The sequence below is a fragment of the Balaenoptera ricei genome, chromosome 13, assembly GCF_028023285.1.
Source record: "Balaenoptera ricei isolate mBalRic1 chromosome 13, mBalRic1.hap2, whole genome shotgun sequence".
NCBI classification, from domain to species: domain Eukaryota; kingdom Metazoa; phylum Chordata; class Mammalia; order Artiodactyla; family Balaenopteridae; genus Balaenoptera; species Balaenoptera ricei.
The window spans coordinates 13,979,311-14,105,672 of NC_082651.1; the positions used below are offsets into that span (position 1 = coordinate 13,979,311).

At 42.9% G+C, this 126,362-nt stretch overlaps 2 protein-coding genes across 2 annotated transcripts; one reads left to right on the plus strand and one right to left on the minus strand.

The window, feature by feature from the left end:
* The first annotated feature begins 4,169 nt into the window (after positions 1-4,169).
* Positions 4,170-33,268, plus strand: LOC132377161 (immunoglobulin kappa light chain-like). The gene is given in 6 exon segments (XM_059943241.1): positions 4,170-4,218; positions 4,406-4,479; positions 4,481-4,686; positions 27,692-27,712; positions 29,513-29,544; positions 32,868-33,268. Coding segments are annotated over 6 exon segments (705 nt in total). The 3' UTR covers positions 33,191-33,268.
* Positions 33,269-70,139: 36,871 nt separating this feature from the next.
* RPIA (ribose 5-phosphate isomerase A) lies at positions 70,140-103,068 on the minus strand. The gene is made up of 9 exons (XM_059943239.1): positions 102,764-103,068; positions 96,986-97,046; positions 94,766-94,821; positions 82,849-82,908; positions 80,578-80,642; positions 79,270-79,338; positions 78,392-78,533; positions 76,785-76,884; positions 70,140-71,079 (listed from the first exon to the last, which is right to left on the minus strand). Exons 1-9 carry the CDS (start codon positions 103,034-103,036, stop codon positions 70,985-70,987), a joined length of 921 nt encoding a protein of 306 aa, XP_059799222.1. The 5' UTR covers positions 103,037-103,068; the 3' UTR covers positions 70,140-70,984.
* Between the last annotated feature and the right edge of the window lie 23,294 nt (positions 103,069-126,362).

A 126,362-nucleotide genomic window follows, 5' to 3' on the forward strand; every position in this document is an offset into this window, starting at 1 on the left:
GTGACAAAAATCAATACACTGTATATAAAAATGACCTGGATCTAGTTTTAGAAGAGCACTTTTTTATGTTTAATATTCATGTCTCGTGAAGGGAACCTTCTTCCATTTTACCCTTCTCCATTTTTTCTTGAAAAATGAAGTTTTCCTAGCTGAAAGAGACATCCACTTATTCTTCTTGTGCCTCAGATTTATAGTGACTCCTCCCTGAAGCACTTATATTTTCCTCTTGTAATCCTTAATTCAGAGCCTCATTCTTTGGCTTGCAAATTGCCATCTTCCCTCTGCGTCTTTACATGTTCTTCCCTATGTGTGTGTGTCTGTGTTCCAATTTCTTCTTCTTTAAGGACACCAGACATACAGGATTAGTGGTCACATCTCATTTTAACTTAATTACCTCTTTAATGAACCTATTTTCAAATACAGTTATATCCTGAGGTAATTACCACTGGCTATTACAACATATGAATTTGGGGGATATGATTCAGCCCATAATGTGCAGTAATATCCAGAAGCAAAGTTCTGCTCTTCTCACGGCATCCTATCAGGTGGTGCATGATTTCAATCTGTCCCTTTACTGATGATGTTTCCTTAGAATCTTTAATTAAGGTAGTGCCTGCCAGACCTCTGCTGCATAGTTACTTTTTCCCCTTTGTACTTAATAAGAACATATGAATAAGTTCTTTGATACTATATGAATCCCTATTCCTCATCAAAACATCAGTATGGGGCTTCCCTGGTGGCGCAGTGGTTGAGAATCTGCCTGCCAATGCAGGGGACACGGGTTCGAGCCCTGGTCTGGGAAGATCCCACATGCCACGGAGCAACTGGGCCCGTGAGCCACAATTACTGAGCCTGCGCGTCTGGAGCCTGTGCTCCGCAACAAGAGAGGCCGCGATGGTGAGAGGCCCGCGCGCCGCGATGAAGAGTGGTCCCCACTTGCCGCAACTAGAGAAAGCCCTCGCACAGAAACGAAGACTCAACACAGTCATAAATAAATAAATAAAAGAACGTGAATTTCTTTAAAAAAAAAAAAAAAAAAGCAAACTGGGCTATTCATTTCAGTAACAGTCAAGTGGTCTTAGTTTGCATTCAATTTCCAATCAGTTTCTCAATCTTTTTCATCTGAAGTCTTCACATTACCCACTATAAAAAAAAAAAAAACCTATTAAAAAAAAATAAAACATCAGTATGAACTCATGGATTCCTAGTTTTATCAATGGGTTATAATATGTTACCATCATTAATTATTTTGATACTCAAAGTTTCCCAGATTTGGCCAGTTGGTGAACCATTGAAGTTGGCTTCTATTTCCTTCTGCCACAACCCCATCATTCTTTGAGCATTTCTTTAGTTTCTGGAACTAGATGGTCCAGGTTCATCTGGCTTTTTTCCTGTCCTAGATCCAGAATCAGACATTTCTCCAAGAATTATTGGTTCCTTTTAGTGGAGAATGGTATTTAGAAACCAAGATTTGAGCACTATGGATGTTATTTGGGACCGGAGTGTCATTGTTTCCAGCCTAGGGAAAATTTATCTATCTATCTATCTATCTATCATCTATCTATCATCTATCTATCTATCTACACAAACATATACATGTGCACATTCCTATCTGTACCTACAATAGCCCAAGGGTTTACACTATCTCTAATTCCCATCTAACACCACAGAGTTTATTCTAACACTCTCCTTCGATTATTCATGACTCTTTCTCTAACAGGGACAATTTGACTCCAAGTATTATTATTGCGTTTAATTACTTGATCAAACTACTTGATCAAATTGATTTGAAATCAATCTCCGGTGGTGGCCGTCCCTTCCACCTCCTGTGCAGACAACTCCACCTCCCTCCCCACACACACATATACCTTGCTCCAGCTCTGATAGCCCTTGCACAGCCATCACCATTTTGTGCCTCCTGCACGGGTGGACTCCTCACCCAGTCTGCGCTCTGACTCCTGCACTGTGGGCCCCCCCCCGCCACGTGAACATCCTCCTTAAACACCCATCAGCTGGCACACCCAAACTGGGAAAATAGTGCCATCATTCCTTGCTCTAGCCCCAGCAACCCATGTTGCACTTCCAACTCCACCCCACACAGATGCCCTTTCCATATTATGGGCTCCAAACCCCACAAGGGTCTTCCCCCTTCCTTTTCCTATGTGGTTGCTTCCTCATCATGCTTGGGCTCTAATGTCCTAAATGCAAACATTGAAAACTATGTTCTCTTAAGATCTGGGAAAGATTTGGTGATAGTATGGTAGAATATGCAGGTTTAGGGAACATAATAGATGCAAGGGTATACATGAGCACTTGGTCTAAGGAAGACCTTAACTTCTAAAGAAGAATAGCTTGGGTTAAGAGGGAATAGAAAGCAGTGATGTGTGCAATGTAGAGAGCATCTAGCATGTAATAGCAAATAGAGTTAGGAAGGTGGCTGATATTTCTCAGATGTAGAGATAGAAAATTTCTGACCTTGGCTGGCCTTGATGGAAATGGTGGGACAGAACATTCATAAATGCTTAGCCGGAGATGAGCAGTTGGTGATGACAGATAACCAGTGTCTGGTCCTTTCTTTACAAATCATGGCTGTGCATATTTTTATTGCTCTTCTCCTTCATAGCATCTCTCATTGGTACTGCTAATAATTTATCTTATTAAGAGCATCAGAGTCAAAGAGAAAGCCGCTCTGGCCTCAGTATCCATAGGTTCTAAGGTGAAGGAGGTTATCAAATTTCTTGCAGTTTCTGGTGTTGTGTCATACCTGAAAATTCCTGCCTTAGTTGGAGAGACAGCAAGAAAAGCATGTTTTGAACTCTGAAGAGAGCAAAATAGCACTCTAATCATAGGACCGCAGACAACCCAACATCATCACTAGTTCCCCAACCCTCAGAATTTTAAGACAGGGGATGGGCCAAACTCTACTTGAATGTGCTTCCAAGAATCATCAGCAAGTTTGGATTCATAGCAAGAAAACTTCATCAAGTCATAGATTAAACAGAAAAATGAACAAATTGCATTAAATATATAGCAATCATTTGACAAACGAATGAAAAGTGACCACACTAGGCTTCAAATCTACCTTACTAGTAGTATGGTCTATGTGACCTGTTGGTTTTTCTGGGTATGAGACTATTCACCCTTCACATATATAATACTGTGAAAAGTGTGTGACGTAAGCTTCTCCTTAACAAAACTGTGATCAGGGATCAAGAACCTCCTCCCAACAATACAGAAAAATTTTACTCTTAAATGATACAACTCATATTAGTACAAATCTTAAGTACAAATTCAGATATGTCCCCATAACTCAGTGATATAAAGAAGATATATAATATGAATAGATGTGAAAAGGCTCTAAATTCTTAAAAATCTATTGGACAAGGAATGAATAATCCATTCACTACAAAATAACCTAGTAATCTTCCAAAAGTAAATCTGGCATATTACATCTTTCTCCTTCATGATAGATACAGAGTAATTAACTCTGCCTGCATGGACAGTACCATTGTCTGTCTTCATGTATATGGTATCAGTACACTGGAGGGGGGAGGGGGGAGGGGAGATCCAGGGTCCTCCTCATCTGTGCAGTTGTGGTTACCCTTACAACCATGTTGCCTGTCCTAACCTGATATTACTCTTTCCTAATTCTAACAAAGAATAAGGTGACTTCTTGGGCAGTGCCCTTGGGAAATAGCACCGTGCAGCAAATGAAATGTGTATCTGGAACATAAAGTTCCTATAAACTTCTCAATCCATTTAGACCCAAGCATGCACCAAGGGAGACATCTAGGCATAGCGCTGGTAGAAAGAGGAAAATAGAACCAAAGGCGTTTATTTTGTTTCCAGCAGGCTTATACCAAACACCATCTCTCTGAATCTAGGTGAATAATGAAGTGAGAGGACAGGGGAAGGACATTCTGTGACGAGAGGAGAAAAATTCATCCCTCAGACTAAGTCAATAGGCTTTTCTGACTTGCCCACCTGGGGATGGGTTGCTCAAGTGTAGAGAAGAGGAGGCACGAGGTTTCTGCAGCTGGAAACCCAGCTCGCCCCACCCCAGCTGCTTTGCATGTTCCTCCTGGCCCACCCTGTTGCCCAGAGCCCATATCTATGCCTGAGTCAGTGCTCTGGGGAAGATCTGCCTCGGATCTGCCTCTGAGTGGATCATGGAAGCCCTAGCTCAGCTTCTCTTTCTCCTGTTACTCTGGATCCCAGGTGAGAGGAACATGGGGTGGTTCTGCATGTCAGTGAAGATTTGGTTCATGCAGTTGGGTCCTGCACCTTTGCTCAGCAAGCAAAAAATTAAAGCTCAGTGTAGATCGCTGATCCTAGCCCTGTTGGGAAGACAACAAGTAGGATCTAGATTACATGAGTGACTTTTTTGTTTTATTTCCAATCTCAGATACCACTGGAGAAGCCACGTTGACACAGTCTCCAGCCTCCCTGTCTTTGTCTCCAAGGGAAAGCGCCACCCTCAACCTGCAGGGCCAGTCAGAGTGTTAGCAAATACTTAGCCTGGTACCAGCAGGAACCTGGGCAGGCTCCCAGGCTCCTCATCTATGATGCAACCACCAGGGCCTCTGGCATCCCGGCCCGGTTCAGTGGCAGTGGGTCGGGGACAGACTTTACTCTTACCATCAGCAGCCTGGAGCCTGAAGATGTTGCTGTTTATTACTGCTATCAGTACTATAGCGGGTATCCACAGTGATGCAAAGTGAAACAAAAGGCTCCGCAAACCTTTGAGGGTTTTTCATCATACCAGCTGTTTATTTATAAGCAGCTGCTGTGATGGCTGCACAGTTTCAGCATCTCTACCTCTATTTGGAAATCTTAACGTTCTGAAAAGTAACCCCGTGACAAGATTTGCACGCGGATTCCTGGAATTTTTCTTGGACTTAAATGCACAGCCAGGTTTAGGTACAATTTCTCTGCCAGTGGCATTGGATCAGACTCACATGAGTGGATGCCTTTAAAGATGTACGTGTCCTGGCCAGTGCAATAAGGCAACAGGAACAACAACAAAGAACAGAACTGGAAAGGAAGAATTAAAACTGTCAAGATGAATGGATTGTGTGCAGAGAAAATTCAAAATAATCTTCAGAAAAACTACTGAAATCAATAAGAGGAATAGCCAACCACTGGATTCAAGGTCAATATACAGAAAGAAAAAAAAACCAATTTGATTTCTCTATAACTGCAACAAATTATAAAAATTAAAATTACAAAACACACCATCTACAAGAGCATCCAAAGCATCATATATTTAGGAAAAAATAACAAAATACACTGTAGACTCCAGAATATTATTCAAAGAAATTGAAAAAAACCTAGTCAAAATCAAAATCTCAACAGGATTTTTTTTTTTAAATCTTAGACTTTATTCTGTAGCTTTATTGATCATATTAATATGGTATTTTTAAACCATTTTCTTGTATTAGAATGAACATACTAGTGATTGTGTGTATTATTTTAGAAATCAAGATTTTCAGTATAAAAGAAAAGGAAGTACAATCACAGAATCAAGAATTTAAGTAGAAACACTGTTGAGCATTACTGTTGAGTTTGCTACTCAATCATGTTATTAACTCGTTTATTGGTGCCATGAAGAATACAGAAACTGTTAAAAATAGCAGTTAGGAGACATTTTCTGACTCAAAGGGAATATTAGTAGCATGAACCTATACGTTCTGCCCTTGAGTCAGAAGAAAACCATGTGAAATATCCAGAATCCAGGACTTCCCTGGCAGTCCAGTGGTTAGGACTCCACGCTCCCACTACAGGGGCCACAGGTTCGATCCCTGGTTGGGGAACTAAGATCCTGCATGCCGCGTGGCGTGGCCAAAAATAAAACCAAACATATATATATGTATATATATAAAATATCCAAAATCCAATTGGATCTAATTGTAAAGATCCTCAAGAGTTACATAGTCCTATGAATATGAAAGAATGCACAGTTCCATCAGGTCTTCAAGTTCAAGGGTCTCTAGAGATTTTTTTTTCACACACACACACTGTATTTTATTTTTACAAGAGATAAATAGACTGACACCAAGCATTGTAAATGGATGACCACAACAAAAACAACAATGATTGCAATTACCAAACATGAAACACACTCATACTATGTCATAATATTGACATTCAGTCCAGTAATCCTCCACTGTAACAGCTCCTTTACTTTGCAGTGAAAATTGATTTGTATATTCTTTGCCTCTGAGTCCCTGTGGGATTTTTTTTTTTAATTCAAACAGAAAGTCACAAAAATTATAATCATCCTCAACAGTTCACTCAGTCCCATGTAATTAATTTTTTTTTCATCTTGATCTTTTGTTAGCACTTTTATGAGTTCATTAGTTTTTCATTAGAGTTCTGAAAATGCTTATTCATTCAGTTCAGCAGTACAGTTACCAGAAACCTGTACTTGTCAACGTCTTTTCCATGAATTCCTTGAAGATGAAACCCTTTTATAGGAACATATTTGCAAAAGCATCAGAGTACACCCAGAACTGTCTGTAAATGACAAAAGACTTAAAAATGACCACGGTTAAAAATTTGATGAAAGTTCATAATAGTGCAATTGACAAGGAAATTTAGTTATTTCTGAGATATACATTTAAAAGTAATAACTAGAATTATGACTTATAACATTATACCAGAACATATAAGATTTTTAGAAATTTCACGTAATGTCTGAAACATTTATATTAACATATTTCCATACAAATAACCCAATGAAAGTTTAGTATTAGTTGTTTTGTTTGTTTTTTTATACTGCAGGGTCTTATTAGTCATCAATTTTATACACATCAGTGTATACGTGTCAATCCCAATCGCCCAATTCTGCACACCACCATCCCCACCCCACCGCAGTTTTCCCCCCTTGGTGTCCATATGTCTGTTCTCTACATCTGTGTCTCAACTTCTGCCCTGCAAACCAGCTCATCGGTACCATTTTTCTAGGTTCCACATACATGCGTTAATATACGATATTTGTTTTTCTCTTTCTGACTTACTTCACTCTGTATGACAGTCTCTAGATCCATCCACGTCTCAACAAATGACTCAGTTTCGTTCCTTTTTATGGCTAGGTAATATTCCATTGTATATATGTACCACAACTTCTTTATCCATTCATCTGTCGATGGGCATCTAGGTTGCTTCCATGTCCCGGCTATTGTAAATAGTGCTGCAATGAACATTGGGGTGCATGTGTCTTTTTGAATTATGGTTTTCTCTGGGTATACGCCCAGTAGTGGGATTGCTGGATCATATGGTAAATCTATTTTTAGTTTTTTAAGGAACCTCCATACTGTTCTCCATAGTGGCTGTATCAATTTCCATTCCCACCAACAGTGCAAGAGGGTTCCCTTTTCTCCACACCCTCTCCAGCATTTGTTGTTTGTAGATTTTCTGATGATACCCATTCTAACTGGTGTGAGAAAAAAGTCTCTTTTACCATGCTTCCACCCAAGTTAGTGGGGTACCCACCAGGTTCAGTGGCGTGGGTTCAGGACAGACTTCACTCTCACCATTGGGGACCTGGAGCCTGAAGACTATGCAGTCTATTTCTGTCTTCAAACCCTGAAGAGTCCTCCCACAGTGGTTGAGCCTCAAACACTAACTTCCCCACCAAGGCAAGCCCATAGGCCCAGTTGCCCCATCCTTGCTCAGGATCTCCTCTGACAGAAACAACTGAGCATAGTCAACAAACAAACAAGTGAAAAACAAGCTAACAGCACAGGCACAGACTGCCTGGAGCCTTCTGTCCCCTTCTTCCTTTCCATGGTCTTACGTATTTTGCATAAAAAAAACTTCAAAGGCATAGGAGCAACCAGACCAAAAAAGGTGGAGAAAGAACTATGGATGGATTTGTTCTCTCTCTCTCATCCCCACGTCTCCTCCTGAGTCTCCTCCAGACATTGGAGCGTCATCTTCTCCATCTCTTTAATCTTTGCTTGTCCACCCAGGTCCCCAGGCACTGCCCTCCAGCTAAGAGATTTTTAATTGCACCTTGATGGGGTGTGGGGCTCACCACCATTGGACAGTTAAGGGACAAGGAGATGATGTCACTGGCCCAGGTCCTTGGTCTCCTGCTGCTCTGTGTTCCTGGTGAGGAAAATTGTGCCAAATCACAGAACTGCAATGAATGGTCTCTCCAGTGTTAACTGTGTTTCACTGGAAACATGTTTTTGAGATGTAATAGGGAAAAAATGCCACAACGTTATTCAATTCTCCAGCTCTCACACTGCAGAGATGAGCTTTTCTGTTTCATTTTTCTTTCTAAACAAGCTGCATAATATTATAGGTCCAGTCTTTCTCTGTGAGTGCAGATTCCTCTTACTCATACTCTGTAGTCACAGGCCTGGAGAGTCTTAATCAGCTGCAGGGCTGGAACCAGCCTCGTGCACACTGATGAGAGGGACAACCTAGCCTGGTTCCAGCACAGGTCTGGAGAGCTCCTGTGCTCCTCATGGACCAGCTTCCAACTGAGTTCTCTGAGTTCCCACTCAGTTCAGTGGTGATGAGTCTGGAATGACTTCACTCCCAGCGTCAGCAACCTGGAATGTGAGGATATGGCAACTTGTTACTATGGTCAAGCATGTAAATATCTGTCAGTGATGATCATCCCTTCACATAAGCTCCCCAGTTGAGGGCATTCAGTGAGGTTCAGCCAGTGATCCTCCATCTCCCACAGATGTGGCAGAAACAGCATCCATGGGCCTCAATCTCCCACATCTGCCCACAGAAACAATGACTTGGCAGCCATCCATAGACAAAAGTACCTTTGTGGGAGCTTTGGGATCCAGGTAGGAAGTTGTGAAATCTTGGCGGAGTCCAAGACCAATGAAGACCCCTTGGAGGAGGCAGGCACATGTCTGGTGGCAGAGTCATCAAACATGGTCCCAGCTGCAGCTGCTGGATTTGGCTTAAGCTCTACTTGGCTGCAACCCTACCATGAGCTCTTTATGCCAAGGGATCAGGGAGGAGCCACACCCATGTCCATTGTAAGGGACTCATCAACCTTAATCCCAACTGCAGACCCTGAAGTAGCCCTGTGACCCAGCTCCAGCCCTTCTTGACCATGGTTCTGGAGGCAGTCCTGCCCACTCATCAACCCACCCAGTGACCTGGTAGGATCCTGCCCAGGTACCCAGCAGGAGATAAACCCATGCATGCCCCTGGTAACAGGTTTACCATCTGAAGACCCAACTGCTGACCAAGAAGCAGCCCATGACCCAGCTCAAGCCCTGCTTGACCATGGTCCCAAAGACACTCTCATTTACCCAGGGACCTGTCATAAATCACACCCACCCATGACCCCAGTACCAGATCTGCCAATCATAACTCAGTCATGAACCCAACAGCAGCCACATGACTTGGCTCCAGCTTCACTCAACTAAGACCCCAGAGACAGTCCCATCAGACCAAGGACCCAGCAAGAGAAGATCTTTACCTACCAAAAAAACAGTCTGTAAAAAATGGCAGAAGTGACATGACTGTGCCTTCAAATACTCAGACACCAACACAAGGCCACAGGGACCACAAAGTATCAGGCAAACATGACACCACCAAAGGAAACTCATAAAGCTCCAGTAACTGACCTAAAGAAACAAGATTCATGGACTCTCTGACAAAGAATTCATATAATGGTGTTAAAGTATCTTATTGAGCTATAAGACAACACAGACAACTAAATGAAATCAGAAAAACAAACATGAATAAGGTAGGAAATTTAATAAAGAAATAAAAACCATTTAAAAAAACAGAAATGCTGGAGGTAAATAATACAAGACTGAAGTGAAAATTTTAAGAGAGAGTACCAACAGCAGACCTGATCATGCAGAAGAGAGAAACAGCAAACTTAAAGGCACATCATTTGAAATCAGCCAGTTAGAGGAACAAAATGAAAAAGAGTGAAAAAAGCTAACAGGACTTATGAGATGCCCTTCGAATCAATACACACATTACTGGAGTACCAAAAGTAAAAGCAAGAAAGGGGTGGAGCACTTAATTATAGAAATAATGGCTGACTCCACCTGCAACAGGGCTCTAACAGCCATGGAGAAAAGAGGAGGCCCCACCTGACATCCAGTGCAGGCTCTGGACATCACAACACCAATCAAACCCCTGATAAAGGGGATAATGACCAGCACACTCTGTCTTTGGTATGGTTGGCATCCATACCAAAAACAAACTTCACACCAAAGATATTGGACTCACATAGTCTACACAAGTGTGCTCTCACATAAAAACACCCCTTCAAGACCAGAGTAGATAACTGTCTCTCCTGAATTCATAGAGACAGAGAAAGTTAAGTAAAATGAAAAAGCAGAGGAACTACTCCCAAGTAAAAGAACAAGAGAAATCCCTTGAAAGAACAAATAATGAAACAGACCTCTCCAGTCTACCAGACCCCGAGTTCAAAAAGGATGTAATAAAAATGCTAAAAGAATTAAGAGAGATTATCAATGGAAATACAGATCATTGTAACAAAGAAGTAGAAACTATAAAGAGGAACCAACCAACACAATTGCTGAGATAAAAACCAATCCAGAAGCAAGGAATGGCAGACAAAATAATGCAGATGAATGAATAAGTGATCTGGAAGATAGAATAATGGAAATCACCCAAGCAGAACAGCAGACAGAAAGACAAATGAAAAAAAAAAAAAAAAGAAAGCAACATACAAGATCTACAGGATAATATAAAGCATGCCAACCTACGCATAATAGTTGTTCCTGAAAACATATTCAGAGAAATTATGGCAGAAAACTTCCCAAACCTAAAGAAAGAAATAGATATCCAGGTACAGGAAGCACACAGGGTTCCAAACAAGATGAACCCAAACAGACCCACATGAAGACACATCATAATTAAAATGGCAAAAGTTAAAAGATAAAGAGAGGATTCTAAAAGCTACAAGAGAAAATTAAAGAGTCAGTTACAAGGGAACCCCGAAAAAGGTATCAGCTGATTTTTCTGCAGAAACTTTGCAGGCCAGAAGGGAGTGGCATGATATACTGAAAGGGAAAAACCTGCAAACTAGGATACCCTACCTAGCCAGATTATCATTTAGAATGGAAGGAGAGATAAAGAATTTCACAGACAAGCAAAAACTAAAAGAATACAGTAATACTAAACCTACCCTAAAAGAAATATTGAAAGGTCTTCTCTAAACAGAAAAGAAGCAAGATTCTATAAGGAAGGGAAAATAACAATAGGAAAGGCAAATATATAAAAGGAGTAAAGATCATTTAAATAAGCCAGTACAGAGATTAAAAAACAATCAAAAAATTTTTATAAAAGTGATTATAACTACAGTTAACAGTAAAAGGATAAACATGAAGATGTAAAATAGGACATCAAAATCACAAAATGGAGGGAGGGGAGTAAAAAAATGTAGACCTTTTAGAATGTGTTTGAACTTATATGACTATCAGTCTAAAGCAGGTAACTATAGTTATGGGTCAACATACTTGAAAACCAGGGTAACCACAAATCAGAATCATACAATAGATTCACAAAAAACAGAAGAGAAAGGAATTCAAGCATAATACCAAAGAAAACCATCGAATCACAAAAGGATAAGCAAAAAGAAGAAGAAATAAACAAAGAAGAACTACAAAATCAACCAGAAAACAAGGTTTAAAATGGCAATAAGTACATATCTATCAATAATTATTTTAAATGTCAATGGACTAAATAAATGCTCCAATCAAAAGACATAGAATGGCAGATTGGATTAAAAAACAAACAAACAAGAACCTACAGTATGCTGCCTACAAGACTCATTTCAGGGTAAAAGACCCACACAGATTGAAGGTGAGTGGATGGAAAAAGATATTTCATGAAAATGGAAATGACAAGAAAGCAGGGGTAGCAATACTCAGTTCAGACAAAGTAGACCTTAAACAAAGGCCATAAAGAAAGACAAAGGGCATTATATAATGATAAAGGATCAATACAAGAAGAGGATACTACACTTGTTAACATATATGCACCCAATATAGGAGCACATAAATATATAGAACAGATACTAACAGGTATAAAGGGAAAAATTGACAGGAATACTATAATAGTAGGAGACTCTTAATACCCCACTGATATCAATGAACAGATCTTCCAGACAGAAAATCAATGAGGCAACAGAGACCCATAATGACACAACAGACCAGTTGGACTTAATTGATATCCTCAGGAAATTCCATCCAAAAAAAACCCAGAATACACATTATTTCCAAGTGCACATAGAACATTCTCTAGGTCATATTAGGTAACACATACTAGGTCACAAAACAAGCCTCAACAAATTTAAGAGGATAGGAATTAATTCAAGCATCTTTTCTGACCACAACAGTATGAAACTAGAAATTAACTACAGAAAGAAAAATGGGAAAAAAACAATCATATGGAGACTGAACAACATGCTACTAAAAAAACCAATGGGTTAATGATAAAATCAAAGAGAAAATCCTAAGAATGGAAACTAGCTCTTTTACATTGTTTGTCTAATTTTAGACTTCATTACTTCATAAGGATTCTTATATTACAGGGTCATTTTTCTGATAACAAAATTGGGGTTCAAAAAGAATAATTTGTCCACAATTACACAAGAAAGTATTCTAACCCAGGTTGGCCTAGTGACAGGGTCTATATTATTTCTATACATCATATTCCACAGCCACTCCTTAGAGCTATCTTATATAACCTAAGTTAACTTAAGTTGAAATACAATGGTATTAGTTGACCAAATATTTCATGATCTATGAAATATAGCCTATATTACAGTCAGAAAATCTCTTAAAATATTCACCTCTTTCTATAGACTGAACTAAAAGTGGTGCTCATTATTATACAATTTTTAAAAGCAAAGCTCAAAATCATAGTCAAAAGTATGCAAATATGTATATAATACATATATGTTAAATTAAAATATACATATATATGTTAAACTACAGATAGGGAGATAAGAGAGATAGAGGTAGAGAAAAAGGAAGAGAGAGAGACACACAGAGAGACCAAAATGTTTACATAGGGGTAATAAGTTTACCAGTTTATAGGGGTTTTGTTTTATTTTACTTTTCTACCTAAATTCTCCTTAAAACATTCATAAATCTCATATGGTTTTTAAAATAATTTAGGATTGCTCTGTTCCTGTTTTTTTTTTTTCTCTGCAAATCTTACCATGACTTTTTGACTAAAAACAATAAAATCTGACGTGGCTCGTAATACTGCTTTTGTTACCTAGCAACCTCAGGGATCCAGGGAAGACTAGATAGCCATCTGCAGTCTTGTTGGCTTATACAGCACTGCCATTAACTGACAGAACTTCATAACTGCACCCTGACTTCAGTGTGAGGCGAGTCACAGTCAGCAACGTGACACTGTTTCTTTTTAATTATTTTCATTTTTAATGTTTATAGAAATGGTCAACCTTATCCAAAGATATATAAAACACACATACACTGGAGTATTTTGAAGCGAATCCATTAAGAATTTCAGTACACTGCTTTCCCCAAGCAGCCACCATGCCACTATAATACAGAATTAAGAGTAATCCCCTAACATATCTAATAACCAGTTTCTATTCAAATTCCTTGATTCTCTCTAAATATGTTGATACAGAAATTTCACTTCGGTCAATGTCCAGGTCCAGATAACTGTACGGTTAAGTTTTACCAAAACCTCAACAAAAAAAAAAATCCCTGTATTTTATGAAAATTGTCCAGGGAATAGTAAAAGAGAGTAAACTACCAGTATTTAGAACTATAAATCATGTCATGAGGCTAGGATAATCTTGAAACCAAAATTAAAGACTGAACATGAAGAAAGAACCCAAACTCATTTATAGTCCTCGATGTAAAACTCTAAGAGAAAATATTAGAAAGCTGTATCTGTTAGAATTTCACTTGGCTGCACACAGTTGGAATCTAACCAGGGAATCTTGATAACATGAGGGGGTGTTCTTTTCTCACAGAACCTGGGGCAGGGGGCTCAGGGACGGAACAGGTTCCTTTCCTTCCTGCTCCCTCACCCTAGTTTGTGACCTTCACCTTACTTATCACAAGATGACTTTTCCAGTGTTCCAGGCAGAACCACTTGGACTTTACTGGTGTGGGTGGAGGTGGGGCCACTGTTTTTTCTGTGACATTTGGCTGTCTCTGTGGTTATTGTCTAAAAGCATTCTCCCTTTCTAGGCTGCCCTTTTCCTAGTCCTTTGGCAAGAAAGAGCCAGCATTTGTTAGGGCTCTTTTTTGTCTAAGCCCATTTGTGTTCCCAAGTTGCTAGTTTCTCCAACACCTGATCTGTGATATATGAGGCAAAAAGAAAACCTAGGTAGTTTTCTATCATTTTTCAGGTCCCAAGACCCCTACATGGTCTGCCTTATTCTCTCTACCTGTGTTAATTCCCTAGGGTCACCATAACAAAGTACCAAAAACTGGGTGGCTTTTTAAGCCACAAACTGGGTGACTTTTATAACAGATACTTATTCTCTCACAATTCTGGAGGCTGGAAGCTCCAAGTAAGGTGTGGGCAGGGCCATGCTCCCTCTGAAACCTGTCAGGGACAATCTTCCCTTACCTCTTCCTAGCTCCTGGCAGTAGCTGTCAATCTTTAGCATTCCGTGGTTTGCAGCTGCATCTCTTCCATTTCTGCCTGTCATCACATGGCATTCTCCCATCTGGGTTTCTGTGTATTTTCTTCTTTTTATAAGAACACCAGTTATATTGGATTAGGGACCCACCCTTTTCCAGTATAACCTTATCTTAATTTAATTAATTATATCCGCAACAACCTTATTTCCAAATTAAGTCACATTCTAAGGTACTGGGTGTTAGGACTTCAATGTATCTCTTGGGAGGAACACAATCCACCCCATAACATCACCTCTCAGAGTATTATTTTTTTTAACATGATGCCTGGGGTTTTTAGCTGTACTTAGTGGGAGGAATAAGGAAAAGTACTTCTTTATTTTGGGAAGTGGAAGTCACCTTGCATATTTTTTAAACTTTCAAAAACAAAAAATAGCAGCAACAATAAAACAAGGAACCAGTATCAGCTTTAGGTGGAATATTCAATGGTCCAAATATACATCCACAGTTCAATAGTGAAGACAACTGAATATCCAGGGTTTTTAATAAATTTATATGCATAACTACTCATATAGTAAAAGCTGAAGACACCTTATATTTACTAAGCACCTACTTTGTTGTTGACAAGAAAGCAAAACCCCATTCCCTGCAAAAGGTGACTTATTAGTTCAGCTGCCAGGTCACTGGAGGGCAAAGTAGAGAGGGTGGCACCCTTGCCCATCCACCCACGACAGGATTCCCGCTCTAGGAACTGAATCATCAGTTCCTTAACAATTAAATATTGTTTGTTAAGAACATAAAGTGTTTTAATAATTAAACGTTGTTGTTGAATGCCTTAAAAATAACAGGGTGTCCAGTCGTTTAAATTTCCCAGGTTTCAAGTTGAGGATGTGAACCAGTTAAAATGTAGGGACTCTATAAAACAATCTCATTCTAGCTCCATATAGTTTGTTTTTGTTTTGTTTTGTTTTGTTGTCTTTTTATGCCAATACCATATTGTTCTGACTACTAAAGCTTTGTAGTATAGTTTGAAGTCAGGAAGTGTGATGCCTCCAGTTTTACTTTTCTTTCTCAAGATTGCTTTGGCTGTTTGGGGGTCTTTGTGTTTCCATACAAATTTTAGGATTGTTTTTTATATTTCTGTGGAAAATGCCATTGAAATTTTGATAGGAATTGTATTGAATCAGTAGATCACTTTGCCAAGACTATGAGAAGGAGTCAATCTCACAAAAAGACAAAATAATCAGCAGTAATTTTTCTAAGGCTGTAATAGTAAAGACCTGTCCAGAAGAAAGAATTTTCTGTATTTGTCATCTCCTTTCTGTTTAATTATTCCATGTAAATCTAAGTGCTACAATCTCTCTCCCCACCTCAGTCACTGCCCTACTGCTCTGTGAGGTATAAATAGGAAGTGGCAGCCCTTGGGATGAAGCCTGCATGGCACTGGGCAGGAGAGACTCTGCACCCATCTAGAGAATATTTGATAAGATATGTGGTTCTCCATGTTCTTCAAGGATCTCTACATCTTTTGTCATACCTCATGTCCTCATGATGTTATGTTACTGCTGTCTGCACAACAGTGGACCCCAGCAATACTAGTGTGGAGAAAAAAAGGAAGGAAGGAAGGGAGGGAGGGAGGGAGGAGATACTTGTTGATTTATCCATAAAAATTCTAATTTTTCTAATTAAATTATATATCCAAGTAGTTTCAATGTGACATATTCCCAAATACACATATTTATCAAATTCAGTTTGAAGAGCAATCACTGAGTACTCAGTATCGAGGCACGATGGCAAATACAGAAGTATTTCAAGCTGTTCAAATATGATTATAAAATTCCATGATGCAAGGCAGGACGTGGGAAGTATGAAAAATACCACTTTACCAAAGTGATTGCCTACCTACCTGGAGAGTTTGGGTCACTCGGGTTTTACCCTCTCCTTAAATAGCCAAAATCTCTTAGGCAGCAATGGAGAACTTCATTATGTGTAAAGCTCGTCACCCACAAAGCCTCCATTCTAGTCTGGAACTCCAGCCTGATTCAGTGGCTGTGACTGTGAGGTCAGTTTTCCTTTCATAATCAGTAGTCTTGCAACTCATTATGGGAGCTTTAAGCTGAAGATGGCCTTTGTCAGCCTGTGTCCCTCAGAGACAGCATGGGACAGAAACCCTACCTTCCACTACCAATTAGAACTTCACACAAGTGAAAAACAAATTTCCAGTGCATTAAGTCACTCAAGCTTTGGATTGTATCTATTAGAGTAGATATCATTGCTCTTAGTTAATACACTTATCAGGCTGAAGATTATTCCAACTGGCAGCATTTAGTGGAAATCACGAACTGGTTCTTAGAAGGCAAAGGTTTAGACCCTGACTGTGCTCCTACAACCTCAGTATCATTAAGGGGGCCTTTGTTTCCTCAGTTATAAAAGTCAATAGTTAAGGCTCTTTTCTATATTAAATATGATGTTTGTATCCTGACTGAGTTCTGGAGCAGCTGTCACGCTGAAGAAAGAAACGTATTTTCATGCTGCACAGACTCATTTTTCATTCTGTCACTGGATTTCAGAAAATGCATTAAAATGTCTCCTCTGACTTAAGGGAAACAGATGGCAACTGTGCAAACAATTTTCCTGGTTTACGAAGGTTTTGCCAAGTGCCTCAGGAAATGTAATGGAAGTACTTTAATTGGGAGGCAAGGCACCGGGTTCTTCCTGCAGCCTGGATCTTCCCCACCTCTGTGGCCTGGAGTGAATCACTTCCTCTCTTAGGGACCCAATTTTCTCCTGTTGGTAATGAATGGAGCTAGACATGGTTTGTCTCTTCCAGTTCAAACAGTCCGCAAATCTACAAAGACCCTCCAAGATCACACTAAGTCTATATACTATTCAGTCTAACATGGTCCCAGACTCAGCTGCAGCCCAGACAGGCCCAGTTAAGGCACCACCTTCAGGAGCAGTTTTCAGGGCTTCAGAAATTACCGAAAGTGATCACCAGAGGGCGCGCCAGAGCAAGAGAGGAGAAAACAGCAAGTACCATGTGACTGCTGAACGATCCTTGTTCATTTCACTCATTCATTTGGGTAAACATGTATTGGACACCAAGTGTATGCCAGACGCTTGTTAATCACGGAGAGCGCAGCGGTGAGTGCGATCCCTCATGAGATGCCTGTGCGATGCAAGAAATAATGAGGGATGTGAAGAATATTCTTTTTCATGGAAGTGGAAGATATGATATCCTGGGCAGAGACAAGTGTCAATGATACGTTGTGCGTGGTTATTTTTGCGATCCTGGTTTTTCCCTAGGTTGATGTGCCCCGGTGTATGTGCCTTACATTTGGGTGGGCTCCTCCTGGTTTCTGTTATTAATTTCGGCAGCTACCCCTTGTCTAGTACTTATCCAAATTCCCAGCCACGCCAATTACAATATTGACTAAATATTTACCCTTTCTCCTCACTTCACTTTAAAGGGCCATGAAATTTGGGGTTCAAGGAATAGAGATGAGCCTTTCTAATCTGTAAGGGTCCTAGGTTTCTTTTGAGGACTACTCCAATCCACTTGCAGTATCACAGTCATGCCAACTCAGAGAATAAATTGAAAAGTATTCCATATCTGTGTATCTCCTTGACATAGGAATTATCAGTTTCAAAAAAAAATGCTTATAAAGAAACTGCTTGAAAACTGTCTTGTATTTGGTTTTTTTGGAGGAGGTAGGTCTTTGACAAACTCCTCAATTTCTTCTAAAATTAGTGTCTATCTCTTCTTGCGCAAATTATTCCATTTATTTTGGGAGATAAGGAATTGTGCCCTTCATTTAGATGTTCAAAAAGCAAAAGCCTATCTGGGGGGAGGGGCAATTGGATGAGGTGGTCAAAAGGTACAAACTTCCAGTTATAAGATAAATAAGTACTAGGGATGTAACGTACAACCTGATAAAGATAATTAACACTGCCGTGTGTTACCTATGAAAGCTGTTAAGAGAGTAAACCCTAAATTCTCATCGCAAGGAAAATGATGTGTTTTCTATTTCTTTAATTTTGTCTCTGTATGAGATGATGGATGGTCACTAAACTTATTGTGATCATCATTCCATGATGTATGTAAGTCAAATCATGATGCTGTATGCCTTAAACTTACACAGTGCTGTACACCAGTTATGTCTCAATAAAACTGGAAGAAAATATTAAAAATTTAAAAACAAAAATAAAATTTTAAAAAAGCAATGGCCTATGGGGCTTTAATCTGAATATGGGTAGAAAATGAGAAGAATAAACATTCTATCAAACCAACCCTGCCTAACCTAGAAAACATGGACAAGTGGATTCCTGGAAAATGAAGTAAGAGGACGAGTCAAGCATGAGGTGAGGAGGGGCATAGAGAAGGCAATGGTACAGGAATCCTGACAGCAGTCAGGGAGATCAATAATCCCATTGCAATAAGAATCTGAAACAGGAAGGGACCACACGTTTGAGAAGCTTCTGAGAATCCTTGAAAAGGTGCAGCCTTCACCAACATGTCACAGGGAGGCCCGGGCAGTTTTATTTGAATAACAAAAAAGGGTGAATTAACTGATTAATGAATAAACAAAATGTGGTATATCCATGCAGTGGGATATTATTCAGTAATAAAAAAGAAGGAAGCACTGATATATGCTACAGCAGAGATGAACCTTGAAAACATTGGGCTAAGTGAAAGAAGCCAAACACAAAAGACCACATGTTATGATTCTACTTTTATGGAACGTTCAGAATGAGAAAATATAGAGAAACAGGAAGTAGATTAGCAGTTGCCAGCAGCTGGGAAGGATGAGAATACTAAGAGGTGATAGAGAAGGAGAATGGGGTTTCTTTTTCGAGGTGATAAAAATATTCCCAAATTATGATGATGGTTACATTTGTAGTGTGATATGGTGAATGTACTAAAAAACACTGAGCTGTGTACTTTAAATGGGTGGATTGTATGGCATGTAAATTATATCTCAGTAGTGATGTTACACCCAAATCACTATCAAAAAAAGAAATGGAAAAAAATAATAGTGAGGATGGCCGCAGAAGGCTGGAAGAGTGGGGGAAATCCAGGCAGCATGTGCTTTAATTCTTAAAAGCTTTTTGGTATGCTATAATCTCTTTCTCATTCTCAATGTCTATATGTGTTTTTCTCTTTTTCCTTGGTCACACTGTCTAGAAATTTGCCTATTTTATTGATCATTTTCAAATAAATATCTCTTGGTTTTATTCACCAAAATAGCTTTGTTTTTTATGTGCTGCTGTTTTTTATTTTTACTAATTATGTCCTTCTACCTTCTTTTGGTATATCTTGTTCTGTGGCTAGCTTCTTGAGTTTAATGCTTAGTTTATTATGCTTGATCTCTTGGCTCTTTTTCTTTAATAAATTTATTTATTTTATTTTTGGCTGTGTTGGGTTTTCGTTGCTGTGCACGGGCTTTCTCTAGTTGCGGCAAGCTGGGGCTACTCTTCATTGCGGTGCGCGTGCTTCTCATTGCAGTGGCTTCTCTTGTTGTGGAGCACAGGCTCTAGGCACGCAGGCTTCAGTAGTTGTGGTGTGTGGGCTCAGTAGTTGTGGCTCGCGGGCTCTGGAGCACAGGCTCAGAAGTTGTGGTGCACGGGTTTAGCTGCTCTGCGGCATGTTATTTGCTCCGGCATGCTTCCCGGACCAGGGATCAAACAAGTGAGCCCTGCATTGGCAGGCAGATTCTTAACCACTGTGCCACCAGGGAAGCCCTCTTGGCTCTTTAATCAGTAAAGAAAACACATTTTCATTTGAGACCCACTGTGATTCCATCCCATGAATTTTAATATGCAGTATTAAATACTAAGAATATTTGATAAATACTTAATATTTAATCAATAAAATACTGCATTTTAATATGCAGTATTCTCACTGTTGTTGACGCTTCAATAATTCGTTGCTCTGTAATTTGATATATTTCCTTTTTAAGATTTTTGGAGTGGTAATTTTTTAACTTCCAAGTCAGTAATTTGTTAGTTGGCTACTTTATGGCTAAGTTCTAGGTTTATTGCATTGTGGTAAAGATAATGTGACCAAAATGATTTCTACTTTGGGACAATGTATAAATGTTTCATTCTCTTTTTGGCCCCGTACACAGCTAAATGTTATAAATATTCCATAGGCATTTGAAAAGATTATGTTTTCAATGTTATATACCCAAGTATCTACTGATATATATGTGTGTGTGTGTATTATATATATACACATATATATTAAAATGAATTGAGACATATGTCTCTTTTTCTTTTTCTAATGGGGGTCAGTATGTGGATTAGAAAGAATCTATTTGAAGTTTGTGCTTCTCAACCAGGGAACTTAGACAGAAATATTCTCAGCTACTTTTGGAAATGTCCCTTATTACATAAACACACTTGGGAAAGAGGCAAATAATCTTAAACACGTTGATGTCAGCAAAATTATTTCACACTATTGTCAGTTCTGTTACTCTACACAGGATAGGATGATGGGCCTGGGAAGGAATGAAGAAGGGAGAGAGATTCCAGTTTTCATTGTGTTGGTCCCAACTTCTTTGTATATATAGAAAGTCTTCTGGTGTAATTGTCATTTTCTCAAGTTCTTATTGTGTCTCTAATAAAAATTTTTAACGTATTTTGATGCATTTTGACTCAGTATAAAAGTCCATCACCATTTAGTCTTCTTGGTGAATTGTATCTTTTATCTATAGTCAAAATATCCTAATTCACCAGCTTAGGATTCAAAATACACAGAAGAACAGAGAGCAATGGACATTCCATTTCCTAACTGCATCCTTGCACTTCCTAAGAGCAAACTAACCTCCCCTTTTGAGGAATTACTTCCTTCTGATTAGGTGGAGTCAGCTGAGGATGTCATGAGACTGACCCTTTCCTTAGCCAAGGGGTAGCCCTTGACCCAAGCTAGGCTAAACAAACCTCCCTGCTTGCTGAATCTTGAGGAAAAGGACCCAGAGACTGAAAGCATTTCATTCTATCTAATCACTCGACCTGAGCAGGCTGTTCCTGACATGAGAACATTTGAGGATGAGTGTGAATATAAGTTAGAGACTTGGAAGCACTGCCATGACTTCAAGTGAGTTTTGACCCTCCTCACCTTCCTCACCACCACTGCCACCACCAGCCTCTCTCTCAGCCCCTAATGGTCCCTGAGCCCCAAGGGACACACCCCTCCTTGGGCCCCAAGCCCACCCATTTCCTGTCCTTGGGAAAATTGGCAGTCTCAATACCCACTGCCTTGCTATCGTGCTTTCCAAATGATATTCACAAAAACAGGACAATCTGATATAAATGTATTTCCCACAGTCTGAGCTCTTCAGTCTTATATCATTTATTATATTTGATTTTGTCCCTGGAAGTGCTCTTTCCTCTAATTCTATTTCTCCAATATTACATATTGTCCTTCCTTCAGTTAGCAGTTGCCTGACATTCCTCATCCATTGTATTAGTTGTTCCAATCATTTTATGTATCAGTTTTAAATACATCTCTTTTCAACAACATATGGCCAGATTTGTGTGTTTCATTCACTGTTCTTGGTCTTTCAGTTGTAAAGTTTTTCTCATTTATATTGTAAAGGTACAAATTTTTCCAAAAAAATTAAAGTTCTCATGCATATATATTGTGAGCATGTGTCAAAGGTTCATTTAATTTATTGATGACAGAACCAGATGATAAAGCTGGTGAAAGGAGGTCATAGATACACACACACACACACACACACCCCTATCAAGGCTAGAATAAGATTGCTAAACAAGATTCAAAACTGGCTAATGTCCTACAGAGCAATAAAACCATAAGCCTTGGAGTGGTCTTCCCAGAAAAAAATCATTTGTAATTTTCATGATATCAGTTTTTTCTAGGCTAATATCTAACTTTTTGGAATCTAGTCTTTAATCAGTAATAAATACAAGTCAAACAAACTTTATTTCTCTAGCAAATCAAAGGACCTTGAAAGGACACATAGTGTTGAAGAAAAATCATGTATGACAGTTATTAAAGAATGGGAAGGCTTGGGAATTCCCTGGCAGTTCGGTGGTTGGGACTCCTCACTTTCACTGCCAAGTGCCCAGGTTCGACCCCTGGTCAAGGCTCCCACAAGCCACGCAGCATGGCCAAAAAAAAAAAAAAACTGGTAAGGCAGACCCTATTCCGGACCATTACCATCATAAGTGTAGGGACCACCATGCAGCAACGGGGTTATACAGAAGGGGAGAGAGATTGGGCTTCAAATACAAGGACTAGTGGGAATTTATAGCCAAGGAGCAGGGTAGGGGTCAGTGGATAGAAAATTTCTAAGAGGAAACATCAGGGGGAATTCTGATTCTGGCTGAACCAACTTGATGGGAGCCTTGCTGAAGGCAGGCCAGGGTCCTCAGACATTACCTGGGAGATGATGGAATATAAGGAATTCAATTAGATATCAAGGGGGATGCAGGATGGGGAATTCTGGTTAAATTGACTTAGCAGGATTCTTGCTAAAACTGGACAATGCAGTGATAAACACAGAAGCCCAAAATTCAGGGCCTGCTTGAGAAGAGAGTTCAGAGGAGCCTGAGTAGAGTTTGGTCAAGGAGAGAACTTTTCTCAGTAGTCATCATTTTGCCTTATCTTCAAGCTTTGGATAACTTAACTTTTATTATAGTTTGTTCTATTTGGACTTGGCCCGCCCATCTTATTTTATATTTCTGATTATCATATTTTTCTCTTGATTTTTTATTTCCTTGTCCTGAATTTTGCTACTTTGGTTTATTAGTTGTTTTTCTTCTTCTGGTGCTTTGGAAGACGCTTATCCCATTGCTGTTGAATGCCTGTCACTTGACCCCTTTTTATTTCCATCACTAGTCACATGGCCTGAAGGGCAAGTGCCAGGCAACCCGGGTGTTACTCTACCTTCCACCAGCCCCCATCCCACTTCCAGTCCCAATGTCTTTTAACTCTGAGGTGCATGTGCTTTTTTGAGGGCTTTGTGGGAAAAACTAGTATTGGCTGCTTCAAGGGCCCCTGCCTATTTTTGTGATGGAATGGAAGATTCTAGATTCTAGTTGCTCCATCATTTCAATCATGTAATTTAAATCTGTGCAGTTTTCCCCCAATTTTTTTTTTTCTCCTAACAGGATCCTTTGTGATGCTCCAATCATGGAATACATTTATTCTCATGTTTATATTTTTTCTGTCATTGCAAAGGGAGTTTGAGAGTGGTGGACAGGTCCATCATGTTCAATGTAAAAGTCCGCATTATTCCTTGCTTCAATGGTTGGGTTTCTTGATTTTTCTTTTTGTTTCTTTGTTGTTTGTTTTCTTGCCACCCTGCCCTCTTCCCATCCTTCCCTCTTAGGTTCGGAACTCTAGTCTCAGCCAGGATGATCAGGGCACTTTGGGGTGGAGGGTGCGTTAAAGGGAAGGGAGTGATCTGTGCGTCTTTCCCCAGCACCAGACTAATAGCCCTTAAATGTGATGCTGATTAGTATCGGGAGAAGACCCAGGAACCAGCCTAGTTTAACCCCACTTAGAACCCAAAGGAGACAATTTAAGAAAGATACAGTTGAAGATGATGAATTAAACTCACACATTCAATCACAATACCCCCTTGTTTAAAAACAAAATTAAGGGGCTTCTCTGGTGGCGCAGCGGTTAAGAATACGCCTGCCAATGCAGGGGACACGGGTTTGAGCCCTGGTCCGGGAAGATCCCACATCTCGCAGAGCAGCTAAGCCCACGCGCCACAACTACTGAGCCTGCGCTCTAGAGCCTGTGAGCCACAACTACTGAAGCCTGTGTGCCTAGAGGCCGTGCTCTGAAACAAGAGAAGCCACCGTAATGAGAAGCCAGCGCACCGCAAAAAAGAGCAGCTCCCGCTCGCCACGACTAAAGAAAGCCCGTGCGCAGCAACAAAGACCCAACACAGCCAAAAAGTAAATAAATAAATAAATACTTTAAAAAAAAAAAACAAAATTAAAAAAACCTAAAATGCAAAAAAAAATTTTTTTCAGAAATTATTTTAAAGAAATAAACTCACAGGGAATTCCCTGGCGGTCCAGTGGTTAGGACTCTGCACTCTCATTGCCAAGGGTCTGGGTTCAATCCCTGGTCAGGGAACTAAAATCCCACAAGCATCACGGTGCAGCCAAAATAATAATAATAATAATAATAAACAAACCTACAAGGACAAGAAGAACAGGGCAGAGTCAACAGCAGCAAAATATTAGGTTGAGTGGTAACCACCTTAACTGACCCGTGGAGCTGAACAGAAGAGCTGGTGGAACTCGAAAGCAGAGAGAGATTGAAATCCTTTTGAAATGGGATCTGGATATACATATTGAGGGAATGAGGCAACGTCGCAGAGTGGGCAGGAAAGATGCAGAGCCCAGGTCCTTAGTCAAGATGAGCAAGACTGCGGGGGGGACCATGGTCAGAGGGGTGGGAGGGGGCACTCAGTGAGGGTCCCTGAGCCAGCACAAAGCAGAGTAGAGTGTCCATAAAGGACCTGAGGATTTTGACAACAAAGGCAAGAAGTGTGAAGAACCAAACCTGAATTCACGTACTCCACAGCAGTCTGCGGAGCTGGTCCGCGATGGGTTTCTCTGAGTAGGGTGAGAGGAGACGCAGGGCTCGGTGCCAAGCAGACAGACAGCGAGCCAGGGAACTCCAGGGCCGAGCTCAAAGGGCTCATCACTAGTGGAAACCCGCTGGAAACCACAAGCCTCAATATGTAAATCTCCAAGGGTCCATAAGCCCTGGTACGTTGCTGCTGTTGTCTCTTTCACTCTAGAACGTCAAGAAACACCTGCAGCCTTAATGTCCTCGTGGAAACAAGATGAGTGTCTACATTTTCCAGAGTGGGACCAAAATCTTGGGTCACGTTTACGGCACGCGCGTTTGCACGTGGTTGGGCAAAGGACTTTGCTTCTCTCAGCATGTCTCTCTTCAGAGATGAATGGAAAGAGACACAGCTCCAAAGCAGCAAAGCAGCAGCGAGTTTCCAAGTGACCTCCTCTGTCTCCCTCCTTCCAGGCTAATGGAGCCATCCTTGCCCCCTTGGAGACGCAGGGCAGATGTCCATTTGTGGCACTCTAGCCTGAAGACTGGCAATTGATCAGATTCTGAGCACCACTGAATGCGGACTCCAGAATTTCCTCCTACCCTTTTGGAATATCAGCTTCAGTCAAGTACAAATGACAGACACTATGATCCTAAGGAGGGAGGGATCAAACTGATGTCAAAAGAATCATCTGCCGGAGACTCTACTGTGAATGATGAGCTGAAGAAAACCTTTGAACCACAAACTTCAGGATGGATTATCAGACACAAATATTCAGGAGCCAGGTAGGGAAGCCCCCATCCTTCAAACTTTGCGAAGAGCAAAATTGTGTCATTGTGTCTCTAAAACGCTGGGTGATTTACTCTATGGTACTGGTGGGAGGCAGACCTCTCAAATAGGCTGGTTAATCATCCTACTTCATCCTCTTATTGGCTGCTTTGTGCTCCAATGCAAAGCTCTATCATAATTAGTTTATGGTGAAGATGTCAGTTATTTTCTATTTTTTTACCTTTTAAACAGCATTTCAATGAGCAGTCTTGTATATACATTTGAGACTATTTTTCTACTCATTTCCAACCTGGGGACAATCTAAGGAGTTTCCTTTTTCTCCCCTCACCCCAGTGTTTTCTGCCAAGTGCATTGCTTCCATTGGGTGACTTCATTCCCAGGGTCTGATCTGCAGACTGGTTCAACTAAGTGCATGAGCTCTGAGTTGAAATCTCAGCTCTGCCACTCACTGCCACGAGCAAGTCACTTAACCTCTCTACACTCAAGTTTCCTCATCTACAAAATAAGGGATAGAGTAGTTTCTAGTTCCTAAATTTGGAGGGATAATTAAATGTGGTGATCAGTGTACAATGTCTGGCACTTCATAAATGCTCAATAAATTTCAACTATTTTGATTGGTATTGCTTGCATCTCTGCAGAGAAAATCACTTTCTATCCTCTTTAACATCCATGTCGACTGTGTCCTCAGTCAACTGTTTTTTACACTTAATTTCCACTCTCTTCTCTACCTCCAATTTGCTTTCTCTCTTTCTTCATCTTCTGGTGAGATCCACTGCTGATTCTGCTATTCAAGGTAACTAGCAAAGCTCTCAGTGACAAAATCAATGAAGGCTACCCTAATCTTCAGAATTACTATTACAATTTCTTTTGTAAAACTTACTATTGCAGTGGTCTGTATTAGTCCTTGGTCCATTATAATTTATCAGCTCTGATCTATTATTGATTTTCAACTATTTGTGGTAGGGTTGTATTTTTGTTTTTTGGGTGGTTTTTTTTTTTTTTTTCATTCATTCTGCACATGTTTGTTGAGCATTTACCAAGTGAAGATGCTGGACTGGGCCTTCCAAATATAAGACAATGAAACATCAACCAGCTTACAATCCAGTAGGGTAGAAAGAATCTGACAGCAGATAAGAGCAACTAGGTGTTCTAGGCCCAGTGACCTGCCTCTGTACTCTACAAAGTTGAGTCACTTGCTAGGAGATAACGCAACAGAAGGTCTCTCTTGAGTTGAGTCTTGAAAGACAATTTGTTGTTCACAAGCTCATGGAGGTGAGCAAAAGTGTCTCCAAGAAGAGGGAGAGTTTTGTAAAAGCTGGAGGTCACAGAAGTACAGTAAGGGCTTGAAGATGCTGGGAGCAATGTATGCTAAGGTGGGAATGGAAGTTTAAGAGGGAAACAGGACTGCAATAAGTAAAGCTGGACTCACAGCAAAATGAGGTCTTCAGGGCCCTTGATGCGGTTACTGTGGAAACACCAAGGCACGCCATGATTCCCTGGCAGCTCCAAAGACAGCATGCACCTGGTTCAGCTCATTGTGGCATGGTGGGTACCCCTCTAGCTCTACCTATTCTGTGACAACAGACAACCAACCAAGTAAAGTCTGCTTTTCTACTCTTTTGATCTTTGCTTTTGTTTCACAGGCCATCTATAGCTTCATTCCAAAATAGATTTCAAAATAAGACATGGGCCTTTGTTTGATATGCATTTAGTCTTTTTTGAAACAACATGGTGGCAAAGGAGAGGTTCAAATAGGAAAACATTCTTTATTAATATTATTAACAAAAGAAGCTAAAAAGTTCCATAATGACATTGAATGAGGTTTATCATTTGCAAAAGCCCCCCCACCCCACGAGAAGGTATAAAGAAGTGCACTTTTTAAAATGAGCTTATTTATAAAACAGAAATAGAGTCACAGATGTAGAAAACAAACTTATGGTTACCAAAGGGGAAAGGCAGGGGAGGGATAAATTAGGAGTTTGGGATTAACAGATACACACTACTGTACATAAAATGGATAAACAACAAGGTCCTACTGTATAGCCCAGGGAATTACATTCAATATCTTGTAATAATGTATAATGGAAAAGAATGTGAAAAAGAATATATATATAAAAGTATATGTATGTGTGTATATAGCTGAATCACTTTGCTGTACACCTGAATCTAGCACAACATTGTAAATCAACTATATTTCAATTGCTTAAAAGTACAGGGTTTTTTTTTTTTAATGTGCTTATCTTTCTTTGTAATTTATATTCAACCTACTTTCCAAAAAATAAACAAACAAATTAATAAATAAATAAGCAGCAGTCCAGATGTGGGAGACTGTTAAAATATGGGACCATCAGGCCATAGATATAAATAAATCATCTTCTAGGATTTTAGAGCTCACCTAAGAATGACAAACGTTCTCTGTCAGGGAAGCCGCAGGCCCTCCACTCCTGCTTGAGAAGGGAGTTAAGCTTCAGTAGCTGACCCAGGGCTCTGTTCCCCTTAGGTGAGAAGGGTTTTTGCACAGTGAGACAGTGGATAGCTACCACTGTGGGGGACGTTCAGTGGAGGAACCAAGCTGGAGATCAAACGTGAGTAAAATCTAAACTTTCCTTTCTCGGTTGTCTGTGTCTTATGGTCCCTGTGTCTCTGAAGTGATCCGTATGCTGACTCTTTGAAACCAGACTCTGAGATCCTCCAGGGCAAAGCTACAGTCCGTAATCAAACTGGGGAATTGATTGCACGTTTTCTATGAAGAACAAGAGTCAGGCATTGGGTGAGAATAACTTGTCTGAGTGATAGTTTCAGAAATTTATTGGGGAGCAAAGCATATGTTTTGAACAGAGCTTTGCTCAATGGTCAGGAAGGGACACAGTTTTTGTACAGGAGCGAGGTTAAGAGGAAACTTTGTGTCTATACTTTCGGCTCAGGAACCAAAATAGAGATCAAACGTAAGTGTTTTTTTCAACTGATTCTTTGCCGTTTCTGTCTAATTGGTTTGCTTTTTGTTCCCTTTTGCATGTTTTCATTCATTAGGTGTCAGGGATAAAACAAATTTCATTCCCAGATTAGGTACAGGGGAGGGGAAATTGTTCTACAGGAGGCTAACTGATGACTAATTTTTAAGATTTCCAAACCAAAATAACTGAATTGGGGAAGGGGGCTTGCTGCCCTTTCAGGGTAGGGTTTTGTGCAAGTGGAAGTTAAGGGGAATCACTGTGGTTCACTTTCAGCCCAGGGACCACAGTGGAGATTAAACGTGAGTACATTTTTGCTCAGTTATTTGTGAGGTTTTCATCCTGCTGTATCATTTGTGCAAATTTGTGACATTTTGGTTAAATGAGCCATTCCTGGTGACCCAAAAGTAAAAGGCAGAAAACCAGAAGATAGTCAATTTTTAAGCTGAACAAACAGAAAAGTTGTTGAATTTGTAAGGAGAGTAGGGTTTGTGGAGAGAAAGGGGAAGAAAAATCTGGATTTTTCTGTGAATTAGCCCTTTTTCTGTGAGTGGCTTCAGAGGGAGGTTGTTGATCAGGGGGGTGTGTTAGCTCACTCACTGTGGCTTACGTTCGGCCAGGGGACCAAGGTGGAAATCAAACGTAAGTGCACTTTTCTACTCCCTTTTCTTATAGAGTCGTGAAATTTGGGGGTTTTCATGCTTGGGATATGAGTTGAGGTCACTTTCGAAGAGAATGGGATTCTTCTGAAAATTAGATCAGAAAGGGACTGAAAATCAGGTTGTCTCGGAAGAGCAAAGAGCTAGTTAGTTGACGTGGCATCTAAATGGCCAGATTTTCTCTGTATCCGACAGTCAAATGACTTTAGCAGCAAAAACAGGTTTTTGTTGAGGGGAAAGTAATTAAGTTAACGCTGAGGATCACCTTTGGCCAAGGGACACGTCTGGAGATTAAACGTAAGTAATTTTTCTCTACTACCTTCTGAAATGTGTCTGGGTCTAAATGCCAGTGTTGATTTTAGAGGCTTAAGTATGAGTTTTGTGGAGATGGGTAAATGAGAACATTTCAGATTTATTATCAGTTTCAAAAGTTAAACTCAGCTCCAAACCTGGATTTGTAGACAAAAAGATTAATCTACACCAAATGACTCAAAGGGAAAAAAAATGAGTGTCGATGAAAAAGGAATCCTTGCAGCTCTAAAAGAGCTAAAGCGAATTAATTTTCATTGAAATTTGCCAAATATTGTATTGATTTTTGCTCGTATGTACAACACGGAAAAGTAGAGAAATGTATTTCTTAGTCTGTTTTCTCTCTTCTATCCGATATATTATTTTATGAGAATAAAAATCAATAGGATGCACTACAAAATCAGTAAGAAGTTAGAAAAGCATATTTATTTGTATTAAAGTTGCCGCTTAATTGCGAATCAGCAGCGATGTCATTTTTAGAGGTTAAAATGAGTGCTAAACTGTCAATATTTAGAAATTCTATAGAGATTCTATACCTTAACAGATTACTCGTTTTTAAAAAACTACATTTCTATATTAGACTAAACTGGAAATGATCTCTTATCATAATGGAGGAAAGACGGTTGTCCCCAAAAGCTCAGTTTTGAAGTAATTTGTTTAAGTGAAGGAAAATAAAATAATTGCGTTTTTTAGATGCCCAAGGACATGTAGAAAAATAGGAAATATTTTGAGTATGTTCTTTGTTATTACTTGCTGGTGTTTTTATACTGCAGAGGAGGCCGTGGCACAGCTAGGGTGGTCTGTAGACTTCTTGGTGGTCTTTTTTCGTGATTGAATGACATTGGCGGCCGGGTCCCAGGACTCTGGTGACGGCGCACCTGGCCGCTAAATGCCGCCAAAGGCCACGGCAACCCCGCGATCGCCCCGTTCAGCTGTGCTGTGGCCCTCTTTCCTGACACAGTGATACAAATAATGTCGCTAACGGAAGAGAACAGAAATGTGATGGGCATGAGTTAACATGGGGAAAACAGGGAGAAACCTGATTTTTATTAGCGATTCCAGAAATGAAATTCACATTATTATATCCTCTTAATAAAAATTTCCAGTAGAAGACTATAAAGAACTTAAAGCTATTTTTTCGCAGTGATATGTAATTTTTTAAATATCTTCTCATCAAATGTATTTAAGTCATAAAAGCTCAATCCAAATGAAATATATATATATATATACGTATATATATATATATGTATATATATATATATATACGTATATATATAAATTCTTTCAGGGCAAAATCGACACCAGCAAAAATATAACTGAAGGCCAGCAATCTGGCCGTTCAGGTTTTGATCGATTAATTTTTACTGAGTTCAAAATAAATATCATAAGGTATATTCGCTGACAAAAAATAAGATAAATTTGTGACATGTTTTTAATTTTCAGAAATTTAGTGGCTTCAGTAGGATTATATTTCAGGTGTACAAAATATCTAACCATATATAAATGCCATTGATAAAAACTTAATAGAATGTATTTTCCAATCCCCTCATTCTGTGATTAGAACATTTTTAATCTGGCTATTTTAATTATATACCCTTTAAAATAGTTTAGTTATTTGTTATTGTCATTGTTGTTTACGCCAGGTAATTTCAAAAGCAACACTTGAAAAAGATTATTTTTGGTTTGTGACAACCTGACAGGACTATTTTAGGGCCATTTTAAAACTCTTTTCAAACTATTTAAACGATGTAAGTATTTTAAACTGTTCTAAAACTGTATTGAGGGCCTTTTAAACATCTTTTAATAAATTTTAAACTCCATTAGAAAGCTAGTAAGAGGTCTTACAAGAGTTTCCATATCAAATATGCTAATTGTTTAATGCAAGATAGAAAGTTTAAAGCTATCAAAAATTGATCCAAATAGGAGTATCTTCATAGAATATTTCCTCTCCTTTTTTTCTAGAATTCATATTATTTTGCTACTAAGGCTATTTTATAAAATTCTCTGCAAAAAAATAGTGATGATGGTTAGAAGAGAAGAAAGTATCAAAACATTAAAAATTCAGTATCTTATATTAAACTGCTTGGTTAACATGGAGGCTTATAGCTTTATAAAGGTTTATAGCTTTATAAAAATCTCTTCACTTATCTGTGACTTCTCACAGCAAAAGAAGATTCTTGATTTGTTATTTAACTCACGCTCTCCCACCTGAGGGCTTGAAGGCCCACAAAGGGCGTTTCCAGCAGGCCATCTGGCAGCTGTTCATGGTCAGAAGTGAAGCTAGCCAGTTCCTCCTGGGCAGGTGGCCAAAATTACAGTTGACCCTCCTGGTCTGGCTGAACCTTGCCCCATATGGTGACAGCCATCAGGCCAGGACCCAGGTCTCCCTCTGAGGCCTTTGCGAGGAGTGGGTGAGTTGCTGGCCTGATCACAGAGGGTGAAGGGGCCGATCCCCCCACCGACCCGGGCCCAGACTGAGTTTGGGGCTCACCCTGCATGGTGGGTCTGACCCCAACACGCCCAAAGGAAGCCCAGGAAGTGAAAGGCAGCCTGATATCACTGCACAGAACTAGGAGAGGCGCAGGGGAAATGATCTGTGCAAGTCCTGTTCTCACTTCTAAACTCTGAGGGGTCCAATGAAGTGGTTTTGTTTCTTGGCCTGAAGCACTGGGTTCCCTGCAGGAGGCAGAGAACACAGATGAAGGAGAGAAAGGTAAGGTCAGAAGAGCATGCAGAGAGCTTCGAAAGGCTGCAAAGAGTTCAAACAAAGCAATTTAGAACTTTCTTAAGGGGTAGGGGCTATAGGGAAAATCGCCAAATCATGGCGATGAGAACTATGCTTCCTGGCTTCCCTAGTTGCTCCCTGGATGCTGCAGAATAAGCATGCTGCTCTCTGCATGTCTGTCCCTTACAGTTCCAGGCTCACCCACAAACAATGCACCCAAGTGGAGAACTTCCCTGTTACTTAAACACCACTCTCTGTGCTTCCTTCCTCAGGGTCTGATGCCCAGCCATCTGCCTTCCTCTTCCACCCATCTGAACAGCAGTTAGAGACTGGAACTGCCTCTTTCGTGTGCTTTGTGAATGGCTTTTACCCCAAAAATATCAAAGTCAGCTGGAAAGTGGATGGAGTTGTCCAGGACAGCAACATCCAGGAGAGTTTCACTGAGCAGGACAGCAAGGACAGCACATACAGCCTCAGCAGCACCCTGACGCTGCCCAGTTCCCAGTACCAAAGCCATAGTCTCTACACCTGCGAGGTCAGTCACCAGTCCCTGGCCTCCGCCCTGGTCAAGAGCTTCAATAAGAACGAATGTTAGAGCGAGAGGCCTGCAGGCTCGTCTGTCACCTGTGCTGGGTCCCAGCCCCCTCCCTCGCCTCCTCAGGCCTCAGGCCCTTTTCCCTATTGCAATCCTCCAGCCCATCTCCCCACCTCATCCTCCTCCCCCTCTTTGGCTTTAATCATGCAAATGTTGGGGGGAAAATGAATAAATAAAGTGAATCTTTGCACCTGTGATTTCTCTCTCCTTCCTGATTTAAGCCTTTTAAACATTGTTTTTTTTTTCTTTTCTTTTTTTTTTAACATGTTTATTGGAGTATAATTGCTTTACAATGGTGTGTTAGTTTCTGCTTTATAACAAAGTGAATCAGTTATACATATACATATGTCCCCATATCTCCTCCCTCTTGCATCTCCCTCCCTCCTACCCTCCCTATCCCACCCCTCTAGGTGGTCACAAAGCACCGAGCTGATCTCCCTGTACTACTCGGCTGCTTCCCACTAGCTATCTATTTTACGTTTGGGAGTGTATATATGTCCATGCCACTCTCTCACTTTGTCCCAGCTTAGCCTTCCCCCTCCCCGTATCCTCAAGTCCATTCTCTAGTAGGTCTGCATCTTTATTCCCGTCTTGCCCCTAGGTTCTTCATGACCTTTTTTTTTTTTTTTTTTTTTTAGATTCCATATATATGTGTTAGCATACGGTATTTGTTTTTCTCTTTCTGACTTACTTCACTCTGTATGACAGTCTCTAGGTCCATCCACCTCACGAAGATGTACAGATTGCCAACAGACACATGAAAGAATGCTCAACATCATTAATCATTAGAGAAATGCAAATCAAAACTAAACTGCAATGAGATATCATCTCACACCGGTCAGAATGGCCATCATCAAAAAATCTACACACAATAAATGCTGGAGAGGGTGTGGAGAAAAGGGAACCGTCTTGCACTGTTGGTGGGAATGTAAATTGATACAGCCACTATAGAGAACAGTATGGAGGTTCCTTAAAAAACTAAAAATAGAACTACCATACGACCCAGTAATCCCACTACTGGGCATATACCCTGAGAAAACCATAATTCAAAAAGAGTCATGTACCACAATGTTCATTGCAGCTCTATTTACAATAGCCAGGACATGGAAGCAACCTAAGTGTCCATCAACAGACAAATGGATAAAGAACATGTGGCACATATATACAATGGAATATTACTCAGCCATAAAAAGGAACAAAACATTGTTTTTCTAATGACCCAGTTTATCTTCCAAGGCAGGGGTCCCCAGTGGGTTGCATGGCAAGAGGTGAGTGGCAGGCAAGTGAGAGAAGCTTCGTCTGCAGCTCCCCATCGCCTGCATTACCACCTGAACCATCACCAACCCCTCCCACCACCTCCCCCCGCCCTGTGAAAAAATTGTCTTCCACCCAGTCCCTGGTGCCAAAAAGGTTGGGGACTGCTGCCAGCAGTTCTAAGGAACTAAATATTGAGTTGCTAAAAACTACACCATCATTTATAAAAATCATCATCCTCCATTCTACCCTACCATACTGTCCTCTATAAGACACTCTTCCATAAAACCCATAAGCCACCTTTCTTCCCAGCCCTCTCCTGGGCCATGGTATGAGAGGCTTGCTTCTTCTTCTTTTTTTTTTTTTTTAATTAATTTATTTAATTTATTTTATTTTTGGCTGTATTGGGTCTTCATTGCTGCACACAGGCTTTCTCTAGTTGCGGCAAGTGGGCTTCTCATTGCGGTGGCTTCTCTTGTTGCGGAGCATGGGCTCTAGGTGCACAGTAGTTGCGGTGCGCGGGCTCAGTAGTTGTGGCGCACGGGCTTAGTTGCTCCGTGGCATGTGGGATCTTCCCGGACCAGGTCTCAAACCCGTGTCCCCTGCATTGGCAGGCAGATTCTCAACCACTGTGCCACCAGGGAAGCCCCCCTTTTTTTTTTAATTGAAATATAGTTAATTTACAATGTTGTGTTAGTTTCAGGGGTACAGCAAAGTGATTCAGTTGTACATATACATATATCCACTCTATTTTAGATTCTACTCCCATATAGGTCATTACAGAGTATTGAGTACTGTTCCCTGTGCCATACAGTAGGTTCTTATTAGTTATCTACTTTATTGGGATTGAGATGCTTGCTTCTTTGATTCCCCTCTTCAGTAGGCCCTCAGAGTCCTTTTAAGGGTGACGGTTCTTACTATCACATATTCTTTGATCCAGCCAAATCTAATTTACCAAAAGCAAATCTATCAAAAGAAGGGAACAGCTGGAAAGAGAGTCATCCATTGCAACACTATGTAAAATAACAAAACAATGAAAACAACATAAGTGAACAAGCAATAGGAAATGTTCAAGTCCGTTATGGCACTTCAACTTAAGGGAACATGATGCCTTCATTACATTTTACATACAATATGTATTGAGGGCCTCCTATCTGCCAAAGACCATGCTGATTGTTTTCCACAACATAATTTAATTCTCACTACGTTACATGGTTAAAAGCGTTCATTAAAATGTGAGTCAGGTTCTATAAAGCTGAGAGATATTCATACTCTATAACCCAGCAATCCTACACCTGAATGACTGTGTCCCTGTCCACCAAAAAAACTCATGCAAGAATTTTTCAGAGTAGCTTCACTAATAAAAGCCAAAAACTGGAAACAATCCAAATGTCCACCAACAGGAGAATGGGTCATTAAATTGTAGCATGTTTGCACATTGGAATACTATTCAACATGAGAACTAATAAACTACAACTGTACCCAACAACAATGATGAATCTCATAAACACAACATAAGCAAAAGAAACCAAGCACAAAAGACATGTCCTAAATATTATCATCTATATAAAGTTCAAAACCAGGAAAAATACAACTAGAAATTGAGATAGGGATTACTTTTGGCTGGGGGGTGGGGTGAGGTAATGCCTAGAAGGAGACAAGAAGGGGCTTATGAAGTTTTGGTAATGCGATGTGTGTCACTTTGTGAAACTTTACCGAGCTGTAAAATTATGATCTGTGCACATCTCTGTATATACATTCTACTTCAAGATAAGTTCACATAAAGAAATATACTCAATTTACACATAAGAGAGGCTAAGAGGCATAAGTAATAGGTCAAGGCCACACAGCTGGTAAGTGGTGGTCCAGGAATCAAATCCCTTACCTGCCTAATTCTGCTTTCTCTCTCTCTCTTTTTTTTTTTTTTAAATACTTATTCACTTGGCTGCACTGGGTCTTAGTTGCGGCATGCGGGATCTTTAGTTGCAGCACAAGGGATTTTTTAGTTGCAGCATGTGGGATCTAGTTCCCTGACCAGGGATCAAACCCATGCCCCCTGCATCGAGGGTGAGGAGTCTTAATCGTTGGACCACCAGGGAAGTCCCCTAATTCTGCTCTCTTGACACGTATACAATTCTGCCTTCTAGTACTTACAATGTTGCACAGAATAGAGGGTCAAATGCTACCTTCCCAGGGACTCCTCCTCTATCTGGCTAACCAGGAGCATATATACATAGAAATGGAACCTTCAACAATGGGCAAAGGATGGAATTAACCTGGTCCAGATATTGGGATCCCATGTATGAAAGGATATGTGTTTGGGAAGCGGGGGGCAAGAGGGGCACATATAAAACCAACTTTGACTCTCCTCCCCCACTTCTGTGGGTGCACCCCAGCCCTTCCCCTCTCACTAACTCATCCATCCAAACATTTACTGAGCACCTTTCTTAGCCTATACCCTGAAAGAGGTACAGAAGTAACTAAAATGGTGTCCTTTCCCTCAATAAATTTATAATCCAATTTTTCTTCTCTTTTTTCCTTTCCTTTGTCAGTCCTGGAGCAAGTGGGAAAGAACACTCATGGAAAAAAGTGGATAGAAGGACAACACTGACATTGTACCTCTTGAGAATATTCATTATTATCACGTCTTTGAAATTTTGGAGGTCTGAGTAGAGTTCAGAAAGACTCAGTAATGTCCCTTCAAATGACATAAACTTTCTCATTCATCTCTGGTGGCAAAACTCAACAATCAATGGCACATCTGATCCCAAGCAAGGGTCTTCTCATAAAGCAAAACTCTGAAACCAGACCCACCATGACCCAAAGAAGTGAAGACAGGTGTTATGGGTTGAATTGTGTCCCTCAAAAAGATACGCTCAAATTCCCATTCCCTATAAATGTGACTTCATTTCGGAATAGGGTTCTTGCAGATGTAAGTACTGAAATGCTGGTGAAGATGCAGTGAACTGGATCTTTCATACATTGCTGGTAGAAAAGTAATATGCCTCAGGCAACACTCTAGAAAATAGTTTGTCAGCTTCTTAAAAAACTAAACAAAATACACCAGCAATTGCATTCCAGGGCATTTATCCCCCCAAAATGAAAAAGTACGTCCACACAAAAACCTGTACCTAGTTTTCATAACAGGTTTGTATGTATAACTAAAAACTGGAAACAACCAACATGGCCCTCAATAGGTGACTCAAAAGGTGACTCAGTAGATCCCTCAACATGCTTCTCAATAGGCTGAACAAATTGTGATACATCCATGTCATGGATGCCATGTAGCAATAAAAAGGAACAAAGTGGGCTTCCCTGGTGGCGCAGTGGTTGAGAATCTGCCTGCCAATGCAGGGGACACGGGTTCGAGCCCTGGTCTGGGAAGATCCCACATGCCACGGAGCAGCTAGGCCCGTGAGCCACAACTACTGAGCCTGCGCGTCTGGAGCTTGTGCTCCGCACCAAGAGAGGCCGCGATAGTGAGAGGCCCGCGCACCGCGATGAAGAGTGGCCCCCGCTTGCCGCAACTAGAGAAAGCCCTCGCGCAGAAACGAAGACCCAACACAGCCAAATAAATAAATAAATAAATAATAAAAAAATAAAAGAATTCCTTTAAAAAAAAGAAAGGAACAAAGTACTGATACATGCAACAACTTGGATGATTCTGAAGTGTACTATACTGAGTGAAAAAAAGCCAGTCTCAACAGGTCACATAGTACATGATTCTTTTTTTTTTTTTTTTTTTTTAATTGGGGTATAGTTGTTTTACAATGTTGTGTTAGTTTCTACTGTACAGCGAAGTGGAGTTCCCTGTGCTATACAGCAGGTTCTTATTAGTTATCTATTTTATACATATTAGTGTATATATGTCAATCCCAGTCTCCCAATTCATCCCACCCCCCATCCCCCACTTTCCCCCCTTGGTGTCCATACATTTGTTCTCTACATCTGTGTCTCTATTTCTGCTTTGCAAACCAGTTCATCTGTAACATTTTTCTAGATTCCACATATATGTGTTAATATACAATATTTGTTTTTCTCTTTCTGACTTACTTGACTCTGTATGACAGTCTCTAGGTCCATCCATGTCTCTACAAATGACCCAATTTCGTTCCTTTGAGTAATATAGTACATGATTCTTTTTCCATAACGTTCTTTTTTTCTTTCTTTTTTCTTGGCTGCGCCGAAGACCACTGGACTGCCAGGGAAGTCCCCTACATAACATTCTTGAAATGACAAAATTGTAGAGATGGAGAATAGATTACTGGTTGCCAGGGGTGAGGGATGGTGGGGGGGGAAAAAGACTGAATGTGACTATAAAGGGAGATCTTGGTGGTAAGGGAATAATCCTGTTTCTGGACTGCAGTGGTGGTTCCATACATCTAGACACGTGATAAAATGACATAAAATGATACACACACATTGTACCAATGTCACATTGCTGCGTTTGATATTGTGCTGTAATCATGTTAAGAAGTAACCATCAGGGGAAACTGAGTGAAAGGCACACCAGACCTCTCTGTTCTATCTTTGCAACTTCCTGTTAATCTATAATTTTTTCAAAATAAAAAGTTTTAAGGACTTCCCTGGTGGTCCAGTGGTTAAGGCTCTGCACTTCCACAACAGGGAGTGCAGGTTCGATCCCTGTTCAGGGAACTGAGATCCCGCAGGCTGCGCAGCCAATAAATAAATAAATGAAAGGTTTTAAAAAAAAGGTTTAAAAAATGAGGTCATTGGGATGAATTGGGAGATTGGGATTGGCGTATATACACTACTATGTATAAAACAGATAACTAATGAGAACCTGCTGCATAGCACAGGGAACTCTACTCAGTGCTCTGTGGTGACCTAAGTGGGAAGGAAATCCAAAAAAGAGGGGATGTATATATACATATAGCTGATTCACTTCACTGTACAGCAGAAACTAACACCACATTGTAAAGAAACTATGCCCCAATTTTTAAAAATAATAAAATAAAATGCAAAAAAAAAAGAAAAAGGAGGTCATTTTAGATTAAGGTGGGCCCTAAATCTAATGCCTGGTGTCCTTCTATGGAGAGGAAGATTAGAGGTACAGAGACACACAGGGAAAAAGCCATGTGGTGATGAAGGCAGAGATTGGAGTGACGCAGTTGCAAGCTAATTTATGTCAAGGATCATTGGGGAGCCACCAAAGCTAGGAAAGAGACACGGGGTGGCTTCTGCTTCAGAGCTTCAAGGAAGAACCACTCTAATTTCAGGCTTCTGGCCTCCAGAACTGAAAGAGAATAAATTTCTGCTGTTTTAAGCCACCCAGTTGGTGGTACTCTGTTACAGCAGCCCAAACAAACTAATATAATGGGGATGACAGAGATGAGAGTTCGGTTCTCAACAAACTTCCATCTGTACTGACAAGTCAGCCTCAGTAAACCATTAATGCTCTTACAGTCTAATAGGACAGTCAAGTGATGCACAAGAAGGTTACACCAGCACCATGAAGCAACAGCACCAGATAGGAGAATGGTTTAGGGAAATGGGAAATGACCAATAGTCTGTGGACCTGTGGCACCTTCTATGGGAAGATGAAGAGGCCTGGCAGGCACCTGAGATCCCTGGGGTCCGGGGTCTCAAGAAAGAACAAAGAGACTTGTTAGGCTGGGGACACAATGGAAGAGTTAGACCTTGGAATTGTCAGTTCTTGAACGAGGCACAGTGTAAAAAGACAAACAGATAAACATCTATCTCCACTTCCCCTTCCCCTTTCCTCTTTCATTTCTTATTCTCCATCAATCAGCTTTTGCTGCTTCTTCCTCCTCCTCTATCTCCCTTTCCCTCCCCAATTTCTTTCTCTCCCTCTGCCATTTCCTGATCTTTTTTTATTACTATTTATTGACTCATCTTCTCTTCTTCTTTCCCTTTCTCCAAAATAATATATTCAAGTGTCAACTTGCTTTAGGACCTGTGGGAATGTGTTAGCACCAAATCTAAGCTACATGGTTAATTAATTAATTAATTAAGATACATGGTTAATTCTGGAAAAGTCTTCTTCTTAGAAAAAAGTTAATAGAAAGCTACGGCCCATTTTTGAAGCCACTCTGGTATACATACAGACATTAGAGCTAGAAAAGGACTCCAAGGTCCCCAATCTAGCTCTTTGTCTTAAGAGATCATGCGAAGAGGGCCCAGAGGGGAACTGACGTGCCCAAGAGTACTTGGGATGGTGTGGGTGGCCCATAGGAGTGGTGCGTGGAAGTGGTGGGTTAGTAGTTGGACTACCCCAACCTCATGACACTAAATATTTATTATTATTCTAAACCCACTCCCAACTACCAGGAAGTTTTAAGTCTTCTTACTGTGTCTTAGTGTATATACAATCCACATGCTGCTTCCAAGATGTCCAGTTATTTTTATTCCCCAATAGTTGATGCCCAGCTCTGTGTCATGGATGTGGACCTCTTTTTACTCAGGAATGATGGCTGTTTCATGCGTGGTAAGCTTCAAAGTGTGCTGAGATGCTATCTCTGCCCAGGAGAAAGGTACCAACCCTGCTGCCCGTGGGGGCATGTCAGTGCAGGGCCCTCCAAGTTCTCCTTGACAGACCTCCTTTTCTCATTCTTTCATTCTGTAAGTATTGATTGAATGCTTAAAATATGCCCAGCACTGTTTTAGATGATAGAGATACAGCACAGGTAAAATTCTCTGCCCTCGTGAAACTTATAGTCTACTTGGAGAGATAAATAATAAAAAAGATTAACACATAAAAATGTATTATCTTAATGATATGTATTAAAGAGAAAGAAAGAGGGCGGGAATTGTTAAAGTAGATTCATAAATTCAGACAAGTCATCAGGAATGTTGTCACTGAGAAGGTAACATTTAGGTAAAGACCTAAATGAAGTGAGGAAGTGTAAGATCATTCTCGGCAGCAGGAACAGCAATGATTGAAAAGTCCTGAAGTAGATGTGTACCCAGAGTGTTCACTGCACAGAGTTACAGGGGGGAAGGGCAGGTCCTGCAGGCTCTCAGGGGTCACAGGAAGAATTTTTTTACTCCAAGTGAGATGAATGTGGATGGATTTTGAGCAGAAGAATAATTTCACCTGGCTTATACTTAACAGGATGTCCCTGGGTGCTCTGATGAGAACAAACTGTCAGAGGTGGATGAGGGCAGATGTGGCAGTAGGAGCCCTAGTTAGGAGTCTACTAGAATAACCCAAGCAAGAGATGGTGCTGCTTTGAAAGTAGGACTAATAGGACATGCTGACAGTGTGGATGTGGGGAAAGACAGAGGAAACAAGGGTGCATCCAGGGTTTTTTGCCTAAGGAATTAGAAGGATAGAGTTGCTCTAATGAAATAAGAAAGCTTACAGAATGTGCAGGTCTGGGAGAAAAGACAGGAGCTCAATCTTGACCCATCTGGAATTAATTTTGCATATAGTATGAGGCATAGGAGTCAACATACATTTTTTTTCACATAATATCCAGTTGTTCCAGCACCATTTATTTTTAAAGACTTTCCTTTCCTTTGTTGGATTACTTTGGCATATTTGTTGAAAAAAATTGACCCCGTAAAATAGGGTCTATTTCTATGCTTTCTTTCCCATTCCATGGCCTATTTGTCTATCCTGATACCAATAGACATTGCCTTGATTATTGATGATTTAGGAGCTCTATTTTGGACATGTTAAATCTGAGATGGCTATTAGACAACCAAGCAAACATGGCAGGTAGACAGCTGAATATAAGAACCGGGAATTCAGAAGAGAGAGGTCAGTACTAGAGACATAAATGTAGTGTCAGCACCATGCAGATGGTGTTAAAAGCCATCAGATTGCAAAAGAATGTGAGAGGGTACCTAGCTAGTGAGCATGGATAGAGAAATCCAAGCACTGAACTGGGAGCCACTCTAACATTAAGTGATTAGTGAGATGAGGAGGAACCAGAAAAGAAGACTGAAAAGGATTGGTCAGAGAAGAAGGAAAATCAGGAGAGTAGTGTTGTCCTGGAATCCAAGAGAAGAGATGTTCCAAAGAGGGAAAATTGATCAGTTGTCAATTGGAATGAAAATGGACCACTGGATTGAGTGACATAGGGGGTCATTGGTGAATAGATAAGAGCAGTTTCTATAGAATGGCAGGCAAAAGGCTGATCTGAATGGATTCAAAAGAAAATCGGAGGAAAGAAATTGGAGACAGTGGGTATGAACAACTCTTTCAAGGAAAGAGTTGGAAAAGGGAAGGAGAGGAGTGAGGCAGTATCTGGAAAGAGAAGAGAAATGACAGCATTTTTGAATGTGTCGGGGAGCAAAACTTGCCACCCCAAAATGTCTCTTTGGCATGTGGATTATTTTGAGCTGAAAACAATTAAGGCTCAAAAGACTCAGGAAGAAATGTTGACCTTCCCCCTAACTGCCTAAAAAAATTTAGATTGAGGGCCTGTTCCCAGAGTAGAGCTATCACCAGACATGTCTACAAAGAATATGGGCTGCGTGTGGTGGGGAAACTCTCAGAGATCAGAGTGCACTCCATGTCCCATTATCTCTGCCTGGCCCAGCAAATATTTATTCACCCAACATTTACTTTTCCATCACCATGTGAATTGCCTTCCTCCCCTTTCAAACCCCAAGCCACTACCCCCAACATCCTCTTTCGTCTTTAGCTGAAGATGGTAATTAAGGTGACGGTTTCAGCCATTTTGGCGAGTTGCTCAGTTTTTCTGGGTCTCTCCCACTTAGGCAGGTTATTAAACTGTGTTTTTCTCCTGTTAATCTGTCTCAGGTCAATTTAAATCTCAGACCAGCCAGAAGAATCTAGAAGGGTAGAGGAAAATTTCTTCCTTCCTGACAAATGTTTATGAGAATCATCTAGTAGAGAAAGAAGATCTGGTGCTGTAGGAGAGAGAAGGGAGAACTACTGGAGCAAGTCCTTGAGAAGGTGAGGTGGGAAAGGGGGAGCACAAGTGGAGGTGTTGCCCTTATCTAGGAACACAGACAGCTAACCCAGTAACAGAAGAGAAGGGGGTGTCCATGGGCACTGATGACTTATTAACCTTGCCTCATGGATGAGGAAACTGAGACTAAGAATGTTATGTCAAGTGCTTAGTATTACAGAGCTCATGTGAGGTAGAACCATGACTTCAACTACGGTTACCAAGCCCAAACCACCATGTCTTTCTCATAGTTTTGCACGTGGCAGGTTCTCTGTAGGTTTTCAATGTTATTGGTTTATAATCGCACCAGTTAGTCCTCAATCAACTCCTCTAATACTAACAAAAGTGTTGGATTAGATGGTGAATAAGGATCTTCTCTCTCTATGAGTCCTTTTCAAGAAAGTATACAAGTTTTTATTTCATCAGGGGCTCACAGAGCAAACGAGGAGCTGCCTCCAATCTATGACACTGTAACAAAATGTTGACGGTCAAGGTAGGAAACAAAGAATACACAGAGAAGACCTTCTGTAATACTGTCGGTGGCTCAACACATGCTGAGTGGTAACAGGTTTGTACTCTATGATAGAGTAATGGATAGTAATGTCTCAGCACTGACAGAGATTACGTCACTGAATCCTCCAACAACCCATGGGTAGTTTGTATTATAAGGAAACTAAGATTTAGAGTAAACACTGTGTCCAAGTCACACAATCAGTATATACCAAAATCAGTTTTCAGACTCAGGCAGCCTGATCAAGAGACCAAACTCTAAAACACAATCCCTTAATAACCACTATTCACACTCGCCATTTTCAGGGGCAAAGAGTCATTGTATCCTAGAGTGAGAGGAGCTTAGAAATCAAATCTCTCATTAACAGGTGAGGAGACCAAAAAGCATGGCATGGCCTGGTCACTTAGAGACAGAATTGAGATTCGAAGCCAGTGTTCTTTCTACCTGTTTTGTTTTTACTAAAGGTAACAATGAGCTAATTGCAGACTTCTCGGGGGAGGAATTCACGACCCTCAGCAAAAATTGAGAGTCAGCCAAGCCTAAGACAACTAGGTATGTTGGTCTAGTTTGGAAAAATAACTCATTAACCAAACGTCCCTCTTAGCACCCCAATGTTTTTCACCATCACAGCGCTGAGGCCCCAAAACCATGCCCAGACCACCCCAACCCCAGACTGGTTCTTACTGAGTTTCATGGTGACTGGCCTGAGAAGACCAAAAAGAGTAATGACATCTTACAAAGGAGAGCCCCAAGGACCAAGATAGCAACTGTCATAGCAACGGTCACACCGCTTTGGTCAAGAAGATCTTTTGGGGAACTGAAAACAGAACCTTGAGCACATCTGCTGGTTTCACTCCCATCCTCCTTCAACAGGCTGGGTGGTGCACTCCACGCCCTTACAGTAGTTTCCACGGCCCCCTGCACCTGGGGCCCCCATAGCACCTGGCTAAGTCTGTGTCCAGCACTGGAATGGAAGTAACATGGACCCTAACCTTGTTTAATACCATTCTATCAAACCCCACTGCCCCATCTCCAGTCCTAGAATTCTCCTACTTGAAAACCTCAGCCCAGAATGGTCGGCATCCCCTAAGTGGTCTGATACAGTAATAGAATCTATATACACAGCATGTGAGAAAGAAGTTGTGGGCAAGCAGGTTCCTCATGAGGCCCACAGAGGTCCTGGAAGTGTTTGAGAGCAGCAAGAAAAAATTCATGCTGAATAGTTTGGGCATCTCAGGGATAGGGGGCTGGGAAGGATAAGATGAGTCACAGCAACATTTCAGAACATATTTCATAAATTTCCTAGTGCCCAGGACAGAAGCATTCTCTTCCATTGTACTATCTCCCCCTTCCATCCATGCGTGTAGCCATCCACACATCCATTCAGCCATCTGTTGGCCCTTACCCTAGGCACAGGGTTAGTTGTTTGCCCTTCTACCCCAAGCAACCCTAACTACTATAGGAATTACCCGTTTGTGTGATTGCATGTATGGATGCCCACCTTCATTCATTCCACAAACCTTATGATTAGCATCTTCACTACCGGGCTCTGTGTAGTACTATGTTCTGCAGAAACATAGTGAACAAGATAGAGCTCTCAACCTCAAGGAGCTCCCAGCCTAGTGCAGAAACGAGTTAGCAGAAATCCCACACAGAGCAGTGGGTTGGAGGGTGGGATGTCTAGAGAACCCTGTGGAACCACACAGGATGGGCCCATAATACACGTTGGAGGTCAGGGAAGATACATACATACCTTCATCCTCCTGCCCAAACATTAGCCAACCTGGGATTTACCTGACACCAAGGGTATCCTCACAAATCACTCCAGGGCTCCAGCCTTGTGACTGGGAAGCCATAGGCTAAGGAGCTCTGACATGGGGACTCATCACTTCAAAACTTAGTTATCTCCTCTTGGTCTTAAGTTCTTTGTCTATACTAAAGCAATAGAAGTAAAACCTCTGTCTCAGTATTACTATGAACATTAAATGAAATACTGTATATAATCCACTTAGGACAGGGCATGTCACAGAGTATATGGTCAATCCATGATCTTTTCTGATTCTTAATTGTTAATAGGTTCTTGGATTCCATGGCTGCATTCAGTGGATATTCCCCCTGCAGTGATTCCACAAAGAAACCTTTTTAGTTTGGTTTGAAATCTTCATTTCTTCCAATTTGCAATAAAACATCGCAGTTCCTCTTTACCAATTTGACATGTAAAGTAAGAAAAATCTCTCAATCTGAAAAATGGAGAAACTGAGGCACAGAGTGAAGGAACTATTTGTTGCTACAATATCTCACCCACAGGCCTAAGGATCAAGTTCAGCTCAGGGTGTTTCCTCTCCCAGCACATCGTTCCTGACACCGTAACAGAACATTAAAAATGTTCCAGGATTAAGGAGAAGGTGCATTTCCCAAAAGAACAATATTTCATGCTGAAAAAAAAAAAAAAAGAAAGAAATGTGCTCTCCAGATATCACCACATGGTTTCAAGTGGTCCAACCATTCAGCTGTCTTCCTCACCAGAAGGATAGTGAACTAAGAGTGTGTTTATATCCTTGTGGAAAGGATACTCTGGAGTCTAAGGCATCACAAACTCTCCTTGGACGGAAGACCTGGCTTCCCACCCACTTGGTTCATGGGCAGACAGGTGATGGCTCATTTACTGAAGTCCTCTAGTAACCGAAACTGTGTTTTTTGCCCTTCCCTGTTGAAAAGAGACCATAACAAGGAAAAAACTAACATCACGGATAGAGAGGAATAAGAAAATAAATAGATAAATAACTTGGGGAATCAGAATATATTCAACCCATTCTCTTACAACTTCTGACCCAACACCTGGATTCTTTCCTGGATTCTTTCATTCTATAGACATTTATGAGCACTAGGGTCTGTGTCCTGGGGGCTGGGAGGTAAGTGAGGGAAGATGCACCGTGAAGAGGAGTACACAACTGTCCCTGACCTCATGGGGCTGCAGCATGACCTACAAACACTCACCTTGAGCCCTTTAAGATCCTCAGTCACCAAACAGAAGCTTAAATCTGTTCCCTGGACCTGAATAAAATGAGGACCTCCTCCTACTCCCATTCACTTCTCTGTACTCTCCACAGACTCAAAGATCCACATATGGGTTTCCCACATACATTTTCTTTTTTTGCCCACAATCCAGACATGAGGAAATTCTGGATTGAGGATCACCAATCCAAACAGACAATCTGCCCCAGATTTCTACATTCCGGAGAGCTGTTTAAATTCTCTTCTTTGGTTTTAACAAACAGAAAATATTTCATGTGTTTGTGTGCAGTGTTTTATTTAGCAAACTAATGTTTATGATTTTATTCCAAAGCGTGTTGAATTAAAGCACACTTTGTAAAGGATTTGAGCGAAAAGGAAAATAAAGAGAGCTGGAAGAAAGACAAAAGATAACAGAGATAGGAACAATGAGAGAGAAAAAAAGACAGAGAAACAGAGAGAAACTGGGTAGGCTCTGAAGAGATTTCTCATCAGGTCTTCCCCCTGAGGGCCCAGCCCAGGCTGCGGGTTTCTGAGAGAGGCCGTGCATTGAGGTGATGATCAGCTGGTCTGCCATGCATTGTACCTGGGTTCCAATGCTAGACGATAATCTAGCAATTAAATAATCTAGCAATGATGATCTAGCAAAGAGTCTCCTATGACTTTATTGACCAGAGCAGCCACCCTGAGATGGAAAGATTTCCTCGGATTGCAGCAACTGCGAAGAGAGCCCCAAACCGAAGGGCTGGATGGGTCTGAGCCTTCCTGCCCTGATGTGAGCTTGTCTTCTCCTCCCTTCCCCCTCCCTACTCTTTTAGGATTATAAATGCTTGAAGACACAGTGTCTCCTAAATTGACTGTAAAAATCCAAAGTTCTTGAAACAGGAGAAGCTAAACAGACAGATGTGAAAAATGAAACAATGCAGCCCTCCTCGCCCCCAACCAACACACACGCAGACCCACAGACACACACTTCTGTCCAGAGCGTTTCTTACCCCAGCCACTGACTCTCTCCACTCTCAACCTCAACATGGTTTTCTAATATGCATTTTGCTCAGAAATATAGTAACCCCTAATTTTTATGTAAGAAAAAGGAAGGCACTTCTTCCAGTTACTGTATTCTGTAGTCAGAGTTAATAAGTAAAATCAAACAAGTTGTGTTTTCTCTAGGCCTATCTGATATGACAGTTGCAAATAAACTTCTCACCCGTGTTGTCAGATTTACAACACACTCCAAAATAATGAGGCACGAATGGTTTGTTCAATGGAACAGTATCAAACTTGTTAACCTCATAATTATTAGTTATTTATCTGCAGGTATGTCTGAAAATCAATGAAAACTTGGTTCTATTTTCAGCTGACCTCCAGATATCCCCCAGATATCCCACCTTTCCTAAAAGATCATCTGTGAATAATGAGAAACTCTGCTGATTTTATCCAGAGTCTACTCTCTTGATTCCCCACATCACTGTGCTCAGTACATGCGATCCATCACTTATGTATTTGATTTGTGTAAGACCCAAGGATCTCTGCCTCTATTTCCCATCAAAATATAAGCTCCTAAAAAGGAGGGCCTTCTGTCCATTATAAAGAAAATGGCACTGTTTTGCTCAAAAACTGTGCACCAAAACAATATTTGAGGATCACAATAGTAGCTGGAGAACCAACTGAAAGTCATTCTTTATTTCCATGCTTTGGTTTATGATTCATCTACCATTTATTAAGGACTTGAACTAGAATTTTTGCACCTTCATTTTTATGCAGTTGTATACTTGTTGCAGTGCTTAGCACAAGGAACAGTGCCTTGGTTGCAAAAGCATTTGTTGAATAAATAAATGGGTGAATGAATAATGAATTGTTTACGGTTGATATGTGTTGGGAGAACTATTATAGGGGTTGTTTTTCTGTGTGCGTGGTTGTGTTTGTTTGTTATTTGGATAGACCAACTCACAGGGTGTGACACTATTACCCCAGTTTACAGATGAAGAAACAGAACCGGAAAGATTGAGAGACTTGCCCAAGTGGAAAAGCCGTCTCTCAGATACCTGCCCTCTGATTTCAAGCCTGTTCCTCCTTTTGCTCAACACAACCACCTGCCTGGAACAACATAATTGGATCTGACCATCCAGGTCCTCCTAAAGAGTCCCGCTGGACTTGGAATCCACTTTCCAAAAGTGAACTTCAGGGACTGGTCTCCCTATTGCTTTGCTATCCTTATATAGCATATATGCTCTATGCTGCCTTCAGTTTCAATGAATGTAAGTTCCGATTTCATGTAAGGATAGGAGATTGCACCTTCTGGAGCCAGCCACCCAGAAATGAAATGTCATTTCTCACAATCCCAGATAATCTAATCCAAATCCACCAACACCACACCCTACCCAGCACCATGCCGTTCTCTCCACCTCTGCGCACACACGATGGGCACTTTCTCTTTGAGTGGAAAGGAAGTACACTTTTGGGCAGAATGGTTTGACCAGAGGTAAGAAGTCTTTGAGTTGACAGGAAAGAACTGCTTATTTGCACTAAAATAACTTAATATCACTGCTCTTTCACAACTGGAGACGATTGTTTGTGTTTCTCACCAGATGGATTTATCAAACAACCTCATTTAGTTTTAAGAATAAACCTTTTTAAAAAAATTTGTGTGTATAAAGTTACTTCCAACATTTACTCTAAAAAGAAATATTGGAGCTATAAAAATTCAAGGATTTATTTAAATTTTGATAACTTTTTACTCTTGAGTGAAGAATGTTTTATAGACAGGAGAAAGACTCTAAAAGAAAGGATAGACTCGCCAAGAAGAATGTCATTTTTACAATGGCCCTAGAAGTTCAGGTCACTGTGAGGAGATATAAGGACATGGAAGTCACAAGTTCTACCCTCAAGAAGTCTGTGTAAAAAATAGAACATAATCCTTGCCCCCCCCCCAAAATGGGCATAGACATGGGAAAATTAGAATAGTGCCAAATTGAGTACTATCACCCCAAGAAGAGCCAGCTAAAAGTATCACAGTGATTTGGATTTGGTTTGAATTAATCAAGAAGTTTGGATAAAAGAGCTGGAGGTGAATTCACAGACCACTAGGACTGAAGAGAAGCAGCCAGAAAAGTCAGCCTACCCTCTTTATTGTAATAAATATGGAGACTAAGCCCTCGAGAGATTGACTGACTCATTCAGCACTTTGTATTTGACTAAGTAGATAACTAGTTAACTTCCAATGACTTAGCAGTTGAAGTTGAGCCAAGACTAGAAGCCAGTCTTGAGGCTCTCTGCCCATTTCTCCTTCCTCTAGCAGACTCAGGCAAGGAGGCCTTGAGAAGTTGGCACATAGGGTGAGTGGAAAGGAATCTCGGTGGTGGCAGGAAAGATGAGAGGGCAACCTGGGCCAGGCTGCTTTGTTAACTTCTGATTCGGGGGGAATGACTGATCCTCAGAGTCACTGGCCCAAAACACCCACATGTTTTCTGGGCTGGTTAGATTGGACTAGTTTGCATTGGATGGGCTTGCATAGAGTCGAATCAATTTGACTTAAATCGAATTGAAAGCTGGAAGACTACTGAGGGTCCCAGTTGTGTTGCATCTCCTCAGATTCTTCCCCTTAACAAGAACCCTAAAAAAAAGAGTGTCAGGGTTAGGGTTAGGGTTGGTCAAGCTCTAGCAGAACCAGCCCTAAGTACTCATGATTTGATCTATAGGGCAAGTCACTGCATTAAATCAATGTGTTCCTGAAAGGTCAATATATTTTTAAGGGATATTTATGAGGAATTCTTTTGAAAATAAGGGGTCCATCTGCCAAAATAAAACATAAATTATCCATTTGCCAAGTTGACTGTTGGTATATTGTTTTTTTCTTGAAGAGATATGAGCCTTTATTGGGGCCGACTGATTCATGGAGGAAGCAGAATGTTTTTGAAATTTATCCATAAGTCCATAACCCTAATACATCTATTATTTTCATTCCTCACATCATATTATTTTCTAATATTTATTTATGTATTTCATTCATAGTGACAGGGGTAATTCACAGCATTACCACAATTTTGTGTTCAACTTCTTTCACCTGCTGTTTTTCCCAGCACTTCTATTTTTGACTTAGATATTATATTGATCATTTTGAAAGATACACATCATTCTCTCTTATTGATAGTGCATAATTTTACTTAGCCTTTTCCCCATTGTTGGAACCCACAACCTGTGGCCTTGACTCTTTCTTAGAATGGTCAGCTATGCTGGCACACCACTCTCCTTGAAAACTTGACTCAGAGACCATCACTGTGAGAATCTGCCTTCTCTGCTTGGAGCATCTTATCCCCAGAGCAACAACTGGTCATGTCCTGATTTAAGTTGTTCTCTAATTGTTTCATATGTTTATTTTGTCTCATTAAAATATTGCTAGCTTCTTGAGATCATGGGGCCAAATCAGTAGCTAGGCCAATCAATAGGTAGCACACATGAGCAGAAAAAATGTAACTTATTATTTGACCCTAAGTGAACAAATATTTTCTGTGTGCCTAATATGTGTCAGACACTTTCTAAGCAGAGCCACATCCTTTTTCCCATTTATTTCCCGCAACAACCCCATGAAGGAGGCATTACTATTCCTAAATTACAAAAAATGGAGAATAGGACTCAAAGATTAGTTTGACCATCAGGAAAAAATCCGGAGGAGTTTTATAAATATCAATTTCTTAAAGTCTAATCTCTTGGGACTTCCCTGGTGGCACAGTGGTTAAGAATCCACCTGCCAATGCAAGGGACACAGATTCGAGCCCTGGTCTGGGAAGATACCACATGCCATGGAGCAACTAAGCCCGTGCAACACAACTACTGAGCCCACACACCACAACTACTGAGCCCGCGTGCCACAACTACTGAAGCCGGCATGCCTAGAGACTGTGCTCTGCAACAAGAGAAGCCGCCGCAATGAGAAGCCCACACACCGCAACGAAGAGTAGCCCCCACTCACCGCAACTAGAGAAAACCCATGCGCAGCAACAAAGACCCAACACGGCCAAAATAAATAAATAAATAAATTTATATATTTTTAAAAAAGTCTAATCTCTTAAGATTTAGAACTTTTGAAAGGAATCTTTAATTCTTATGCCAGAAAGGAAAAACAGCTGTCATGGAAAAAACCCTCCCTGATGTTAAATTAAATCACCTGTTGTTTTCTGTGATCCGATAGGTATACATGGGGATTTATTCAAGGTTTTAAATGGTGCTTGACACTTGTTTAGAGAGGGTTGCTGATGCAGAACAAATGGGAAGTCAAGATAGTGGGGTGACGTACTCTAAACAACAAGACTCATTTGTAGGCCCAGCTACTCCTGCTAGAATAATATTGCTGGGAGAATGAAACAAAATAGAGATGGTGAATTCCAAGATTTGAGCTCTCATCAGAAACACGGACACAGAATATCAAAGCTAGGAAGGATCCTCGAGGTTACCTCTATTTTACAAGTGAAGAAATTAGAAACGTCAACTGACACATGAAAGGTCCCGCAGAAGTCAGGAAAATGGCACGATGGAAAACAGATCTTCATCATTTCATTAATCTGAACAGCAGGTGAAGGGGCAAGGGGGTTTCCATGTGGCCACGTCACATGGAACAAAGGCTTCTATTTTAAGAGCCCAGCCCTGCACCTGCACTATCCAGCTGGGCTTGGCAAGAGAAGAAATGAAAACAGGTTTTTTTTCACTAGGGGGCTGGCATGAGGGTCCAGCTCACAGGTTGCTTAAGCCACAATGGAGGAACCAAATGTTGCTGACGTGTACCCCACAGTGGAACCTTTTCTCCTAAGACTCCCAGTTTCAGTTACTACAGAGATTTTCCCCATAACACCAAGGGGAAAGTAAGGAAAAGTCAGAGAAAGAGACTGTTTAATAGCCTGGCTGATACAGGCGCTCCCCCGACCACTGTGTGCTGATTAAGCAGGGGGAATGGGAAACAAGAGAAGGTCCAGCCCAGCCATAGTTAGAGGAAGAGAAGTGAAGAGCCAGCACATGTCCAGAAAAAGGAAATCATTCAATCTTGGAATAAATTGCCAAGAAAAGCAGAAAAATATTTTAATCATAGTTTTTTCAGCATGGTAATAAAAGTTCCATGAAAAGATTATGGACTTCAGAACAGGCGGACATGACTTTGAATCCAGCTCTACCATAACTTGGGTGACTGGCCTTGAGCAAGTTAGTGACACTCTCAAAACATCAGTTTCCTCGTCCGTAATTTTAAGATAATAACAGAGCACCTCTTTGAAGGTTACCGTAAGAACAGTGACAACATGAAAGCACCTAGTGCAGAGCCTAGGTAAAAGTAACTACTCTTGTTCTTTTTATCAACCTACACGCACGCATTGCTTTACAACTTTCAAGCTCACACGAGATGCTTCACTGCTGTTTCTTCATTTCGGAACGTAAGCAATCAATCCCAGCCTCAGGGCTCCACTAATGATACAGCAGCCACTTTCTAGCGCCCCCCTCCCCGTCTTCTTCTCAAGAAACTGTCATTCAAATTCAAAGGATTCTGTGAATTTTAGTTTAAATCATGTCATTAGACCTCCTTGTTCTATCAAAACTTGATGATATAAAATCTGTTGTGTGTAGTTATCAAAATCCACAAACCCTATTTCTTTCACAAAAGGTGAAAGAAGAAGCATCCAATGGAGGACTAACAAAATCGCCAAAATTTTTTAAGCAACCTCAGAAAATTCCCTGTTAGCTGCCTTACTTAAGGCATGGGTTATTCTAGTTAAAGTAAATAGATTTTAAAAGATCATGACTGAGGTGAAATAAAACCAGTAGATCTGGTTTCCTCTCTCTAGTAATTTTATTTCGTTGATAATTCAGAAGTCACTTCAGAATCTCCCCCAAAATTACTGTAGTACTATAAAGGGGCAAAATGTTGGCCAATTAAGAAACTATCTCAGAAAATAGCAAATAAATTTGATTTTATGTATTCATACTTCTGAGTATGAATTCATACTTCTGAGTGTGCAAGAGCTTTATAAACTACAGAGGGCTTCACAGTTGTAAGGGGTTCCCATGATCATGAATATTGTATGCCTCTGATTCCAGAACTAGGGTATTTTTCTTTTTGTCTGCTCTCCTTTCATAGAAGAGCAAACATCAGGTGCTCGTTACACAGTCTTTAAAACAGTGGACTGGAATCCAAAGATGTGCTGGAGACCCTCCTTAGCACCACTTTGCTAACAATCTAGAGCAAGCCAGTGGGGCCCAGTTTTCCAGTCTGTAGGATGAGCAGGTTGAACTGGGTGTCTGTGAAGTTGCCTTCCACATCTAAGGTGCTATGATTCCTTCATGACAATATGAAGAATTTTTAAGGTCCTTTCTTTGAACATGACTTGCTAAGTATAATATAGAAATAAATAATATGAAAAAGAGGCTTTGCAGTATTCCTTTTAGCAAGGATTTTTAAAGTTTCAGCAGATGAAAAGGCGTATAATGAGGCACTGCTCTAAGGAAGGTAACTAGCCAAAGAGAAAGTAAGATAACAGCTCCACCAGCGATGGATTGGGCCCACCATGCAGGTTAACCTATGACCCCCCTGATGTGTGGGCCTTGTACCAGGCCTCCAGAGACCTTTAGGAGCTTATCAGCTAAAGCAGGCTCTCACCCACGTGGGTGTTGAGAATATGCCTACAGAGTGCAAGAGCGAAAGTAGGAGACCACCCAGATGATATAAACAATGCCGTCAGAAGGAAACAAATTAAATCTAGAAATCCCTGAGTATCCTGGTTTGGGTCCCCTATCCAATGAGTCAACATTGGACAAAATTGCCAAGGCAACTGATCTAATTTCCCCTTCATCTGTGCTGGGGATGCAGATTGAGAGATTTCTACCCTCAAATGGCATGTTTTTAATAAGTGGCCTGGGGCTTCCCTGATGGCGCTGTGGTTAAAAATCCACCTGCCAATGCAGACGAGGCGGGTTTGATCCCTGGTCCGGGAAGATCCCACGTGCTGCAGAGCAGCTAAGCCCATGAGCGCCACAACTACTGAGCCTGTGCTCTAGAGTCTGCGTGCCACAGGTACTGAGCCTGTGTGCTGCAACTACTGAAGCCTGTGCACCTAGAGCCTGTGCTCCGCAACAAGAGAAGCCACCACAAGAAGAAGCCTGTGCTCCGCAACGAAGAGTAGTGCCCACTCGCCTCAATTAGAGAAAGCCCACGTGCACCAACGAAGACCCAACGCAGCCATAAATAAATAAATAAATAAATAAGTGGCCTAAGATGGCAATAAAACCTAGTAAAACCACATTGAATTTGAATACAGACTTTTGTACTTGGCTCTGGTTCTGCTCCTGTTATGCTGACTGAGTCACTTAGTCCAGATAAAATAAGTCTCAGTATAAAATTGAGGATAAAAACACCTTATGTCCTACACAGTGTTGAATAACGGTCACACAAACAATGTTTAGGAAAACTCCTGGCAAGCTTCTTGTACCCAGTCTTCTGAACAACAGCTCCTAGGGACAGGCACAGAATTCGTTTCATAAAAAGCAACATGGTACCACTTCCTATCCCACCGGCAACATGAAACAAAACTGTTTTCTCCACGTGCGGTGGGCTCACAGGCGTGCTCTCCTTCCTGCCTCCATGCCGGGCACTTAGTTAGTCCTGAATAATTACATGGGTGGGAACAATTTCCCTCAACTCCTTCTTTCTGGAGAGACACCTGTGATCATAGTCAGAAACAGAAAGTCAAAGTCTCCACTTTTTGCTGATAAGGGTTTGTGACCAAAAACTTACAGAATTGGGCTCTCAAAAAAGACCTAATGCCAGACTTGAGGCCTGGAGCTAAGTGGGTTATATCTGTATTTCTCAGTGAGATAATATCTGTAGAATTTAGTGTGTGAAGCTTAGACATTCACAGTGAACATACAGGTATTTATGTATGTCTAGGTCTTACTTCACCCTCAAGCCAGTTTTTCTGCTGGCTGTACAGGAGAGATACAGATGTGTATAAACAGACTGTAACATAATTCTCCTATGGGTGAAAAATGACACTTGTGAAACACTTAATTGGCATTGTAAATTGGTATGACCTTTTGAAAATAATTTAGTAACACGTATCAGAAGCCACTAAAATCTCATTCCCTTTAACTCAAAAATTTCAAGAAGTCTAAAAACCAAACATTAGAAAACTCTTACATTCCCAACAATAGGAGAAGTGGCCAAGGCAATTATGGAAAGCCAACTCAGTGAACTAACTTACAGTCATTTGAGAGGAGGCTTCTGAAGTCTGTGCAGCAACATGGAAAATTCAATTAATGAGGTATCTGTAAAGTGTGGAACTCTATATGCCTTACAATTAGCTTTATGTAAAAATATATGTGCCTACGAACAAAGGCTGGAGAGAAAACGTGGACAAAATGCTAAAACTGTTATATTAAGTTCAAATTTGTGAATTTTCTTCCTTCAAAATTTTTGTTATTAGAATATCATTTTCCAATAAGTAATATTTAGGAACAGGAAAATATTACCAAGATTTCACAGTGGAAGTCAGAAATAAATCATTCTGTTTTCAGGTTCAAATAGAACCAATACCTCCTGAGCACCAGCTCTGTCCCAGGCCCTGGGCAGATCATTCCCCAGCTGCGAAGATCGTGCCCCAGCACCCGAGGTAAATAAAGCACTGTTATTTAACCAGACAAACATGAGAGCTTATTGCTTCCTAACAGTTTGGACTCAGTGATTTGAAAGGTTAAATTCTACCAGTTACAGCAAATACTTCTCAGAATCTGAAATTATCCTTTATTGTCAAGTGACACGTGAACTATAAAAATAAGTTCAGTCATTCTGGATTGAGAACTGAAAATACTTTAGGTTTAGACAATTGCCTAAAATAAATTACCAAGGGTATGTTTGGGGGCAGATGCATGCTTTAGTCAATTAAGTTGCTTCTCTCTAATTTCTCACACCCATTTGTCTAGTTCCATTCTTGAAAGGACTTAAAAAGGCAGAAATAGGTTAATGAAAAACACTAAAGGGCATCAAGTATTTTACTGAAAATTTTTCCATTTGATTGTTAAAAAGGTAATCCATGAACTTGGCAAAACACTCATACAGTACAAAAGAAAAATCATGGGAAATAATTCTCTCTCCACCACTCCATATCCCCCAGACTAATAAATTTTTAATAAAATACTTTAGTTCTCAAGTAGGTTTTTTAATAAAAGTGAGCTGAAACCCAAAACTGGAATGTTAGAAAAGACATAACAAGAAGTGAGACCTCGAGGTACATGCTACATAAACTCTCCTTACAGAGCAAACTAATTTTTGAACTACTTCCAAAACCAATACTTCTGGAATTCTTTTAGAATTTTCCTTACTATAAAAATTCAAGTTCTCAAAGTGTTAATTATTTTAATTACAGAAAAGTATTCAAAAAATAAGTTCTAGAATTCAGTCTCTTATTTGGATAAATATTTGGGATCATTTACTAATTGCCATTATTTGTATCTGGTATACAAAAATGACATGATCCATTGAGGTTCCTATGGATAGGGGTACGCAGAAGATATATTTTGCCCCATGAAATGAATTTATAAGTAATGAGAGTGGAGGGATAAATTAGGAATTAGGGATTAACAGATAAACACTACTATATATAAAATAAACAGCAAGGACCTACTGTATACCACAGGGAACTATATTCAATATCTTGTAATAACCTATAATGGAAAAGAATCTGAAAAAGAATATACATATACATATATATATATATATATATATATATATATATATATATATATATAACTGAATCACTGTGCCGTACACCGGAAACACTATAAATCAACTATACTTCAATTTTTTTAAAAAGGAACAAAAAGAAAAAATTATAATTAATGAGTACTTGCCATAATTAAAAACAAAAATCTACAAGGTTACTTAGAGAAAGATTCCTCTTTTCTCCTCAAAACTTTTAAACATAAATGTAAAAATACTTATGCAGGGCTTCCCTGGTGGCACAGTGGTTGAGAATCTGCCTGCCAATGTAGGGGACACGGGTCCGAGCCCTGGTCTGGGAAGATCCCACATGCCACGGAGCAACTAGGCCCGTGAGCCACAACTACTGAGCCTGCGCGTCTGGAGCCTGTGCTCCGCAACAAGAGAGGCCGCGATAGTGAGAGGCCCGCGCACCTCGATGAAGAGTGGTCCGTGCTTGACACAACTAGAGAAAGCCCTCGCACAGAAACGAAGACCCAACAGAGCCAAAAATAAATAAATCAATAAATAAATTAAAAAAAAAAAGAAAACAGCTCTTTAAAAAAAAATTATTAAAAAAAAATACTTATGCATACATCTTACATAACAGCAATCAATTTCAGGAAGATGAATGCATTGAGGTGAATTTTATTATACGTGAATTATATCTCAATAAAAAATAAGAGTACATTAAATAAAACCCAAGAAAATTGTACTTGAGTGAAAGGAGCTGATCTAAGCCATCAGCCCAGAGGACCCAGCTCTCAGCTCTGTAAAGTACCCCAAGAACTTCCCAGATCAACATTTACAAGCATTATCAGCCTGGATTCATGCTTAATCAGAGACTCAACTTTTCATGCCTAAAATAGTTTACTTTGATGAAACTATGCTTATTTTTCCCAATTAAAGTTGCATCTACCAGTAAGGGAAAAGAATTTCAAAAAGAATATATATATATATATCTGAATCACTTTGCTGTACACCTGAAACTAACACACTGCAAATCAACTATACTTCAATTTAAAAAAACAATAAAACTAAAAAAAACATTGCATGTCACCCTCTTAACGCTTACTAATTGTATTTTGCTTAGGCAATCTCTTTAATTACATTTCACCAAAGCAATCTTCTCCTTAGAGAAGTTTTAACTCATTTCCCAAAACAGAACAGCATAAGGTTGTAAAGCATTCTATACTTATTAAGGGAAAGGAAACCACCCAAATGAAAGCACACTCTCTCCGTTGGGGAGTCAGAGGGAGGATGCCTGGAAAAGACACACTATCTGGAATTATATGAAATTATGCTTCCACCTCACTGGACCTCCCTTGGATTTTCCAACAACACACACACACACACACACACACACACACAGCCTGGCTGGGACTCCAGGGCCCAGCTCTTACCCCAGAGTTTCTGTACGGGAAGCAGGTTGGCAGCACTCACTGTGGGGGCCCTAGTGGCAGCCCAGGGCGGCTCCTGATGGGGCTGCAGGTGCCTTCAGTATCAGAGACCTGCTACATTTTTACAATGTCCACTATTCAGAATTTGACCCCTTCTCCCCCAGGTAAGCTTCCCCACTCCCTAGAGCAATCTCCTGTGACCCCTGGGGACCTGTATATAGGTGTCCAGGGAAGATCATCTGCCTGAAGAGGTCATGGAGTTGCTTCGGGAAGGCAGGAATTCCAGCCCAGCCCAGCCCAGCCTGCACTTCCAGCCATGCGAAAGCTCTGTGTACCCCGGGGGATAGGCAAAGATAAAGGTTAGGTGAACAGAGGTACCTTGACTGTCAAGGTACTCATGTTGACCGCAAAAAAAAAGTCCTCTGGCCACTCAGTAATGCAGCTCGAACTACTTTTGGCATTTCGCTGGTGAAGCAGCCCAAGCTGGTCTACCAGAATCAGTCGCTTTAGGTGAGATAGTTTGAAGAAACAGCAGAAACTGCAAAATATGAAGCCTTGCACACAGCAGTTTCAGGTCCATACTCAAGGAAACGCCAAGATGGATTCGTACAGCATGTACTGTTATATGACATCTAGGGCTGAGAGTCTAACCAGTGACCACTGGCACCTCCAGGAAAGTCCCTTTAGGCCCAGCATAATCAGTACAGTGGGGCTCAAGATTCAATGGACACATGTGCCAAACACCCCAAAGGGACAATGAAAGCCCCTCAAGTTCCAGGGGTGCTTGTCTTGCCTTTCTCATGAATCTTGGCAATAGCTTGTGTAAAATGGAAGGGAGGGGCAGCTCTGAGATGGAGGCCTGACAGAGACAAATCTCTTGGGGCCAGGCTAGTCAACAGAGCAACCTCTCCCCTAGGGTCCCACTCGGCAAGGGCCGCCGGAAACCCCAGCCTGCCGGCCAACCTGTGTGCGGGGCTGGCGTGCCCCCTGCTGGCTGCCATGAAGAGAGAACATCCAGCGCTAGGAGGACCACTCACTAAAGCCTGGAGCTTAATGAGAGAGACCCAGTATCTAAAACGCTGTTGTTTGACTGCATCACATCCATCCTTAGGTACATATTATCTTTGTAAGAATATTTGGCATCTCCCCTGAATATACTCACCATGTTTTTTAGTAATATTGTCTGGGTTCTTTAGAAAATACAAAAAGACATGAAAGTAAAAGTCATATATAATTCCATCAGCAAAATAACTATTAATTTTAACATCATTTAATATGCACAATTTTCATCTAGTGGAGATCATGCTCCATCTACTGTCAGATGCATTTCCTGCCCTTGGCTCCATTGCCGACTGACTTTGGCTGGTTGGCTGATGGGAGGCGCTGGCGAAAGTTTACAGAGTGGGAGTTAGGGTTAAACCAAGGCCTTAGTCCCTCTCTGCTTTGGGGAGGAATTTTCCAGCACTGGCTACATCTCCTCTGTGGTCCTAGCTTCTACCAAGTGCCCAGTTTCTGGGTTCTGGTAACACCACCTCCTCCAGCCCTGGGAGGGCAGTGGCCTGTGGCCGTCACTCATCTCTGAGTTGTTTTAACATAAGGATTGATTCTCTGCCCTTCCATCTCCTGTGAAGCATTTCCCATAATGAGTTCCCTCTGTTTGAAATGCCTAGAGTGGTTTACTTTCCTGACTAGGTCATGACTGACATATGTCACTCACATCTACAATCTTTGGTTAATTTATCCCTCAATATTATTCTATAAAGTTTTTCTGGTATCTTTCATTCTTTACAAAACTTTCTTAATGGCTGCATAATATCTCATGACATCACACCTTAACTGATTTGTGTCATTCAAACTTCTAATGTTTGCCAGATTATAACATTGGTATGAACATCTTTGTACATAAATTTCTATTTACATTTATAAGTATTTGATCAGACTAGATTCCTGGATGCGACTAAAAAGGATTGATTCATTTGAAGATTCTTGGTAAATATTGCCCCAAAATCCCCAGAAAGAAAGATTACACCAGTTTTCAATCCTACCAGAGGTCTAAAGAGAGCTTGTCTCACCTTGCCCTCTGCAACATTGATTACCTTATTTGCTAATTTTATAAGCAAAAAAAAAAAAAAGGCATCTGGTGGCTATTGTTTTATCTTAGATGTGTTTTGTTTTTGTTGTTAGTGAGGTAGAACTTTTTTGTTTTAATTTATTTTATTTTATTTATTTTTGGCTGCATTGAGTCTTCGTTGCTGTGTGTAGGCTTTCCCTAGTTGCGGCGAGCAGGGGCTACTCTTCATTGTGGTGCGTGGGCCTCTCACTGCGGTGGCTTCTTTTGTTGCGGAGCACAGGCTCTAGGTGCGTGGCCTTCAGTAGGTGTGGCACGTGGGCTCAGCAGTTGTGGTGCACGGGCTTAGTTGCTCTGTGGCATGTGGGATCTTCCGGGACTAGGGCTCAAACCCATGTCCCCTGCATTGACAGGCGGATTCTTAACCACTGCGCCACCAGGGAAGCCCCAGTGAGATAGAACTTTTTTGGGTGTTTATTAGCCATGTGCTTTTCCTCTTTGGTAAATTATCTATTTTACTATTTTACTGTACAGTCCTTACTGATTCTCTTATTGATTGGGGTATCAGGCAGACTTCTTAGATGTAAACAACAGAAGTTGGTTCTGGCTAAATTAGGCAGAAATGGGATTTATTTAAAGAGTATAACGCAGCTCCAAAACGGATGGGAAGACTGGAAAATTAGGTTTAGAAAATAGAACCAAGGGTACCTGACACACTGGAAATATGGCCAAGATCTAACCCTAAAATGGTCTGAATAAGATGCTATATTGTTTTTGCTACCCTGAATGTCACTCCTGGCCTTGCTGCCACCCACCACTGAATTCTGGATGCCACCAGCAGAAGAACATCGTGTCTATTTCTCCACCTCTGTGAATCTGGGCTGGCATTTCGACTTGCTTTGAGCAATTAAGTGAGAGAGACATCGTGCAATGTCTGAGAAAGCCTTCCAGCTTCCACAAAAACACTCCTTCTTGGAATCCAGCCACCATGCTGTTAGGAAGCCCAAGATGGCCCATGGAGAGTGAGAGGCCCAGGCATCTCCCAGACATTCCAGCCTCTGCCAAGTTTCCCCAGCTGAAGCCGCATACAACAGCGATGAGCCATCCCCAGCAAGCTCTGCTCAATTTGCAGGACCGTGAGCAAATGAACGGTGGTGGTGGTTTTAAGCTACTACACTTTGAGGCGGTTTACTATGCAATAGATAGCTGGGACACTGCCTTAAGGTTCAAGCCTTGGGCAGGAGCAGCCCATTGATCAAGCCTGAGTCCATGCCCTAGGAGCCAGGGAGCAGGAAGAATGGACATTTCAGCTGTGGTAGAAAGGGAAAGACATGCCTCACATCAAGTTCCCACAGTGAGGAATTCCCCAGATATATATAGGGGCTTCAGATGCTGGAGAAGGGAAAATAAAAAAATCTGTTAGTGGTTGACAAGGACTGGGAATGGAGGGAGGGGTAAACTACAAAGAGGTACAAAGGTATTCTTGGGGTGATGTAAATGGTCTGCATCTTGACTGTGACAGTAGTTACACAATTGTGTGTGTTTGTTAAAATTCACAGAACTGTACACTAAAAAAGTGAATTTTACTCTCTATATATTGTATCTCAGTAAACTTGACTTTTTAAAAAAAAAATCTGTTAAACTCAGCACCTGCCTTTTATCTGCCTCTGCATATCTGCCTTTTATATATTGATCTCCCTCTACAGACATTGATGATTGTGTCTCCTTCCCAAGAATCCTATTTCTTACTTCCACTTTATATCTCATCGTGTTTGGGGGGTTCCTAAACAATGGATCATTTTAACGGAAACACTTTGAAGGTAAATGGATTTAGGAAGTGCCAAAGTTCCTGCCCCCAGGGTAACTAGTGACGCTCAGAAGAAGTACCCACATGATAGACCATTTCCTGGCATCTTGCACAACCCAGACTTGCTGTGTCCTGAAACTGTAAAGAAAACATTCTACCAGCCTTTAAAAAAAAAAAAAAACAAAATCTTCAAATAAACTGGGAAGCCCTTCTGAACATTTTCTATAAACTCATCACTGATTTCTCCAGCCCAGGCTCTGCCTTGTTCATCCCACCCTCCTCCCTGCCGCCAGCAATGACGGATCATACGTCTCCACTGCCTAAATCCCCCACTGTCAGGATTAAGACCATAATCCATTGCTATGGTGAACGTGGCCCTTCAGTAAGTGGTTCCTGCCTTCCCTTCTCTCAGCTCCTCCCCAAAGCCACCATCACTTGTCGCCCATACACAGCTCCTCAAGGGTATCCGTACCCACCAGGTCCTCACTAACCCTTGCCTTTGCACATTCTGTTCCCCCTCCATGGAATGCTTCTTTCCACATCACTCTTCCCCCACCCACCACTGCCTACCTGGTGGTCTTTTACTCTTCCCTCAAGATTCAGCAGCTAGAACAACCACTTTAAAAAGTCACTAAAATATAAACAGTAAAAAAGAAAACAAAAAACAGAGGAATTAGAACAGTAGGCTTTAAAATTTATTTAAATCGAAAGAAGGAAGTACAAACAGACAAGGAGATAACAAAAAACATATTCACACAAAAACTTGTACATCAATGTTCATAGCAGCATTACTCATAAAAAGTGGAAACAACCCGAGTGTCTATCAATTGATGAATAAATAAAATGTGGCATATTCATACAATAGTATTCAGCAATAAAAAAGAATGAAGTATCGATACATGCTATAAGAATGAACAAGAACTGAAAACGTTATGCTAAATAAGACACAACTAGATCATATATTGTATGACTCCATTTATATGAAATTACAGAAGAGGCAAATCTATAGAGACAAGAAGTGAATTCATGGGACTTCCCTGTTGGTGCAGTGGTTAAGAATCTGCCTGCCAATGCAGGGGACGTGGGTTTGATCCCTGGTCCGGGAAGATTCCACATGCTGCGGAGCAACTAAGCCCGTGCGCCACAAATACTGAGCCTGCGCTCTAGAACCCACGAGCCACAACTACTGAGTCCGTGTGCCACAACTACTGAAGCCCATGCGCCTAGAGCCTGTGCTCTGCAACGGGAGAAGCCATCGCAATGAGAAGCCCCCGCTCGCCGCAACTAGAGAAAGCCCGCGTGCAGCAACGAAGACCCAATGCAGCCAAAAATTAATTACTTAATTTTTTTAAAAAGAGAAATGAATTCATGGTTGCCTGGGACTGGGGGGTGTGGGTGGGAGGCATTGAGGGGAAATAGGGAGTGACTGCTAATGGACAAGGGGTTTCTCTTTGGGTTGATGGAAATGTTCTAGAATTGTAGCGACAGCTACACAACTCTGTGAATATACTACAAACTGAACTGTACACTTTAAGTGGGTGAATTGTATGGTATGTGAATTATATCTCAACAGAGCTGAAAAAAAGTTTTTAAAGATACAACTAAATGACCATCTACCCTATGAGGCTTTCCCTGACTTTCCCAAGCAGAACACACACATATGCTCACACATCTCGATAATCCTATATGGCACTTCTTAGGGGCATCTAAAATTATTGTAACAATTTTTTCTTTCAGCAAATTCCAGAACAAAAGTTGGCAAGCCATTTTAAGAAAAATTTTATTATGGAAAATATCACACATTCAAAAGCAGAGGGCAGGGAACCCCCACGTACCTATGACTCAGTTCATGGTTTCCCCATCCAATGCGCCCCCTAATTATTTTCAGCAAGCTATTTTGCACATCCCAATGCCCTTCATTGTGAGGCCCAAGGAATCTAGAAAATATAAGTCCACAGCAGTCTAATGAGAATAAAACATTCAAGTGCCTTATGTGCCAATAACTGCTCTAAGCCCTTGGCATGAATTAATTCATTTAACCCTCAAAATTACCCTAAAAGGTAACATTTTTATAGCCATTTTACACTGAGGAAATCAAGGCTTATGAGTGAAATAACTTATTCAAAAGTTAGTAAGTGGAAGAATGGAATTCCAAACCAAGGTTACTATCTTAATCATACTTACCTCTCTCAGAAAAAATAGTATACCTCAACTAAAATAATCATTGAACTCAGAAGCTGAAGGAATGGTATTCTCTTTCCTGGAGTTAAGGCCACTTATAAGGTCAAAAAAGTCATTTGCTTGATGGGAATTCCCTGGTGGTCCAGTGGGTAGGACTCCACGCTCCCGATACAGGAGGCCCGGGTTCGATCTCTGATTGGGGAACGAGATCCCACTTGCATGCCACAACCGAGAGTCAACATGCCGCAACAAAGACCCAGCACAACCCAGATACATAGATAGATAGATAGATAGATAGAGATTAAAAAAAAAAAAAATTGGGTCAACTGAGTGGAGCCCCCGGGGAGCCCTCTATTTGACTCAATGCTCTGTGGGCTTTAAAAAAAATCTAGGGCCACAGGAGAACCCAGGCTTGCTCCAGGAAATCAAAGGAGGCTTTAAAAAGCCAGAACAAGGACAACACCAGAGTTCCACTTGAATTGTAGAACCTTGTTCCCCAATCCTATAGCCACTATTGAGCACTTGAAATATGCCTAGTCTAAAATGAGATGTACTGAAGTAAAATATACATGGAATTTTGAAGACTTAGTAAAAAAAAAAAAAAACGTAAAATATCAACTATGTGTTAAAATAGTAATATTTTGGATTCGCTGGGTTAAATATTTTATTAAAATTAATTTGTCTTGTTTTTTGGGTTTTTTGTTTGGTTTTTTTTTTACCTTTTTAGTGTGGCTACTAGAACATTTAAAATAGCATATGTGGCTCACATTTCCACTGGGCAGTGCTGTTCTGGACCATACCTGTACTGCCCTGGGTGCCAGCTCCCTGCGGGCTCTCGCCTTGTGAATGCTTCTTACAAGTTCACAAAGAAACAGGAGGCAGCACCACTGGCCCAGGAACGTGGGCCAAGTAGAGCTAAACTCAGATCAGAGTTCTAATCTGAACTGAACTCATCAGAGACTGGAGATGGGCCTAACACTCCACTAAGAACATCTTCTGAAATAAAATGAGGATGCGTGCAACTCTCCTATTTGCAACTCAGCTTGGAATACCCTTGAACCTGGGAACTCCCTCCAATGTATTTCTGTCATCAGGGAGACATTTGGGGGTCTTATTGCCCATGGGCTGAAGCTGACAGAGATGCAGGCAGCCAGGGCTCCCGTTCCCAGAGAAGCTGCTTCCTCTCCCACCTTGCTGCTGGGCGGAGATGTTCTCAGTGATGGAGTTGCAACACTGAATCAGTCTGCATAATGCATTGTCCACGGAACACTGGGGTGGCCTTTCCAGAGAAGACCCTTCCCTTCCCCTCTGGATTCCACCTTACCACACTGCCCTCATTAACCATCACATTTCCATCCCTCTCAAAGCATCGTGAGAGATGTTTATTTGCAGAGGTCAACTTGGGCACATTTGAATGTGAGGCTATATTGGAGTGTTTTGCTGTCCTGCAATACAACCTGGTTACTAAAAAAGCAAAGGCACTGAACCTGTGTCAAAAACATCAACTGATTACTGGGTTAGTGGAGAGTGAAGGCTGATGCAATCCTAAATCTGGCTGCATCAGCTGCTAGGTGGGACAGGAAGTGAGCAAACTTCATGGCACCAATGAAGTCTTTGAAGGCTAGAGTCACATCACAGGGTATCTGTGGCCTGACTCTTCCATCCCAGTGCCCAGGACACAGAAAGTGCTCAGTACCTGTTAACCAAAGGGAAGGGAAGAGCAGCTCATAGAACACTAAGGTCTCCAGATCCTGGGGTCAGGAGATCCTGAGAAAGAGAAGTGCAGCCCCTGACAGCTGGGAACTGGCCTGGCTCTCTCGCCCAGTCTTGGCGTTGCTAAGAGCTGGCCTGGCACCCCACAGCAAGGCTGTTGTGTTCTCCTGTGCATCATAAACAATTTCACAGAACACCATCAGACAAAGCCACTCTGCGACTGTGACGACAAACACGAGAGGACTCCATAATCATTTTGTCTCCATAAAAGAGACAAAACATGAACATCTAACAAACCACAAACAGGACCAGACATCCCCCTCCCCTGGCTATTTGAGTGACTGCTGCTTCCTTACCAATCCCAGCTCTAGCCTCACTCCCTTCTTACCTTCGCAGTGAAAATTAAGATGCCCGATCACAGAATTCTCCTGCTTCTTGATGACCTCCAATCCAGAACAAAACCCTCCCCCAAAGCCCCAGGCATAAGCCTAAATCCTCTAAGTCCTAACACCCTTGGACAAAGACTCCCCATGGCATGTGACTTCCTTCACTCAGTGGGTCAATAAAACCAATTTTGTTCAACTACGTGTTCTGAAGAGTCTTTGGCTACAGGGAACTAACAACCCTTAGCCATAAACATCTTTCCCAGGCTAGCAGTGCCTATGGTTGCCACTGTGCGTGTATCTTGGAAAGGGGAGAAAGGAAACAAGCATGGGAGGGGAGAAAATCAGTGGTGGCATTAAGGACCAACTCCTACAACGGCCTTCCCACAGCCAACCCTAGGTTGTACAATGTCCTGCTCCTTTCTCCCATTAAAAGAAAGCTCATTAGAGAACAGAAATTTATTATTATAGGATTACCCATGAGTCTATACACATACAGACATACACAATAAACCATTCACTAACTTCAGTACTTTAACAAATTACAAATTACTTGTGATTCAAGTTACAAATGATGGGTACAACAATTAAGAACACCAACTCTTCAGAGTCCTACAACCACCTGGAATTATGAGCCAGAAAAGTCTGGCCTGCTTTCCAGTGTATGACCTGAACAAGTTACTTTATCTGAGCCCACTTCCCACTCCTCAAATGAAAAGAACAGACACCACCAAGTTGCTGTGAGACAACAGGCCAAAGGCCCAGGCCAGCACCTGCACACAGTGAGGACAGGTAGGGCTCTGTCATCAGTCACCTGGTAACTTTTCCTACCTCACGGCCCCTCCTCCTTACTGCGCTGACAATTCCTCTGTCAATCTGTCTCGCCCAAAAGGCTGGAAGCATCTGGAGCACAGGAGGTGTCTCGTCTCTGTCCCCACCCTCCCCCCTCCGGCCCCCAACTATTCCCCACTAAGAACTGGCACGTGATGGGGACTTGTTGATTGAAAAACACTTGATGATTGAAGAGTATCAAAGCTTGATGAGCTCTAGCTGAAACCAAAGTAGAATCGATCTGATTCAAATCCAAGTGATTATTTTTCCCCTTTGATGTCTCCCAGAAAGGTGGCAGCTTAACTTGGTTATAAACCTTTCTCAGGGGCTTCCCTGGTGGCGCAGTGGTTGAGAGTCTGCCTGCCAATGCAGGGGACACGGGTTGGAGCCCTGGTCTGGGAAGATCCCACATGCCGCGGAGCAACTGGGCCCGTGAGCCACAACTACTGAGCCTGCGCATCTGGAGCCCGTGCTCCGCAACAAGAGAGGCCGCAATAGTGAGAGGCCCGCGCACCGCGATGAAGAGTGGACCCCGCTTGCCACAACTAGAGAAAGTCCTTGCACAGAAACGAAGACCCAACACAGTCAAAAATAAAATTAAATAAATAAATAAATAAATAAAAACCTTTCCCAAACACTGGACTTGCAGCTTGCCCTGTGCCCCTCCGACTGATCATAAGCCTGCAAATTGTGTCCATCCAACAAGATCACATTTACTAACAATTTTATTGAAGAAACTTTAATCCAAATTGACCTCTAGAACAAACTGCTGTATGCGTACCTGAAGCACAGCAGGTGTTTTTTTCTTCTTCAAGAGAAGAAAAACCTCACATTCACACTTAAGGGAACTGCAGTTGAGTCACAGGTGTGAAGGCGTATGAAACCCTCTGAGGATTTACATGTGCTGTGGAGCATACAGGCATTTTTCAGAAGCCCAGTTTAACTTTATCTTTATCCCCGAATTTAATCCAAGAGCTTTAAAGGATCATTCCAAAAATCAGTTCTATCAAGTTTTCTCAGCTAAGACCTATTGCCCATTTTGTGCAAAAATTACCTATCATCCAGACCAAAATAGTCTTGGAGAAAAATAAAGCACTCCTAACAATAGGTTTCCTCACAATGTGTGAGGCAACTTTTTTTTTTTTAAATTTTTATTTATTTATTTATGGCTGTGTTGGGTCTTCGTTTCTGTGCGAGGGCCTTCTCTAGTTGTGGCAAGCGGGGGCCACTCTTCATCGCGGTGCGCGGGCCTCTCACTATCGCCGCCTCTTTTGTTGCGGAGCACAGGCTCCAGTCGCGCAGGCTCAGTAGTTGTGGCTCACTGGCCCAGCTGCTCCACGGCATGTGGGATCCTCCCAGACCAGGGCTCGAACCCGTGCCCCCTGCATTAGCAGGCAGATTCTCAACCACTGCGCCACCAGGGAAGCCCAAGGCAACTATTTTTAAAGAGCACCTTAAAAGCAAAGAAGAGAAGGAATTCAGCAAAGAAAGCCTCGTCAATGCTCAGTCCTGACTGACTGACTTTTATTCTGCAACTTGATTTAGCAGGAATTCCAATGCCACTAAGTCCGGCAGCTATAATCCAAGCTTCAGAACAGAGGCCAAGGCGAGTGAAATGACTGTCTGAGGATCGTGCGAAGTCAGCACGTGGCGGAGGGGTATCAGGGCTCTCAGCACAAACACCTCTGCAACGGGATGGATTCCTGAGTCCCATCTAGAACCATCACTGAGCTGATCACAGCCTTTCTGTTCCCATCTGAGGCTTTCTGGACGGTTCCCTGCTCGTTAGGCACACTGTGAAGAGGACAGACTGGGAGAACACAGAGAAAAGTCAGGTTACCCATTTTACTGCTTGTCGGCTTCCAAGATCAAAAGTGTGACTGGTGTGAAACTTGGGGATAATTTGTGACTTTTGTTCAGATGTGTTATCCTCTATTAACAAAGAAAACTAATGTCTTATTTGACAGAGGTCTCTGGAATAAAACTGACATCAAGCTCTCTCAGAAGTAAAGGTAATATTTGTCTACTCTTTGGCTCAAGATTTCTTGAGTGAATTCTACCCCTTATCAAAGATCCAATGTAAAATGGGTGAGCAAAACTGATTCCTATTTTACTGCAAAACTGACAAAAATTCCATAGTAAAGACAAACAGTCAAAATGGCACCATACTGTTTTATTTCAACCTTCAAACAATATAAAGAGGTAACAACTTCTGATGCCAAACCATGCAAATAACAATAAAGAAACAAAAAAAATATTAACGACGAAAAGACAATCATTTAAAGGTGTTTCACAGCAGTGCTCTGGCAGTACTGGCAAGTACTTCTAGACAACGGCTTCCAACAAGAGGAGTCTGAATGAACCCCCTGTTCTCAGCAAAAGAGCCCCCATATTTTCCCCCTAGTGGTCTACACACTCTGAGTCACACACACCACACCCCTACACTCACCGGACTTTTGTCATTCACATCTTACAACACGTAACTACACATTGTGCGTCTGTACACAACAAAAACTAAAAATAAAACAGTGTGGTAGAAAAGTAAACAAACTCCAGTGTTTCCAGTAAGGCATCAGGGAATCACTGCTGGCTGGGCCCTTCATTTCACCAGTTTAAAAAAAAGTTTGATTTACATTTCTGAGCAAACCCAATATTCAGAGGCTTCACCATAACCAGCAAGCAGGCTCAAGTTAAAAGTTTAAAAGACAGTCCTCCTTTTTTTTGGTAAATGTTTCATATAAAACAGGAAATCAAGTTCTACTTTATAAAAAAACAACTGAGTATTTTTAATAGTAAAAATATATATGTTTATATTTCTCTTTTTAAAAAGACATTTAATAACAATACTTCAGAAGACCAGATTTAACCCTCAACCCCCCACCCTGCCAAGTGTCCACCTGGCACAGATACATTAAGGCAAAGGCTCCTGGAGAGGCATGTCCGCCTCGGCGGCGGGCTGGGGACACAAGGGGAACACATTCCGCTCCTGCAGGGCCGGTTTAGAAAGGCTTCTCCCTCATGTTCACCGAGCCGTCCTGCATCCCGAAGTAGACTCTCTCCGCCATGTTGATGAACAGGCCCGTGTCCACCACGCCTGCAGGACGAAGGACGGGAGGGAGCATTAAGTTTCAGGTTCCCAAGGCAAGAAGAAAACCAGGATCACAGGGCAGGGTCAGTAGGAGCAACTACCATGAACAGCACTGGACAAAGAAATGACAAGTCTAAAGCCTTCCCTCTCTCATGACAATGAAAAGAGATTCTGATTATTTTTATTTCTTCTTGCAATCCCTTCTCCCCTGCAATCTTGGCTTTCCCTCTATACTCAAATGCGCAAAGCTTTTTCTGGCCTTAGGGCCTCTGCTCACACTGCTGCCTTAGTCTGGACCGGTCATCTTCTCAGAGAGGCCCTCCATGACCACTCTAAGTGCTCCCACTCCCAGTCATCCTCAATCCCACTACCAGCCGTAGAAGTTTTCCCCACAAAGGGCTGGAACATACTTGCAATGCATATACCACATCAAAATACATGAACTCCCCCAATCAATAAGACGACAGACAACCTAGTAGAAAAATGGGCAGAAGACTTGAAGAGGGTCTTCCCTGGTGGCGCAGTGGTTAAGAATCTGCCTGCCAATGCAGGGGACACGGGTTCGAGCCCTGGTCCGGGAAGATCCCACGTGCCACGGAGCAAAACTAAGCCCGAGCGCCTAAGAGCCCGTGCTCCACAACAAGAGAAGCCCACGCACCACAATGAAGAGTAGCCCCCACTCGCCGCAACTTAGAGAAAGCCCGTGTGTAGCAACGAAGACCCAACGCAGCCAAAAATAAATAGAAAATTTATTTATTTATTTATTTATTTAAAAAAAAAAAAGACTTAAAGAGGTACTTCACAAAAGAGGTTATCCAAAATGGCCAATAAGCATAGAAAATGGGGGGCTTCCCTGGTGGCGCAGTGGTTGAGAATCCACCTGCCAATGCAGGGGACAGGGGTTCGAGCCCTGGTCTGGGAAGATCCCACATGCCGCGGAGCAACTAGGCCCGTGAGCCACAACTACTGAGCCTGCGCGTCTGGAGCCTGTGCTCCACAACAAGAGAGCCCACGACAGTGAGAGGCCTGCGCACCACGATGAAGAGTGGCCCCCACTCGCCGCAACTAGAGAAAGCCCTCGCACAGAAACAAAGACCCAACACAGCCAAAAATAAATAAATAAATAAAGTAGTAGTTAAAAAAAAAACAACATAGAAAATGGTGTTCAAACTAGTCAAAAGAGAATGCAAATTAAAACAAGACACCACAACACAATCACCAGAATGAGTATAATGCAATTTGACTAGAATGCAAAGACACTCCCACACGCTAACAGTAGGAGTAAATTGGCAAAACCACGTTGGAAAATGTTTGTTGGTACATCTTCTAAAGCTGAACATATTCATACCTTATGATCCAGCAATTCTACTCTTTGGTATATAAGGTATATATTAGGCCCTCAAAAGACATGTATGAGAACATTCACAGCAGCACTTTTACTAATAGCTAAAAACTAGAAACACCCAAATGCCCCTAAGAGTAGAATGGATATACAAACTTTTTTTCACACACATAAATATGATGGTATACTATTCAGTAGTGAGAATTAACTACAACCGTAAGCAACCTTCGCTGAAAATATTTACGTATATACACATACTACAGTGAGATAATACAGCAATTCCCCTACATGCGAACCTTCAAGTTGCGAACTTTCAAAGATGTGAACTTGCGTTCGCACATCCAATCACATAAGTTCAAGTGTCTGGCATACATTGTCACATCCGTGCATCCTCTACAAGTGGTTGTGCTTTTGTGTACTTTACTGTACAGTACTGCATAGAGTACAGTAGTATACTATCTTTGTTTCAAGCCCAGGATGTCTGGAAGCAAGCGTAAAAGCAGCAGTGATGTAGCTGGTACTACTGTACTTTTCAAGGTACCGTACTGTAAGATGTTTTCTTGATTTTTTGTTGGCTTTTCATGTATTATTTGTGTGAAAAGTATTATAAACCTATTACAGTACAGTACTATATAGCTGATTGTGTTAGTTGGGTACCTAGGCTAACTTTGTTGGACTTATGAACAAATTGGACTTACAAATGTGCTCTTGGAACAGAACTCGTCCATATGCAGGGGACTTACTATACTGTTCAACTATCGAAAAAAAAAGTTTGGGAATTCCCTGAGGTCCAATGGTTAGGACTCCAAGCTCTTACTGCTGAGGGCACAGGTTCGATCCCCGGTCAGGGAACTAAGATCCCGCATGCCACACAGCGCAACCAAAAATAAATAAATAAAATTAAAATTAAAAAAAAAAAGTTTGGGGCTTCCCTGGTGGCGCAGTGGTTGAGAGTCTGCCTGCCAATGCAGGGGACACGGGTTCGAGCCCTGGTCTGGGGGGATCCCACATGCCGCGGAGCAAGTGGGCCCGTGAGCCACAATTACTGAGCCTGCGCGTCTGGAGCCTGTGCTCCGCAACAAGAGAGGCCACGATGGTGAGAGGCCCGCGCACTGCGATGAAGAGTGGCCCCCACTTGCCACAACTAGAGAAAGCCCTCGCACAGAAACGAAGACCCACCCAACACAGCCATAAATAAATAAATAAATAAATACTTAAAAAAAAAAAAAAAAGTTTGATGGACCCAGTGTGTAGCGGAAGCAGCACCTGCATACACTGTTGGCAGAAGGGTAAACTGATGCCATCCATGGAGGGCAATTCTGCACCAATAGCAAAATCAGATACACTTATTCTTTGATCTGGTAATTCCCTTCTTAAAAAAAAAAAAAAAGGAAACAAATATCTGCTAGTGGGGACCTGGTTAAATAAATTATGTGATAGCCACAAAATGGAATGCCATGCAATTATTTTTTTTAAAAAATGAGGAAGCTCTTTTGTGAACCATTACATAATAATCTTCAAGATGGGAAAAAAATAGGAAGCAAACCACGTGTCTAGTGTGCTGTCACTTATGTAAAAGGAGATGGGGCGGGGGCTGATTTGTGTTTATGAAAGATCAACTCAAGAAGGACACACAACTTTGGCAGCGCTGGCTGCCTCCAGACAGGGGGAAGGGCAAAAGGGATAGAAGATAGAGACTTTTCACTGTTTACTCTTGTAATTTTGAACTACGTAAATTCAAAAGGATAAATAAAATTAAAATTTTCAAAGACAGCCCCCAGTACATAAACAAATAAAATCATCTACCGGCAATAAAAAGCCATCAGGTAGAATAAGGAGCTGCTGAAACACAGAGGTCCCCAGCACCACACTGGGCCGCCACGACTGGGGCCTCCCAAAGACATGCCAAGTGGCCACTCAAGACCCATCCTTTTCAAAAATTCTGTAATACAAGGTGACAGCTTCCACCTGATCCAAGAGAAAGCCAAACTGGCTCCAGAAAAGACTTCAAAGAAAGAGCAGAGGTGCACGGCAGCAGTCTAAGGTCGGATCTTACAGCAACCTCTCTTCAGATTACTGAGACGCCAGGAGCGACTGACCCACTCCTACCCCCACCCTCCCAATTAGCGGAAAGGGCAGAGGTGGCTCAGTGTGAACATGGGGGAAAGAACCTCTGCTCTGGGCGCAAACAATGGAACATCCAAGGGCGTGACCAGCCATGGACCAGTTTAAGTGTCCTCACATAAATGAACGTACATGGGACAAGGGCAGGGGGACAGGACAGACAGGGAAACTTGCCCTCTCTTCCTCCCTTGATCATGGTCCAGCAGCAAGTATCTTAAGAGACCAAAGAGGAAGAGGAAAGAGAACCAACCGCACTGATGATCCTGGTGGCACTGCACTAAATAATTTAACATCTAGCCTCTCTTTTTTCGTTTTCTTCATGTTAAGTTCCTAATGAAACTCTGAACTTCTCTAGGATGTAGCGTCTATACTTACTAAGGTGGAGAGCAAAGCAGGGGAGAAATCTGCTCACCAAGGAGATCTCAATGTCTCAATACACCAAGAAAGGTCTGAACAGGTGCAAGAGAGCTACCTAGTGGGCACTGCAAGAAATCCACCTACAGAGGAACAGCGCCAGCAATGGTGAGCGGTTTCCTGTGCCGTCCCTGGGTTTGTCTGTATTACCATTCGGGGCTAAGTCTCCCATGTTACTAACAGTGACCTCTATGGCTTCTCTTCCTCCTGCCTTCTTGGCTCTTTAGTTCTTCCACTAAAAAGTTAACACTAAGTAAGGGAATAAGCATAATTCAACCCATCTTCTTTACATAGTAAATCTGGAAAAAAAAAGATTGTCAATAGAAGACTAAAATAGTAGACTAAAGTAAGGTTGGAGAATTCGCTCTTTATTACATGTCTATATATTTTTCATTTTATATATTTATATGTATTTCATTCCCAAATAGCATGGGTAAATCAGAATGTAATCTAGCAACTTAATTAATGATGAAGACAGTATACTTCCTTCCTAGGGATGTACTCATTCAACAAATATTTCCATGTGTGCTGAGCACCATTTTAACTCATTTACTCCTCCCAACAATCCTATGAGGTAGGTACTAAGAGCAGCCTCTTTTACAGAGGAAGAAACTGAGGTGCAGAGATTTAACTGACTGCACAAAGGTCATATTGATAGAGCAAGCCTGGGTTTGGATCCTTACCCAGGATGTCTGCTCCAGAATCCACTCCTAGCCACTACAATCTACTAAACTGACTTCGTCTGCCCCATTAGCTTGCTCTGGCCCAAGAATACTTCATGTCATGGAATATTCCCAGTTGGACTCTTAGTCGCTTGATATCATAAGACTTGTATCTCTCACATCTGCCTCCTCTTTTTAATCCCCTCGCATGAGCCCTCAGTACCACCTCTGGCCTGGACTCATAACTCACCCCGACACTGCCCACCCAGCCTTCGCCCAGGGCCCAGGTCGCTGGCACAAGGTGGACTGCAGACACCCCCCTGCTCCAAAGGTCCGTGTCACACAACCCCCTCCTGACCTGGCTCTCGACGAAGGAAGGACTAAGAGTTCAGGGTCTAGAGGCAGACAACCCAGGCTCCCACCTTGGGGCTGCAGCCCTTGAGCAAATCATGCACCCTTCCTCGATCCGTGTCTTCCCCTATGACTATCTCATTAAATTGGGGCATCAAACGAGACATTTTTCAACACTTAGCACAGTGTCTGGATCACTCTACACTAAGGCACAGGTCCAAAGTCACCTCTCCTCCATGAACCTCCCCACGCTTCGTAGAAGAAGCAACCCTAGACTCTTGGTATTCCACATTCCATCTTATTTGTAGGCACAGCTTCTACGCAGCCCCACACAGCTTTCCCCAGGTTCACATCAACTCTCCCTGAGGCAGAGCCCACGTTCTATTGACAGGAGAACTCCCTGTAACACGTGTCACAGCACCCTGCCTGTGGCAGGAATCTAATGTGTGGGTGACCTGAGTCATTCTCCCCCAGAGAACATGCCAAAATCAAAAAGGCTGCAGTCAAGCTCCTGAAAGGAAAGGCTCTTCGCAGAGATGGTGCGCTTATTTCAAGGCAGGCCCCATCTGACACCCCATCAGCTCCAGGCCTACACCAACTGAATGGGTTGTGAAATGCCAACCAACGAAGCTGCTAGGTGAGCAATAACTCTTCTCGGAAGGAAAAGGCAAAGGCGTGAAGTTAGGAATTCCAAACACAGCATGAAGGAAATTCTTTCCGACCAAGTCTTGCAAAGCCCACATCCATCCACGGCCAGAGGCAGGGGACAGCTGCGAAGGGCATGGGCGTCTGTGCTCAGTGAACGCCACTCCCATTACCTGGGATCATTTTGATCGTTGTGTTCACTTCACTCCATTTGTGGACCCGGTCAAACTTCCAGTCCAGGATAAAATTCCCATTATCCGTCACCACAGGACCCTAGAAGATAATTCCCCACACTTACAGAGGCCATGTAGATACAGGCAGGCAGAGGGGAGCAGGAGAGCGGAGGTGACAACCAAAGACAAGTATCTTAATTAACCCGCTCCAACCAGTACCCCTGCCTCGTGCTTTCTAGGAGGCAGGAACCTGGGAGTCAGAACTGGAGTCTTGAAGCCATCCAGGCATAGATCTCACAGGAGCCATTAACCTCTGTGAGCCTCAAGATTCCTCAACGGCAAAGAAGGGATAATGAAACATACCTCATCAGGCAGCTTGTGGGTAAGCCACATGGGCAAGCGTTAGCCACAGCGAGGGCTCACTGATTCTTAGCTATTACTAGAGTGAAAAACTACAGCAACAGAACAGACTACCAACATGGTTCAACACTCCCACAGCCTCACGTTAAGAACCATCAGTAATGCAACGTAAGACAACGCTCCCCCAGGTGGGGCAGACCCATCTAAAAGACAGGGAGCAGAGATGGGTCCTGGGGTCAAACAGGCTGGGGGTAGTTTTACTTAAGTAATCCAGAATTCCACAACAGCTTTGGGCACTAGAAAGCGTTGAGGAGCATAAATGTTGACAGAACACTACAGTCAAAGGCAAGGAAATGAGGACTCCTCTGCAAACTGGAGAAGGGGTGGGAGGCCAGTTCAGAACCCCACGAAGGCAAGATGCTGGGCTCTAGTGTGGAGGAACCCCAGCCATGAGAGGGCACCCCAACAATCTCCTCTTGGCTTTTCAGCTACACAGGGAGCCAGAATCATAGCTCTGTACAACCGGTATGATTAGGATTATGATTTTGTAAAAGTCACAAAAACATCAGGCAGAAAACACGTCAAAATAAAAGTTCATCGGGGCAGAGTTACAGATAATCTGCTTTCTCTTCTGTACGTTCCAAACTTTTTATAAATAGTTCTGTCTGCAACTACAGTTATTTTTTGGAGTATTGCTGTTGCTTTTTTGTTTATTTAAGTATAAGAAAAAAAAAAGTTCTGTGCAACCCACTTTAGAAGCTGAAGAGAAACATTTGGACTAAGTTTCTGGAGTATATTCCTGGGGAGGAATTCACGTCCCCCAAGAAACTCTACTTCATTTAACCACAGAATGAGAAAAGAGGAGGAAAAATAAAATTACACCATGAAACCTGAATAACTTTCTGCCCCAGGTGGGCCTCCCAAAACCCATTTTTGGCAGCTGTTAGTCAGAGATCCAGGCCTCAGGTACAAAGACCAGAGATAACCTAAGGAGCATAGATCCCGAGGGACAGAAAATACGCCCATCTGTACAGAGAATATGCATTGCATTAAGTATAGTCTTATCTACATGAGTTTGAATGTGGAAACTGATAAAGCCAGGGCTCTAAAAGTAAACCAATAGGCTGATTAAAAATAAATAAACAGAAGCCACCTGCCCAGTCTAGGCGCAGACCTAATGGAAGCAGGAAGGAGGACACAGCCCTGAGAGCCTGGAATGCCTTCCAGAAACCTCCCTGGCCACTTACTGCCTTGTTGACAGCCATTCGAAGTTCAATCACACCCCCAAACTTCTGGGTCACAGCTCGGCTCACGGGGACATAGGCCATCGGGATGACCTCGATGGGGATTCCCTTGTGCCACTGATCCCCGAGGTTCTTTGAATCCTTCCTGGAAAGAAAGAGTCAGAAAGTACAACAAGTGTGAATAAGCTCAGTGGTACAGACACAGCAACTTCAGGCATGGGGATAATGAGGTAAGAGGACAAGGGAAGCGAGCAGGGCCGAGTGCACAGGGCTTCAGATGCATTTGGCTGTGTTTTACCGTTCAAGAAAAGCAGTAGCTTTTGTAAGTAAATATGACAAAAATGTTAAAACCTGGATGGATGTGACTGGCTTGTCATATACAGGTGTGAAGAACATAATCATTTACAGCTGTAATTTTTTTTTTTTTAATTAACATGCTCGCACAAGCGCCTTCTATCAGACTCCCTGAAGGAGAATCTGAGAGCCTGGTCAAAGACTGTCCACAACACAAGTCACGTGTGGCCCCAGAGGCTGCAGGGGTGCTGGGTCACTGCCCAGGGGCAGGGCTTGACCTGCTTCTTCTGAGGCGCCTTGCTAGGAGCGAACGAGTGACAAATAAGGACGCGAGTGACAAATAAGGACGCGCTCTGTTAACAAGGGTGCCGAGCTGCTTCCACCTCCTTCCAGTGGACACATGAAACAGCAGCACCTAACTTCAGCACGAGAGCAGAGCATAATCCTCCCCGACACTGGCTACGACACTGGCTACGTCACAGACTGTTAGGAGAGCCCCTCCCTCCACCTGTTTCCTCCTCTGTAAAATGAAGCCTGGGGTCCGATCTACCTCCTCAGCGGACAGTTCAGAACACCAAACGTCGTACCTGAAATCGGCAATCACGATGAAGCGACTGGCATTGCCAGCCACAATTTTCTCCTGGGTCAGGCAGCCTCTGGGGGATGGGGAAGAAGCAGCAAATGAACACAGGGGTAAGTAAGACAAAAACTGAATTTGGGAACTAAGGTCAGATACGGGAAACCAAAATCCACTCAATTCTGGCACTTAAAGAGAAATTTAATTTTTAATTCTTAAAGGAACACCCCCCCCCCTCAACTCCATCATCCTGTGCAACGGACTGACTTGTGTCTCCCTGCCCCTCCCAAAAAATTCAACTGTTGAAGCCCTAACCCCCAATGTGACTATACTTGGAAGATGGGGTTTCTAAGGAAGTAATTATGGTTCAATGAGATCATTAAAGTGTGACCCTGGTCTGATAGGATGGATATCCTTTTAAGAAGACACCAGAAAGCTCTCTTACTCTCTCTCCCTCCGCCACAGGAGGCTGCACTGAGAAGGCCGCCATCTGCAAGCCCAGGGCTACCAGAACTGTGAGAAATACATTTTTCCATTTAAGTCACTAAGTCTAAGGTTTTTGTTATGGCAGCCCAAGCTAAGACATGCTGTTTCCAGTAAATGGACTAGGGAAACACAGCCTGTGTCTGGGAGAAATGGTTCCCAGTCGGGCAGCGGGCATAATCCCATCTAAGATGCATCTGCCAGGAAGCACTGTGCCTGGGGAGAAGCCATCTGAGCACGGCATGAGGCGGAGCTTCTGCAACTGGAGAAGTAAGGACAAGCTTTGAACAACCTGCCCTATCTGCAATTTGACAGCCAGGGTTATAAAGTGGAGAGAGCACAGTGAGATTTCAAGCAAATTTTGTGTCACTCCATAGTCTGCTTGATGATAAGAACCAGGAGACCAGGACTTCACCTCCTTCAACTCACCACTTCCTAACCCCCCAAAATCAACACCTAAGAAACACCCAATAAATGTTTTCCAAATGAATGAATACATACATCACTAACTGCTCAGAGCCCACACACCCAGTAATCTAGTCCTGATAATATGTTTGCTTTAGCCTGTACAGTTTTTAAAGCTGGAGTCAGTAGAAGGCAGCAAAGAGAACCCATTAAGATGAATAATTTCATTGAAGAGGCCCAGGTTGCTGTCACCAGATTGCTACTAACAACCAGAAATGCCAGGCTGGTTCTACAGCCTTATGCTATCCGCATCCGAGTAGAAAGACAAAATCACGTACATCACAGCGGCAATGTGTTTATTCTGTATTCCACTTTGTTTGCTAAGGATTAACTGGCAGATACTCTGCAAAAAAATCCCCACAACACTCACCCACCACCCTTGATGAGATTGAGATCAGCATCTACTTCATCAGCACCATCGATGGCAAGGTCAATCTGTGTTGAGGGTAAGGAAAGATACAAAAACCACTAAGCTTGAATATGCAATAGCTCATCAGGTCCCAGCAGCCCTATTAGCCAGGCACAGTTTTTCCTATTTAGCCAGTCAGGAAACTGAGGCTCTGAGAGGTTAAGCTATTCCACTAAGGTCACCAGGAAACAAATAGGGGAACCACACCTGGGGCCAACTCTTATCCACCACTTTACACTCCCTTTACTCATTGATGGGCTTCTCTGTGGATGAGCTGGAATTATTGAGAGCATGCAATCTCAACGTGAGTAACTTCACCTCCAAGTACAGAAGGAGGTATACAGTATATCTGTGAGATTAAAATTTCATTGGGGGTGGGCATTAATGGAAAAAAGGCTGAGAAACACTGATTCAGAAGTCTCCGTACTAATGTGGCAAAAATACTGGCATGCTGACACACATCTGATGCAATACGGAAGTGGAAATTTTCTGAGGTACCCCCACTATGACCCACCAAGGCACCTGTCTGGGCCTGCCCACTCCCTTTACAGGAAGCTCCACTGCCAGGCCCAAAAGCAGTCAAGGAGGGAATAGGTTCATTCATGTTTCAAAATTTGAAATCAAGAAAGAGATGCACTTCTTGTCACTCCTGGCACTCTGCAGAGACAATGTGGGAGCCTCAAGTATGGTTTTTAAAACAGTAGTATAAGACCTCAGGGTGCAAACTCAGTTCAAGCCGCAGTTAGAAGCTGCTTGGCACAGGGCCTACAAAGCTTCAACAGGGCGTCCTCGCTTCCACCCTTTCACAAGGATGGAGTTACAGCCTGCGATGCTCCTCCCCACTCTGCACCACGGCAGCTCTCTGGGGCCTGGAAGGCGGCAACCTTTTCTGTCTGGGTTTCATGCCCACCTTCAGCCCAAACCACTCTCCCCACAGCGCTGAACAGCTGATTCAGCCTGTGCCCTGGCTCTACCCACAGATATCTCCGAACAAGCCCTTCCCGTGGTACTTACTAACCCATCTGTGGCCCACATGTCCCATGACACAGTGGATTAGTAGACCACCACCAAGTCTGCTTTCAAGCTGCCGTAATCCCACCTCACTCTTCCAATCCAGCCTTGCCCTCTCCTTCTCCCTCTCCCCCTCCCCCTGCTGTGCACAAACCCATTCCACTCACTCGGGCCTAGACACCCCAGCCAGTCTCAGCATCGCACACATGCCAGCCCGGAACCGCTCCCATGGTTCCCATCTACCCCTCTCTGGAATGCTCTCTCCTGCCCTTGCCACCTAGCCTTCACAGCTCTGCTCAAACTTTACCTCTTCCCACAAAACCCTTCTAAGCAGCATCCTCTAGAGCCAGAAGCACCTGGATTCACTTTCAGGCTCTGCCACTTGCAAACAGCATGGCCTTACGCAAATGCCTTGCCCTCTCTGTGCCTTTCTCATATCTGTAAAATGAGATAATAATGGTACCCACCCTCAAGACTACTGGAGCTTAAATACAGTTGACCCTTGAACAACATGGGTTGGAACTACACAGGTCCACTTATACAGATTTTTTTCCACTAAATACGTACTACAGTACTACATGACCCACGGTTGGTTGAATCCACAGATGCTGAACCGCAGATACAGAGGGCCAACTACGGGAGTCGAGCATCTGCGGATTCTGGTATTCGCAGTGGGTCCTGGAGCCGTTCCCCCACAGATACCCAGGGATGACTGTGGTTTAGTACAGGCCCAGCACTTAGCATAGTAACTGGCACACAGTCGGGGCTCAGTAAATGCCAGCTGTGAGCATGTGCCTCACTCTCATCAACTTCAGTCTCCTCTAGATTGCCTGTGTGTTTAATCATCTTCACCATAAAACTTCATTTTAATCTGTCTTCAAAGACCCATGGCTGCCTCAGATGATGCTTCTTATCTCCACTTAGCGATAAGTTCTGAGGGCCGCCCTGCTCGTATACGTCTGTGTGAGGGCTGCAGGAAGCCCTGGGTCCCTGAGCCCTCTTGGTTAAACCACAGGGAATGTCCTAGAAATTAACAAGCTCTTCTCTTCTGACCTCAGCCAGGATTAATATTCAAAGTCCTAGGAGAAAAGCTAGTATGACTAACTGACTTCTCTCCTAGACTCAACAAGATATCCAGAGCCCATGAACAAGTGACAGCTATTTAAAAAAAAAAAGAAAAAGAAAGGAGACCAAAAAACCCAGCAGCCTCTCTCTACTTACCTCTGGGTGTCGGTCCAGGTCACTGAGAGTTAAGCCATACTGCAGGATGAGCTGACGCGCCTGTGGAGGACAGGGAAAAGCACCCATAATCATTAACTCTTAGTGACGGCGAGGATCCTCAGAATCCTCTTGGATTTAAGTGTCAGACACTGAGTACCACCAAGGCTCCCTCTCAAATCCAACCTGGTCCACCACGAGGTAGGAGATCTAGCCTCATGAACAGCAAAAGTTAATTCATTCCACAAGCTGGAAGAAGGTAAACAGCACATAGTGAACACTGCTCCAGTTCTAGGCTAAGAGTTCCTCCTCAGTGACCTGTTACTTAAGATAATGTCATGGGGGACTTCCCTGGTAGTGCAGTGGTTAAGAATCCACCTGCCAATGCAGGGGACAAGGGTTAGATCCCTGGTCCAGGAAGATTCCACATGCCGCGGAGCAACTAAGCCCGTGCGCCACAACTACTGAGCCTGTGCTCTAGAGCCCGCGAGCCACAACTACTGAGCCTGCATGCCGCAACTACTGAAGCCCTCCTGCCTAGAGCCCGTGCTCCTCAACAAGAGAAGCCACTGCAATAAGCCCGCGCACCGCAACGAAGAGTAGCCCCCGCTCGCCACAACTAGAGAAAGCCCACACGCAGCAACGAAGACCCAACGCAGCCAAGAATAAATAAGTAAGTAAGTAAATAAATAAATAAAGGTAGCATCATGGCCTCCTAAAGCCTCTGGTAATACAGTACCAGTAGTTCCCTCTCCCTCCACCACCCTCCCCCAAAACGGGCCATTCAAGGTTTCACTTTCCGCGGTTTCAGTTACCCAGGGGCAACCTTGATCCAAAAACATTAAATGGAACATTCCAGAAACAAACAATTCACAACTTTTAAACTGCACGCCATTCTGAGTAGCATGATGAAATTCTCGTCATCTACTCCGTCCAGCCCTCATCCCTTTGTCCAGCGTACCCTGCCTATTTGTCATTTAAAAGCCATCTCAGTTATCAGATTGACCGTCACAGTACCACAGTGCTTGTGTATCAAGTAACCCTTACTTTACCTAATACAGGCATACCTCGTTTTACTGTGCTTCACTTTACTGCACTTTGCAGGTACTGCATTTGTTACAAGTTGAAGGCTGTGGCAACCTTGACTCCAAGGAGTCTAGGGGTACAATTTCTCCAATAGCATTTGCCCACTTTGTGTCTCTGTGCCACATTTTGGTAATTCTTGCAATACTTCAAACTTTTTCATTATTGTTATTATATTTGTTACTGTGATCTGTGATCAATGATCTTTGATGTTACTACTGTAATTGTTTTGGCATTTTTTAGCAATAAAGTCTGTTTGTTTATTTATTTATTTATTTATTTATTTATTTATTTATTTATTTATTTATTTATTTATTTATTTATTTATGGCTGCGTTGGGTCTTCATTGCTGTGCGCAGGCTTTCTCTAGTTGCAGAGAACGGGGGCTACTCTTCGTTGTGGTGCGCGGGCTTCTCATTGCGGTGGCTCCTCTTGTTGCGAAGCACAGCCTCTAGGCGCGCAGGCTTCAGTAGTTGTGGCACGCAGGCTCAGTAGTTGTGGCGCACGGGCCCAGCTGCTCCACGGCATGTGGGATCCTCCCGGACCAGGGCTCGCACTTTTGTCCCCTGCATTGGCAGGCGGATTCCTAACCACTGCGCCACCAGGGAAGTCCCTAGCAATAAAGTATTTTTTAATTAAGGTACGTACATTGCTTTTTTAGACATAATACTATTGCACATTTACTAGACTACGATGCAGTATAAACATAACTTCTATATGCACTGGGAAACCAAAAAATTCATGTGACTCGCTTTATATCATACTCACTTTATTATGGTGGAATGGAACCAAACCTGCAATATCTCCAAGGTAATGGTCCCAAAGCGCAATAGTGATGCTGACAATTCAGATATGTCAAAGACAAGACATAAAGTGCTTTCTTTAAGTGAAAAAGTGAAAGTTCTCAGTTTAGTGAATTAAGAAAAAAAAGTTATATGCTGAGGTTGCTAAGATCTATGGTAAGAATGAATCTTCCATCCATGAAGTTAAAGAAGGAAAAAGAAATTTGTGCTAATTTTGCTGTCACATCTCAAACTGCAAAAGTTACAAGACTACAGTGCATAAGTGCCTTGTTAAGATGGAAAAGGCATTAAATTTGTACAGTAGGATATTTTGAGAGAAAGAAAAACCATATTCATGCAACTTTTATTACGGTGTATTGTTATAATTGTCCTATGTTATTATTAGTTGTTGTTAAATCTCTCACTGTGCCTAATTTTCAACTAAACTTTATCATAGGTATGGCTGTACAGGAAAAAACACAGTGTATACAGGGTTCAGTGCTATCTGTGGTTTCAGGCATCCACTGGGGGTCTTGGAACATATTCCCCGTGGATAAGGGGGAACTAACATTTTTTAAAATTTCCTAAATAAGAGCCAAATCTACAAAATATTAGAAACGTCTCTAAAAAAAAATCTAACAGTATGAAAAAAGACTGAGGAAGATCACTACAAATTGATACATAGTGATTTCCAGGCTACACTGGAAGAATACATACACTCAGAAGAATACATAAAGGCAGGACCTCCGGAATGGCTAGGTGAGAGCACCTGAGAGCACCAGACTGGGAAAGATTTAGGATGTTTGTGGGAAACGTCAGCACCACCGACTCTACGGACATGCCTTTCACACAGGCTGACTGAAGGGGAGGGTTACCACCACCACAGGGCCCAGAGCAGAACTTGATGCTGGAATAAATGGACCATGAACCTTTCAGTCTGACCACTCAAGTTCAAGTGATAAGGATCTGTGTTCATGCCACTGTTTACAATACGCAGAGGAACTAAAGGATGGAAAACTTTTTTTCAAAAGCCATGTCTTGAAAATATTTTCTGCTTAAAGTCAAAAGCACCTGAGATGTAGGATCCGAAGGTCTCGGTTCTAATCTTAAATGAACCAGCCACATGACCCCTGGCAAGTTTTCTCATCTATAAAAAGATGCAGATGGATAATGACCAATGTCAATCTTCAAATCCAAAATCCTAAGACTCTAACAATAAAATACAAAGACCCTGGGGTTTGCAATATATGGGACCTATTTGGATCCTGATTCAAACAAACTGTAAAAAATATGTTTAAAGGATAAGACAATAGGGGAAATTTGAATCCTGGATTTTTATTTGATCCTATTAAAGGTTATTGTTTAATTTTTTTAGTATTGTTGAGATGTTTAAAAGTCTCCCTACTTTTCAGAGAGACATAATAAAATACATACAATGAAATCATACTCTGCCTGGGATTTGTTTCAAAATAACAAAGGTGAAGTAGAATGAGATACAGATGAAACAAAATTGGCCATGAATTGATAATTGTGGAAACTGGGTGATGGGTAGGTGGAAGTTCATTACATTATTCTTTATCCTTTTTGAAGTTTGAAATTTTCCACAATAAAAAGCTAAAATAAAATGCTGACTGAAAAAAGTTCAAAAGAAAAAAACCCATGATTTTGCTCCTATTAAAGAGAAATATATAATGAAGGGAGAAAACAACAATAAAAATGGTATTTCTGGATTATTTCTCAGTTCCTAGGTTTCTCCAAACGTAACCATACTAATTCCAGACCCTAAGGCTATAAAAACATTTGGAACGTCTGGAAGATGAACCCTCAAAGTCCCCCACGCCTCTTGGTATTCATGCCTTTGGGGAATCCCTGCCCACAATGTCCCAAGGCTGTTCTGTGTTACCAGTGGCACAGAGCAGAGGCGATAACAAGACACTTCTGAGATTAGTTTATAAAGCAGGGGGGGCGAGCTTCCACAAGATCCTTCCCTCCCTCCCCCCTTCCCCCTCACCCTCGCTCTCTTATCACACACACTGGGGGAAACCAGCTGCCAAGTCCTGAAGACATGGAGACAGCCCTGGGGGCAGGGGCTGTGAAGAATTAAGGCCCACAATACCCACAAGATGGAGTTGGAAGCAGATCCTCCAAGCACAGCTGAGAGGCCTATAGCCCTGGCCAAGAGCTTAACTGCAACCTACCCGGAGACCCAAGGCCAGAGCCACCCAGGTAACCGCTCCAGATTCCTGACCCTTGGAAACTAGGAGCTAATAAATGTTCGTTTTAAACTGCTAAGTTTGGGGGTAATTTGTTCCAGCAAAGATATCTAATACAGATGGTGTTGGAATAATATGAACTGCATAAAGTTCAGTGTGATAATCTATCATGCAAATAAAACTGTGTTATATACTACGGTTCCTGTTAATTTTATGTACTACTTTACAAACAATACTAAACTGCATTCAAACGTATTACATGAAAACTGGGTGTCAGGAAACTGTTCTATCATGATGCCTATAGGGAAAAATCCTGTATAAATATATCATTTTAATTTAACATTTAAGTTTAAAGACTGCCTGCACCACTTGCCAGCATTACTCTTTCATGAGGATGTCCTGTTTGTCCATCTAGATTGTAATCAGAGAGCACATTTCACATACACTTTTCCCCCTATAGCAGTTAGGGTCAGTTAAGCCAATAGTTGAGTGAATAATTATTTTGAGTTCAGTCAAGTCACCTAGTGCAAACTCCCGTTTTAAGAAAGAAATGGGTGCCCAGAGAGGTCCCAGTGCTAAGTTAGGGACAGGGCGAGGACCAGAAATACAGTCTCCTGCTCTCCTGCCCTGTCTAGGGACTAGGAAGGAAATCAGAAGATAAGGCAAACAAAGGGAACGTAGAAGAAAAAGGAAAGGAGAGGACGGCCTCTGCTTATAAATGGAATTGAAGTCATCTTACATAATAATACTATGCTATTAATAACGTTTTTAACAATGACAATGTTAACAATAACAACATTTTTAACAATAACGTTTTTAACAATGACATTACTCCCAAAGCAGCATGTTTAACAATGACAATTTATAAGCCTCTGCTTATAAATGGAATTGAAGTCATCTTACATAATGATACTATGCTATTAATAACGTTTTTAACAATGACAATTTTAAAAGGAGTTCTTTGGCATTCCCTCTTCTACCTGACATGCCCTGCCTCCTCCCAAACTCCAGCCCCTCACGCCCGGCTTTCCAGGAGGCCCCCAATCCCCTGTGCGAGGAGTGGGCTCTCCTTCCTCCAAAAGGCACGTTACCTCTACTTCTTCTCTACCATATATTTGTGAAAAATGGCACACATAACTGTAGCATTTATTCATCCACCAGGCAGAGTGCCTGCTAAGAGCCAGGCACCACACTGGGCACGAGCAACGCTGAGTAACACCCGCTGTGCACAAGGAGCCTCGCACCCCTTTAGAAAGGTAACCCCTCGGTGATCACCATGCTGACTGAAATCTGCCTCTTCACCACCACCACCAGCTGCCTGTCTCAATACCTGTCCAGAGTCCGCACACGAAAGGAGCCCAGCAGATACGTTTGTCTATGTTATGTGGCTGGGAGGTCGCCCCAACCTCCTCCACAAGCCCCCTGTCCTCCCAGACAATAAGCAGTAACGTAAGGACAGGATCTGTTCTCCCTTTAGATCGTCTGTATCCCCCTTCACGACGTGGAGGACCCTGTACAATGACCTCAAAGAGCCCACTGGGGTGGGACCCTTAAGTCCTGCTTCCATCAGCAGGTCCTCCAACCCTCCCTTCTCCCCATCTTTGACCGGACTCCCCACAAGACCCCTGCGAATGGCCCTGCACACAGAGAGGAGTCACCATCACAGGTGGCAGGAGCTTCGTCCTCCCTGAGTGTTACGGGTTATACTGTGCTCCCCTAAGAAAAAAGGTATGTGGGAGTCCTAACTCCTAGTAACTCTGACTGTGACCTTATTTTGAGATTGGACCTTTACAGAGGTAATCGAGTCAGAATGTCATGAGGGTGAGCCCTAATCCAATAGGACTGGTGTCCTTAGAAGGGCAATTTGTACACACAGACAGAGGCACACCGGGAGAACGCCACGCGAACGTGAAGGCAGAGAGCAAGGATATGTGCCTACAAGCCAAGCAATGCCAAAGATTGCCAGCAAACCACCAGAAGCTAGGAGAAAGACAAAACAGAGTCTCCTTCATAGCCTCTAAAGCAATCAACATCTAGCCTCCAGAAATGAGAGGCAATAAATTTCTGTTTTTTAAGCGCTCAATTTGTGGTTCCTTGTTATGGCAGCCCTGGGAAACGAATCCACTGAATTCAACACTACAGCCCTACTGTGGAGATATGGACCCATCATTGGCTCAGCCAGTAGTAATGCAGACACAGGTGCTCAACTGAGATCAGTACCTGCTAGACACCAGACACTCCAGGCTCACAAGCTAAGGGGCTCCTGAGAGTGTAGAGCAACTGCTGTCTCTTCCAGCTCTTAAAAGTGCAGGGAGCAGGAAAGCTAATGATTAGCTTGTACTTTTGAAAAAAAAGACAGGAAGCAACGCCTTCTCATTGCAATCCCACAGCTGGTGCCCCAAATGCCTCATGTGATCAAGGACAGTGGCATGTGGCAGGCTAGCAGTCCTGTTTTTCATCAATTTCACAATAATACCTGAAAACGCTGCATTTCCCCTTCTATCAACTAACAGAGGTAGACTGAAAGCCAGCATGGACAAACATTGTTTTTTTGCCTAGACCAGATCTGGCTTTTAAATCCTTTTTTTTAATTTTCTCCCCCAAAAGCTTTTAACTTTAAAGGGAAAATCTATAAAAATCCTTTAAACACCTATGGGTTTACTTGTTTAAAAGGCAGAACATGAAATATTTTGATTCCCTTTCAATCATTTCAGGAAGATTGCAGCTGGCTAAACTTAACACAAAATAAGTTTGGGTTTGACGGGGGGGGGGGGGGGGGGGGTTGGGGGGGGGCGGGGGCAGGGACAAAACAGTAACTCTGAACAAGTGAATTTTTTAAAGCCCTGTGAACTGTGAATGACTCCTCTACCTGATCAGCTGGAATTGGCCAGCATTTTCCAGTCTGGGTACACTGTTATTACTAACCACCACAACATATAGGTGGGCTGGGAGGATGCTACCTTAAAAACACAGATCAAACTTCCAATTAAAGATAGCAATTGAACACCTGTATTTAGCTCAGCTCCTTCCCTAAACCTCTCTACATCTATAATACAATAAAGGAATTTTTCTCAATGGCAAAAAGAGGAAAAACCAAAAAGAGGAAAAAACAGCAACCAACGTCTAAAAGCTAGATCACTGATGGGCAATGGTAAATGGCAGAAACGAGAAAGAGAAATCCTAAGCCAGTATCCTAAACCAGTACTGGAAAAAGCTAAGAAGCGACCAAATAAACGGCACAGAACCTCCCAAAAGGTTCAAGGACTCAGCGGCCCTGCGAACTTCAGAAAACAGACACAACGGTGGGAGTGAAAAAGGGAAGACTGGTTGAAAGCCTGTTTGAGAACCTGTTATAGCTCCTCATCTTTCTCCACTGCTCCCAAAGCAGCATGTTTATTCTCTGGAGGTCAAACAGCAGGTCTCAGGACTGAACTGCCAGGCACAGCTGAAGATGGGGGTACTCCATCAGCAAGCTTTTGCTGTGTAGCAGCTACCCCAAGACTCAGAGGCTTAAAAGAGCCTCTCATCCTCCAGAAGAGTAGTCAAGGCCTGTTCACATGGCAGCAGAATGGTCTCAGCAGCAAAAGGGCCAAGCCACAAAGCAAAAGCACTCACTGTTCAAGCCACTGATGGCCTGCCATTTGGTCACATCCCGTTGGCAAAACATGATCAGGCCCAGAGTCAAAGAAATACTGCAGAATGTAGCAGGCACTTCTTCCCCATCTACCACAGGCACTACAGTGAAAACAGGGCTTATGTCCCAAATAACGACAGACGTCTTCTAGCCCTCTTCTCTTACTTGGCTCCAGGCAGCCACACATACCCCTCCTAAAAGGGCACTGGGCAGTCTCCTCTGGGCAACCTGACCAGCCAGAGGAAAAAAAAAAAATGATCTGACACTAGGAGTTCCCCAATGATCTGTCTGCCAGGAGGGCTCCTGGCAGACAAGCTCTTGGCAGAGAGCAAGGTCCACCCTCACCCTGAGAGCTGGTTTCCGGTCAGCTTCTTAGTCCACTAGTCTTCAAAATGAGCTCGAATTAAAAAAAAAAAAGAACAAAGCATTCTAACAATATTTGACTGTGTTGGTTGTTACATGACTATGTCAAAACTCAGAACTATATGCTAAAAAGAGTAAATTTGGGGGCTTCCCTAGTGGCGCAGTGGTTAAGAATCCGCCTGCCAATGCAGGGGACACAGGTTCGAGCCCTGGTCCGGGAAGATCCCACATGCCGCGGAGCAACTGAGCCCGTGTGCCACAACTACTGAGCCTGCGCTCTAGAGCCCACGAGCCACAACTACTGAAGCCCGCGTGCCACAACTACTGAAGCCTGTGCGCCCAGAGCCCGCGCTCCGCAACAAGAGAAGTCACCGCAATGAGAAGCCTGCGCACCACAATGAAGAGTAGCTCCTGCTCACAGCAACTAGAGAAAGCCCGCACACAGCAACAAAAACCCAACTCAGCCATACATAAATAAATAAATAAATAAATTTTTATAGATATTAAAAAAAGAGTAAATTTTCTATGTAAATTATACCTCCAACAAACTGTAAAAAAAAAAAAAAAGAAAAAAACTTTGAGAAAAGAGATATAGGAGAAGAAATCCTAAAACAAAAACAAAAGTATTAACATCCTCAGGGAGCTAAGAGAAGCAATTGAAAAAAACTGCACCCATAAAACAAAAACAAAAAAACTTTTCAGAGAACAATAAAAAAAAGAGTTATTTGAAATTAAATACATGAGAGCAAAGAAAGCTCAATAGAAGGGTTAGAAAAAGGTAAAGCTGAAAAGACAAAAGGACAAAACAGGCCACAAGCACCAAGGACATTAACAAGTACCCTAAAAGGAAAGACCAGAGAAAACAGAGAAAAGAAAATTAAAGGAATAATAGGGGGAAAAAATCCCCCAAATTGAAGAGTGTGAATTTGTAGAATGACATGTCCCAGCAAGCGCCCAGCATAGTGGACAAAAATAAACCCACACCAAGACACAGCATGGTGAAATTTCAGAACACTGGAGACAAAGAAAAGATAATACAAGGGTGTAGGAGTTCAGAGAGAATGAAAAATAGGTTTTATACAAAGGATCAAGAATCAGAATGGCAACAAGCTCCTCAACAGCAAATTGAAAGCCAGAAGAGGGACTTCCCTGGCAGTCCAGTGGTTAGGGCTCTGCGCTTCCACTGCAGGGGGCACGGGTTCCATCCCTGGTCGGGGAACTAAGATTCTGCAGGCTGTGCAGTACAGCCAAAAAAAAAAAAAAAAAAAAGCCAGAAGATACAACAGAGTACTAAGAAGTGATTTAGCACAGAATTCTCTACCCAGGGCACTTCCCTGGTGGCGCAGTGGTTAAGACTCCACGCTCCCAATTCAGGGGGCCCAGGTTCAATCCCTGCTCAGGGAACTAGATCCCACACGTGTGCCGCAACTAAGAGTTCGCATGCCACAACTAAGGAGCGGGCGAGCCACAACTAAGGAGCCCGTCTGCCACCACAACTAAGACCCGGAGCAACCAAATAAATAAATAATAAATATTTTTTTAAAAAAATAATTCTCTATCCAAATAACTGACTTCCAGAGGGGCTAAAGACATTTTCAGACATCCAAAGTGCCGACAAGTTTGCATCCCGTGCACTTGGATAGCTACCTAAAGGACGTGATTCACCGAAACTGAAGGAAACGAAACCAAAGGGTATGGGGGAGTAGTGAGGAGGAACAGGATGATCCAAAAGAGGAGACAGAAAAGGAGAGTTCCTGACCGCAAAGGGAGATCCCAAGACAACAGCCGAGGGCAGCTGCTACCAACCAGAGTACCAAGAAGATGAAGCTGACGGGAGTAGCATATCCACTGGGCCAGAACGAGGTGAGATTTTCCATCCAGGTAAGAGTTTGGGGTTGAATTAGTAAGGAGTACGCAGACAACCAAGGAAGTGGAAAAAACAAAGGCATCATTTACTTAACTTTCAGGAAAACAAAATAATGAGCAGGTAAGGAAGCGTAATCATAGCTGACTGCACAGTTCAGCTGTAGCTTGGACACCACAATTCTGTAAACACTGAGTGAGGCCTCACCAAAGCGTAACTGTACTGAAGACTAGGAGAAGGGTGTCTGACCTGCGAGAGCAAGGAGGGAAGAGATAACCGAATGCTCGTCTTCCCTGCGTCCATTCAGCATGGAATTATTACCTCAAGTTGAAAAAAAAAATTTAAATGGCAAGAAAAGCATGTAGTCTCCAGACTTTGGAGCAGATACCCAATCAGCTAAAAGAGTTTTAAAGGTATGTCCATCTAAAGAGCAAGAAATGGTGGTGGTCAGGAGTGGGGGAGGGTGTGAAGGGAGTGTCTTATTTTTTAATAAAATGACTTGAATTATTTGATTCTTCAATCTATGTGTATGGATAACTTTAATTAAAAATAAGCACCAATTATCAAATAATTTTATTAAACAAGAAATAAAAATACTAGATGATCAAGTCACTTGGAAAAATCAGACACTTAGCTTTTTCAAGGGCAAGGCAACCCATCACAGCCCCTCTGACTTTAAGAGCATCTCCTCAGAACATGAGGATTTCAAAAGCAAGAAAGTCCAGGTGAAACCACTCCTTTTCTAGCCTGAAGCAGGAATTATGGTATTGTCTTCAGTTCCCTGGGTGTCCGGGCAGCTTGTCAGAGCCTCCAAGAGATTTAACTTCAAAACAGCTCTGACAGCGTGCACTATCCTAACTTCCTATCCTGCCTACCTGGAATCCCTCCTCCACTCCCTACTCTGACAGGTTGGGTCACACACCTGACACATCCTGCCTCCAGGACTGAGAGTTTCTTAAGACCCAGCTGTCCAAAACCGTGTCCACAACATCACAGGAGCACAAATCACCAGCAATGCCAACCTTTAACCCCAATTCACAGGATCCCCGCGATGAAGCCAAAGAGAGACGACACACCTACCCTCCCCACGACAGCCAGGTGAGGGATGGGGCTCTATCTAGGCACCTCTCTTCCCTCCTTTCCTGAAGTCTACTATTCCCTTATCTCTCCCTGTATTTAACTGGCTCCATTGCTTTCCTTCATCAGCCCCTACTATTTTATGGTGAAACAGCATGAGACACGGACTCAAACTACTGCACTTGCATTTCTAACGCATCACTTAATGCCCTTTAACCTCAGTTTTTTCATCTATAAATGGAGATAATATTCCTTGAGGACGGAGACCACGTGGTTATCTCTACATACTCCATGGTGCCTAATACAAGATATACTAAAATATTCACGTCTAAAACCATGCTTCCGGGCTTCCCTGGTGGCGCAGTGGTTAAGAATCCGCCTGCCAGTGCAGGGGACACGGGTTCGATCCCTGGTCCAGGAAGATCCCACATGCCACAGAGCAGCTGGGCCCGTGTGCCACAGCTGCTGAGCCTGCGCTCTAGAGCCCGCGAGCCACGACTACTGAGTCCACGTGCCACAACTACTGAAGCTCGCACGCCTGGAGCCCATGCTACGAAAGAAGAGAAGCCACCGCAATGAGAAGCCTGTGTACTGCAGCGAAGAGTAACCCCCGCTTGCTGCAACTACGGAAAGCCCACGCAGAGCAACAAAGACCCAACTCAGCCAAAAATAAATAAATAAAGCCAAAAAAAAAAAAAAAAAAGTAAAGGGAAAAATGCTTTACATTTAAAAAAAAAACCATGCTTCCGAGGAGCAATCTCCAGTCAATCAACTGCTCTCCTGCTCCTGGCTTTCTCACCCAGAACAACCCTGGTACACAACCCAGAGCCACACCCCTATATCCTCAGGGACCCAGAAGATTCAGCGGCAACTGCCAAGATGCAGAATGGAAAGCAGGACATACCTGGAAGGAAGTGGGAATACAGACGAGGTTCAGATTCTCTTGTTTCACTCTTTCAGCTGTGGAGACAAAAGCCGCGTTGGTGGTTTTTCTCTCTCCTCACCTTATTTTCCTTGTCGTACTCACATTTGCTCAAATCCAACAGAAAAGGTCCAACCCCTCCCCCCACTGAAATGTCCCTTTCATTCTATGTCCCCACCCTTGCTGAAAAGTTGGTAAACAGCCTTCACATGTCACTAGACAGGGACAAAAAAGCCTAAGGAGGTAAGTATTAACCACAGAAAGAGCAACGTCAGGGTTTGCTAGTATGTGCGTGGCAATATTCAAAGAATTTTGTACACATGAACTCTTTTAATCCAGTAACCCAAAGATAACTTACAATTACTATCCCCACTTTACAGATGAGGAAACTGAGGCACAGAGAGGCAAAGTAACTGGTACACAGTTAACAAACAGCAGAACTGGGATCTGATCCCAGGCAGTCTAGTGCCAGTCTTAACTACTTCCCTATATAGGCTTTTACAGAGAAAAGCTAGAATTTGACTTTTACAGTTAGTAAAAAAATATAATCATTTATAGACCCCAGAGGGTGGTTAAAGAGGGTTTATTTATTCACTTTGGATTTGTACCTTTCGGGAAAACTTGATTTAAACAAAAAGAAAAGTCTTGGGAATTCCCTGGCGGTCCAGTGGTTAGGACTCGGCGCTTTCACTACCGGGGCATGGGTTCAACCCCCTGGTCGGGGAACTAAGATCCCACAAGCCGCATGGTGCGGCCAAAAAAAACCAAAAACCAAAAAGGAAAGTCTTAAGGGATGCAGACAAAGAACGTCTCCTGTCATTTCAGTGAACAAAGGATGCCGCAGCCATCAAGCCCTCAGCCACTGCAGCTGCCCCCAGGCGGTGCACCCGAGAGGATTCAGGCCGAGAGGATTCAGGCCGGAAAAAACAGGATACTGGCTCTAGATTAAGGTGCACATCAAAGGAATAATTTCATTAAGCCCAGACCCTTGCATCTTCCCATACATAGGAAAGCACTACATTCATTAACTTGAGATGTCTGGTTTTTCTTTAATTAACGGTAATCTTTTGATGTTCGACTGCTCGGGGTTTTTTGGCAAAAACTCCTATATGTCCTGGCTCTTCAACAGTCCCTCAGAGCTATCTGGGAGGCGGTATCTCAGGCTTAAGTCCTCAGTAACACCCCCAAATAAAACATAATTCTTGGGGAATTCTCTGGCGGTCCAGTGGTTTAGGACTCCGCACTTCCACTGCAGGGGGTGCAGGTTTGATCCCTGGTCGGGGAACTAAGATCCCACAAGCAACACAGCATGGCCAAAAAAAAAAAAAAACACACACACACACACACAAAACATAATTCTCAACTTTGAGGTTGTGCATTTTTTTTCAGTTGACAGGGAAAAACTGCCTTATTAAAAATTTCAAGTCTCCTTAATCACTGGGTGTACACCTTGGGAGATTCAGATGCCACTATTATGAAATCCACAGTAATCCCTGTGCCCTAAAATCCTTCACATACTCAGTGATGAGGCAGAAGGGTGTGCAACACTGAGGCTTTCAGAAGCCATCACACCTGCACCACAGTCATTCCTTAAAGACAAAGCATTCTTGGGCTTTGTGCCCTGAGCACAGCCCCTTGGCACCTACCAGAGGAGATCCACATTCAGGCAAGCCTCTCCTCTGGGCTCTGTTCTCACAAACAAGAGCAGGGCGGTCAAACCTGTCCAGCAGCCACCGGGGTTGATAATTCTTGAGCCTTTCCTGAGCCCAGAGACACCCACATCAGAATGAAGTCAGCATCTGCAGAGCCAGCCACCAACTGCAGGGTCACGGACAGGCCAAGCCTGCGCTGGCCTGGCCGACCTCGATTTGTTTGCTTGAGAAACCGCGGGCTTTAGAGGGTTTGCCTGCCTCAGGATCCATGAGGCCACACACACACACCCCTGATGACAATTAAGATTCTGCAGAGACCTCACCCTAAGTCAGCTCCTCACCCAGCTCAGCAGAGTAAACAAAGCCAGGGCAACCCCAAATTTGCCAACCCCAAAACCCCAAGAATCCCACTCAGAGAAGAGCAGAAACACTCACCTGACCACAGGCTCCACAATGCTGGTGCCAAGCTGCGCGCTGCTTCCTCCCTCTCCTCTATGTCCCCACCCCTGTCACCCCACACAAACATCCAGGAGTCAGCCTGAAAACGTACCTATTCGCTGCACAGCGTGGACAATTGTAGAACCACTCCCAATTCCCAGCACTTGGTTATTCTGCAAAAAAAGGAGGAGGGAAATCCAAAACTTATTAATACCATGCTTTACTCCCTTCTCCAGCCCACTTCCTAGAGCTATAAAATTATTAGGAACAGCAATTCACCAACTCGGGTGCAAGGTACTGTGCCCACAGAAACATAATCACTGAACCTCAAAGCTGTACTTTGTCCTGGTGCCCAGTGGCAATTTATCAGCAGAGCCCTCCTCCTTTCATCCCTGACAATGACATCACCATTTCCTCCTGTGAAAAGATAAACTGAAGCCTATTAAAATTTTTAAGCATTTATTTCAGCAAAAATCAATTTGAATTGGGCAGCACTCAATCTAGCAGGCAGAAGGGAGCTCTGAGGAGCTGTACAAAATTAAGACTTTTAGAGCAAGAAGCAAGCGGGGACAAGGAAGTTATACTGGGCAAAAAAGCAAGCTGGTTATTGTAAGGTTACTTCCCTTTAGGGGACGGCAGGGGTCTACCAGGCAGATGACCTCAATAGTGCTGATCAGGTGATTCCTGATTGACTGAGCTAATAAGATTCCATACTAAGATTCCATTTCTGGGAGAGCCAAAAGTGTAATTAGGTATTGTTTGGTGATGCGGGGCTTGGCATAAGCGACTCCATTTTGGGTCTGTTGTCTCATTTTGAACACTCCCTACCTCCTATCAACACAAGAGATTTGGCTTCTTTACAACGTAGAGCAACTTAAGTCAGCCTCACAGAAATGGCCTGCAGAGGAACGCTGAACGATTTTTGGCCATCCCCAGGAGCACGATCAGAAAGGAAAGACCCTAGGAGAAAAACAGAGCCCGGCTGAACGTTAAGAGCAGAAAACAGAGGTTTCTGGCTTCAGCGACTTTTCACACAAGTTTAACATCTAAAAGAAGGGACTGACCACAGTCCCCATCAAGTTGGTGGCATCACAGCAAACCTCAGAGACACATCAAGCCTACCATCCAGAGCGCCAACCAAAGTCAACAGAAGAGAGTCTGAAGCAACCTTGAATAGCAAATCACATCAACTCTGTCCGACTGATCCCAAGGGGTCCTCATTTTGCACAAGCCTGCTTCAGAGAAAATGGGGAGAGGGTGAAGGCTCAGGTGGGAACATGAGAAATAGTCTTCATCTGCCATATAGGAAGCCACTCCTTGAGTACAAAGGAGAAGAAACAGGCATCATACTACTGAGCCTATCATCTTAAGAAAAGGGGGAAGGTACCTCAGAGTAGACCAGGGGCAGAGTAGGGGCCCAGCCAAGGTCAGTTAGACCACAAACAGCAAAACAAGGTCAGAGTACAAACAGGAACTAATGTGAAGCTTGGTTCCTAAGCAACTTCCTGGGAGTAATCTCCTGCCTGTTTAGGGCAAAACAGCTACAAGCCAAAGCTTAATATCATCTGTTAAGCAGCTTCTAAGAAGATTCATAAATGTTAATATAAGTCAAATCTCACAACAACCCCTTGTGACCTCAAGGCCCTTAGCCCCACTTTAGAGATGAACTCAACACCCTAAGGAAAAATTTAAGACTTAGAAATGAGCAAGAGATTATTAGACATACTTTCAATGAAATGCTGGAATCTGCAGGTAGTATCTGATCCTACAGGGGTGTGTGCCTTTGCTCAAAGTTTCAAAGTCACCAAATAACACCAAGGGGCCTTAAAACAGAGCTTGTGCTAGGTCAGGATTTCACCTGTGATGACGCCCTCAAGAAGGCAATGCATCCAACAGCCGTTTAGCTACTTGGGAAACCTCAATGGCAAGGTCTTCAAGACCAGTAAATGCTGCATCACAACACAAAATAGCTGAATATCAGAAAATGTACAAACCTTCAAGTAACGAGGAAATGTCATGACTAGGTAGGCTCAACCTGACCTTCCCACCCAACCTGAAGCTGAGAGCTCTAGCTATACAGTAATTCAACTGTCAGATTCCTCATTACCATACTCTGCCATATACTCATGTCATGCGGCAGGCAGGTGGCACACAGATGAACTTGGGTGAGTCACACAAGCTCTGTGCAAGGCTCCTCCCTCGGCTTTCGCAAGAGGCCAGGAATTGCACAGGCCTGCCAGGCCCAAAGCTCTTCAACCCTGTGGTCCTGCTACCCTGCAATCAAATGACTGGCCAAGAATCAGTGTACCAGCCAAAGCCAAACAGAGGTGCCCCAACAGCAGAAGGCTGCTGGAGGAGCAGGCTTCTCCTGACGGCAATACTTGACAACAGGCCGTACGCGCAACAGCACAACTCGGGTCACCTTGTCCACTGGGGTAACCTCTTCTGTTGACCAACTGGAACCACTGCCCACCAACTTCTCCAAGCTAAGCCAGCCAAAAAGCTAAGCCCAGGCTCCAAAGAAAACAAAGGAGGCTAGGGACCTTCAGGAGAGCATGGCCCTGCATGGTGACCCAGCCTGCAACAGGCACACCTGAGTCCCGGGTGGCTATCCAGAGGCTTCAGCTGAGAACTCTCCAAGTTTTCCTCCCACCCAGAAATGCAAGTAGTCACCAATGGACTAGGGAGATTCACCCCACAACCTCCATGTTTGTGTCCACACTCCACACAACTCATCAAGCATTTACTGGGAAGGCCCCACTGTGACCAACACTGAATGAAAACAAGGTTAACTACCCTCCAGAAGCTCACCCTTCAGGGAACTGGGAGACACACATACACATAACTAGGTCATAAAGAGGTATAAGGCACCTAAGAGGTATGCAGTGCTACAGAATTAAAGGGGAGAACTGCTTCCCCTACAAGGCTAAGGAAAAACTGAAAGGAAGAATGGCCTTTGAACCAAACCCTGAAGGACATATATGATTTTAATAGGCAAAAGCAGCGGACAAGAAAAAGCACTCTTGGTCAAGGGTTGTGATATTAAAACACACACTCTATGCCAGTAGTCTGTCCTTTCCAATGTTCTGGTACCTGGGAGAGAAGGGAGCAGAGAAGGAAGCAAGACTGTGGGCGTAAGGACAAGAACCAGAGCCTCTTATCTGTGTATCCCCTCCACCTGCCTCAGTACTGGTTTACAGTAGATGCTCCTGATGTGTCATATGGAGGTTAGGATGAGGCCACCTGAGGGGCACAGTGACAAGAGTAGATTAAAGCTTCAGAAGAGGATAATGCACCACTTGGGTGGTCGACAGAGGGGACAAGATAAGGGCAACTGCAATCTTCTGGCTGGCCACGAGGAGAGCCTAAACCGGGAAAGTCGGCAGGTCAATAGGAAGGGGCAGTTCTAAGAACATTCCAAAGGTGGAACCAACAGGACCTCGCACACAGCCTAGCTTGATAAACTTACACAAGTGAGTATGAAACGGAGCAGGACCCTATGGGGTCCTCCCGTACAAATCCTTTCCGTGTCCTTTGTTTCTTGCTTGTAGGAAATAGGCTTCTTTCAGCCTCCTTGACCTCCCCTGAGTTCCAAAGGGCAGATTCAAACAGTTGCTAATCAGGGAAGGAAGGGACTGCAGAAACAAGGCAGGAGCAGTCAAGAAACAATGGTGCTGCGACAGCCAAGGTCCTGGTTCCCGCTCAAGGAATATACAAAACAATACAACTCTGAGTTCTTCTACAGAAACTAAGGCCCCACCCAGGTGGAAGACAGTAAATTCAGACTGGGTGCAAGACTTCGGGCTAAACATCACCCAGTTACCTCACCATCAACCAATCAGAAGAAAGTCTGCACTCAGTGGAAGATAAGACTCTGAACCCCCCCTCCACAAATGATTAACTGCGATTAACTTCCCCTTTCTCCCCTGGAGTTGATTCTTGGAGTCTGCCTTCTCCCCAGGTTGCCCGCCTCCAGAATAAAGTAACCTTTTCTTTCCAACCAACACTTGTCTTTGGAGGGGTGAGCAGCCAAACCTGAGTTGTGTAACAAGTGAACAACTTCAAGACACAAAGTGCTAAAGGAAAACTTGGCCTTAGGTGGAAAAAAGGATACCCCCTGGAGAGAGCAGCTAAGCCTTGACAGTTAGGTACCGGACTATGCTCAATAAACCTGTGGCTTTGAATTAAGTTCAATAAACCTGTGGCTTTGAATTAAGTTATCTTGTCCACAAAGTATCCAGGACCAGCCTCTCCTCCTCCCTTTAGCCACATTTCTGACCACCACACCAACTACCTACACATAGTAGGCACTCAACAAATACCTGCAATGAATGAATCGAAGTTACAAAGCAGAAAATACAAAATTCAAGTAGTGTTGGCATCTCAGAAAAGAAGTTTGCAAAGGAAAGTGGGTGTAACTGAGATGGGGGTGAGGTGCCCCCAAAAGGCCTATGGAGATCTCCCCAGGATTGCCTGGTAACTTCATGCAATAATGTGGCCAGAATCCAGTGTTTTGCGGCTCTGGCCTAAGGTGGGAGCTTGCAAATTGTAATTTAACCAAATACATAATAATAAAACAATGGTCAGGGAGATGCATGCCACCAAACAGTAATGTAAATAGGTTAATAGGAAATCTAAGATATGGGTCTTTTCTAATTGTATAGATCCCATTTATCCATTACATTTACCCATTACGATTCACTTTATCCAGGCATTTTTAAATTTCAGCTTACCGTCCCAATTTTGCAGCTGAGGCACGTGAATCCCAAAAGGAGAGCCAGATTACACATTTTACATTATCTCTGTGAATCCCCATAGAAAATCCTATTGCTAACCACACTATTAAACCAGAACAGAGCAGCTGTGTAACTGGTGGAAGGGTCCTGGAACGGAAGTCACTCGGTTTGGGTCCTGGAGGATCCTTGGGTCATTCCTCCTACAGAACACGCAGAGCCAAAGGTTACCACACTCGCCCCTCCCACTTAGCCAGGCGGTGGGAGCATCAAACATCTATCTAGGCAAAATAACTTTGTACACGAAAGCATTACCAAATGTAAAGAATAAAGAACCATCACTAGAGAAAAGGGAATCTGATACCACTTTCCAGGAATCAGAAAAGAAAGATTAAAAGCCAATAATTAGTCAAGGAAACTCCACCTAAGGGCAGAGATACTCCACTTGGCTGCCGGTATTACAATTAAGATAACTGACTGCTGACAGCAAATGCCCTCGCGTTAAAAGACTCCACCCAAGAGGACCACACCCGCAACACAGCAAACAAGTAGGGCCACGACCTCGCCAAGTAAGAGCTAAACATCTCCACATCCCGACCTTAAAGAAGAGAGTCCTCCAGACTTCAAGCGTCCACCCGAGCCCTGTCAAAAGGAGGCTTAAAGCCTGGGTTTCTCCTTTGGCTCAGTCTCCTCTTCCCTCCAGCGAGTACACTCAGGAGCGGGTGCGCGCCCAGCTAAGCACTTTCTTGGAGTAAAATTTCAAAACACTTTTAAAATCAGCTCCCCACCGACTTCCCAGGGCAGTGAAGCGAGTGAAGACCTCTCGCAGTCCCAGTCTCTTATTTGTTGAAAAGGAAGCCATACGCTAAGTCCCTACTAACCCCACTCCAAACATCAGACGCACACCACCAGCCTCCACTTTGCAAACTTAGCTGGCCTGACAAGCAGTCTTTAGATAGCACAACTTTAGGGGACGCGACCCCAACCGATTCCACATCTAAAAGGCCTTGAAGGAATAGGTCTCAAGGCGGGTAAAATGCGTACCCCCTCCCCTCCCACGCAGCCCCCTCCCTGCCAGGAACTAGGCGCGCCCGGCAGTGCCCAGAGCACGAGCCCATCAGGCCGAGCACGGGCGCCCCACGTCCTGAGCTGCTCACCCTCACGTGGTTCTCCACGGCCGCACGGCCCGCTAGCTTCTTGGCCTCCTCGGCCTTGGACATCGTGGAGGGGGCCGGGCAGACGCTGTTAGCGTCCCCGCCAGCTGTACTTGCGCTGCCAGCGCCGAACTGCGCGCGTCCCGGCAACTGCACGTGGGAACCCGGAACGCCCCAGCTGTTCCCGCCTCCGCCAGAGGCCGCGCCCCCGGCCCGCCCGGGCAGCGGGGCCAGGACCCGCCCGTAGAGGGTGCTGAAGGGCCCGGGTCGCTGCATCCCGCCGCCCCGCTCCAGCCTCCACCACGGTCCCGCCCCCGGCTCTGCCGGAAGTTTGGTAGCTGACGTACTAGGTCCGCGTCCGCTGCAGCGCGGGCCTTCCTGGGAAATGTAGTTCTATGGCTTCAGTGGCCTGAAGCCGTGCCCCAGCCTGGACTACCAGCCCCACAATGCTCCGCGACCGGGTTCGCAAATCTCGGCGACAGGAATTGGCGCAACGGCTTGTACCGCCCAAGTAGCCCCGGTGGGGTTAATCCTGGAGGTTTTTCTCTTTGCCCCAGCATCTGAGAAGGGAGTGTTCGATCTGACCCTGTTGTTTTTTCTAGAAGTAAGAACGTGGCGGTGGACGAATTCTGAGGGCAGCCGCTCTTCTGGAGATGTCCTTTTGGGAGTGACTTCTCTAGACTGACGCCACAGGGAAACGCACCTGGGGGCTCCGGCTCCCACTTTAGTCCATCCTTAGGCCCCCCCACCGCCCTCCACCGCAGGCCCAAGGCTACAAATTAGAACGCCCAGCCTTAGATGTTGTTCTGCACTGGGCAGCGTTGGATGGCACGGTTTCCCTCCAGATGGAGCCTGGCTGGGAACATACGTGTGACCTGCAGAAACCCTGCAATACTTGTTGACTTAAAAAGGGCTTTCACTGAACCTAACAGCTTTCTTTTTTCTTCTCTACCTGTAAAGTGTCTTGCTGTAGGTGTGGACGGAAAAAAACGCACGATGTAAGAGCAGTGACTTTCAGTTTTATTTTGGGACCTTACTAGGGACTCTAGCCTGGGAGATAACCTCTCTGCTATGTGGAACTATTACGAAAAGATAGGGGAGGGGCCAGTATATGTATACATATTATACATATATATGTATATGTATACATATGAATTTTTGATCTAGGAAATGTAGTTAAGCATACATCTTGGTAAAAGATGACTGCTAATCATTGAAAATATATATATTGAATATATCTCAAGTTAATGATTTTAGTGCTTTCCCAAATATGGGAAGATCCAAGAATCTAGGCTCATTGAAATTCTTCCTTAGATATGCATCTTAACTATCTAGGGGCCATGTATCCAAAACACAAAATGCTTCATGCTGTTTTTCTTCATCCTGAATTCCCCTCAGGGTGCACTGTTGGTGGGGCAACTGCAGGATTGAGACTTAGCCCTTCGTGTAACTGGATGATGAGTGAGACTCTTTGTCCTTTTGTTTGTTTGTTTACAGAGGGAATAGGGAGGGTCAGAGAATTCTTATTGTCCCCGTTTTACAGGTGAGAAAGCTATTGCTAACACCAGCCATATAAACTACTTAGAGGTCTTTTTTTTTTTTTTTTTTTTTTAAGCTTTTTCTTTCTTGTTTTTTTTTATTTTTTTATACTTATACTTTTTGTTTTTTAAGTTTATTTATTATTTATGGCTGTGTTGGGTCTTCGTTTCTGTGCGAGGGCTTTCTCCAGTTGCGGCAAGTGGGGGCCACTCTTCATCGCGGTGCGCGGGCCTCTCACTATCGTGGCCTCTCTCGTTGCGGACCACAGGCTCCAGACGCGCAGGCTCAGTAACTGCGGCTCACGGGCTTAGTTGCTCCGCGGCATATGGGATCCTCCCGGACCAGGGCTCGAACCCGTGTCCACTGCATTGGCAGGCAGACTCTCAACCACTGCGCCACCAGGGAAGCCCCTTAGAGGTCTTTTAAAAGCACTAGCCTTTGTGCTACCCTTCCATGTTGGTGGAATCCATTCTGTCTGCCATGAATTCATCTCCTTCAAAGTCACTTCAGGTCCTCTCCCTCTTCTGTGTGCAAGGCACCGGTAAAAGTTGTGTTATCGCCCTGGTCACCTGGATTCTCTTTGCCATGACCCCTGAGGCTGTCAGCCCCTGGACCTTCTGAAAGGAAAATCAAAATGGAGTCAGTAAGAGAGTTCTCTAAAATGGAGTCAGGAGGCCGTTGGGGAAGTGTGATTTATGCACATCTAAGCTGACCACTTTCTGTCTTAAAGCAGGCATTCAGAACATCTGCCAGAAGCTCAGGATACTTATCAGACCCTTACCCTAAAATAACTCCAGACAGCCTGTCTACTTATTGGGACCCTTACCCTAAAATAACTCGTGACAGCCTATTCTTTCAGGACAAATATTTTCTTACCTGCATTCAGAGTCAATTACAGTTCTTGCTAGAGAACTCTAATAACCTTGTGGTTTTGTCCGTATAAGTTCCTGGCTCTTTCTCTTCCCCAGAACACTCTTGAGTTTTACCTGAATCTGTGTCTCCCGAATTGCAATTCTTAAGACCCCAAATAAAGCTCTTTCTGCTTGACAGCCTCGATACTGATCCCACTACAATCGCCCACCAATAGTTCAACCACCTCCACCTTGGCCTGCAGGAGGAAAAGTTATTTGAGGTGATACTTGAATCCTACGTTTTAGGCAGAATTTGGAAATTAGCGCAAAGTTCTGGCTAAGATGCAGGAAAAAAGAAAAATACGTGGGGCTTCCCTGGTGGCGCAGTGGTTGAGAATCTGCCTGCCAATGCTGGGGACACGGGTTCGAGCCCTGGTCTGGGAAGATCCCACATGCCGCGGAGCAACTAGGCCCGTGAGCCACAACTACTGAGCCTGCGCGTCTGGAGCCTGTGCTCCGCAACAAGAGAGGCCGCGATAGTGAGAGAGGCCCGCGCACCGCGATGAAGAGTGGCCCCCGCTTGCCGCAACTAGAGAAAGCCCTCACACAGAAACGAAGACCCAACACAGCCATAAATAAATAAATAAATAAATAAACAAACAAACAAACAAACTCCAATCTCTAAAAAAAAAAAAAGAAAAATACGTGGATCCTCACTACAGTTGGTCTCTACAAACCTGTGGCCTCTCCTGCATCCTCTTGGAGGCACTCTCCCCCCCTTCAGATTTCTCCATCAAAAGGTTACTGGAGCAAATATCAGTGCCAATCTCTGCTTTACCCACCTCACTCCCCACCGTCCCCAGCTGCCCCCAGTCTCCAGCATTTGAACTGGGGCTTCTCACCATCTTGATTGCTCTGCCTGTCTGTCTGCCCCTCTCTGCACTGCCAGCTCCATCTTATTCTTTAGACTCAGCTGAAATCCACCTCCTCAGAGAAGTCCTCCTGACTACCCTATCGAAATTGGGTTCCCACCCACCCATCCTCTATCACTTTACCAGTGTTTCCTTTCATTCTTAGAACTTTCCTTGATTATTTATGTTTACTTGGTTTTGTATTTGTTTGTCATCTGTCCTCTCTAGAAAATAATATTCTGGGAGTTCCCTGGTGGTCCGGTGGTTAGGACTTCGGCACTTTCACTGCCATGGCCCTGGGTTCAATCCCTGGTCAGGGAACTAAGATCCTGCAAGCCGTGTGGCATGGCCAAAAATAATAATAATAATAATAATAATATTTCTGAGAAGAAGGAATTTGCTTTTTTTCCTCTACAGTATCCTCCGTGTGTTTGACATGTAGATGGTCCGTAACAAATACCTAAAGCATGACTGGATAACAGAGACATTTCACGCCTAACCCCACACTTCACCTTCAGCTGTACAGTATTTCAATTCCTGCACATATGCTCTTACCTCCATGTCTTGGAAAACACTATACTCTTCTCTCAGATGTTCCTAAGGTCTCCACTCCTGTACATGTTACTCTGTAACCCTGAACCCCACTGCTACCGGGGTTGGCTGCCCTTCTGTGCTTCCACTCACCTCTACCCTCTCTGTGATGGTCCACCTTGCTCTATTCACGCGACTGTCTCTCTCAAAAGACTGTGAAACTGTCTGTGTCTCTTGATAGCACAGACAGTCTATTCCTCATAGAATGGACAGTGCCTGGCTCAATAATTTGGGAGTAAGCAGTGTCCTAAAAGGTCCACCTGTCTGTGCCTCTGTTTTTTTGTTTTTTTCTTTCTTGTCTCTCTTCTCTCCATCTTGCAATCATTTCTCATTCCTGCCTTCACTTTTAACCCTTCTCCTTAGGTCTGCCAATGGTACCCAGTGACTCTCATGGCCAATCGGAAATTCCACTGGCAGCTCTTGGGGCTGAAGATTATGCTGACCCTTAGAATAGTTTGAGTATCGTGTTCCTATGACGCTTTGCATTTGCATATGTATTAATAACAGTGCCAGGAACCATGCTAAATGCTTTGCGGATGTTATCACATTTAATTTTAACAACTCCAAAAAGTGGGTACTCTTGTCCCCATTGTTCAGATGAGACATGAAAGAAGTCCTGACTGACCCAAGGTCACACTGCTCGTAGGTGAAGCTGGGCTGCAAACCTTCAGTGACTCCAGGATCAAACTTTGATCTAACAGAATCACCTAGATGGAGATGTATTAATTGCCTTCCCACACACAATATAGCCCTAAACTTTGTATAAACCACACAGGTAATGTTTTTTCTCTTTCAAGTCACAAGTAATAGCAACGGACCTTAAGACAAAATAGTTAATAAGGGGAAAAAGGAAGGAAAAACTCTATAAATGAAGAAGTCGTAACTGAAGGGAAGTCCAAGTTTTGGCTGCTGGACCACTTTCAGGGTCTCACAGAGGGGAGATCAATCCATGTTATAATCTTAACAAACCACTAAAAATTCTGTTTCTTTCTAGATTACTCGCACTGGAAAGAACCACATGGGGCTCATTTTCCCCTCTTTCTTGGGCCCTAATATCCTTGGAAAAGAGTTTTCAGGGACAGAATGAAGGATCACAGAGCCCATTTTCCAGCACTATTATTGATGGTGAGAGGGAGGGCCTTGAGTACCTCACCTCCTTGATGGTTCCAGTGTGGTACAGTCTGAGAGGAAACAAGGCACCTTGGCCACTCCCTCAATCCCAGGATGTAGGCTCCCCCAGGGAGATACACAGCCAGCATGCGTGCCTGCCTGGGCTTCAGTAAAGCAAGAAAAACTCTCTCCATCCCCACTTCCCCACCTCCCTTTCCACTCCCTTCTCCCTCTCTTTTTCTTCAGTGTGTTCTTTTGGAAGGGGACTCCCAGGGAAGACTGTACAGATGCTGGAAGGGACTTGAGGATCCTGACAGAGACTGGTGTGGGGCTAGCTCAAATACACCTCAGGCTAGAGTTCCCCTAGTTGTATTCAGGAGTTACACTAATTTAGAAATAGGGACTCAAGCTCACGTCCTCTTAACATCCAACTCTCACAACCTTAGAATGGGCCTTTGGAGCCTCAACTTGTGGCCTGACTTCCTTCATCCCCTTTCCACAAGAACAGGTTCATTGTCTACTAATAATTTTGACTGAGATTTAAAGCCTTGGAAGAGAATGAGACCTTGTTATTTCTGATGGTCTAGTGATCAAAATGAGCCGTGGTTAATATATCAGTGTTCTGACCTTGCTAGACACTTAGTACTAGAAGGAAGCATAGAGAAGTCCATTTACCAAAAGCAAGTCTTCCTTCTGGTTGACCACATGGTCAAAAAATGTGTATAGGACAATTTCTTACTGCTGTGTGAAACCATTCCTTGCGTAAGGATCAAGCTGCCTTTTCAAATCTTTACAGCAATGGTTGTCAACTCGGTGAGTGATTTTGTGCCCCCCACCAGGGGACATTTGGCAATATCTGGAGACATTTTTAATTGTCATGACTGGTCGCTGCTACTGGGCAGAGGCCAGGAATGCTGCTAAACATTCTACATGCGCTGACAGCCACCGAGAATTTTCCCACCCAAAGTGTCAGTAGTGCTGAGATTGAAAAACTCACCTTAAAGCATCCTCAAGTGGAAATTCACAGGTGGGTCTTCTACCCCAGGAAGTTTGTTTCACCTGCTTCATCTACACCCAGAACTTCCACGTGATTGGCCTTCTCCAGTCCATCCTATCGCCAAACGTCTCCCCACCTCCTATCACCACCACCCCTGTTGGTTGTTTCCTCTTCCCCAGAGTGCCCTCAGGAGTTCACCTCTTCTCTTTGGTCAAGGTCGTCGCTCAGTTCCATTGTTATTTTTCCTCTGGATGGAGCTGGAAGAGGTTTCACATCCCTGCGAGTTGAGGAGGGGTAGGAGGACATGAAGGAACACAGGCTTGGCCTGGTGGGCATGGGAGGTGGGGGGAAACATCCACGAGAAGGTCCATCCTTTTCACACTGTCAGAGGGATCAGCTCTGGCCCTAACGCCTGCACTATTACCCCAAGAGCCTGTGTCTGTTCAGCCTTGAGCAGCATCAGCCTGGCTTACCAGGTACCCGGCCCCAAAGAAGGGAAGGATTTGTGTCCTTCTTCAAGAAGGAGGCTGGGGACATCCTTGGTGGTTCAGTGGTTAAGACACTGCCTTCCAATGCAGGGGGTGCGGGTTCGATCCCTAGTCGGGGAGCTAAGATCCCCCATGCCTTCAGCCAAAAAAACCAAAACATAAAACAGAAGCAATATTGCAACAAATTCAATAAAGACTTTAAAAATGGTCCACATTTTTAAATGTGGTCCAGCAGGTCCAAAATAACCTGTTTTGCCACTTCAATGTATAAATGAGTCCTCCAGAGGAATCAGGGGCACTTTCTAAGGCTGGACCACACGTTTTAGCCATAGACCTTCACTCTCCCTTAGGTTCCTTCCCACTCCCAGGTCTTCCCTGATCATTTAATAAAGTACCACTGCTCCAATTCTCAGCCCTCCAATCCCCACCTCGTGCCCACCAGATCATCCTATTCTGCTGTAACATCATCTCATTAAGTAATCTGTTTCTTTGTGTATTGCCTGTATCCCCTATTTGTAGAATATAAGCAGAAAACTTGTCTCTCTTATTCACTGCTGGATACGTGCACTTGCAGAATGAATGAATCCACAGCCCCTGGCTCCTCCTTCCCCTCATCTTCCAACTCCCCACCTTCAGCCTCACTCTACCTCAGGCCTGGTGTGGAATAACCTCCCTCTTTATCAGCTTACAAGAATGTTTAAGAGTGTAAGAAATAGTTTTACCAAGAAATTATGATAAAACAATGGACCAAGATAACTCCATCCCAAATGTTTCTCCTGCTTCTCTGGAACTGTTTGCTATGTATGAAGCACACTGTAGGCACTACTGCACAGTGTCTCTGATGTTTTTTACAGCAACTGTTTCCTTGCTGATTTCCCTGACTCAAGGCCCAACCAGAGCTCAGAGGGGAGGGGCTTCTGGGCCTTGGTGTCACCACACATGTGCGCGGTTCAAGCAGGAGCCGAACAGACCTGAGGTCAGCCGCTTCTGTTCCCCCCACTAGAAAAGCAGGACACCATGTCTTGAACACCATTTAGAGTGGCCTGACATACGTTCTATTAATGAAAAAGGAAGCTGCAGAAAATGAGCACTGTTTTTATGATTACCAGGAGAATAAATGCAAAAACGAGTTACTAGTTTTCTGAGCATGTTTTTCTTAAGTTGGTTAGAAAGTCCAAGCTCTCCCAAGCTTCAATTTTTTTCTAAATTATAATCTAAATATTTATTGGGTTTATGAATAACATGTTTTGATTATAACTTTTAAAAATAGGCTTTATTTTTTTAAAGCAGTTTTACATTCATAGTAAAATTGAGTAGAGAGTAAGATTTTCCACATACTCCCTGCCCCCGCACATGCATTGCTTTCCCCCCATTATCAACGTGGTAATAAATATATGGTAATCCCGCACCAGAGTAATATATTTGTTACCATGGATGAAACTACATTGACACATCATTATCACCCAGAATCCATAGTTTGCGTTACGACTCACTCTTGATGTTGTACATTCTATGGATTTGGACAAACGTATAATGACACGTATTCACCGTTGTAGTATCATTTAGAATAGTTTCACTGCCCTAAAACCCTCCGTGCTCTGCCTATTCATCCCTCCTTCCCCTCATCCCTGGCAACCACTGATCTTTTGACTGTCTCCATAGTTTTGCCTTTTCCAGAATGTCAAATAGCTGAAATCATATACTACGTAGTCATTTCAGATTGGCTTCTTTCACTTAGGAATATGCATTTAAGTTTCATTCATATCTTTTCATGGTTGGATAGCTCATTTCTTTTCACACTGAATAATATTCCATTGTTGGGATGGACCACAGTTTACCCATTTTACCTACTGAAGGACATCTTAGCTGATTTCAGGTTTTGGCAATTATGAATAAAGCTGCTCTAAACATCCAAATGAAGGTTTCTGAATGGATATAAGTTTTCAGCTTCTTTGGGTAACTACCAAGGAGTGTGATTGCTGCATCATATGGTAAGAGGAGGTTTGGTTTTGTAAGAAATTGCCAAACTGTCTTCCAAAGTGCACATACCATCTTGCATTCCTACCAGCAGTGGTTGAGAGTTTCTTTTGCTCCACATCCTCGCCAGCATTTGGCGTTGTCAGTATTATGGATTTAGGCCATTCTAATAGGTGTGTAGTGGTATTTCATTATTGTTTTAATTTGCATGTCCCTGTTGACATATGCTTTGGAGGATCTTTTCATATGTGTATTTGCCATCTGTATATCTTCCTTGGTGCAGTGTCTTTTAAGGTCTCGGGCCCATTTTTAAAATCGGATTGTTTGTGTTATTATTGTTCAGTTTTAAGAGTTTTTCATGTATTTTGGATGATAACAGTTCTAACAGTTCCCTTTTTCTTTTTGGCCGAGCCTAGTGGCATTCGGAATCTTAGTTCCCAGACCAGGGGTGAGCCACGCCTCTGCAACAGAAGCGCGGACCACTAACCACTGGACTGCCAGGGAATTCCCAATAGTTCTTTATCTGATATGTCTTTTGCAAATATTTTTTGCTGGTCAGAGGTTTGTCTGCTAATTCTGACAGTGCCTTTCACAGAGCAGAAAATTTTAATTTTAATTTTAATGAAATCCAGCTTATCAGTTCTTTCTTTCATGGCTTGTTCCTGTTGGTGTTGCATCTAAAAAGTCATTGCCAAACACAAGGTTACTTAGATTTTCTCCTATGTTATCTTCTAGGAGTTTTATAGTTTTGCATTTCATATTTAGGTCTGTGATCCATTTTGAGTCACTTTTTGTGAAGGGTGTAAGGTCTATGCCTAGATTAATTTTTTTGCATGTGGATGTCCAGTTTTCCAGAACCCTCAGACCTCAGGACCCCAGAAACCTGTGTTTGTTCCCCCTGGTTAACAGGTATACTTCCTGCTAGTAGACAACAAAAGCTAGGCTCAGGCTTTTGGGGAACTCAAAGCTTCCACTTTTTAGTGATGGAATACAGCTGGTAGATTTCTTAAGTAAGTTTTTCCTATTTTATATATCTCCTATTATCCCAGTATGTTTGAGGTTACCTTGTATTATCCCCTTATATATTCACCTGGGGCCAAAAATATAGGCAGCACTGCACCTTACATATTTTATGAATGCCTTTAATTTTTACCCTGGAAGTCTTTGATATAAATGAGTTTAGGGGAATTTCCTGGCAGTCCAGTGTTTAGGACTCCATGATTCCACGGCAGGGGTCACAGGTTAGATCCCTGGTCGGGGAACTAAGATCCCACAAGCCACAAGGCACAGCCAAAACATAATACTGATAATAAAATAAATGAGTTTATCTCAAAGTCACACTGTGAGAAGATGGTGAGAAGTCACCCTCTGTTCATTCAAATTATGCTCACTGGCTAGACTGGCCCACGCAATGTGCACCAGATGATAGAGCTGCCAGCAATGTCGGGGACTGCGCATTCCCTAGCCCCCTACCCATTTAAACACAACTTTCTTCCCATTATCAAGTCAATTTTTTCCTCCCCTTAAAGAAATCTCCCCTTCTTTGTTCCCACAGAGAACACAGGTCTTTTCTTTCCCTTTTTCTTCTAGAATCTGCTCAGCTTCAGCAGGAGGTTTCCATTCAGTTGCCTCGCATATTCCCTCAGCAAATATTTATGGAGCAATTCCTATGTGCTACATGCTGCTCCAGTACCAGGAATACAGCAATGGGCCACACAGACCAACGCCTGTCATTTTGAAGCTCTCAGGGGAGTCTGGGTTCCTGCCTCCATTGCCAAGGCCAGGGCATATCTTCCAATGGAAATGATTCCATTTCCTCAGCACCTCAAAGGTAGATGATGCTGTTAAAAGAGAATTCTCCAAAAAAAGATGAAGTATGACTCTGATACAGGGTTTTTTGGTTTTGCTTTTTGCCTACTTTCTTTCTTTCTTTTTTTTTTTTTTTTACAGTGTGGGGAATATAGTTATTATTTTTTAAAATGTTTAAATGTTTTTCTTGAGGTATAGTTCATTTATAATGTGTTTCAAGTTTACAGCAAAGTGATTTGGTTATACATACATATATTTGTATTTATATATATATATATATATTCTTTTTCAGATTCATTTCTATTATAAGTTATTACAAGATATTGAGCAGAGTTCCCTGTGCTATACAGTAGGTCCTTGTTCATTATCTATTTTATATATAGTAGTGTGTGTATGTTAATCCCAAACTCCTATTATATCTCGCCTCCCCCACCTACACACACTTTTTTTTTAAATGGTTTGCCTCTTTTTTTTTTTAATTTAATTTATTTATTTTGGGCTGCGTTGGGTCTTCGTTGCTGTGCGCGGGCTTTTCTCTAGCTGCGGTGAGCGGGGGCTACTCTTCATTGTGGTGCGCGGGCTTCTCATGGCGGTGGCTTCTCTTGTTGCAGAGCACGGGCTCTAGGCTCACGGGCTTCAGTAGTTGTGGCTCGTGGGCTCTAGAGTGCAAGCTCAGTAGTTGTGGCACATGGGCTTAGTTGCTCCGTGTTATGTGGGATCTTCCCGGACCAGGGCTTGAACCCGTGTCCCCTGCATTGGCAGGCAGATTCTTAACCACTGCGCCACCAGGAAAGCCTTACACACATTTTTTAAGATGACCACATGTGAATGATTTTATTTAACTCAGTAGCAAGGAAAGTAGTGAGGGATTATAACCAGTGTAAAGGAGAATTTTTTTTTTTAATATACAGCAGGTTCTTATTCGTTATCCATTTTATACATATTAGTGTATATATGTCAATCCCAATCTAAAGGAGAGATTTTTTTTAAATCACAAAATTAAATAGAGTAAAGGAATGTTGAATAGAATGTGCTGATGGAGGAAAACACACTTGTTCCACAGTACAACAGGGATGCCCACGGAACCTCTGCCAGATGGAGCAGATTTTGCATGTCTATAAACAAGAATAATTATAATTTTATGTTGCTGTTGGTTACCTATAATTTACAGACCTGCAAATAGCTTTTATAGAATCAGATAACTTGGAGGGGTGTCCTCTCCAATCTAGATGATGCACAGTTTTCCACTGAAGCACAGAATCTTCCTTGTGATGCCAAGGTCTAGGATCCCATGCGTCCCATCTCTCTAAAGCTACAGGGAGCTGGCACAGGGTTCTCAGACTCGGCACTATGGACATTTTGAACCAGATCATTCTTTATCGTGGGGGACTGCAGTATCCCTGGCCTTCACCCACTAGGTGTCAGTAGCACCCTTGCAGTACACCCTGCACTTGTGATGACCAACAGTGACTCCAGACATTGCCAGATGTCCGGTGGTGGCTAAAACTGTCCCTGGTGAGAACCACTGAGCTGGTGATACAGGTACACATGAATACTGCAGCACCGACCCCAGCACCAACTAAAAGACACAAGTAATCCTAGAACAATTATTTTTTGTTCTCCTTCTGCAAAAATTTCTCAAACACCAATTCATGTCCACAGTTGCATTTCTCTACAATAGCTCTAGTCCTAGTGTCCAAGTCTTAGGATCTTATGAACACTGGAGTAGCCACAGACTTGCCCTCTCCCCTGGGCCACAAAAGCAAATGCAAAAACAGCTGTAATTCGCAGTTCAGTTTTCTCCAATCTTCTTCCCCTCCTTCATCCTCTCTACCTCTCTCCACCCCACCCTTGCCTTCCACTGCTCTGAGAAGAGTCTCAGCCAAAGTGCTAGGGAACCGTTGACCAAAACTACCCACCTTGGCCAGGCACGATAATAATAACTGATTGCATGAGTTGTCACAACAGGAGGTCCCACTACGGAACACAGTGCTGCCACGTGTTTTCTCCAGGAAAACTAACCTGGAGAATTCAGGAGGGGCTGAAAGGAGGGAGGCGACACCAGCCCATAATATGTCCTGCCAACCTCTCAGAAACCCTCACGCTGGAATCCATCTTGGCTGAGAGATGTGCGCGCCACCAGGAAGGACCCTGAGTCAGACCAAATATGGGCACAAGCAAGGTGCTTGGCCAGAGACAACCCGGAAGGCTAACGCCACCACCATAAACCCTGAGACTGTGAGCCATGTGGCAGAGCAATTCTGGATTCTCTTACCCTGCTGCTCTCCACCCGGGCACCCCTTCCTAATAAAGTCTTTTGTTTTATCAGTACATGTGTCTCCTCAGACAATTCATTTCCAAATGTTAGACAAGAGCCCACTCTTGGGCCCTGGAAGAGGTCTCCCTTCTGGTAACAAAACCAATTCCACCTTTCACCCAGCCCACAGCAAGGACCACATTCTATTGATACATAGCAACTCTGAAAAAATATTCATGAAGACAGTTCTTACTCTTATTCTATCTAATGTACTAATATTTTCTTTCTTTCTTTCTTTTTAAACACTAGCTGAGACCTACTAAGCTGATTTCACAACCCCTAGTGAATGGAGAACAGCAGTTTAAAATATACACTTTTGGCACCTCTGTAATTCAGTATCAGAGAAGGAGAGAGATCCCTGGAGGAAGGATGTATTTAGTGAAGCTCATTATACAGTAAAGAACAGACAGTGGAGTTGGGAGGAAGAAAAGCCTTGCAGGTCTCAGTTGAAAGCAAATCTGGTTGAGGTCCCTTCATGAGGCTGCCCCACCTTGGTAATTTCCAAACCCCCAGCATCTCTCTAAGACTTATTATTGGGACTGAGTTGTATTTATGACAGAGGCTTCTGGGGAAAGGGTGATATCCTTTGGTTGAGGAACCCAGAGTCCCTCACTAAGGCAAACATACCTTATTAGCCCCAAGGACCTTGCCTCCCACCCCTCCCTGCCAACCTAATGGAGTAACAGTTGAACATGATGTCTGAAAAGGATACCTTTTGCCCAGGACAAGTAGGTTTCAGTGTCCAGTATCAAACCTCTTTTCCCCTGGGCTCTGCATTGGTTTTTACTGGCCTTGACTTACTGGCCTCCCATGGAGGTGTTCAAGTTAGGGAATCTTTCAACTTCTGGGCAACAGAAAACCCAGGTCAGCCTGGCCCCAGCCACAAAGCAATTGATTGGTTCCCAAAACCAAGTAATTCACTGCTCAGCTTGATTTCGATTTCAAAGGATGTGATAATAAGCCAGTCTCAGGCTGACCTTCTCTAGGTTGGCTCCAGCCTCAGATGGACTTGGCCCTCATATCTCAAGACGGCTACCAGAAACTTCAGGTGTGTGTCCCAGATCCTCTAAGCAAAAGTCCTCAGCTTTAATTAGACCAATTTAGGGATATGCCCACTCAGAACCAATTGTGGGGCGGGGTGTGGAAGTGGATTTTGTTTAGTCTGAGTCCAAATTCTTTAGGAGCTAGAGTTATCTTCCTCAGAAGCCTATGAACTGTGGAGAGGAGTGGAATAAAAATTATGGTGGAAGACGGGTAAACGACAAGGTCCTACTGTATATCACAGAGAACTGTATTCAATATCCTGTGATAAACCATAATGGAAAAGAATTTTGAAAAGAACATATTGGGTTAGCCAAAAAGTTTGTTCATAAGAGCTTGTGGAAAAACCCACACGAACTTTTTGGCCAATCCAATATATATATAAATATATATATATATATATATATTTATACTTATATATAAATATTTATTATTTATATATAAATATTTATTATATTTATTATATATTTTTATATATACATATATCTGAATCATTTTGCTGTACAGCAGAAATAACACAACATTGTAAATCAACTATATTTCAATAAAATAAATTTTTAAAAATTAGGGTTGAAGAAAGAAATGCATGTTAGGAACTTGAAAACAGCACACGGCTGCCATGCATGGGAGTACAAAGATTATCAATCTTTTGCTTTGTATCCACTGAGCTTAGGCTTATTGTATATGTGTGTTCATAGTAGGCTGTTCCAAATTCTTTTTGGAAACAGGTGGAGTTATAAATACATGAGACAATCAATCAAATATTGGAATGGGTTGGCATCTCTCGCATACACAGCTGGCATCTCTCGCATACACACCTACCATCTGCTAGTGTCAGGGATATGATCAGTGAGTGAGCAAGTGGCAAAGGGAAAAAAATAGCTGGAATTGATTCACTTTGTTATAAAGCAGAAACTAACACACCATCGTAAAGCAATTATACTCCAATAAAGATGTTAAAAAAAAACAGCTGGAATTAAAATATTTTTGTAGCCAATTTCCATTCTGGATATTTTATACAAAACAAAGGAAAGTTGATTTGCAATGCTTTTTGAATTAAATACTATCATAGATCCACACCGGGGATGTCTCTATTTCCCTGCAGATGATAGATTTAAGCAACCAATGAGCAAGAACCATTGCAATGAATGAATGAACAAATTCTGAGCTAGGATTTTAAGAATAGTCCTCTCTCTCTCTCACTCTAGTCAGTTAATTACTTCTACCTACAGGTCCTACCTCCTTTATAACTCTCAGACCCGGCCCCTTTCCCTATGTCCGAGGGGACCTTCCTGTTCCAGCATCTACCAATTCTTGATTACTGCAACAGCTTTGTAGCTTCTCTCCTTCCTCATCCTCAACTCCCTTCTGCAGTCATCAGAGCAATTTTTAAAAAACAAATCTGATCATATTATCCCTGTTTAAACCTTGATGGCTCCCCATCGTTTTCAAGATGAGTTCCAAACATCTTAAGGAATGCCAGGGCTTCCCAGGAGCTGACCTTGACCTTTTCCTTCAGCATCCTCCTCTCTCACTAGCACCCTCACTGCCTAAGCACCAATCATAGCCAGCCAACAGAGTTCCCCAGTGTACCCCTCCCTCCCCACCCCCGCTTCATCCTCTTCTGGCTGACACCTCGTCATCTGCTAAGACCTGGCTCAGGCTTCACTTCCTGAATAAACTCATCATAGTACTTTTCACATTGATATACATGTGTTTGCCCACTAAAGGGCAAGCTCCTTGATTCAGAGCCTACAGCCTGCATCTATTCTGTCTGTGTCCACAGGGCTTTACAGTGGCCCAAGGTAAGCGCTCAGTATGTGGTTCCTGGATGATGAATAGACAAAATCAGCATATTAAGATTATGGTACAACCCAGAAATTGTATAATAGCTTACAGTTTATGAAAATATGATTTAACATATACAACATATCTGATTTAACTTATAACATCATATAGAAACTGTATGATGGGATGGGAAGAATAAAGAATTGAGTTAGAACACACCACTATGTATAAAATAGATAAACAACAAGGACGTACTGTAGAGCACAGGGAACCATATTCAATATCTTATAATAGCCTATAATGGAAAAGAATCTATCTATCTACCTATCCATCTATCTATCTAAAATGGAATCACTTTGCTGTACACCTGAAACATTGTAGATCAAGTATACTTCAATTTTTAAAAAACTGAGTTTCAAGAATCGATTTTTAGTCCTGTCTTTGTCACTAACAGGTAGAGGCTGCCTGCATTTCTTGGCTGATGGCTCCTTCCTACATCACCCCAACATCTTGGTTTTGTGGTCACATTTCCTACTACCCACTCTGATCTCCTAGACTCCTGTTATTACGAGCCTTGTGATTACCCCTGACCCACATGGGTGATCTAGGATAATCGCCTCCTCTCAAGAACCTTAATGTAATCACATCAGCAAAAATCTCTCTTGTGATACTGAGGCAGGAGGTAGATGGGCCCCAGACTGAACAGCTGGAGTTTGTCACTTGTGGACAGATACTCCAAGATGAAGAGGAGGAGGAGCTAAGCCCTGCCCAGATAAGAGACCACATATTTCTCATTCTCAAGGTCAAGGAGACCTTCCCGACTATACAGGCGAAGAAAGGCTCCTTGGAGGTCAAAAAGGGAGTGATGTTCAACCTACCATAGGCCTCTTCACTAGAATCCATCTTGGCTAAGAGATGCGCACGCACACGTGGGAGGACCCTGAGATAAACCAAATATGGACTCAGAACCAGGCAAATCAAGATGATTAGCCAGAGGAAACCTGGAAGGAATGCCCCATAAAAGTGATTCAAACCACCACCAGGGCGCAGCTCTCTCTCTGAGCCCGCCCACGCGTCTATCCACACGTACTCTTTTTCTTCCTAATAAACATTTTAACTTGTTTCACTACCTTCAGTTTCTTTGTGGAAATTCATTTTCTGCAAAGCTGTATGGGCCAGGGCTTTGTCACCGGCCACTGGTCTAGTGGCTAGGACTCAGCGCTCTCACTGCCGTGGCCTGACTTCAGTCTCTGGTGGGGAACGGAAATCCTGCTTCAAGCCGCTGCAGGTCGAGGCCACCCGAGATCAATACAGGGATACAAGGTAACATTCACAGGTTCCAGATATTAAGATTTGGACATCTTTGAGGGGCTATTATTCAGCCTACCGCAAATAACCGTAAGAAAACAATGGCAAACGTCACTGTAAACCTCACACTTTTAGATTACTGAAAGAAAAACCCCTTTTGCCTCTCTGCTCTACTATTACTCTCAATACGTAAAAAAAAAAAATTTTTTTTAATTTATTTTATTTATTTATTTTTGGCTACGTTGGGTTTCTGTTGCTGTGCACAGGCTTTCTCTAGTTGTGGCAAGCGGGGGTTACTCTTCGTTCCGGTGTGAGGGCTTCTCATTGTGGTGGCTTCTCTTGCTGTGGAGCACGGGCTCTAGGCGCGCGGGCTTCAGTAGTTGTGGCTCATGGGCTCAGTAGTTGTGGCTCGCGGGCTCTAGAGCGCAGGCTCAGTAGTTGTGGCACACGGGCTTAGTTGCTCTGCGGCATGTGAGATCTTCCAGAACCAGGGCTTGAACCCGTGTCCCCTGCATTGGCAGGTGGATTCTTAACCACTGTGCCACCAGGGAAGCCCAACTGGGGAAGTTTTAAGCTAAGAGAACATGTATATTCATGAAGGGGTTTGAGTGGTGGAGAATTCAGCACAGAATTGGGTCAAAGGTTGACAGCGTCCAAGCTTTAGTTGACTGAAGTCACAAGGGTCAGAAAAAGTCAGCATCATCATTCCATCCTCCACCTAGGTGGGGGGCTGAGTTCCTGCAGAACTCAAAGATAAGCATCAGATTGTGATGTACATCCCTTGAGAAGGAGCTAGGACTCTTATCGCTGAACTGTTGTTTCTTGACTGCTTTTCCTTTGTTCCTGTGTTCCCTCACTTCCCTTAAGACCATCATTACTGAGACCTGTTCAAGGGCAAGCCTTGTGACCAGGCTTAGATCACAAAACGCCTGAGGTCAAAATGAAAGAAAACCATGCCTGGTTCTCCTTCTCCGGGGACTGTTACCCTCTCTGCTTCCACCAGCACCTCCATGTGTTCACCAACCTCGAAGCTTTCCAAACCCCTTACTTTAAGAGTTTTTATGGAGGCTTCATAACACAGGCATGCTTGATTAAATCATTGGCCATTAGTGATTAAACTCAGCCTCCAGCCCCTCTCCCCTTCCCTGGGGTGGGGTTGGGGCTGAAGTTCCAGCTCTCTGATCACAGGGTTGGCTCCCCTGGCAACCAGCACTCCCCACCCCATTCTTAGGGTCCTTCCAAAAGTCACCTCATTAACATAAACTCAGGCTGTGGTTGTGTTGCCGGAAGGAGTGGGCCTCTAGAGGATGGTCACATCCCAGGTCTCAGGAGGGTCCCTGGGACGGGCTGCCGAGCGTGGGTCCTTGGCTTCGCGCAGGAAAGGAGTCAAGAGTGAGCCACAGTAAAGTGAAAGCAGGTTTATTTAGAGAGATACACGTTCCATAGACAGAGTGTGCTCCATCTCAGAAGGTGAGAGGCCCTGAAATATGAGGTAGTTAGTTTTCATAGGCTGGGTAATTTCATAGGCTAATGAGTGGGAGGATTATTGCAACTATTTTGGGGAAGGGGCGGAGATTTCCAGGAATTGGGTTACCGCCCACTTTTTGGCCTTTTATGGTCTGCTTAGCATATGCTAATGTATTAAAATGAGATTATAATGAAGCTCAAGGTCTACTGGAAGTCGAATCTTTCTCCATCTTGGATTTAGTTGGTTCTAACCAGTCTTTTTTTTTTTGCCACGTGGATCTTAGTTCTCTGACTAGGGATTGAACCCGTGCCCCTTGCAGTGGAAGCTCAGAGTCCTAACCACTGGACCGCCAGGGAACTCCTGCTTCTAACCAGTTTACGGTGTGCCCTCAATGGCTTTGTCATTCTTTTAAAGGTTGTGCCCTGTGCACTTCCTGTCTTCAGTTGCAAGGGGCTTGTAACAATAACTCAAGATACTCACTTTTATGCTCTGACACTATTTCGGGAGCTGGGAACAAAAACTAAATATTATAACAAAAGATGCTCCTATAGCTCTTATCACTTAGGAAAACATGAGGGTTTTAGGAGGAATCACAGATGAAAACCAAATATATTTCTTATTCTTCTATATTGCTCTCTGAAGGACCCTGTTAATGATGAAAAGGATGAAAAGACAAGCTACAGGCTAGAAGAAAATATTTGCAAACCATAAATCTGAAGAAGGACATATATCTAGACATATATCTAGAATGTGAAAGGAAAATCAGAATGGAGTCGGTATTGCTAAGAGAGTTCTAAACCAGAGCCGGGAGACCGTTGAGGAAGTGTGACTTATGCATAGCTCAACCAGATGGAATCTGAACTTTGACCACTTATTGTCTTAAAGCAGGCTTCCAGAACATCTGCACAATGTCCCAGAAACTCAAGATAGCTTATCAGACCATTACTCTACATAACTCATGACAGGCTACCCCTTTAGGACAAATATTTTCTTTTTGCTTCAGAGCCAATCATAAGCTTGACAGACAACTTTAACAATCTTATGGCTTTTGCCTTTATAAGCCCCTGATTCTTTCTCTACCTTGGAACACTCTTTCTGTTTTACCTGAATCTGTGTCTCCTGAATTGCAGTTCCTAAGACCCCAAATAAAACTCTTTGTTCCTTTCAGCCTCAATCTGATTATTGTTGGACAAGAATATATAAAGAATGCTGAAAACTTAACAGTAAAAAACAGAAACAAAAGAATGCAATTAGGAAATGGGGAGAAAAAAAGGAATAAGCACATAAAAAGATATTTAACATCACTAGCCCCTAGGGAAAAGTAAATTAAGACTCTAAGCAGATAGGGTAGGGGGTCCCCAGCGAAAGAGAACAAGGCATGGCTTTCTTGACAGAAGAGAAGCCATTTTGGCCTAAGCCATTTTGTGATCTAAGCCTGGCCACGATGCTTGCCCTTGAACAGGTCTCAGTAATTAATGATCTTTAAGGGAACAAAAGAATGCAGGAACAAAGGAAAAGCAGTCAAGAAACAATAGTTCAGAGATAAAACAGAGTCCTATCAATAGTTCCTCCTCAAGAGATATACATCACAATCTGATACTTACATTTGAGTTCTGCAGGAACTCAGCCCCCCACCTAGGTGGAGGGTGGAATGATGATGTTGACCTTTTCTGACCCTCATGACTTCAATCAACTGAAGTTTGGACACTGTCATCCTTTGCCCCAGTTCTGTGCTGAATTCTCTGCTGCTCCAGCCCCTTCATGAAGCTTAAAACTTCCCCAATTTTGCTGTTTGAGGAGACAGTGAAACCGAGCAGGACCCTGTGGGGCTCCTGAGCACAGGACCCTTTCTGTTCAGCCTCCTTGACCTTCCCTGAGTCCCAAAGGGCAGGTTCAAACAGTTGCTCATCAGGGAAGGGAGGGACTGCAGAGACAAGGCAGGAACAGTCAGGACACAATAGTGCAGGCTTGGGGCAGGGTCCTGGTTCCACCCCAAGGGATACACATAACAATATCTTTGAACTCTTTATAGAACGAAAACCCCCAACAAATGGAAGATGGAACTGCTGGATGAAGCATTCTTCAGAGAAGATCAGGAGACCACCTGAGGCCAGATTAAAGGAGTGCAGGCCCTGCACACACCCTGATCCTTATCAGGAACCCCACCCTTGAACCATTGCTATAAAACTCCTCACCAAACTCCCCTGGGTTGGGACACACAGTTCCAAGGGTAGGAGCTCACTGTGTCCCCCTTCGCCTGGCAAAGCAATAGAATTATTCTTTTCTACTTCACCCAAAACTCCGTCTCCGAGATTCAATTCAGCGCTGGTGCACAGAGGCCGAGCTTTCGGCATCAACACTGCTTTGGAAAAGATCTCTGATGTTCTGCTTACTTGATGCAAGTAATAAATCCTTCCTTCTATCGCTTTTTATCTTGGTTGTGTCTTTTGGCTCGACACAGGTAACGACCGTATTGAGATATCACTTCACACTTATTAAAACAGCTAAAATAAAAATGGGTGACAATACCAAATGATGGCAAGGATGTGGAGAAAGTGAATCTCTCTTACATTGCTGGTGGGAATATAAAATGGTATATCCTCTGGAAAGCAGCTTGGCAAACTTACTTTAGTTAAAAAAACTAAACATGCAACTAAAATATGACCAGCAATTGCACTCCTGGACATTTAGTTCAGAAAAATGGAAATCCACGTCCACACAAAAACCTACGTGCGACTGTTCATCAAAGCTTTATTTGCAATACTAAAAACTGGAAACAACTAAAATGTCCTTCAACGGGTGACTGGTTAAACAAATGTGGCACATCGTTTCCATGGAACTTCACTCATCAATAAAAAAGAATGAACTATTGATACGTACGACAACATGGATGGACCTCAGAGCATTACACTGAGTGAAAAAAGGCCAATCTCAAAAGGTCACATACTGTATGATTCCGATTAAATAACATTGTCAAATGACATTATAGAGATGGAGGGCAGATTAATGGTTGCCAAGGTTTAGGAGTGGTGGAAGGGAGAGTTGTGAGTGCATGTAGTGTAAGTAACTGACTATCAGCTTTTTTGATTGTAAAATGTAAGTGTCTGACATTAAGCTTTCGATTGCTGAGGCACCTACTTCAAAGGCATTCATCTTGAACAAACACACTGCTTATTACACAACCAGATAAAGAGCCAGTCTGCCCCAACCATGAAGTTCCCCTTTTGGAAAGCCCTGGCTGACCTCAACAACTGACCATTTGAGTGAGTGACCCCATTTTCCCTTCCCACACTTTAATTCCCAAAAGAGTAAACCTGAGAAACCCTAGGCAACCCATCCTCAAGCCCAGTAAAGGCAGAACCCCAGGTCCGTATTCTCTTTCTCTCTCTCTCTCTCTCTCTCTCCCTGTGACCTTGCTGTGTGGCCCCAGGCATGCTGTGTACCTTCCAGGACTTGTGGGTAATAAACCTTGTTTTTTCAAAGTTCCCTGATGGTTGTTGACGAGGTGTGTCTTGTAATCATAATAAGAACCACAAAGGCCAGTCCAGCTGCAACACTGCTTCCAAAAGGGGAAACGTCTGAGGGGGCTTATCAAGAACATTATAGCCTAGGCATTTCTAGCCCAAAGCATCACTACCTGTAGGCTGAGAGGTACACAAAACGGCATGATTTTCAGGAGTATTTGTGGTGATGGAACAGTTCTGTCTCTTGATTGCAGTAGTGCTTACGTGAATTTTTACGTGATAAAATAAAAAGTGCACACACATGTACTGTAGCAATATCAATTTCCTGGCTTTGCTATTGTTACTGTAGTTAGGTAAGGTATAAAATGTTTGCAACTTCCTGTGAGTCTATAAGTATTACAACATAAAATGTTAAACAGATATAATTATGTTGTATGTAAACTATACTACAATAAAGTTAATTTTTAAGTGATCTTTTAATTGTTTGGCAAAATGCAGTGTAACAGCCTGAATTCATGCTTTGGAGCCAGCAAGAATTGTGCTGTACCCATTATTGTTTAATCTCAGAGTAATGTCTTAACCTCTCTGAGTATCCATTTCATCATCTGTAAAATAGATATAATACTATCCATATTACAAGGTTGTTGTGAGGTGAAGAAATTTATATAGAATGTTTAGCTCACGTTAAGTATTCCACAGATTTTAGTTTTCTTTATCTTTTCCTTTATCCCATTATGAGATTTCTCATATAAAAGAATTCAAAAATCATTAAAACATTTGTCAGGTTTCTCTATTTTAGTGGTTAGAAATATAGTCATAGCATTGGGACTCGCCCAGCCCTTACCTTTCCTTCAGGAATTCTATGCCCAATAAATTCACCCAACACAGGAATTGTGGTTTACCAGGGAGCAATGCTAAGAGTTACCACTAGGTGGCAGGCCATCCTCTGTATTGAAGGATCAATTTGGTCACCAGAGGTGATGGTAACCCGCTGTATTTCCACTCTGAAGTCTTGTTCTATTTACTGCTGTGAAGAATTTCTGGAACAGCCCAGTTTCTCCAGATTTTCTGGCCCTGAGATTTTGAATATGATCCAACCCTGTACTCAGTTAAACTTAGTTCAACAGTATATCAAATATTCATCAAGCTCATATGACAGATAACTGTGCGAAGGGCTGAGGGACCAGAGCCGTAGGCTGTATGGCACTGCTGCTTTTAGATTGTGTGTGTGCGTGTGTGTGTGTGTTTATTGCAAGGTGGTTTTCCATCAAATCCTCCTATATAAATCACACAAGGTATTGCAAAAAGCATTTGTTCTACTTTGCACCCAAACTGCTATAGCCTGGGCAAAGCTAGAAAGAATAAGACCAAGTGGGCAAAAGTGATTCAGTTGGATTTCAAACCAACTATTGTACCTTCTCAAAATATCTGGGGTCGTAGGGTAAACAATCTGTCCCAGTTTTCCCAGGACTTTCCCAGCTTTAGATCTGAAAATCCCACATCCCATGAAAGCCCTCAGTTCCAGGCAAAATGAAATGGTTGCATCCCCTACCTGGGGATGACCTTGCTCTTCCTCCCAGTCTGAGGGGATTTCAGAGTGACCTTTTCCTGGGTTGTCACTAAGCCTGGCTTGTCATGAGGCCTGCCAACCAGGGTTCTACGACTAGCTGTCAGGTAGACCTAAATCTATCCTGTGCACCCTGGGATGGTGTCCCCTTGCAAATCTGAGTCAGCAAAGCCTGGGGAAATATAGTCAAGTCCAAGGAAGGCCACTCTGAGGACACAGCAGCTGAACTAAGCCCCAAATGGAGAGGAAGCAGCGATGCAAAGTCTGGGGGAAAGCCTTGCAGACAGAGAGCAAATGCCAAGGCCCTGAGGTAGGGAGAAATTTAAAGTGTTGGTGAAACGACAATACACTCTGTGTGGTTGGAGGAGAGTGAAAA

What these genes read in the sequence shown, in the direction of transcription:
- RPIA (XM_059943239.1), bottom strand. Translation starts at nt 103,036, where the DNA reads ATGCAGCGACCCGGGCCCTTCAGCACCCTCTACGGGCGGGTCCTGGCC. An exon ending in AATCTCATCAAGGGTGGTGG is followed by an intron (nt 79,339 to 80,577) that starts GTGAGTGTTGTG and finishes CCCATCCCCCAG; the next exon opens with AGGCTGCCTGACCCAGGAGA. An exon ending in GAATGGCTGTCAACAAGGCA is followed by an intron (nt 76,885 to 78,391) that starts GTAAGTGGCCAG and finishes ATTATCTTCTAG; the next exon opens with GGTCCTGTGGTGACGGATAA.